Here is a 125,000-nt window from a genome sequence, read left to right on the forward strand (position 1 = left end):
CAGCGTTCTCTCGCTCTGGAATTTCCTGCACTAAAGACTGAAACTCTTCACCTTTAACTCACTTTTCCTCCGTTTCTCTCCTCTATAAAAACACAGTGATCTAATGAGGCGAGATCCTGACGGTTCGCTCCTGATTCTGAGCAGTGAAGAATATTTTAAACAGCTTTAGGTGAATCTGCTGAGTGATGAGCTCCTCATGCCGGACTGGATCTACACTGCTGTGATTCTACAGCACTCTCAACGACCCTGCTCTCTTAATACTGACGATAACAAACGCAACGTTTTTAATTTTTAATTCATTGATATTTCTGTTGAAAGTGGGAATTTTAAGGACGTTTTCACACCAGCACTATTTGTAACGCTAACTACCACAACTATGAACAAGCACTGTGTTCATGCACGCACGGTCTGTGCTGCTCCATGCTGTTTACACACTGAGCTCGGTCTGTGCTGCGTTCACTGCTCACAGCCGCGTGACCCTGTTTACTCTGTGTACATCTGCGCTGCACGTCCAAATAAAAACACTGTGTTTAAAAGCATCTAGTGTTAAAGAACAGTTATACGCAGTGGAACACAGGATCTTTTCCCTATATTTACTTTTTTCGTATATTTATTTTTTTACTCCCAGGTCAGACAGCTCTGACCAATCAGAGGAGACAATGTGCTTGTGTGGTTTATTGATGCGCATTTTGGTGCGTTTGGGTTTATGCCTGTGTGAAACCAAACAGAGGGAGAAACTGAAGCTCCAAATAAATAAACTCATCAACTGATCTGGATCATAGAAACTTTCACAACTACAGGTTGAGTATTAAGAATCTTTTAAGGAAAGGCCTAAAGAAACGTTATGGTATACTTGATCATTTCTGTATTTGTATTTTTTGAAGAGTGTTCTCTCTTCCGTTACTCTGCCTTTAGAAACCATGTCCACATCTAAAGCACCTGTTCCCCAAACACTCCCCCCACTCCCCCCTCAAACACAGAGCTTTAGATAAAGCCCGGGGTTTTTGTTTCCTCTCCAGCCAGAAACTCCTCATCTCATCTGGGTTTTAATAAATCCACTGCGCATCTGTGTTGAGCTGACGGCCTGTGGAGCTCCCTGTCCTTCTGTTACAGCGCTGTTTAGACGATGCTCACAGCGTTCACCAGGGCCGTGCGAGCTCTGCACTGAGGGAGGGAGCTGTTCACTAGGGCTGTAACTAACAATGAATCTGTAAATACAATACTGTATAAACGTGTATAGCTATTTATGAATGATTCACATTCTCAACAAGTCCATAATCTGCTTAAAAAAGCTACTAAAATCCATTTCTATGTTTCTTCAGCTGAATTTATACAGCAGAGCAAACTGCACTCAAAACTCACTGGTTAGTATGTTGTGTCCATTGTGATTAGAATATTGTGGTTATTGTACAATAATATTCATTATAGGCAAACCTCAGCATATTCACGTGTCCTGCTCTGCAGTGTTTATATTGTACATTCAGTCACAAAACAAAAAGTGCAAAGTGAATTTTATATTGACATTCTGCTTCACCTCATATCACTTCTAAAAATGACGAACACACACACACAAACACACACACACACAGCTTGTGTTAAAGTGCCGGACGTTCCCTCGGCTTGCCCTGTCCACACACTGAGGAAATATTATTATTAAGGAATTAATAGCAGCTAGTCGACGTTACGGAGCTTCAGCCGAACCACAGAACAGCCAACCCAGAGAGACACGGAGCTCACGGCCAGAGTTACACCACCAGCTCTCAGACACCATTACACAACATCACACTTACTGTCTCTCTCTCTCTCTTTCTCTCTCTCTCTCTCTTTCTCTCTCTCTCTCTCTCTCTTTCTCTCTCTCTTTTGCTCTCTAACTGTACCTGTTTCTACTATAACCCAAACACTGCTCATCTAACTTCATCAACTACTAGTGTGAATGAAAAAGAGACAGAAACTGTTTCTTGAGGTAAAATAAACTAAAATAAAAAAGATTTTATATTTTCCCCCTATGAATCCTTATACGATGCTATATACTACACTATACTCCCCATTAAACCTTATAATACTCCCCTATACTAAGCCCTATACTCCCTACCCTATAGCCTTTTCTACGCTATAATATCATATAGTTCTTTTACTGCCCTATACAACCCTATAACACTCTATACTCCCCCTGCCTGCACTATAACTCTCATACCCAATAATTATCTAAACCACTTTATACTGTATTATATTACTCTATACACCCTTTACTCTCCTATACTAGCCTTGTACTCCCCTATAATACTTTATACTCACCTATTAGAGTCTGTACCAACCTATACTCCCCTATCATACTACTCTGTAACGCTTTATACTGTTATATATTTCCCTATACACCCTGTATTTTCACAGCTTTGCACAATGTTTGGATGGAAACCCATTAGACGGAGAGAGAGAGAGAGAGACAGAGAGAGAAAGAAGAAAGAAGAAAGAAAGAATCAAAGTCAGATATATAGAGAGGAAGAAACAAAGATTAAGGGGTGAGTGAAAGAGAAAGTGTTGTTTTGTGGACAGTTACAGTTTTGGAAAGATGTTTACTATTACACTAGTGTGTGTAATGTATAAGCTTTGTGTGTGTGAGCACATGCACGCCCGGGCCAAAATTAAAAGCACATTAAAATCTGATGCCAACTGTTTAAGGGCCGACATGTGCGAGCGTGTGGAGCCTGTTTTTCAAAACCTTATTTTGATTGAATCAACTTGTTTTTTTTTTACCCTCTTCACACCCTGCCAACCAATCACAGCCCTCGCCCGGGTGCAGAGCCCTATGGGAGCGAATGAGTGACACCCAGCTGCAGCTCTCTGGGCAGCACAAACAAGTCCTGAGGAATTAATCCAGATTTAAATCCAGTTTAGCGCTATGAGATTAAGATTATCGCGGTTCTCATCCTGGGGGGCAGAAAACAATCTTGTTGTGATAAATATCCCATCTAGTGATATTAAACTCAGACAGTGACCTAACTGCTGCAAACAATAACAAGTAAGCCTAGTAATATAAGTAGGATAATAATAATAATAATAATAATAATAATAATAATAATAATAATAATAATAATAATGGTGAAGAGAGATAAAAGGATGCTAACATGAATAAATAGGCTATTTATAGATCAACATCAAAATCAGTTACATGTTAAACAAAAATACATATATTACTAAAATATAGTCTTAACTGGACTTTTAATGCATTGGATTTATCTGATTTAAATCTGTGCATCATTTACACATTATTAAAATAGATTACATTAACATAATTAATACATACAGATTGTATAATCTCATTAGAAAACCTAAAACCTCTGCCAATAGAATGGGACACATGAGTCACTATTGCTAAAGCCAAGTGTGAGCTGGAGGGGAATACGGCCTCCCAGCACTCAGCACAGTAAAACAACCATCCATCCATCCAGTACCTGTGGATGATCTGGAGATGCAGTACAAATCATCCAACATCAATCAAATCCTTACACCAATGTTCCAACATCTAGTGTAAAACCTTCACAGAAGACTAAAGGCTCTTCAGCAGGAAATGAGGGACGGTCTCACTATTACTACTCCAGATTTAAGAATAACATTAGAGGAGCAGGTGTCAGGTAAACACTGCGCTCTTTACGTGCCCTCAGACAATATCACCTCCAATAAAATATCTATTACTTACCCTCTTCAGGTCCTAAAGACATTCCATATTTAACTACAGCCTCATAAACGGCCAGACTCCAGCGAATCACCCTATAAAACCACACACAGCCCAGCGGCCCCGACGCTGAGATCATTCAGAGAAGAGCTGAAGATCTGAAGAAGAGTCTCATACTGGTGCTTTCCAACCGAGCCACGGGTCTGGAGACTAAATGTGGCTCATCATCACTACAATCACATGTGCTACTCATACATGTGGAGCTCATGATCAAACAAGTAACTGAGGTTGAGTTAGGGGGTAAACTGAGGTTGAGTTAGGGGGTAAACTGAGGTTGTGTTAGGGGGTAAACTGAGATTGAGTTATGGGGTAAACTGAAGTTGAGTTAGGGGGTAAACTGAAGTTGAGTTAGGGGGTAAACTGAGGTTGTGTTAGGGGGTAAACTGAGGTTGTGTTAGGGGGTAAACTGAGATTGACTTATGGGGTAAACTGAAGTTAAGTTAGGGGGTAAACTGAAGTTGAGTTAGGGGGTAAACTGAAGTTGAGTTGGGGGTAAACTGAGGTTGGGTTAGGGGGTAAACTGAGGTTGGGTTAGGGGGTAAACTGAGGTTGAGTTAGGGGGTAAACTGACTTTTAGTTATAGGTTAAACTGAGGTTGAGTTAGAGGGCAAATTGAGGGTGATTTAGTGGCTAGTCTGAGGTTGGGTTAGGGGTAAACTGAGGTTGAGTTATGGGGTAAACTGAGCACGCGCACTCATCCCACCACACTGTACCGCTGTAAACTCGGTAAACTCTCCGGAGCGCGTGCCACAGGCTGCCGGGAGAGACACACGCCCTCCATCGGCTCGCGGTGACTTCATTTGCATTTATCTCACGCCAAGTATTGCAGTTTCACTTTCTGCGGTCGCCCTTGGCTCGATATCACTGTTCGATTTATGTAACATTTCAAATACAATTTATTCTCCCTCTCTCGCGCGCTCTTTCTCTCTTTCTTTCAGGAGGAGGGCTTATGCTCGTGTGTGTGCGTGTGTGTGTGGTGTTTTCCAGTCCAGACAGGCGGCCCTGGAGTCCGTCTCGAGGCCGTGCTGACCGGACACCCCCGTGTCCCCCGGGTGAACCCCCTCCCGCCCCACACCACGCACGAGCCTCTACGAGAAACGGCGCTGCGTCATCATCTGCCTGAGCGGCTTTTCCCCCTCGCGCGCTCCGGCGCGAGACACAATACCGGGGCGGACCGGCCGGCTTCTCCAGCTCGTGCTGCATGTGTGCAGCGCGCAAACTGCCGGTACAACGAACTCGGTGACCCACACCCCCCTCCCCCAAACACACACTCACACACACAAATACATACACACACATTATACACACACACAAATACACACACGATCCCCCTCACCATTCATCGCTCTGTTACCCACAACCACACGCTACAGTCTGCTGCGGTCAGAGTCACCAGAGGACACAATGGGCGCCTTACTACAAATCCAACCTTACACCATTACACTGTTACACCATTACACTATCACACTATTACACCACCATTATACAATTACACTGTTACACTATTACACCACCATTACACCACTACACTGTTACACCATTACACTGTTACACTATTACACCACCGTTACACCACTACACTGTTACACCATTACACTGTTACACTATTACACTATTACACCACCATTATACAATTACACTGTTACACTATTACACCACCATTACACCACTACACTGTTACACCATTACACTGTTACACTATTACACCACCGTTACACCACTACACTGTTACACCATTACACTGTTACACTATTACACCACCATTACACCACTACACTGTTACACCATTACACTGTTACACTATTACACCACCGTTACACCACTACACTGTTACACCATTACACTGTTACACTATTACACTATTACACCACCATTATACAATTACATTGTTACACTATTACACCACCATTACATCGCTACACTATTACACCATTACACTCTTATACCATTACACCTTACACTATTACACCACCATTACACTGTTATATCACACCATTGCACCTGTTTACTATTACACCGTTACACTCTTATAGCATTACACCGTTACACTATTACACCACCATCACTCTATTACACCACCATTCCACTGTTACACTATTAAACTGTAACAACATTACACTATTACACAGTTATATCATTACACCATTACACTATTACACTGTTACACTTTTACAACACTTGTGTTTAAAGGAAACCTGTAGTATGCAGGAATCACGTGGTCTTCACTGTTAAAAACAGATGCAAAGGTACTGTAGCTAAGGTATGTTCTGGCAGCAAGGGCGCCAGATAATCTCTATAAAAATCCTGTAATTTTCTGGAACCCCTGCTGTCAGAAAGTTACTATTTTTTTCAGACATACAGCTAGAAATCCTCCAGCACCCCTGTTGCCAGAAATGACAGGGTTTTATTTTTATATACATTTGTTTATAAATGTGCATTTAAATTACAAAATATAATAACAGTAACATAGCAAATTCTCTCTAGTAGTTTTTTTTAGCAGATATCTGTAAATGTAATTCTCTGACAGCAGGGTGCTGGAAAATGTCTGTAAAGAAACAGTAATTTATTGGCAGGAGGGGGTGCCAGAACATGTAAAAAATAGCAACTTTCTGGCAGTTGCTGGAGTGCCACAAAATTACAGCTTTTTCTTTTACTTTTTTGCAGGTTTTGTTGCCCGCAAAACTGTGGTCTCACTGAAAATGTTTTTTTAATTAAACAAAGAATACTTGCCAGCTAAAAGTTGTTGCATGTGATAATATTTCATGATAATAATTCCACTGATACAGATGTTTATCAATAGTCAATGTGAAAATGCACATTTTAATAAACCATATATACTTGTAATTTTAAGGTGATATAGTTTAGATTTTTTGTTTGTTCATATTACCTTCCAGCCCGCGGAGCTGTTGCTGTCTCCTTTATCTTTGAAGTACGGCACGAAGCGCACCATCCAGTCGTAGATCTGCGAGAGCGTGAGCCGCTTGTCGGGCGTGCTCTCGATGGCGCGCGTGATCAGGTCCGCGTACGACTGGTTGCCCCACGCGTTCCGCCGCGAGGACTTGGCTTTGCGCAGCTGTCCGGCCACGTCGAGCGCGGCGGCGGCGGCCGCAGAGAGGCACGCGGGCGCCGGTGCGCCGGCTGGATGCTTCAGCTCGAGCGGCGCGCCCCCACCGGCCCTCTCGGCGCGGCACGCGGGCGCGTCGTGCGGCTCCGCTTTGAGGCGCTTCGCATGAACCCCGACGACTCCTACTCCTCTCGCTCCGACCGGTCCTCCTCCTCCTCCGCCGCCGCTGTCGCCTGCGAAAACGTCCGGGCACGGCGGCGGCGGGGGCCAGGTGCAGGTGCGCGGGCGGGCGCGCGCCTCGCTGAGGTCCACGGCGTCGCGTCCAACCTGATGCGCCTCCATGCCGCTGTGCTCCATCATCATCAGCATCTGGGCAGCGGAGCGGCGGCGGCGGCGGCGGGGGGCAATCAAGGTCAACGAGCGCGATATATATACCGTTTTATATTTATAAAACGTTAGAGATATATAAACAAAAAAATACAAAAATCAAATAAAACAACAGCACGCGCCTTTTAAAAAATATATATATATATATATATAAAATCCACCAACGTGACCAACGTGTCGCGAGACGTCGAGACGGAGAGCGCGTGTGTTATATATGTAGGTAGTCTGGTCTGAAGTCCCTCTCTCTCACACACACAAATATATGATAGCATAAAACCTCCACGTGCAGCCCAGCGACAGCAGTCGTGCGGCGCGCGACAGCACTGTCAGAAAGGAGCGCGCGAGCGCGGCCCGCGCTTCGCCGTTAATGCCAGTCTCTCTGCCATGACGCCAAATAAAACCTTCCTTTACCGAGCGTCCACGGTGTGTGTGTGTGCGTGAGGGGGGAGTCACACGCCCATCAGCGTGCCACGTTCAGCACCACACACTCTCTGTTCTTCCCGCGCGCGCGGCAGCAGCAACAGTTGACCGTCAGATAGACAGACGGCGACGGCGGGGGACCGAGGAACCGGAGCCCGGAAGAAGAGCCTCAGTCACGCCGGGAGACGGAGACGAAGGAGCGGATGAGATCCATTAAACCCTCTGCCGCGTGAAGATCCCCGTGCCGCCGGTCTCCTCTCTCCGACTCTGTCGCCGGTTCTTGCGGCTCATAGAAGGGAGATACAAGGCGGCAGCGGCGCCTGAAATAAAGAAAAAAAGAGGAGAGGAAAAAGAGAGAGAGAGAGAGGCTCGCGCGAATCAGAATTCTACACGAGCGCGTGCAGCTCCGTCTCCTTTTGTTCGCGGCGACACGAGCGGCGCTTTGTCATGAATGAAAATGCATTTATTTATTTATATACAAATCGATTATTTTATCGGTGAAATAAAATCACATTTATAATATGCTGATTTTTCGCCGCCGCGCGCTGAAGCTCATTACTCGTATGTCCAAGTTGGCGATGACGAGGCGGAGAAACGCTGCCATCAGATATAACTGGAGAATGGCTGAGTGGAGTCACTCCCTCTGTTCTCTTCATGCTCCGGATTCAGGCTCGGGTTATTATTATATATATCAAATACTGTCAAAAATAAATGAAATTAATACTATAAAAAAACTAAAACTATAAAATAAGTTTAGGTTGTAAGGTCCTTTATGTAACGTTTGAAAATGAAAAAAAAAAACCTCAACAACAACAAAGGAGCTGTAGGATACAACAAACCACAATATTTTATTCAGTTTTTCTCTTCATATCTTTCAGCTTGGCATTAAAAATAATGATAATACATTTTTGGCTCATTCTTGTTTGTCACTTCTCTATTTATTCCCTATTACTGACATTTCCAACCTGTTGCACCAACAGCAGGTCAGACAGCATGTGTCATGCCAACATGCTAACATGCTAACACTTCAGTTATTCCAATCAAGACTGAATTAATGACTTCTATCACGCCAACAATCTGGATTTCAGGTGAAGCTTAAGATGATCAACCTGATTAAACCAAACTGATTTAAATGGATATGGTGGAATAGTTCACTTCTGTTCTCCCCAAGCATTATTAAATACAGCGATTTAAAGGCTTTAAGATGCTCCAAACATTCTTACAATACTAGTTATAGGGGCATAGCCTTATACCCATGCAAATAAATCACTATTTTTACACCATTAACAACAATCTCAAAGTAGCTCCACAAATTTCATTGGTAGAATTCTGAGAGCCCTTCAGCATGAAAGTGATGTCTGCTTAACCATATTAATGTTAGTGTGGTGTGTGCTCACTAGTACGTAGTATATGTGTGTGTTCCCTGCGCATACACAGGTAAAAGGTGTTGCTAGGTGACAGACTGAACCCCACACAACACAACTCACAAAGTAATATTTTTTTTAAGATTATTAAGTGAAAAAGACTTGGGGGCTTTTAAAAGTTTGCGAGTGTGCAAAAGAGAGAGAGAGAGAGAGAGAGAGAGAGAGAGAAAGAGGGTTCTGCACTCTAAAAAACAGAGGTACGATCTGAGTACTTTTTTGTACTCAAAGGTACACTCTTCATTATTGTACCCTCAAAGGTACAATATTGGTCTTTACGGGGTCAGATTTGTTCCCTCTGAAGTACAAAGTAAATTCTAACAGCAATAAGTACAAATTTGTACCATTAATCAGCCAAAAGGTACATTCAGTATTCTGCATCACTGTACTAATAAACAATATATATTTAAATTGCACATTTTTCATTTAAAAGCCAGACAATTTTGGATCATCAAGTTCTTGACACATATTTAGTTGATGATAATGTTTATAATCTTTATAATCTTTACTGGCACAAAAACCATGGGTACAAAAAAGGACTTTCACTGTAAGGTACTTTTTTGTACCTCAATATAAGGTACAGCCCCAGCGACAAGCTTTGTACTCTTTTAAGTACAAATCTGTACTTATATTTCTTAGAGTGTGGACAGGAGGTGAGAGTTAGTTATTAGATTTAATCCATATTTTAAAATATATAAATAAAAGAAGCATAATCAGAATCTACCTTCTGAATACAGTACTAGTGACACAGCGTTTACTGCCCTAAATAAATACATTAATATAATAATTGTAATGTTTATGATTATTATAATTTTGTGGGAGCATTGCAAGTGTAGAAGAGCCGTAACCAATCAAAGCTTTTAAATTAACATTGATTTCATGTCAGAATTTGAGATCGTTTTTCAAACAACATAAAAAACAATAATTACAACAAGAATGCGAGTTTATTCAGTGTTCTCTGCTGTGATTGAGGCCTGTGATGTGATTGGTTGATATTAGAGGTCAGTAGGAGAGCAGGGCGGGGTTTGGATGTCTGGATAAGGGCTGAGGAGCAGATCTTCTATAGAGAGGAACCGCTGGGAGCAGATTTAAGGTCCTCGCGCCTATTCACGAGCGCGGTGGGCGGGGCGGCAGGGAATGTCACGTTCAATAGCAGCCCGCGTCCTCTCCGTGCGTGACTGGCTGATAAAGTGACCGGGGGCGGGATTCGCCCACGCCGCGAGCCACTGCCGCGGGGATCCGATTGGTTTGGAGAGGGACGGGTGGGTGGAGCCTAGTATCCATTCAGTTCAATTAGTAAAGAGCGTCTGACGCTGCGTTTCGCAGACTGGCTGCGCGTTTGGATGAGTGGGCGGGGACTATTCGCCATACATAAAAAAGGCCATAAGAGTCCCCATCCTTTTCTTTAGTGTGGAAAATCCCCCAGCGGTGACGTCACAGACCACCCCTGACAACCTGTCGCCCATAGCAACAGAGTCCTCAAACGCACCGCCGCCGAAAAGCCTTTTCATCCTGATTAAATAGAGAGAGAGAAAAAGAGAGAGAAGGGAAAGTTAGAGAGATAGATGAAAAAAGGAGTATGAAGAAAAGGATGAGTGAATAGAGGAGTTACAGAGAGAGAGAAAGAGAGGGGTGAAAAAGAGAGAGATGGAACGGGAAGGGGGGTTGAAAGAGTGGTGGGGTAAATGATTGGAAGGGTAACAGAAAGAGAAAGAGAGAGAGAGAGGAAAAGACAGAGAGAGAGAGAGAGAGAGAGATGTTGTAAATGAGGAGAAACAGGGCTGGTAATTTAGAACATATGGGGTTTGTGGTTTGGAAGAGGAGGTTTTAGTTGTAACTGACTCTGTGACTCTCAGCCTGTGGAATGAAAACACTGTGGATTTAATGCTCTAGTAACCCCACCCCCCTCTCCTCAGATCCCCCTCCCTCAGTCCACAACCCCCCCCCCCACACACACACACACACACACACTCTCTCTGATGGCATCAGGTCAGGATTATTACACACTCAGAGCTCGTGGCCAAATTGAGAACTTAATGAAAATAAGAAAAACATGGTGATTCTAAACACGCCTGAATTCCTCCCTGAACCACGAGAGTAAACTCACACTCACTCTCTCAGATTCACCACAGCATTGACATCACGCCCTGATCATCCCCACGGTGCACCTGCCCCGATTCACTGATTCACTGTGCTGACAGAGGTGTTCCACAGCTGGGATCCGTACCCCAGCTGTGCCGGCCAGAGTGAGCGAAGGCACAGTCTCACTTTATTGTATTGTACCGTGTTGTGCTGTGTTAGATCTGTTGAATTGTGTTGTGCTTCGTTGTAAGACTGTGTTGTCCTGTGTTGTTCTCTGATGCACTGTGTTAGACTGTGATGTACTGTGATCTACTGTAGTGTACTGTGGTGTGCTGCATTAGACTGTGATGTGTTGTGTTAGACTGTGTTGTGCTGTGTTGTACTGTGATGTACTGTGATGTACTTTGTTAGACTGTGTTGTACTGTGTCATGCTTTTTAATAAGGCCCATTGCTATTGAAAATGTTGAAAGACTGTCTGACAAATCACAGTTTTCTAATTGTATACGGCAACAGGTTTACATGGAAAAGGGGAGTGAAATTTATGAATGATTTCCACAGGCTAGGTAATCTCAGCAAAAAGCACGATGGGAGATGGGAGTGGCTACTCGATTTATGTCCTGCCATTACCTCCAAAACATAACCCACCTTCTAACATAAACTTGCAGTAGAAAGGATAATGGATGGGATAAGTATAATTTAAGGTGATTTAAAAGAAGATATTTCAACTTTAGTCTATAAAAATGACTGAAATGTAACATTTTATCTATCATTATTAAATACCACAGTTTATTTCAGTACTATTGCTGACCATGTGCCTCCATTAATGATCATAATGTTCTCATGGTTTCTATCGGCTGCTTCCATCATGATGATGAACCTCACCACAAAGCAAACATCTCACACTGGTTTTATGATCACGACAGTAGTGAGTAAACAGTGTTCTTCAGTGGTCGTCTCAGTCACCAGATCAGAATTAAATCCTCTCAGATGTGGTAAAATGGGAGATTTGCAGCATGAAAGAGCTTCAGGAATCGTGTGAGAGAATCATGTTATTATGAACCAGAATCTCAAAGGAATGTTTCCAACATCTCGTGGCGTCCGGCCGCAAATAACTGAAGCTGTTTTGAGAGCAGGGGAAGCCCTGCCCGGTATTAGTGTGGGGTTTATAATTCAGCACGCAGACAGGCCTGAAGCTCATCTTTACTGATATACTATTACTCCAAACGCTACAGTAATATTACTTCATATTTATATAATTAATTGTATGGAAAGAATTCTACATTCTCAATGGTGTTATTTGATTAGAGTTTGATTTGCTGTTTTTTAGGATTCCAAATTCTGTGTTTTGCAAAAACAAATAAACATTTTTCCTAGATTTGACTTCCCAATACTTCAAAATGCTACAGTAATATCTCCTGAAACATAAACCACATGAAAGTAAGATATTTACTAATTTATTGACTGATTTTCATGTTTTATAGGACTTTAAACTTTGGTCTACAACCAAATGTTCTTACATTTGCCATCCCATACAAAACATACATGAATACATAAATGAATAATATAACAAGTGTTATTCAAATTTTCAGTTGTTTAATTTAATAACACCTTGATTTTCTTCTTTAATAAGGCTTTAAATTGTGGTCTACACATAACGCAATGTTTAAAATATAGTGATTTAACCTGAAAAGATATTTTATATCAAAGTTACATGTTATACTGTTCTACAGATAAGGTAGTTGTTGTGTTTCTGGTGTATATTAGTTGATTAGAGCTGGTTAAATTATATTTATTGAGGGTAAAACTCTTGCGTTTCTTTTTTATGTTCAGTTTTTCTGCAGGAGAAGTGAGCGCAGCTTTTCCCCCCAGCTCCACTGAGCACACAGCTACCGTAATACACAGTTTATACGCTCACTATAAACTTTCACACAGAAACATCTTTTTCTCCAGCAAATATCTTACTTTTCTGCACAGGTGCACCTTAAGTACCTTTATTTTACTCATTAACAGGATACTTTTGGTGCAGATCTGACTCTTTAAGACTTTATTAATTTTCTTTACAGCGTTCCGATATTATCCCTCCTCCTCATTCATTCTCTCAGCTTCTCTCATCTGAATTTCCTCTTGATTACTTTCTTTCCCTCTATCTCTCCTCCTCATCTTCTTAATTAGGCTGTTCTTCCTTTTCTCTTCCCTCCTTTTGTTCGACTCTCTGTCTCTCTGTTCTGTTTATTTCAGTCTGTTCTACATTTCTCTGAATACGTCTAGCCAAGACTCTGTCCTTTACTTTCCCTCTATAATATCTCTCTGATGTGTCCTAACTTCCCCCAGTCTCTCTCTCTCTCTCTCTCTCTCTCTCTTTCCTCTCTCTCTCTCTCCTCTCTCTCTCTCTCTCTGGCATTACATAAGTCATGTGTCTGGGTTGTTTGTCTGAGTGGAGGGATGGAGGGATGAGTGGAGAGAGAAAGGGATGAGTGGAGAGAGGGATGGGAGGGGCTGATGGCCATCCCAGGAATTTGGCTCCTCAACCAGCCTGGGCTTCAGCCAACCATGTGGCCTCCCAATGTCACACAGAGAGAGAGAGAGATGGGAGAGTGAGCAAGAAAAGATATGAGATGAAACAGAACAGAAAGAACAAGATGAAAGAGAGAGCAAGAAAACTGATTGAACAAGAAAAATAGTGAGAAGAGAGAGAGAGCAATAAAAAGAGTGAGATTAGACTGAGCAAAAAAGTGAGACAAGAAGAAGAAAGAGAAAGAGTGAGATGAGATGTAAGAGAGGAGTAGAAAAGGTAGAGAGAGAAACAGATAAAGAGAGAGAGAGAGACATGAGAGAGTGTCAGAGAGCACACAGAGGGAGAAACAGAGATGAGAAAAAGAGTGAGAGAGAAGAGACAAAGGAAGAATAGAACTGGCAGAGAGGGTGGAAGAAAAAGAGTGAGTGATGGAAAGAAGCGATAGTGAGCGAGAGAAAACAGAGGGAGAAGAGAAGTAGAGAAGAGAGAGAGAGACAGAGAGAGCGTGATAGTGAGAGATGGAGAGAATGAGGAGGGGTGCAGAAGGAGGATGAAGGGATGGTTGTGGGGTTGGTACCCTGACTGCTGGCAGAGTGCAGCTCTGAGATTAATACTCCCAGTCTGGCTCTCTGCTCTCTGATCCATCTCACTTCCTCTCCTCCACTTAGTGTTCCATCCATCCATTCTCTTAGTCTCCTGTAGGAGTATATAAAAATACACATTTTGCACCAGGAGTAAAGCAGCATAAAGTTATCCAAAAGCAGTGTGTAAGACTGGTGGAGGAGAACATGATGCCAAGATGCATAAAAACTAAAACTGTGAAACCAGGGTTATTCCACCAAATATTGATTATTTCTGAACTCTTAAAACTTTATGAATATGAACTTGTTTTCTTTGCATTATTTGAGGTCTGAAAGCTCTACATCTTTTTTGTTATTTCAGCCATTTCTCATTTTCTGTAAATAAATGCTCTAAATGAGAATATTTTTATTTGTAATTTGGGAGAAATGTTGTCTGTAGTTTATAGAATAAAACAACAATGTTCATTTTACTCAAACATAAACCTATAAATAGCAAAATCAGAGAAACTGATTCAGAAACTGAAGTGATCAGAGTTTATAATAGAAACACCTGCGGCTGATCTCACCTTAAACATCCTCCTCCAGAGGAAGCAGCAGCAGCAGAACGATGGGAGCAGGATGCAGGTACACGTGTCCGGTCTCTGATACCTGGCGTTGTCACGGCGATGATAATCTTCTCCTCATTGGTTGCTTCACAGAAGCTCAGCAGCTAAAACACATCAGGTTTCAGACGATGAAGCTGAACTGGAATCAGCGGCCTGAGGATCGAGTTCAGATCTCTCTCAGCCTGAACCTCCCATTACACTGATCTGAGACCTGAGAAGAGCTCAGTGTGGCTCTGAATTATCTCACAGAGCCCTGAGAACATTCTGAAGGATCATATTAACCACCTGAAACAGGAAAAGAACGAGAGGAAGAAAGAAGAACAGATAAAGGTCGAGAAGAAGACTGTGAACAATATTGAAATCATGATAATTGTGTGTGAACGTGTGTGTGTGTGTGTGTGTGTTGGGGAGCTGAACGAGGTGTTTTATGTGCACTGGGGGATTAATATATTTGCAACAAGTTAACACAATGCTTAGTTTGTGAATTAAGTGACAGCTAGTGTGTAGTATGTGTGTGTATAATGTGTGTGGTGTGTGTATAGTGTGTATAGCTCTGTGAGGTTAGTGACTGTACAGGGTGTATATTGTGTGTGTGTGTAGAGTGTGTGTGAGTGTTTGATAGTTGTGTGTAAGGTAAGTGTACGGGGTGAATAGTGTGTGTGTGTGTGTTTCATAGTTAGTGAGTGTACAGTATGTGTGTGTAGAGTGTGTGTGAGTGTTTGATAGCTCTGTGAGGTAAGTGTACTGGATGTATATGTGTATCTGTGTGTGTGTGTAGTGTGTGTGTGTGTGTGAATGTTTGATAGCTGTGTGAGGTAAGTGTACAGGGTGTGATGTATAGTGTGTATATGTGTGTATATTGTGTTTAGTGTGTGTAGTGTGTGTGTGTGTGTGTGTGTGTGAGGTGCAGGTAAACAGGGCTCACCAGGTGTCAGGAGGTGTTCAGGTGAGTTCTGCTTGGCTGATTTAAGAAGCTCCGGAGCTTCAGCGACTGACAGAACCTCTCCAGAACCTTCACTCAGCTTTCAAACAAGGTCACCTCCTCGACCAGAATCCATCACACACACACACACACAACGATTTGCTCACCGCTATCTCACACTTTACTACAGGCCTGCTGCTGTATGTTAATAACTAACATTATTTCATGTTTATCTAAAGTTTTATTCTAAATAAAAAGTCTAAATAAGCCTGACAGATCCTGCAGAAACTTTACAAATAACTAACTAAACAGCGGTTTTAATATAATTCTAAATGTATTGGATGAGTGGATGGGTCTTCCAGCATGACAATGACCCAAAATATACAGCCAAGGCAACAAAGGAGTGACTTAAAAAGAAGCATATTAAGATCCAGGAGTGGCATAACCCCTAACCAGACCTTAATTCCTTAGAAAATCTGTGGAGGAGCTCAAACTTCATGTTGCCACGTGTTATCATCAAAAAATCTCCCCTGAGAAAAACAAGAACCTGGTGGCCAACTCCAATTAACATCTGACCCCTGTGCTTAATAACAAGCTTTTCTCCACCAAGTCTGACTTCACATGTGTCGGAGGAGGCGTGTGCTGGTCTTCACCCTCCTGGTGTTGGGGCACTACTAGTGATAGGGGGAGTCCTAATGAGTGGGTACAATAATTGACCCTTCAAAATGAGGAAAAATGGGATAAAATTACTGATTATATGACTGATGATCCAGATCATACAGTGGAATTCACCCAAGCAAACGGCAAAGAACTGGAGTATTTTAATGGCTTTTTAATTTGGTCACACTTTTTCTTTATCGTGGACAAAAGTGGTGAGAGACCAAGTATATAAAGTAGAATACCATCAAATAAGGAGGATAATATTATAATACTCGGCCCAGTCATCTCCACCTACAGTGCATTAAAGAGTAGAACTCTGGTTTAGCATTAGAATAAATATAACCTGTAATAATAACCTCCTCATAGCTCTTACAGTTAACTGTTAGCTGTAGTTAATTAGAGGGTCATCCTGCAGGTCTTGTAGTGAATATATAATTTCTGTGGTTATATATATATATGATATATAGAAGCTGTATGATGAGAAAAGTGTTCTGGTTGCTGGTTGTCAGTCTCTCTTTATCGATGTCTCTGGATGTCCCTCTTCCTCTCAGCAGAATCATCTTCATCCATTTTCCCGCCTTTATTTCACGCGCTGAAGTTTAGTGAAGGTTAGAATCGAGAGCTGAGATGCAAATCTAACTTTAACATCCTGAAACTGGCAATCTGTTCTTATTCAGGCTGTAATAAAGCGGCGGGTCGGGGGTTAACACACAGCCTGAACAACAGAGAGGAGGCTGAATTAGAGGAGAGGAGAAATGAGGGGGTTCACAGGGTCGTATATCATTAAGCAATTGAGAAAGTTAATTAGGCAGCTCTGATAATTATTGCCATGGCAACCTGCGCGCGCTCATGCAGATTTGATTAATGAGGTGCCATTTTTCCCCTCGGCAGTTACTGAGGAGCGCGGGAGACCCCCAGCGGCCAGGCGACGCACTGCACCCTCCCGCCTACAGTCCCTCTATATACTACACTATATATATGCATATATACAGTATTGTGCAAATGTTTTAATCACCTGTGGGAATTTCAGTAAAAAAAGCTTCTTATCTGTGCAGTAAGTGTTTATTATCTCAGTAAAACACATTACAGCATTACAATAAATACAAACAGCAATTGTACAAAAAGCAGAGCTTTTACAGCCCTGTTCTCCTTAAAACATCTCCTAATCTCTCCTCCTCATCTGAGTTTAATATTCTGAGTTATTTATTTCTAGTTCTCATCATATTAATCAATCACCTGGTTTGGTGGTTAATTACTGGTAAATGTGGTAAATCAGGTGAGCTGCTGACGGAACTGAACATAATAATATACACATGCTGACTGAGGAGCATCCAGGAGAAATCTGGAATCTCTACACTTTACACTGTTCTTCAGCTCGGCTCACAGGATATGAAACATACTTATAGTTAAAAATGTCAGGTAAAATCAGGGGGTTTAGATATTTTTTAACTTTAAAACACTGTCCAGAAGATTCTTTGAATAAACATGCAAAGCTATTTTTGGACTGCTGGGACTTATTTTTCCTTATTTTATATCAGTCCAGATACAACAAAACTCCAGGATTTAATTTAACCAAATCTTTCAGTGTATGTGCACATCTGTACTTGTGAAAAAAATTAAAGCATGTTTTAGTTCTTTATGCAATACATTTCTTCTAAAATAAAAAAAAAAGTTTTCTTCCAAGGGGATCATTTTAACGTATGGTTATCTGTTGGAAGGTTCACTTTTTATCTGAACTGTCAAACTGTGAAAATATAAAACCTAAGAACAAACAGTCTGGTTTCTGATCTGTTCTCTACACAAAATCAAAAATCACCAGAAAGACCCAAAGCGCCCCCTAGTGAACACCATGCACACACCTCACACACCTCACACACACACACACACCTCACACACACCTCACACACCTCACACACACACACACACACACACCTCACACACACACACACCTCACACACACCTCACACACACCTCACACACACACACACCTCACACACACCTCACACACACCTCACACACCTCACACACCACACACACACACACACACACACCTCACACACACCTCACACACACCTCACACACACCTCACACACACCTCACACACCTCACATTCACACACACACACACACACACACACACACACACACTTACACACCTCACACACCTCACACACCTCACATTCACACACACACTTACACACACTTACACACCTCACACACACTCACCTCACACACCTCACACACCTCACATTCACACACACACACACACACACACACACCTCACACACACACACACACTTACACACACTTACACACCTCACACACACTCACCTCACACACCTCACACACACACACACACCTCACACACACACACACACTTACACACACTTACACACCTCACACACACTCACCTCACACACCTCACACACCTCACATTCACATACACACTTACACACACTTACACACCTCACACACACTCACCTCACACACCTCACACACCTCACATTCACATACACACACACACCTCACACACACACACACACTTACACACACTTACACACCTCACACACACTCACCTCACACACCTCACATTCACACACACACACACACACACACACACACCTCACACTCACACACACCTAACACACACCTCACACACACACCTCACACACACACCTCACACACACACCTCACACACACACACTTACACACACTTACACACACTTACACACCTCACACACACACACTTACACACACTTACACACACTTACACACACTTACACACACCTCACACACCTCACACACCTCACACACACACACCTAACACACTCCTCACACACACCTCACACACACCTCACACACACCTCACACACATACACCTCACATACACCTCACACACACACACCGACACACTCACACACTCAGTGAGCCAGACTCAAATAAGACATATCACATTTTAACACTGATAACCCTGTAATACCTGAACATATCTCATGAAAAATGATCTAAAGCATTTCAGACTCTGATAGACAGATAGAGATGCTGCAGGAAAAACCTCATATCTCCACTCAGCACAGAAATCAGTCAGAATCCTGTTTATTAAACAAACATCAAACAAACATGTAGAAATTATTCCACTTACTTTCTCCATCCTGTTCTACACACACACACTCACTCTTACACACACTCTCTCTCTCTCTCTCTCACACACACACTCTCAAACACACACACTCTCGCACACACACTCACTCTTACACACACTCTCTCTCTCTCTCTCTCTCTCTCACACACACTCTCAAACACACACACTCTCGCACACACACTCTCGCACACACACTCTCGCACTCTCTCTCTCTCACACACACTCTCGCACACACACTCTCGCACACACACTCTCGCACACACACTCACTCTTACACACACTCTCTCTCTCTCTCTCTCTCTCTCACACACACTCTCAAACACACACACTCTCGCACACACACTCTCGCACACACACTCTCGCGCACACACTCTCGCACACACACTCTCGCACACACACTCTCGCACACACACTCTCTCTCTCTCTCTCTCTCTCTCTCTCTCTCTCTCACACACACACTCTCAAACACACACACTCTCGCACACACACTCTCGCACACACACTCTCGCACTCTCTCTCTCTCACACACTCTCGCACACACACTCTCGCACACACACTCTCGCACACACACTCTCGCACACACACTCTCGCACACACACTCTCGCACACACACTCTCTCTCTCTCTCTCTCTCACACTCTCTCGCACACACACTCACTCTTACACACACTCTCTCTCTCTCTCTCTCTCTCTCTCACACACACTCTCAAACACACACACTCTCGCACACACACTCTCGCACACACACTCTCGCACTCTCTCTCTCTCACACACTCTCGCACACACACTCTCGCACACACACTCTCGCACACACACTCTCGCACACACACTCTCGCACACACACTCTCGCACACACACACTCGCACACACACTCGCACACACACTCTCGCACACACACTCTCGCACACACACTCTCGCACACACACTCTCGCACACACACTCTCGCACACACACTCTCGCACACACACTCTCGCACACACACTCTCGCACACACACTCACTCTTACACACACTCTCTCTCTCTCTCTCTCTCTCTCTCTCACACACACACTCTCAAACACACACACTCTCGCACACACACTCTCGCACACACACTCTCGCACTCTCTCTCTCTCACACACTCTCGCACACACACTCTCGCACACACACTCTCGCACACACACTCTCGCACACACACTCTCGCACACACACTCTCTCTCTCTCTCTCTCTCACACACTCTCGCACACACACTCTCGCACACACACTCTCGCACACACACTCTCGCACACACACTCTCGCACACACACTCTCGCACACACACTCTCGCACACACACTCTCGCACACACACTCTCGCACACACACTCTCGCACACACACTCTCGCACTCTCTCTCTCTCTCTCTCTCACACACACTCTCGCACACACACTCTCGCACACACACTCTCGCACTCTCTCTCTCTCTCACACACTCTCGCACACACACTCTCGCACACACACTCTCGCACACACACTCTCTCTCTCTCTCTCTCTCACACACTCTCGCACACACACTCTCGCACACACACTCTCGCACACACACTCTCGCACACACACTCTCGCACACACACTCTCGCACTCTCTCTCACACCAGGCAGTAAACTCCACTCCAAAACATATTATATTTATATTCCAATATAAAAATATAAAACACACAAACTTACATCACATTTTCACTTCTCCTCTTCATCACGTTCCAGTAACACATCCCTCCTGCAGAGATATATGTATATATTTCTGTCTCTCTCTGAATACTTTAGATTTGATTAGAACTCAATTAGAATTAAGTTTTTTTCATACCTGCTTTGTGTTTCTACAAACATGAGAACACACCCGGGATGCACAATCATATCAAAATCAAATCTATAGGAAAAGATGAGCGTTTGATTAAGATAGTTGGATTTGAACAGTATTAATCCTGTATTTAAAACAGAACATTTAATTATGTCACGGTTCTGCGTTTATGAACGGAGATCTGGAGAATCGCAGGGACAGATCAAAAAACAAACATATAATAACCAAATAAATAAATAAATAAATAAATAAATACAATGTCCTTGGGCAAGACTCTTAACACTTCATTAACCCAAACCTGTAACAGAAATAACCCTGTAAAATGATCTGGATAAAAGCGTCAGATAAACATCATCAGTGTCTGAAATAACAGACGTATAAATGAAAATAAGGCGTAGAATTCCTCTCAGTGCATCCCCACAACATGTTCTCTCAATACAACCGTTAGAGATCTCCTCATAGTAAGTCCTACTGCTATTGGTTAATCTGCTATTCTGAAGCTGCAGTTATTAAATATGACAATTTAAGCACCCGCCTCATTCGACCCGCCAACATCCAAACAGAGGAAATCATTAACAGTAAACATGTGGACATACAGCTCTGAAATAAGAGAGCACTTCAGTTTCTGAATCAGTTTCTCTGATTTTGCTATTTATAGGTTTATGTTTGAGTAAAATGAACATTGTTGTTTTATTCTATAAACTACAGACAACATTTCTCCCAAATTCCAAATAAAATATTCTCATTTAGAGCATTTATTTACAGAAAATGAGAAATGACTGAAATCAATATTTGGTGGAATAATCCTGTTTTTTTTCTTGGCATCATGTTCTCCTCCACCAGTCTTACACACTGCTTTTGGATAACTTTATGCTGCTTTACTCCTGGTGCAAAAATTCAAGCAGTTCAGTTTGGTGGTTTGATGGTTTGTGATCATCCATCTTCCTCTTGATTATATTCCAGAGGTTTTTAATTTGATAAAATTAAAGAAACTTATCATTTTAAGTGCTCTCTCTTTTTTTTTTTTTAGAGCTGTATGCACTAATATAATTCCACAGTAACAGATCTCCCTGATCAGTTTCTGATGATCACAGTTCCTCTGGAGTTAAAGCTTCGTCTGCTGAGTTAAGCTCACGTTAAGCTCAAGTCTTCAGTATTTTTTTAAAAGTTGCTGCAACTTTTTAAAAGCTTAATATTTCTATACATATAGAGACTGAAATTATACACATCATCTCCACCTCGTCCTCAGATTGGCTCCGCACCGTAACGTCCAGCCAATCCTGAAGCTAGATTAGCAGAGAGGGCGTGGGCTTCTTGCCAGGCCACGCCTCCTTGGCATATTTTTTCTTGCGTGGTTCGTTGAGCGGTTCTGCGGTGTAGGGTCCGGGCGCGGGGGTGGGGTTCAGCATGGTGGGGGGCGGCACCGTGGTCGGGGATAGGTCAACCTCTGGAGCCGGGTTGGGGAAGGGGAGGGGCAGGCCGCCCAGGAGGGCGGAGCCCCCCTGACCCCCCGCCCCCGGGGTTCCTGTGTCGTGGCTGGTGGGGGGCAGGTCCCCGTAAAGCCCCGAGCTCAGGGGGAAGTTCTGCATCCGCCTCATCGCCCCGTCATCCAATCCCAGCGCAGCGTGACCCTCCAGCTTCTTCTTCTGTGGTGTGACGAGAGGAATTATGATTATTAGAGAGAGTTTAATGTGCTGAGATGTGTTTATCTGTCGAGGTAGAGATGAAAATTAAAGTATTATAATTATTGATATCAACAAATTCAATAAAATCACAAAAGGGTAATCACCTGTACCTGTGATGATTTAGGTTCAATTTTATAGCAGGTTCAGACTACAGATTTTAACTCAGTTAATCGCCAACAAAAACTCTGCTCGGAGGCGTATCGGGATCTTTCGGCTCTGTCACAGTCGAGCAGTGTTGTACTATAAAATAAGATATTGTTTTATATCTTATTATATATTACGTATCTATAAGCACTAATTCTGATCCGATACAGAAAGTATTGAGAAATTGTTTAAGTGCTATATTCACTCCACAGCACTACAGAGTGCACCTCAAAGCAACAATATAAAAGTTTAAAGAACCTCTATATAATGTAAATATTTAGATTAACTACAGTTTTTTCTACAGCTGCACACAAATAAAAACATACGGGTTCAAAATAAGCAAATCACAGAGCAGCGTCTGATTATCCGCAGCAGATCAGATCAGTCTGTACCTTTAGAGGAACGACGGCCGTCTGAACCATGTTTCTGAAGCGTCCCACAGACGGGTCGATATCCTCTAAAAACACAGAGATTAAACCAATCAGCTACAAAACAGAACTGTAACAGGAGGAATGAGGAAAATAAAGCAGCATTAGGTATAAATATACCAGAGATTACAATATAACATTACATACAACTGTAATTAAGAATATAACAAGTTTAAATCCAGTGTATTTCTATTGATCTTAGGACTGAAAGACTGTCAACCAATGAAAACTGAGCTGAAGGACAGGGTGCCTATAGGGTGGATATAAACTGTGCTATTTTAAACATGAGCAGTGTATATATTTAAGTATATATGTGTATTCAGCTGCAGCTTTTGTTGCAGAATATATAATTAATGCAGAAATCTAGAATATTCTAAAGGGGTTTATAAACGTGTATAGATGCACGGTGTGCGTTTGTGTTTTTACCTGGGTTAATAATCTCCTCGTCTTCACTGAACGACACTCTGGAGCTTCTTCTTTTCCTCTTTGGTCTCTGGATGTCCAGGTTTCCCTCCTCGATGGTGAGGGTGGAGATGCGCTTGTTATGGGCCGTGTTGAACTCAGTCAGGTTCTGGATCAGAAGAACATCAGTTAACATGATTTATCCCAGGAGATAAAACAAAAACAAACTGATGCTTTAATTTCTTTTTAAAATACAGTTATTCCATTTTTAAAAAGATCGATATCCTGATTTTTTACTTGCAGTGTAATTTCTATCTGCAGTGTTGTGATGCTTTATGTTCAGAATGCAGTTAAACCACCTTTTCCATCCTTTATTTCTTCTTATTAAAATGCTGTTTCTGTTACAAAGTTTTTAAGCAACTAAAAGCTATTTTCTTATTGGTCGCCTTAATTATCCACGTTTATTTTTACCCTCAGTTGGATTAGTTGTTTCAGCAGCAACAACAATGTTCATTTTACTCAAATATAAACCTATAAATAGCAAAATCAGAGAAACTGATTCAGAAACTGAAGTGCTCTCTTAATTTTCTCAGAGCTTTATAACATGCTTATGAAACGTGCATCAAAATTCACAGTCATTAATTCCGTCACTCCTGACACAGTGAAATAAACGCACGTCTAACTCCGTTTCCTCCTCCGGAAGCCCCAGCAATCCCTTCAGCTCCTCATCCTCCACTCCTCCGTCTCCCGCAGCGGCGCTGGGCTGAGTCTGGGGCTTCTCTCTCAGGGTGTAGACCCGCGTCGACGCCCCGAACGACATGGTGGAGTCGATGGGGACCTGCTGAGGTTTATGGGGCTCCAGGCGGATTCTACCCAAAAACGTCCCGTGAGCTGAGCGGAGGAAACATTTCATCACCGCTCAGATTCAGTACAGCTCCAGAGACACAACAGGACTCAGATTTAACACAGAACACATTTCTGTGGGTGTCTGATGAACTGAAGAACACTAAAGCTTAGTTAATTAATATTAAAACTCAGGGCTTCTGAACACTCTCTGATACTCACTGCTGTTGAGGTCGATCAGAAACACTCTCTTAAGGTGGCGATGGTAGACGAGAGCTGCGTGAACACGAGAGCAGGACTGGTGATCTATGGTGAAATCACAGTGGTCTGGGTTCCTCCCAAACAGGTAGAACTTCTTCTCATCTATAATCAGCTTCTACAAAAGATAAAAACAAAAGCAAGAGATGATTCTCTCAAATACACATGAACATAACATATACTGCTCTTCATTCACACTTATTCATGATGCTTTAGCAAAATGCTTAATGGTGACAACATCACGAGTGCATAGTGATCCTAGGTACACTATACTATAAGATATTTTACACTGACGGAGCACTGAGTCATTCCCAGTCTCTTCCACTGTGTTATAATATCACTGACAGTTGGCTGTGGAATATTTAGTATGCAGCATAAAGATGCTGAATGGACTAATTTAAAGGGCTGTGTAAATATTAATGTAAATATAATGTTCTGTGTTCTTTTCACGCTGCATTACTCTCTTACCTCTATTAGCTTATCTCCTTTAACCACGTCCAAATGAAGCCCAGGGGGAGGCTTTCCTGCCCTGGAATCAAAAACGCAATACTTATTAAAGACAGTGAAGGACTTTTTACTAAAGGAGAGGAGCACTGATCACCCCGACAAACACACACCCTATATAACCCCGTATAACCCCATGTAACCTCATATAACCCTACATAACCCCATATAACCCTATATAACCCAACATAACCCCATATAACCCCGTATAACCCCGTATAACCCTATATGACCCTTTTTAACCCATAAAACCCTACATAACCCCATATAACCCTCTATAACCCAACATAACCCCATATAACCCCGTATAACCCTATATGACCCTTTTTAACCCATAAAACCCTATATAACCCCATATATAACACTACTGATTTATCAGCTGCACACCAAAATACAGTCATCCACACACACTATATACAGACTATATACACATTATATAGATCCACACACTATACACACACTCTCCCACGCTGCACACATGCACGCGCGCGCACGCACACACACCGCTGTGTGTATATTTACCAGGTCGGACAGTCAAACTGGGCTGTGTTTGGGTTCGCCGCCATCTTGGCTCAGGCTGAGGGGAGGGGAGGGGAGAGGTGGGCGGAGTCTGTTGGCAGGTTGCATTCTGGGAGATGTAGTTCTGATGGCAATTGTAGTTTATGCCGATGAAAATTATATTAACATGTTTTCTGTAATTTGATTTCCTGCACACTATCTGAGCATTATATTAAAATCTTTATTAGATATGCTCTGTCAAACATATTTAAAAAATGTTCGCTGGATTATTTAAAAAAAACAAAGTTTTTTGGACTATTTTAGTTGTGATAATTAAGCAGCATGGTATATTAAGATCTTTATTAATCAACACAGTGCAGATTTTCAACAGAACAGAATTAAATTAAGCCTGAAAGCAGAAACATTTCCACACAAAAATAATAAACACTCAGTGGTGCAAATCTGGTACAATTTTACTTTTTTCTATGTACAATTATTTTCTTCCCACTTTTAATTATCAACCATAATATTTCAATAGTAAATAAACACATTTCACTGTCTCCATATTCCAGGATCATGTACACTACATTAGTATTATTAATCTACTGACTGCATCATTTATAAGACAGGCCTGTTTACACACACTGTAGAAAATAAGGGCAGAAATTATTTTACAAAGTTTTTTTAACAAAAATACAAAACTATAAATCAAAAAACACAAATTTATATTAATGTAAACAATGTATAATAACAAACTAAACTATAATACAGGTTCAACATTCAGAAAGACCCAGATATTATTCAGTAAGTAGCCTTAAAGTGATTTTCGTCAACTGTAGAGAAAATGTGGCCTTCGTTTATAAGAAACTGCAGGGAATTCCTGCAAAACAAGGATTTATTATTCATTAAAAGACTAATAATATTTCAGACACTCTAATAGAAGCTTTACATTTCTTTTATTCACCTTTTACAAAGTCAGTGAGAGAGACTAACAGCAGTACATTATTTTCAGTCAGATATCTCATTAATATAAATGATAACTAAAATGATCACAGCTTTTAATGAGGTTTATTTTAATCTGGAGCGCTGATTAAACTGATTAAACTGATTAAAACTCTATACCTGATGTCGTAGAGGGACATGTACTTCAGCGCGGTTCTCAGGTTCTGGACGCTGATGCCCTCGGCCAAAGAGCAGCTCTTAATCAGATTAAAGACCTGCAGGAAAATAAACATTAACAAAATATCGGATATAAACAGAAACGATTTAGACGTTTTCAGTTCACACTCAGTAGTTTGCAGACAGACTGTGATAAACTGTATTTAGACATACAAAAATTATATGGTTTTGAATTTCAACCAAGTTCTCTTAGTTTACTGACCTGGTTCTGATTGGCGGTAAACCCGTATGCAGTTAAGTCGTTTGCATTAGACAGGTTTTCTTTAGTCATGTACTTATTCTTTACCTGGAACAACAAGTAGCACAGATAGCATAGCATAGATACCCAACCCAAAGAACACCATACCAACTGTTAAACCTGGTGGTGGTAGCGTCATGTTTTGGGGTGTTTTGCTGCCAGAGAAACTAGTACTTTTACACAAAGTTGACAGCGTAATAAGAGAAAACAACTTCAGAATTCTTTAGGCTTTATAATCCACTGTGTGTACAGACAGAAGTGGAGAGCGCATACAGTGTTTATATATATTTTAATAATAATAATAATAATAATAATAATAATAATAATAATAGTTTTTTATCGTGTGGTTAAAGAACAAGGTGAAAATAAGGAGCAGAATAATAAAATATACCCAGAAACACAACTACAGTCTGTAACTATAGAACTACAGTTATAGCTTAAACAATAGCACAATAACGTGGCTGTAATATTCAGATTGGACGGATTTTTTTTTTTGATCGTGGGACTCAGACTCACCGCACTGCAGGAGCTGCTGATGTTCAGTAGATGGGCCTGAACCACCTCCAGCATGTGTGAGGTGATCTCATTCAGGTCCTCCAGCCGGCGGATACTGAAAGCCACCAGTGATCTCTGATGCTAAAACATGAGAAAAATGAAAAGTGAAAAAAGTTCTAAAGCTGAATTAGAGCTTAAATTCTGTGCCCGAACCCGACCTGAGGCCTGAACTATGACATATACATCTGTTCTTAATAAATATTTGTATTAAATAATTTGTCTATATATATATTCTGTGTTATAATGTAAATTAACACAATTCTGAACAGATTTCGCTCAAAAATGAATTTAAAAAGCTCGGTTTTAGCGCTCTACTTACTGAAAAAAAATGTAGGGTTTAAATCAGGCTCAGGCTCATAACGGGTCGGCTCGGAACGGGCTCGGGCAGAACATGTACGGGTTCGGGCTGGATCAGGTCGGATTTTTTTAGACTGATCTAAAGTCTAAGCTGATTGGAGAGACTGCATTCTCTGGTCAGTTCTGTTCTGCTGCTCATGATTTTGGACACGTATGAAAGAAATTATCACATGTTTAAGGACTCACTAAAGTACTATTTTGACTGGTGATCATCAAAAAGACACACAGTCTATATGGTATATATATAATAATCACCTGAAAGGAGCGAAGGCTGCCCACTACTTTGATATATGAGCCGGGAGGAATAACGTAACTGTTCATACTGGCGTCCTAGAACAAGAAACAACAGGTCAAATACATGTATAGTATAGTATATACTGTAATATATACTATATACTATTAAATATAAAAATAAAACCTAATTAAATAGTTTATTATTACTGTACCTCAAGATCCACCCACTGCTTCACATCTAGAGGAGCTCCAGTCATGTCATCCAGCGTGTAAACCACATACGCCACATAGGGTTTATATTTTCTGATGATCCCCACCACAGACACCTACATACACACAAATACATTTACCACAGATACCTACATACAAACATATATGTTTGTATGTAGGTATCTGTGGTAAATACATTTATTTAGTACCAGTACTGATATCCAATAAGATAAAATGCATTAAAGGTGATTTTTTTTAATGAATTTTATATTTTAATAATCTGTAAATTATTACTTTTACATTGTAATGATGATAAAGTTTAATCTAATCTAAAAGCTTCACATTCACACAGAACAGAACTGATTATGGTCTTAGTGCTGAAAATTCTACAGCAAAACCCACAACAAAAAGCATCATGAAGTCAGGTGACCCAAAACTTCTGTATAAGATTTAATAGAGTATTAATTTTACCTGGTTGATCTCGAGTCCGTTTATAAAGAAGGAATCTTTCTGCTCTGAGGCGGATCTGAGCTGAGACACCGTACACGGCATCATGCACAATATCCGAGATCTCTACAGATTAAAAACATTTAATAAATAAATACCTGTTTATAACCATCAGTAAACCAACTTCACCACTTTTCTCCATCATTCACCATAACAACTGATTATTTACCTTTGATTTTCCTTCATAGGGTGAAAATGAAGATTCACCAGGAGAGGATCTGCATCTGTATCCTGTTAGAAGAGATTAGAAAGATTAGAATTATCACAGTTTTTCACAACAGTGCTGCACAAAAACCTGCTCAATCAATCAAACTGTTTAACCTGTATGACCAACAGGGGAAAACAAATCAATAATAAGACATCCTATTGGTTTTAATCATATTGTATCATTGTATTGATATATTTATACTGAAACACAGGACCATGGTCCTGTGGTAATGCCAGGCCCCCATTTAGATTTACTAAAGTCACTGCGTCATTACTCCACATGGTGGCGCTATAATCTAATAAATAGGGTTAATAAACCTGCGGTGAACTCCTTTATGTGCTTAGTTTTATTTTTTCATCAGTAGTTGCGTTCTTATTTTCTATTACTTTGATTTTCTGTTTCTTATTTGTTGTATATCTTACATTATTATTGATGTATTATATTATGTATATTATATTATGTAAAAATTATAGTCTTATTAAACAGCCGGGTCTTTTCATTACTTTATTCTTTTAAATAAAGGTTAAATAATTGGTTAATTGACTGATTGATCTGGTTAATCAACTTGTTTTTACCTGGTTTACCAACTTTTCCCCCACCTTAACCTTCAAAAACCAGCTAAAACCAGCACAGACCAAAACAGTCAGATACCTGCAAAAAATAACTACTGATCTGATTTTTTAACACTGAACTGAGAGGAAATAAAGAGTTTCAGCTGCAGTGTGAGATCAGTAAACACAGGATGAGAAGGACAGACGGATCTACAGGGAGGTCAGACTGTTTAAAAAACACAATAAGAAGATAAACTGAATTAACGTCAACAAAAAACAAGAAATCATAAAAAAATATATAGGGCAGCGCATGCGCAGTGCAGCACAACTCGATAAAACACCTACAACAGCGTGGCTTACTAATATATTTATATTTATTTACTAAATATACCTAAATATTCAGTATAAAACACTACAATTCCGTTTTATTGATTTAATGAGTGAAAAAGGAAAACACTGAGAAAACGTGAAGCTCTGAATCTCCATTAATGATGTAATTGATCTAATTAACCCGCTGTTTACCAAATACCAGAACATCACATTTATAAAGCTAATTCCTTCATTTAGACTTTAAATTAAACCTAAATAATCCTGCAGTTATGATGAAAATCTCTGGATAAATAACTGATAGATACTCAGAGTTTAACAGAATTTACCGTGACTCCCCATGATCCGAACCAGCGACCAGCCTGAACACAGCTCAACACAGTCTGGAGAGATAATGAGAACACCTGCACAGGTAATCAGACCCTGATCTCCACCTGAAACATCTTCACCGACAGGGGTCGCGCTTTACTGTACTTTACTCACAGACCTGTACAATTACTTTACCTGCATTTACAGCCTACAGTTTATACTTACACTTACTGTATCTATAAATAAACTCATTACTATTTAAACAAGGTCTTATATATATATATATATATATATATATATATATATATATATATATATATATATATATATATATATATATATATATATATATATATGAACATTAAACATTGCTGTTTTATTCTATTAACTATATACATTCAAATTCAAATAAAAATATTGTCATTTAATGCAAAGAAAACATATTCATAAAGTTTTAAGAGTTCAGAAATCAATATTTGGTGGAATAATCCTGTTTTTAATCACAGTTTTTAATTTCATGCATCTTGGCATCATGTTCTCCTCCACCAGTCTTACACACTGCTTTTGGATAACTTTATGCTGCTTTACTCCTGGTGTAAAAATTCAAGCAGTTCAGTTTGGTGGTTTGATGGTTTGTGATCATCCATCTTCCTCTTGATTATATTCCAGAGGTTTTTAATTTGCTAAAATTAAAGAAAAAAATATATTCTGTCAGAGGAGAACGCTGGCCTCTTTGACAGACAACTGATGCTGCATCTTAGTGCCAAATATGTCCAGATAACTCCAACTGCTCAGAGCTCTTACAGCAAGTATAGTTTTAATGTTTTGGCCAATATGATAGAATATTTAAGTTTTTTAATTTAAAGTACAGTTAAAACACTTTATTATGAAGTGACCAACATCAGAAAGCAAACTGTTTATAGACGACAACTCAAGAAAAACCAGGACTCAGTGTGAGGTGTGACTCAAATCCATGTTTTATATATAAAGCCAAATCCCACCAATAAATTACACATTCATTTACAGCGTCTCTCCTCGTAAATCTCCATTAATCTCAGCAAAATACTGTACAACAAAAGAAAAGTGTTAGTAAAAAAAACAACAGAGAAAGAAACATCACTTAGTTTACACCAGTTTATTGATACGCATGTTCAGAATCAGGAGAGGAGTGTTAGGAGCGATTCTGTGATCAGGGCACAGTGAAGAGAGAGGTCTTACACCGACCTTTAACCTTCAACCTTTAACCTTTATCTCACCTTCTACCTATTGCTCAGCTTTTACCTGGGGAGTGATGAGAGGGACCAGGCTTTCCTTTAAGATCAGGGAGCTGCGCTTAAAGTTCTGGAGGACCAAAGTTCTGCACAGATCTGCACAGTTCCTCTGCTTTAACACATTTAATTTAAAGAAGGAGTTAATTATCATGTCTTTAACGAGTGGAGTTGGGTTTGGTGGAGCAGGTAAACCAGCAGAATCCGCTTCAGGCCCTTTATTGTTCTGAAGAACACTGATGCACACAGATGAACAAACACATGATTGGAGGAGAACTTCCTGTCAGCAGCCTCTTACACAGCGGCGTTTATCAGATTTCCTGACCGGTATTACAGTGCTTCAGTCATAATGCAGAGGAACTCAAGCCGAACACAAGATTAAAAAACAAAAGACAGCTTTAAATCGACCCTTTCCCTCTTTAACAGAAGCTCTTCTTCAGCCCAACCCCGGCAGAGACCCGAGCCTGTAGGTACTGTGGAGGTAGCTGGTCTTTGAGATAGATTTTATTATTTTCACTTTCAAAAAGAGCTGTGCTCCTGACTTTTTATTTATTTTTTTAAGTATAAAATCACACCATGAGGCCCACAGAAACTTTCCATTTTTAACCACTTGAATATCTAAAGCATATGCAGAGAGGTTGTAATCATGTGTAAAATCAGCTCATCAGAAATATGTATATACATACAGCTCTGTAAAAAAAATAAGAGATCTCTTAAAAATGATGAGTTTCTTTGATTTTATCAAATTAAAAACCTCTGGAATATAATCAAGAGGAAGATGGATGATCACAAACCATCAAACCACCAAACTGAACTGCTTGAATTTTTACACCAGGAGTAAAGCAGCATAAAGTTATCCAAAAGCAGTGTGTAAGACTGGTGGAGGAGAACATGATGCCAAGATGCATGAAAAAAACTGTGATTAAAAACCAACCAGGGTTATTCCACCAAATATTGATTATTTCTGAACTCTTAAAACTTTATGAATATGAACTTGTTTTCTTTGCATTATTTGAGGTCTGAAAGTTCTGCATCTTTTTTTTGTTATTTCAGACATTTCTCATTTTCTGTAAATAAATGCTCTAAATGAGAATATTTTTATTTGTAATTTGGGAGAAATGTTGTCTGTAGTTTATAGAATAAAACAACAATGTTCATTTTACTCAAACATAAACCTATAAATAGCAAAATCAGAGAAACTGATTCAGAAACTGAAGTGATCTCTTCATTTTTTCCAGAGCTGTATATGTGTATGTATATATTTCACAACGACCAAAATTGAAGAACTCAAGACGACAGCTGCTGCACCCCACATTCACCAAACATGTTTTTCTTTTTTTTTTTCTTTTTTTACATTATACACACACACACACACACACACACACACACACTCACTACTGCCCTTTACCATTCATCCAAACACATTTTCAAGACAGGACAGAGATCATTCCATCTTACTCCACGTGTGCTGTTCATATACAATATGTACACAAGTGCAAAGAAAAAAAAAACACACTGGGAGGAAAGAAAAAAGAAAAAGGCAATGAAAAATCTCCTTTGTTTAAGGCCTACAGCTTAGCAAGCATCCAGAAGTGTTTCTTTAATACAAATTAAAATAATCAGCACGGCTGCTTATCTGGGAAACAGAAATCCATTATTAAATATGAAACTATAAACTACAAGTCCAGCCTCTGTAAAATAAGATCACACACATTTCTGAAGTATTTCACCCCCCTGCAGTTACTCAGAGAGCGTGCGGTGATGAACTCGTACAACATGACGCATTTCACACCAACCAGGGACAAAAAAATGACCATTTATCATCAGGAGCTGATCAAAACCGAAACCATGTTTAACCAGCAGGGGCCGACTGCAGTCAGAACACACGTCTTCAGGGCAGCACCTTTAAAAGCAGGTTCTGAAATGACATCACATTTTCATGTGCCTTACTTCATGTGACTCGTGAAGTCTGAGCGTGGCCTGATTAACAGCTGGTCAGATATATGCTAAAGGCCCAGAACTTACATTTTCATCTTTATTCACTTTCTTTCATTTTTTATTTAATGGAAATACCATTTAACCTTTTTTCATTTTACCCTTTGAAATAAATAGGCTTTTTTCTGTAAATGTGTCTTTAAGACATACTGATATTTGCACATGGTCTCTGCTCTGTTCTGATTGGCTATACTGCTTTGTTGTGAATCATAAAAAATAAAAAATAAAAATAAAAAAACAGTCCAAGTCAAAACTCTTCTTTTTCTTTTGCAGATATTATTATATTACTGCATGTAAGAATCAAAATTAGCTGTAAGTCCCCATGTGTTATCATGTCTCAATGGATCAAAGGACCTAAGAATAATCGCTGCATACTGAACATCTAATGTTTACAAACCGTACTTTATAAACATTTTTCAAAAATGAGAATAAAAATTCAGTTTCACACAATACGGGTCCTTTAGGGTTTTTTTAAGGTTTAGTTTTTTGTGGTGTGCTGGTGGGTTTAGAAGCCAGATTCTGTGCACTTTTTAATACTGATAAACTACAACACTCAAACAGAGGAAATCACACGCGCTACAAAAGCTGGATCAAGCTAAAGCGAAATCCCGTTCAGCACTTCAGGTCAAATATAATTCTCTCTTAAGAAGGAAGTCGAGGCCATTGTTCCGAACACATTCAGTCACATCGAGTGCTTACATGGGCAGCGGGATTTTAAAAATAAGGCATAAATTATGGTAATCTCAAAGAAAAGGCAGATTAAACAATATTCTGGTGTTGAGGAATCGGCGGCGGCGCTGCAGAAATAATCCACTTATCCCTTGTTCTTGTGATAATGTGGATTAATGGAGGATTCTGCGGCGGGGCTTGATGAGAGAAATCCTCTAAGAAATGAAAATGAAACTTTGTGGGTTGTCTTAATCCAGGTTCTCAGTTTTACTGAATGTTTGCTGGTTTCAGAAGTGTGTGCTCCAGTAGAGAGGAACCCTGAACAACTGCTGCAAACAGCAGGATATATTACGCCTATTAAACTTCACACTAGGGCTGCACGATATATATTGTTTAAGCATCGTCATTGTCGCGATGTGTGCATGCGCAATAATCACATCTCAGGACGTGCAATGATGTCACTTAGGGCAATTAAAAAGCTAAAATTTAAATGCTGATTAAAAGGGATGATTACTGTTTTGCTGTTTTGAGAGCTCGGCGCTGACTCAGCTCTTGATTGGTCCGGACGTGAGACAGCGCCCGGGTGGGGGCGGGGCTGGTGACATCATGGGCCCTGCATTGTTTAATAACACGATATATATCGTCTAATAAAGAACATTTGCAATGTAAAACTTTTCCTATATCGTGCAGCTCTAGTATTAACGTCTTCTCACACCAGGTTCCACAAAACACCAGGTGTTCTGTGTGTTAAAGGGAGGAGGGAGCAGAGGTATTGCTGCTGGAACTCTGTAGACTGCTGTTTGGTTCTTCCTTGTTTTTAAACAGTAAAAAATCTGACCTGAATAGCGTTCCTCAGTCCCGAGCATTCTCTGCTCAACGAGCGCCACGATAACCTAACAGGCTTAGTGTTAGTCTGTCAGGAGCGTGGCGGGAGAGGGGGGGGGGTTACTGCTAAATTTTAGCACTTTAGAAAATCCAGGAGAACTGACACAGTGAGAGAAGATCAAATCCACCTCAGCGAGGAGCATCAAAAACATACGTTTCCCTCGCAGACGATTTCAGAGCTGTATAAATTCAGAGTGGAGGGAGTAAACGGGGTGCTGGTGTTGGCTGCTCTCTCTACCCGGTGCACGGATCGTCCCTGAAGGCTAATCAAACTGCAATAATCAATCAGTTTGTAGGCGGGGCTGTTGCAGAACAGGTGAAGCATCATTAGGGCTGAACAGTTCCTACTTTAAAATGTTAATTTTTAGTTAATTTTTAGTTGCATTTCCTGCCAGCTTCCAATTCAACAAGAGTCGCCCAATTAACATAACTCAACAGTTTTACTTCAGCAACCAGATATTATATATATAAATTATATTTATATATTTTACACACAGTGTGAACCTCATGCTCACAATTACATACTTTCTATACACTAACTATAGAATGTTCACCAGCAGGAAACGGTGCCAAAGAAATCAGGATCCTGGATATATGGAGATATTTGGAGTGCATTATTAGTATCGTGAAGTAGTTTATTCTTGAAATTATATATTTTATATATATATATATATAAGTCAGTGGCTTTTTTTTTTGCATATCAACAAGAGTATTGTTTTTGCAAAAATACTATCGAACACCTCTAACTGGCACCTCTAATTGAGAGATCATAGGTCCTTTTTTTTTTATAAGATCAGAACTCAATTTTAATTTAAGGTTCTGCTCTGCAACCGCCAGCCAGACAAACACTCCTCCTCTTCCTTTTCTTCTTCTTCTTTTAAAAAAGTACACCCACAGTATTGTTTCAGTTGTGTATTGGAGGCATTTGATAGAAAAAAGAGCGAAACATTAAGATCCTGGAAAATCTGGATGTAGAAATATACCAGCCTGAGGTTTGGTTGAAAGTAGTGCAGAAGGAAAGTGAAACTGATCGGTGAGTTTGAGCTGTAAAAGTTACGCAGAGAGTCGTGTAGAGTAGCTGCATCCGGCAGGACTCTGCCCCTGCATTTGGGTTTGCATTGCATCAGAAGTTAAATTAGCACCGAGAGTGAGGCAGGCAGACACTGATGAGCTACCTCAGGCTGTCAGAGAGGACAGAATCGGTGTTCCCGAGAGAGGAACGCCGGAAGTGTCGGGGGAAAACCTGTCACTAGTTTGTTTTGCCAAGCGGCATTTGATGTGCCCAATTAAAACGCAGCGCTCCGCGCCTTCTCACTGCTGAGAAGCTGGCGAGATCGGCTCAACCTCTGGGGGTCGGATATGTCTGTAGGCTTAGTCCACAGACAAAGAAATCCACGGGTGTGCACGAGCTTTAATCCATATACACACAGTGCAGTCTAAAGCTAGCCTCGCTGGGTAACGGCCTACATGCCCATCAATTGCTATGTGCTTGTGGACAACCATTAGAAATATACAGGGTGAGTCAGAAGCCGGGAACCTCTTAATATCTGTGAGATGCTTGAGAAAATAAACATCTGATTGGTTATGCTTTGTGCAATATGCATGTGTAACAATCTTTAAAACATTAAAGTGACACTTCAACTGGGTATAAAATGCGCTGAAATGAACAGTAACCAGCCAAACGCATCATCACAAGTTCAGATATAAAAATCAGTCTAATGCTCATCAATTTCCAGCAATTATACACTCAAATAACTGTAGCTATAACTGTGCATCTCTAAAGCAAACGTTCAGCAGCATGTCTTCACTAAATCAACTAGATTTGGGGTGAATTATTACTGTAAGCATCTAACAGATATCTAGGTGGTTCCTGATAACTTCTATCTTCACCCTGGATGCAGACAACCAGATATACATATTACTTGCTACTAAAAAAACACAGTACACTCATAACTTCACCCAGTTTGGGTGTTTGTCTTGCTCGGTGGTGTGAAAATAAAGGAGAAAATAAAAGAAGAAGGAAAAATAAAAAAATAAGAAAAGGTAAATGTCTTTCCACAGTTGGGCACCAGCAGCTTTTCTCACGTGTCCCAGTCGAGTTCCCTGCAGGCAATGCGCACCAACCTGAGTTCCAGCTCAAAAGCGTCGGGCCGTTCCTGCGGATTAGCCGACAGCATCTCCCTGATCAACTGCTTCATGCCGGCGTTCATGCTTTTCTTCCGGGCGGGAATCAGCAGCTCCATTTTGGGGTTCTCCAGCAGGGCCTCCCCGAGGGGGACGATCTCCTCGCCGTGCTGCACGTAGCTTCCCAGCAGCTCCTTCTGAGTCTCCACGTCCACAAAGGTAATCCGCTCCACCATGGCCCAGATAATCACTCCCAGGGCAAAGATGTCCGCTTTGGCCGTGTAGTGGCCCTCCCACACCTCGGGGGCCATGTAGAAGTCCGTGCCGCAGGCCATGGACAGGAAACACTTGTTGACGCTGGCCGGCTCCTCGGGGTTCAGGCCGGAGGCGGAGCAGACCTTGCTCAGGCCGAAGTCGGCCACTTTCAGCGTGGGTTCTGAGGAGCCGGCGGGCGTGCGGCACTGGGAGATGAGGATGTTGTCGGGTTTGAGGTCTCTGTGGATGATCTGGTTGCGGTGCAGGAAGGCCAGAGCACTGCCCAGCTGCAGCATGAAGCTGGTGTTGGTCTTGCGGCTGGGTTTACGGGACAGCAGGTAGGCGTTCATGTCTCCTCCGTCGCAGAAGTCCATCACGAACCACAAGTAGTAGGCGCAGCGAGGGTCGAACGCAATCTCACCTTTTAGTGAGGTCTCTACCAGCTGTGGGAGGAAACAAGAGGAAGAAGTGTTAATTACAAGTGTTAATAAATAAGCTTACAATTTACTACTTCTAATAGGGTTGGGGAAGTTTTCAGCTCGGTTCAGACGTGGATAATTCTGAATCGATTCACAAATGACAAAAACGATTTTATAGACGATGAGATGCAAAAGGCAGAACTCAGACCACACCTGTTTACTTCCACTCAAACATCTATAGAACATCTGCTCTGTTCTCTCACATACTTCTCAATTTACTTATACAGCATAGCTTAAGCATTTTATTTCATACAGCTCTGGGAAAAAAAAATAAGAGAGCTCTTAAAAATGATGAGTTTCTTTGATTTTACCAAATTGAAAACCTCTGGAATATAATCAAGAGGAAGATGGATGATCACAAGCCATCAAACCACCAAACTGAACTGCTTGAATTTTTACACCACTAGACAATCATAATAAAAACGCAAAGTTTGGAGAACATTTGTATTTGTATAATAAAATGAAGTTTTACGTAAGCACCAGTTTTATTATTTTTTTATTATTATGATATTTTGACAATTGCAGATTTACTTCAATATTTAAAAATATATTTTTTAAAATATATATATTACAATTACAGTTAAGATTTTTAGTAATGTTTCTTATTAAACATGAAACATTATGTAATGCTTGAACATAAATCCTCAAAATTAATATGTATAATATCAGGCAGACCATTGAAAAAAATGCCTGCCTGTGGTTAACCTTAAATTAAAATAACTGCTGTCTTTTGAACAAATACTGCATCACTGCATATTTAACATGTTACACTTCTGCTGCCCACTGGATTAAAACTCAATTCTGGAAAATGTTACAGGATGCACAGAAGCTTCATGACGCACTACCTCACAATAAACACGAACAGACTGGGAACAGACTTTATTCATACCTAAAATCAACACTAATCTGCCTGTTCTGAAAGCTTAATTCACATCAGGAGACACACGGCCCTTCCTCACAGTTTAAGCAATCAAATACTTCATATTCTGAAATAGAGTTTACTAGCTGAATAAATGAGTAATTTCTATCTGCTCGAGCTCACAGACTGTTCTTGGACAGCAGTTATATGACGTTATCATTCGCTTAAATGCTTGCAGATGTGTGGAAGGACATGACATAACTGACCATAAACCACACAACAATGTTTTCTGTGTTTTCTGGCTTATTCCTTTTAGTGTGCGCTCTCCACACAGATTAATCTCATGACAACATGGAACGGATGTGGGGAAAAGAGGTGTTAGAAAAAGAGATGAAGCTTTACTTGCTTTTGTTGACTTTAATATGGAGATAAGTGTATTTTTATATACACTGCTTAAAGTCATGAATTCCCAGTATATTTAGATAAAATAAATGAAGTCACATAATATTGTTGTACTTTAGGCCTTGTTTCTGTTCGTAAAGAATCATTAAAAAAAGTGAATAAGTCAATTTTAAAATGTTGTAAATACCACTGCCTACTGCATTCTTCTATTTTAGTTTAGGGACTCGTTTATACTATATTCTTTAGTCTTTTTCCTTACTTTTCGTGCAAAATCAAATTATATCTTTTAATCTGTTTACCAGAGAACAGTGACATTTCAAATATCGTAAAAATTAATGATAAATAAAATATTTTAGCACATTTTAGCCCAGCCTTGAGTAATTTAACATAATGTAGAGCACAACAAACATATCAAATATTGGTTCATGCTAATCTAAACATCAGCTTGTTCCCCAATAATCAAGAGAATAAAGCCAATTAATCACTGAATTATTTTCTAATCAATAAATTAAAATTAATTAAAATTAATTAAAATATCCATTGGTGATTAGAAAGAAGTACTAGACAATACTGATCAATATCTATATAAATCAATAAGCAGGAGGAAACTGATGTGTTGAAAACTAAAACTTTGCCCATATTTTAGCTTTAAAGTCACTCGTTTTGCGTTCCTGCACAGTGAGGTTTATTGTGTTTCCTGCAGTCCGGCTGTCTGCCTGCCTGCTAATCAAAACCCAATGTGAATCCTCTCATCTTAAAAGCATCCGACTGCAGGAACCGCCATCATTTCATCACTCAAGCTCTCTCCTTTCAACAGACGACCAGATAAGTGCGGAGTTTATCCACCTGAACGCCTCCCTGCTGCAGCACGTCTGAGACACGAGCAAAGCCGTCACTGACCTGCTAAACACACTTTCTGACAGCACTTATTCTGAGGTCTGAATCAGGATTTTCTCCTGTCAAAACAAACAGCTCTGCTGGGCGTGACACACATTCAGTACCTGCTCTTCAGCTGCAGAGTTTCAGTACTATCGGGTTTAAATGCAGATTAAACAGCAGCTCAGAGAGACGGTAACGACAGGATGTTACTCTGATTTATCTAATCAAGGCCAAAAAACAGAGTAATGACATTTGTTGTCATGTATTCTGCTTAAAGGAACAAGACAATATCTGAATTGTACAGTTAATCATTATTAGTATTAGCAATTATTACACACATTAACAAAATACAAATAAGGAGACAGCCACTACTTAAAAACACACTAAAACACTTTAAAAGATTAGTTACACAAGACTAGGTCAATATATTGTTTCAGCATTGTCATTTCAATATATGAGTGCATATACTGTTCTCAATGTAGAATGTAATTTTTTTTTTTTTTTTGTAAGGCAATTTTTATCATAACACATATTCTATATATAGACTAGATCTGCCCAAGACATTTCTTTTATTAGGGTTACAAGCACTGCAGGTGGAATTGCACATGTGGAATTGGGTACACTGGGTAAATTGGGTAATTTACTCTTTACGTGAACTATCAGCGGCTCTTGCCCTGCTAAATTTATGGTAATGTTAGTTTAGGTCCTTAAAGTTTTTTGTGGATTATAAAATTACATGTAATAGTGATTTTCGTATATATGGTTTTGACCAGCTAAAACAGCCTGGGGTCAAAATGACCCTAAAGAACACTGATGTACACAGCATGTGTACAGGACATCCAACCAACCCTAATAAATTAGGAAGTCATTTATGTAAGTTTAAGTATGAAGTAAAGAAAGATAATCATTTATTTAAAGACATTAAACATTGAATGGGTTCAAACTGACCCAAATGATAATTGGAGAGTAAATGTTTTTGCAGCTCCTTTAATGTATTTAGCATGAAAACTTGTGTTTAGCACACAGCCCTAGTTTAAGTGTATTATATTGTATGTAGTATATTGTGTCACCATATTGTTAGACAATTTGATGAATAAAACTCTTTGCCTATCAGATTTGAGTTTTTTTCAGTGTAGGAATAATTGACAGTCCCTTTTGTCCCTGAATGTTTTGTGCAGCGCTGCAGTCCTGCATGCGCGAGTGCTGTACTGGTGGTCATCACCCCTGGTTTTCTCTCCTAGGGACGGATCACCTTTAATAAGACTCCAGTAAGCAGCTGCTTCAGCTGCTTGAGCCGCAGGTTCTCTGCACTTTTCCAGATAAGCGAGTTTACATTAAAACAAAGCAGCAGAAACATTAGGCTGAGTTTTCCTTTAAGAGGCAGCTTGTGGATAAATGGGCCACCAAATTATTCAACACAGCAGAATCCATTCACCCAAACCATTACACAGACTGTGTGATTGTGTCTCGTTAGTGTTTGTTGTCAGTGGGCAGCGAGCGAGAGAGAGACAGTGAGGGGTTCTGGGAGATCGGCCAAAATCTGCAGTTTAACGAGCTGTCGGACAATAGCTCACGTGCTGCTGAGAGCCTATAATCAGCCAGCGGCAGCCTCTTAGCCTCCCTCAGCACATCCCACACTGCACTGCTGCTGACAGATACACACAGAGACAGTGCGGTAAAACAGAGGCAAAAACCTGCCAACTTTTACAAACAACCATAAAATACTGTATTACTGTACATAACCCTACATGCTGAATCAGAACACTGTATATTGCGCACTATATGGGAATAAAGGGAGGGTTCTGACTATTTTCTCAGGGAGACGTCTGTGAAAAATCTCACTCTTCTACTCTACTAGTGATAATAAATAATAATAATAATAATTCTTTATTTTTTTTTTTTTATATAGCGCTTTATCAAGGACCCAAAGTGATAAAACTCCTCCATCCAGACTGCAATTGTAAAAACAGGAGGACCAGTGAGTTTTTAGGCTTTTTTCTTGGTCACGTGACACCATCACGTTCAGTAGCTCCTCCATTTCCACTCGCTGTTGTGTTTTTAACGGTGTAACTACGGTGCGCGACAGTGGACAAATAGCTATTTTATTAAACGCAAGGAGACGAAACTCAGTGATGTGCGAAAGTCAATTCAAACCACAAGTGGCCAGCATTGAGCAGAGCAGAGAGCTTCGCTGCACATTGTGTGTAATGCAAAAAGGCCTTGACTGTAATCCACATTTATGCACAAAATGGGCATAAAACCCATAACAACCATGTTAAAGAAGAAAAATCAAACCGTGCAGCAGCACATCCCGGGCACAACCATCCCGTTCACGAATGTGACGACCAACCCCTCGAGGGCTTTTACAGTAAAGGGCGTGCTAATGACCTTCACAGCCGGGGAAGCACCACACTGATTCTACAGGCTGACACTTCTCTCTTTCTGCGATTAATCTGATTAATCTGAGGCTTTCTATTACTGAAATTCTGAATAGGTGGTATAATAAACAGAAGAATTTCACCTCAGATTAAATCTTTTGCAGTTAAAACTGTTTTTATAGTTTAATATTTCAGTATCATTATTGCAGTAATGTAAAACACCACAACAACCTCTGTGACATCGAACTCAGAGCTACTCTACTCTGGGCTTAATGAGACAGACCAACACTGGCCCAACAACCTGCACCACATTAGTCAGGAGCAGGACCTGCTCCAGTCCTTTCAGGGTAATCTGCTCCTCTGCTCATTGGTGTCAATCAGGGCCGACCTACCGAGCAGAACCAGAGCCGCAGCAGATCGAGGAGCAGAGCCGCAGCAGCTGCTGAGTGCTGCTACATTTCACCACATCCTGCCTCATAGGAAGCGTCTCTTATACCTACAGCCAGCTAAAGACGTGCACGCTGAAATACCCAGCTCTCTCTGAAACGTGTTTATGTGGTGCGCATGAGGGCAGATTCTCACCACACAAGTCTTTTATATCATTTACACAGATTAAAGCAAAGCCAGCAGGACATACAGTCAGACAGTTTTGTGTATTAAGGCTAATGATCTTGTTCTACACCTGTCCAGACTGAATGTGTGTTTTGTGTCAGAGGTTTCTCAACACTATTAAAAATAGAGAAGTGTCAGACAGAATCTCTTTTTTATAGTGCAACTGTGGATGTGGATTAGTGTTGCAATGCATACGAGTAAGTTATTTAATTTACTCAATAGGAGTGGTGCAATAAGAGGTGTGCAATATCGTATCGTACACAATAATATCACCAACATTTTTAATATGGTCATTCCATATAACCCACCCTTAATTATCATCACATCAGGATACTACTTCTTGTCTTTTTACAGTTTTAATCAAAAGAAAAATTCACACTGTTCTCATGTCCCATTATATATCTACTAGAGACAGATTATATCGGGCCAGTATCATTTATTTTACTTTTTATTCCTGGATATATGAAGATATTTGGAGTGCATTATTATTATTAGTATCATGACTGATCATTCTGTTACAAAACTGATAAAATTCTTATATTATAAATTTTACTTTGTTGCAGTAGTGTATTCTTAAAATAATTATTTTTTTATTTTATTTTATTCAGTGTTTCGTCATATCGTCATGAGTATCGTTATCGCGAAAATACTTTGAAATATGAACTATTGTGATATTATTTTAGGGCCATATCGCCCTCCCCTAAAGTCCAGTCCTCTGTCCACTCTTATATATACAGTCTATAACTCAATCTGCCTAGCTGAAAGTGCTTTATGTACCTGGATATATATTCTAGCTTGTAGTTTCTTTTTTAAACTGAGTTTTTTTTCAGGTCATTATTAGCTTTAGTCTTGTTATGAGCTAAAAACAAATCAGACACTGATGTAGAAAGCTGTTCTAGGCATGTGAACTGTGCATGTTCTGCGTGTCTCATCACAGGGGCAGAGTTGGCCAAAGCCCGTCTTTAATCGACTTCCAGTTTCCTGTTCCACTGCCAAAACGTGGGCAGTTGTGCGACGTCTGACACAACAAGCGCAAAATCCCGCTCTACTCCTCCCAGAAACAGCAGCTGCTCTCAAGATGTGCTGAAAACCTGCTTATTTTGTTTGTGAACTCATCAAGCACTAATTAAATTAACAAGGAGAGTAACACACAAACAGGCCTGGAGTGTGTAACCGTGTTCTTAAGATTCACTTTTAAGATTCACAAGATTTACTGCTGTGGGAAACATATGGCTGTTCTAATTTAAACAACCTGTAAGCTGTTATCTGTGTTTCTGTATCTCTAAATCACTGCTAGCGTGCCGAGTGGTCCAGCGGTCTAAAGTGCTGCCACTATGAGCGGGAGGTCGCAGGTTCGAATCCCAGTTAACCCACAGGCTTAACTCTTCATCTGTTAGAGCTGCCAGAAAGATTCCCACCGTTACTGTCCTCTGATGCTTTCTTTCAAAGAAACTGAGGCCAACCAGAAACAAAAACCATGAAAAGCCCCTCGCCGTGCCCATTCACTGAGAGATTTAGCACGGTGGGAGGAGCCACTGTACTCTGTTGCAGCTCTACTGGTTCCATAATACAAAGACTAGACAATATATTCAAAGTTGTGGGCTGTTGGACTTTATGCATCTTGTCATTTTTTTTATTTAAATATTTCTATTGTTTTTAAGATCTTTCCAAGTACAACACACTTTTTCCCAATATAATGAAACATATTTATAGAGACTCAAAGTAAATAGTTTGGCTAATGCAACATTGGTAAAAATAAACTAAATATGATCTACTAGGTGGGAAATACAGCTCTGGAAAAAATGAAGAGATCACTTCAGTTAATTTCTTACACACTGCTTTTGGATAACTTTATGCTGCTTTACTCCTGGTGTAAAAATTCAAGCAGTTCAGTTTGGTGGTTTGATGGTTTGTGATCATCCATCTTCCTCTTGATTATATTCCAGAGGTTTTTTAATTTGGTAAAATCAACTCTTATTTTTTTACAGAGCTGTATATGCAAATACAAATGCACCAGTATTCCCCACATGCACTGGCCTCATAAAACCTGTGCACATACCTCCAGGTACAAAGAAGAGTTGGAGCCGTGCCTCATCCTCTGGGCCAGGCCGTCCCTCTGGAGCACACACTCCTCCAGGTGGATGACGTTGGGGTGCTGGCTCTGAATGCTGCTCAGAGCCCAGAACTCGCGCAGGGCCAACTCCACATTCTCGGGCGAGTGGCAACGGATCTTTTTCACAGCAACACGTGCACCAGTCCTCTGCACCACCGCCTCGTACACCACCCCATAACTGCCCCGCCCCACCTCCTGGATCAGCTCGTACTTGGGTTGGCTGCTCACCATCCTCTTCCACAGCTGTGAAACAGAATAAAGAAACATTAGCGCATACAAACAAACAAAACACACCTATGAGTAATCTGGGATGCTCAAAATGTTGCGTGAATTTTAGTGTAACCAGTCAAGGTATCAGGTTTCTACCTCAAGCTTACAGCTGGGAAACAACCTGACTGCATTCACAGTAGGAGGGCTGGAATGAGGAAAACACTTGGCTAACTACAGTTCTCCTCCATCTTTGATGAATTGTTAAATCCCATTGCATTTCAGGAGCATGGTCTGGGAATGCTCCCAAAACAATCTGACCTGAATACCAGCTGATGGCTTCCATCAGAGCATGCCCAACCTGCTAAGCATATTATCTAACTTCAGGAGAGGGGAAAATGCCCATGACAAAACGTTCCATATTATCATTATTATTACTGTTAGTATAAGATAATACTTATTTATTTTCTATAGTTGTCAAATATTAGGTTCTTTAATGCAATAATATAATAATAACACCAACACCTCATTCTAGTGGCATAACAACTAATTAGATAAGGAAAAAAAAGAGAGAAGATATTACAACCATATATTCTTGACATTTATTTCTGACCTACACAAACCCCAATTAAACAAAATGCACTGGTACCTTTAACACTTTAACACTGACACAGTTCATGTAATTAGCCTACATGCTGCGAACGTTTATTTGACAGGTGTCATCTATTACAGCCCATCAGTAACCCCCATGACGCTTACTGGAAGTCGTTCCCTATAAACATACCCAAAAGACTTCAACTAAAATCCATAACTGATATTTGAGGCAACATTTAAAAACAAGTTTTAAAAACAGCAGCTAGATACAACAACATTTCCTTTCGCTCTGATGTCTTCCATCCAAACAACAGCTGCACCCATACAAACTGGCATATTTAACAGTATAACGAATAGAACACCACTATTGACAATACATTAGTTAACAATGTACAACACTGATGATGAACAATATAGAAGTATGTGTAATACGTTATAATACTTAAGAAGTCTGTATATTCTGAACTGTAAACTTCTGAACAATGTAACTTACTAATTTAATTTATATTAATGTGTGAAAGTGCAGCTCACACCTATTAAGGTGGGAAACACACTATGTGTGGTGAAGGGAACTAGAGACTTTTATAAATGTAAAAAGTTTTTAAAGCAGCAGTCCTTAAGATTTTTAAAATTTAAATTCAAAGTAGTAATGTTCCTAAACGGGAAGATTGTAAAATATTGTGGTAAACAGCATTGTGTGCTTTTTACCTACTATTCCTGCAAACCCACATTTATTAATTTAAAGAACAGGGTGTCTGGTAGGTCCTGGGACCCTTTTCAGGCTACAACAGCTTGTTTTTAAATAATGCAAGGTGCAATTAGACATTCCCGCCAAAAACATACAGACATACTTTATGCAAGACTACCTATCCCTTTATTTTTGTTTTATTTCCTCACAACATTATTAAAAACTCATTGGGTCCATTATTAGGTAAGGACTTTCAAAGGTTAAACACATTTTCACATGTATATAGTATTGTAATGACTATATATTCAGATTTTATTTTGTGTGTAGCATTAGCATGCTAACCAGTTAACTACATGATTTTTTTGTAGCATTAGCTAGCTAACTAATTAAATATATGGGTTGTGTAGCATTAGCTAACTTACCAGTAAACTACAGGAATTGTGTAGAATTAGATAACCCAACCAGTTAACTAAATGATGTGTAGCATTAGCGAGCTAACTAACCTAGTCAACTACAGGATGTGTGGTGCATTAGCTAGCCTAGCTATTTAACTACACTGTGTAGCATTAGCTCACTAACTAGTTAACTATAGGATTTTTGATGCATTAGCATTAGCTTACCTAGCTAGTTAGCTGACTACAGGATTTGTGTAGCATTAGCATTAGTTAGCTAACTAGTTACAGTGTATGGTTTTGGTTTAGTGTCTCAGAGCTTTAGCAGCCAGTGGGGGAGCCATGTTAACGCACATCCTCGCTGCTGTCTGTGGGCGTAAATAATGAAAATATGAGAAATTGGCAAATGTGGCGGTTTGTCTCATAAAACTGGTCAAACATGAGAAAAGGGAGCTAAGGTTAACCTAGCCGCAGCTGTGCTATCTGAGCTAACTAGCTAAGCTAACTGCGCTGCACTGTTAGCCTCTTAGCTAACGTAAACACACGCCTGCCTGGACCCAGGCAGTAGCACATGGGCTGCGGAAGCAGCGGCGGCGTGTTTGGTGTTTAGGGAAGCGAGCGAGCTAGCGGGGCTAAAAGCCTGGGCCAAACCAAACGACAGATATATAGAAAAAGAGAGAGAGAGTGAAATAGCTAACTGTATTTTGAGAGCGGTGTCTCTGGTGGTTTAAAAAAAATTATGCAACAATATGAAGGAATACTGAGTAACATTAGCTGTTAAGCCCAGCCTGCGGTGTTGCTCTGACAGGCTGACTAGCGTTAGTTACCTAGCTAACTAGCAATATTCTCATGTCAGATTAATATAGCTAATTAGCTAACCTAACGCTAACCTAGTTAGATAAGCTAACAGCTAACGTAGATTATCTTAGTTACGCTCACTAGCTTAGCTTAACTGTTATCTGACAGGTAGCTAGCTAAACGTTGATCAGCTCTCCAGGGCAGTCCTCGGGCCTGAACATCTCCTGAATTGTGTTCATTATTTAACAGCAGTGAAAAATTAAAAAGGTCCATCAACACATTGTTACCCTAACTATACAACCTAGTTATATAATAAATGGTTAGATTAGCTAGTCATTAATTAGTTAGTTAGTTATGTAACCAGGTTAGTTAGGTGTGTGTGCGCGTGTTGTGTAAAAGACAGGCAGGTAAATATAAACACAAACAGCGGGCATGGCAACAGGACAACACCTCCTCCTCCAGCCCGCTAAGCTAAGCTAACTCAGCTAACAGCTAGTAACGCTGACACCCAGCAGACTGGAGCAGAGAGGGGCCTGTCCTCAGAACGGGAGCCGCCTCCACCTGCAGGCGGACGGACACCGAGACAAAGAGCCCCGCCGCCTTCCTTCTTCCTTCCTTCCATCCTTCCTTCCCCAAACCGAGGAACAAAGAACAGCGCCTCACCTCTCTCAGTGCAGTCTATCCCGAATTCATCTGTCTCTCTCCTCGCTCTCTCTGGCTGCCATTATATTATCCGCGGCGCTGCGGCCCCGCAGGCTCTCGTGTCTCCTCCGCGCCGCCGCCGCCGCTGCCCAACCAGCTCAGTTCAACCTTTGCCCCGGCACTCCGTCTCCGCAACCCGCAGCAACGGAGAAAGAGCGCGAGCGAATCCGCGGCCGCCTCGACAGTGGGAAACACCGCCCCCTCCCTACAGCACCGACTCAGCGCGAGACCGTCGCTGCTTTCTGCAAGAAACGAAACAATAAAAAAAGAAGCGGAAAAATCCCGTATCTTTAACTCCTGCGAGTGCGGGCCGTACCGCGCTCCACCGGCGAGCCGAGCCGAGCCGCACCGACACCGCGCCCGGTCTGCTCCGCCCCGCGCTGACAGGTCCGAGTCTCCGGGTCTGCAGTGCTCCACGGGCGCGTTGGGCCTCCGCGCGGATCCGCGAGCGCTTTCAAATTCGGTGCACGCGCTGGGAAATCCCACTCGCGCGCCTTCGCGAGGGGGGAGCGCTTTAATATCACTGACATCGGTCAGAGTGTGACTGAGGGTAAGTCTCAAACTACTGCTCACACCCTACATAGTGCACTAAAGACTATGAGAGGATAGCTAATACTGTGTTTTAAGTGTCCAGAACAAAATATGAAACATCTAAAAATATGTAAAATAATAATAAAAAAGATTACTAGTAGCAAGTGTACGTGAGTAAAATTTTAGTTGATAAATTGTGAAAATTAAATGCAGTTTTAATAATGTAGGTATGCCTATATTGCCACGTCAAGCAAAAACCCTGTATCTCAATTTTGTTGTATTTCATTTGATTCTGGCAGCGGTTTTTAAATTGTGTCAAAATGTCATAATGAATGAGGCAAAAGACTGGGATAATTGTCCAACATTTTTTAGATCTGTTTTAAATAAAGCCATGCTGAAGTAAAGCACAAACTTTCCTGTTTGAGAACAAATTATAACTACATACTATCCCTATTGGAGTGTTGGCTGGATTGAGTGAAGATTATTATAAGGATGGTGTGATGAGTTATAGTTTCTGCACCCAGATAGTGTAATGTTGTTATACAGAGAGTCATCCAGTCTGTGGCTGAAACTATTATATTACTATATATATTATATTATTTGCAGATATTTTATGTTTGATAATTAATGTATTAATATGATTTAAAAGTTCTCAGTAGGGAGCTGCAGAGTGCACTACATAGGGAGCGTAGGGTGATTTGAGACTTGCCCAGTGTCTCCTGTCGGACACGAGAAAGCGTCACTTGTTCCATTTAAACCCTTTAAAGATACGAGCTGAGTGTTTTTATAGAAATGACTGCAGAGGGCGAAGCTGTTTCTACATGCTGAGACTGATCTCAGACAGAACAGCGGCTCTCTGTTTATAAACACAGCTGTAGATTTTACACAATGTCTCTTAAAAACACTTAAAATCACCAAAAACCGAAGATACAGCATATATTACTATATCTATCAGGAGCCTGTAGTTTATATAAACACACAGCGCACAGACAGGGTCATCACAGCACTGCGAATATCAGAATAAATCAATAAATCAGTAAATTAAATCACAAGAAGAGTTTTATCAGGGTCTCAGGGTATAAACAACGAAGTTACGCAATACTGTGCGCCCCCCCTACAGACCCTGCAGATGGAACATTCCATTAAAGGGCTACCACCACGCTCTCTCTCTCACACACACTTTTTTATAGCAATACAGAACAATAAACAAAGATAGAAACTATAAATTAAAGCTAGGAGCTTTATACACAAATGTACTAAACTGAAGAGCAAAGCTATAAATCAGAACATTAGAATAATACTGGTCTACAGATTAAAGCAGTTTTCCAGGTATTTAATCTACTTAATGAAAAATTATATAATTTAAATTCATTCACAGACACGCACACACAGCTCTCCTCATTAACACACGATTTACTGCAGAATTACCATATTATTCATAGTGATAATTTCTCTGCTGAAGACTTTTCACACACAGTACTCTGAAACTCTTAAAAAAACAACAACCATAATGACACTTTTTTACCAGTTTGTTCCCACTCAAGTTTTTTTTTTTTTTCGTTTTTTTTCTTTGAAATCACTATTTTAAATTAGAATATATTTTATATTTAATGGTATTTCTGGTTAAATTTAAGTTAAATTATTAAACATAATAATAAAAAATAATGTCTTAAATCCCTGTCTTTAAATTATTATATCATCCCCACCCCTTTTTTTAAATGCTTAATTTTGTCACCACCCTCTTTTCAAATGATTACATTTTGTCCCCCCTCCCTTATTTTTGAATGCTTACTATTTCCCCACCCCTATTTTTTTAAATACTCAGCTTTTCCCCACCCCTTTAAAGCCCACTTTTTACCCTGGTACTTCTTTAAAAGCCCTCCATTATTTTAATTTGCCCCTGTGTAATGATACATTTCACATGCAGCCCTTTTGTAATACTTCATTTATGTTGTGTATTTTTTATCTTATTCCTATTTGTATTATTTTTGTCCCCATCTCCTTTTCTTAAATGCTTTTTTCTTTGTTGCCCTTAATTTTTTAATGACATTTTTTAGTGTCCAACCCATTCTTACAATTTTATTTAAAGTTTCTTTTTATTTTTCACTTGAATTTCCAATAGTTGGATCTGATCTTAAGGGAAAAAACACACACAGGAGTTTCAGCGTGATATTTAAAGATATTTATCAGTGAATAATCACACAAACACATTCTTGGTCACAACATTCTTTGCATGCTTTGTCACAATATTTAAAAAATGGAAAATAAAACAGTTTTGTAACAGTTTAAAACCCGCATATTTGGGTATAAATTACAGAGGCTGTTCAGACCAGACTCTGCAATCGAGCCACTGGTTCACCACAGTTTACACGGCTTTACATTCTTTGGTCACTTGAATAGAAAAGTGTTCATTTCCTCAAACACTGAATGTAATAAACAGTACTGACCACACCCCCCCACCACACTAACACACCCCCAAATCATCCAGAATAACAACAACAACACAAACACACACACACACACTTTCTGCTAGTGTTTGAAACAAAAAAAAGCCCTGAGCAGCACCACTGTTCAAAAACCTTGTTTTAAAAGCAGTGATTCTAAATTAATGAAGTTCTAAATTGAGATATGAGGCTTATCTCCTGTATTCGGATGTTTAACAGCTTTTCTAAGGCTGTTTATTATTTTGTCTTTGGTTTAGAAACAGAAACAGTAACGGTGCTCACGGTCCTGAAGACCGTATTTTAGCAGCTTTTGTATCTGTATGGGTCTGATGGGTGTTGTCTGTTCTGGAACAAAAGATAAGAGAGAGTCTGGCTTTTGTTTTGATGTTTGGTTGCTGAAGTTATCTGCAGATAATTTTACCATCAAAGTAAATTTCACACAAACATCTGGATTCTGAATCATAAATGTGGCCTTTTATTATTATACTTGAAATATTTTTAATACTAAATACACAAACTTAAAAAAAACCACTCACACACAGAAACACACACACACACACACACACACACACACACACAGATAAACACACACACACAGAAACACACACACACAGAAACACACACACACAGAAACACACACACACACACACACACACACACACTAAGATGGACAGCGCACTGTTCTAGAGAGGCCCATTGAATAAAGCCGGGCTGGACTCGTCAGTGTCCGTATCCATTTAGTACATCCTGAGGTAGACTTGTATAGAATCTGAACAAGGTAAAGGCCTTGTTATTTTAAAAAGAAAATAAAAAACACCCGATCCCACTTTTCCTAAAACACCAATAAACAGGAGAACAGCCGAGACGCAGGAAACGCTCAGTTTCATTAACGTCTCACCAGCGAGACATTAGTGATTATTGGCACTTAAACTGAGAAGCTGCTGGATGTGAAGCTCCGACTGACCTCAATCCATCACCCCTAATAACCACACACCACACTACTCTACTATACTCTACTCTACTCTATTATACTCTACTCTACTCTACTCGAACACCAACTACCATGCACTCCCAGATTTAAACACTTATATTACTATACTGGTAAAGAAACAATGTCTCTATACAAGAATAACGTACGATAATATTAGAGCTGGTATTGGTTGATTTCACAAGTTGATTGATTGGCATCATAAATTTGCATTAACTTCTTCACAGTTTATCATTATCAGGGCTGTCACAATTACTAAATTAAATTAATCTGTAACTCAACAAATTGTAATAAAGGTTTCATTAGAAACATCCACAACCAAAACGAGTGGAGGCAATTTCTCACAATATTTTGACATCCTGCTATTTAATAATCCCATATATTTTTATTATAAATCTGATTAACTTTATCCAATTAAACAGGACTAATTACACTCTCTGTATTGGGCACTGGCGATTTCCACAATAGGTTCAGAAAAGTATATTGTAAATTGTATCACAAGACCTTTATGATTTTATTGATAAAATATTTTCATATTGTCTAGCAACATATTAGTAGAATCTTTTTTTCCCTTCTCATTTTGGACATAAATGTTTTTTTTACATCATCAAAAACCTTCTTTATTAAAACATCATTAAGCCGATTTTAACATTTTAACGTCTGATAGTTTTGTTGATCATATTTCACACTGTTACACCTCATCACTCAATAACTAAAATAACTGTGACAGCCCTAATTATAATACATGTGCATATTATGGTAAAGTACGGGAGGTAAGATCCAGATGCTAAAATTTAGTTTTTAATGAAGCTCTAAATCTTTAATTTAGGTTTTAATATCCATCCCTCAACTTTTAAATGTCCCTCCCTTTCTAGTTACCAAAAGTTCGTTTGATTGTTTCCCTGAGAAAAAAAAGCCTGAGAATTTCTCCAAACCCTGAACTGCATTCAGAGCAGCATTCTAGTGTCTGAAAACGATTCGATTAGAAAGATTATTATTATTATTATTATTATTTATTAGAACTTGTGTAATACTGCAGTAAATACTGGCCCTGTATTAGGATAGACACAAGCATGGCTCAAACTGTGATTGGACAGATAATAATCAATTATAATTAACTAATTAACTAACTGAGGTATACTTGTGAGCTACAAATAAATAATCATGGTTTACAAAGTTTACAGTTTTATATTTACATCAAAACCAATAATAAAATCAGAGTCAGTCCAGACTTGAGGAACTAGTTCACTCTTTTCCTGGAATAAAAAAACAAACGTAAATCTCCTTCACAAACTACGAGCTCCCGCTACGTCTCTCTGAACAGCTTCCAAATTACAAATACAACCAGCCCTGATTTACTGGAATGAGGGATTGGTTGTACAATACAACAATTTAACTATAGATAAATAGTTACCAACAACAATAAGAACAATAACTGCCATGGCTCTTATATACAACTAAAGGCCCGTCCGGACGCACATCTCTGAGTTTCGTCTCCTCGCCTTTAATAAAATAGATATTTGTCCACTGCTGCGCACCGTAATTACACTTTGGGCGCTCCACGGTTTCCACGGAGATCCACATTAAAAACACAACAGCGAGTGGAAATGGAGGAGCTACTGATCGCTGTGATGTCATGTGACCGAGAAAACTTGCCTAAAAACTCACTGATCCTCTTGTTTTTATAATTGCAGTCCGGATGCAGGAGTTTTATTACTAAAGAGTAGAAGTGTGAAATATTTATCACAGACGCCCCCTGAGATACTAATCCCATCCAAATAGAGCTAAAGTCAGTGTTTAACTTCAGCCTGTTTCTCAAAACTTTTTTATATTATATTTATTGCAAATCTCACGCACCCTAACCCAGATGTAGCATCACTAATAAAGGGATTTAAGAGGTTTAAACTCTCTGGGTAAACACTGATCCTGATTATTGGAATAATATTCTAGTTTTTCTTCCTCCTTTCCTCCAAAAAGTGTCAAACCCTCCAGACTTATTTATTGCAAGGTGTAAACATTATGAACTTTGATTGTTTCAATACAAATCTAAGACACTTTACTAACTAAAGTGCCAGCTCGTCTCTCTGCACAAATCCCTCCTAAAAACACCACTTCCCTCTCAGGGCTTCATATGACTGGAATAACTGATATTAGCTAATGTTTAAATTTTACTGTGTTCAATATTTCTAAATCTGAAAATGTTTATCTAATATTAATGCCAATTTCCTTATTTTTTTGTAAACGTGTCTATCTCAGTATTAGCAGGTCTACACATTAGGAATTACGAATAGTGAATATCTGCATTGTATTCACATTTTAGTGCATTACTCTGCATCTCCTGTTTTGCATTAAGGAAGTGAATATTTGAGGATTATTACGGTTAAGAGAAAAAGATCCATCAGAACAGCAGCAGTAACAATCTTCAGTCTAAATTATTAAAAAACAAAACAAAAATAAAAACAGCTCTTAAATCAGAGAGAGGACAATCATCATGCTGTTGGCAAAAAAGAAAAGGACCTGAGGTAATTCCTATAGCAGCACTGAAACTCTGATTGACGATTTAGTTTAATAGATTAACCCCGAGTTTTCCGTCCTCCCCTCAGTCTGAGCTCTCCGGCGCCTGGCTCGTCTCTCCCGGAGCAGAGCTGAGCTTTCCCTGAGACCCTGGAGACAACTGCTGAGCTCTGATTGGACAGTTGGCGACCATGTGAGACATGCTTTGGCAGAAATGGCACTTCTTGGGCTGAGGAGGAAGCTGGCATTCTTTGGCATGGTGGTCTGGTCCTCCACAGTTATAACACCTAGAAAATAAAAGAGAAGAGCTCATAAATATACATATCAAAATTACATTCAATATAACATTCAGGAGCTAATATAAATCTGCATCAGTAGTATAAATCACTGTATTGCTGTTTCCTTATGATCATATATTATATATATATATATATCATACAGGTTTCTCCTCCACCAGTCTTACACACTGCTTTTGGATAACTTTATGCTGCTTTACTCCTGGTGCAAAAATTCAAGCAGTTCAGTTTGGTGGTTTGATGGTTTGTGATCATCCATCTTCCTCTTGATTATATTCCAGAGGCTTTCAATTAAAAAAAAATCTAAATTTTTTCAGAGCTGTATCTTCACAGTTTTTCTCTCTTTAAAAGAAACAATTTTATGTGATGTATTAAGCAATCAATAAATCACATCATGCAGAGAAGAGAACGTGTATTTCCTGTAGTCTCCACTGGGGAGCACTGCAGCTACAGTATTAAAGCTGAACCATCAATTCCAATACTCTAAAATTACCATTTATTTACCAAAAGCACCTTTTATTTTTAAGTGATGCCATTAAAGAAACCTTCAAAAACTGATAACTCGATCACTAATAAAATCAATATAATCAGAGTGTGTGTGTGTGTGTGTGTGTGTGTGTGTGCGTGCGTGTGTGTGTGTGTAAGGTTGTAACGGAGGATCTCTGTGGCTCTTTGTTTGGATTGGATACAGCAGCGTGGCCTTTGAACTCTGACCCCTGCTCTCAGCCGACCAACCCCCATTCGCTCGCGCTCACCGTGGACCTGGGTTACCACGGCAACAGTCACCTATGACCTTTCCGTTCGCATCTACATCTGTTATTAATTAAACGGATCCGCTCTCGATATACCGAACAGAACAGATACACAAACAACTAGAATCACTACTAAAATCACTACTAGAATCACAACTAAAATCACAACTAGAATCACTACTAGAATCACTACTAAAATCACTACTAGAATCACTACTAGAATCACTACTAGAATCACTACTAGAATCACAGCACTCTATTCAATAGCATGTTCTGATTTAGTGTGTGTGTGTGGGGGGGGGGGTACTCGTCAACAAGACAAAAATATGATTTAATTGATAATCTCAGCTTTTAAACTGACAAGCAGTTCTACATGTATACATAAGTAAAATAAAATGCATAATAAATAAATACATTTTATTTAATGACAACTGAATTATGTAATTAATCACTATTAATCTTCCTTAGTTAAGTATTTAAATGTGAATAAAAAAAATCTCTGGTAAGAAAACACACAATACACAACTAGAATTTTATCTATACAATCCATTTCTGTCCATAAATCCAGCGCACAAATCCCATCACACACACTCACACTCACACTCACACACACACACTGTGAGGCGATGGCTCTGTGAGCCCTGAGATTTTAAACAACCTATTGATCAGGTCAGCGGCTCACTGAGGGGGGAGGAGGAAGATCTGCTTCATTTGACACCTGAGATATTCTCACTGTTTTCCTCTGACAAACATCACAACTCACACCTTACTGATCTCAGATCATCTCTTATCTCAGGTGATGAGGAAACGCAGCTTGTCTAAATGGTTCAGTTTGAGGGTTTGCGTTGTTTATAGATCACATTAAAAAGACAGATCACATCATTTGATTAAATAAACAGACAAAAATTAATAAATTGCAATGTAGATAGTTAACTGCACAGTTAGTCATGTTAACCTGTATAATCTGACCTTTCTCTCTGCCATAATGCAAACAACACACACACTCACACACACGATGTAGACTGATATGATGGCGCTGGTGTGCTGGTCTTCAGGCTTGTGCCTATAACTCACTGAACAGAACTCAGTCTTGTGTATTATTGCATAAGTACCAGTATATCAAGTGAAAATTAAAAAATTAGGACCAATATCATCAGACAAAAGAATCTGAAATTGATAATTTGGCAAATTTTTCCATCCCTGCTCCACCAACCAAGCTGTACAAAAAACACTGGTTAGGATAAGTGTACAGGGCGAGTTTATGCTTCTTTGGAAGCATTTTTTATTTCTCACCAATTTAAATGAACTTAAAGATGAAAAACAGACATGTACTCACCGGTCTCCTTTTGACCGGCGTTTCTGGGCACCTTTGGGTCTTTTCTCGCTGCCTGAACACGGAGCTCCACCTGGACCAGTTACCCGAAGAGACTCCAAGCCTTTCGAGGATTTTTTAAAGCTGAACTCGACCGGCTCTCCTTCCTTCAGACTGCGAAACCCGTCCATGTGGAGTTTACTCTGTTAGAAAGAAACACGGTCAGATTATGTGTTTCTCAGTGAGGAGTAAAGCTTCTCTGATGCTTTACTGGAGATACATTTATATATTTACATGAATTACACTAGAAATGCAAGGTATATATTTTTCAAATCATTATAATTGACAATATTTAACAAATAATACTCATTTTTGGCCTCCTTTACACTTAAAAAATCCAAATCAAAGTTTTCGACTAAGAATTCTCTCTCTGCTGCAAAGTGGCTTGCAAAAGTTTTCATACCCCTTGAACTTTTGCACATTTCGTCACTCTAAAACCACAAACTTTAATATATTTTATTAAGATTCCAAATGATAAACAAACACAAAGTAGCACATAATTGTTAAGTGATGATACAACCACAAACATTTTTTAAAACCATGTATGTTGACAAAATGTGCAAAAGTTCAAGGGGTTTGAATACTTTTGAGTCACTGTATGCATGTATAAAATAGTGCAGAAACGACAAGGCCAAACACAGTTGTGGTTAAGAGGTTTCCACTAGTTGCTATGGTATCCCAGGGGGTTGCTATGGTGCTGCCATGATGTTCCCATGGCGTTTGGTGGTTGTTATGGCTTAAAATAGGTGGATGCTATAGTATCCTAGGTGGTATCTGGTGTTTTTGTATCATTGTGGGATTTGGACAGGTGTGAATACGTTTGCACCCCATTTACTCCAATCTAAAAAATCCCTTTTTGTTAACAGCAACACCTGGCAACACCTTTATAACATCATTTGACGAACAGGCTCTTAGGTAAGAGGATTATCCATAACATTAAAAGAATCATTGATCATGAAAACAGACTCAGGGTTATTGTCCCGGGACTCCTCGGCACACGGAGAATAAATTATGCTGAATCAATAAAGGATCAATTATTCCCATGACTATTTTTTCCAATAGAGCACATTCAGATCTAGGCTTCCATAATGACACTTTCACTTCAGGACAAACCAGCAATCCAGAGTCGTTTCCAAACTTCACCAAGGATATACCTGTACATCACTACAATTTACTATACAAAGAGATTCACCAAATCGAGAAAAAAATCACCACTAAATAAATGATATACTTTATATTCCCTTTTCTCTAAAAATTAAATCAAAAGCAGACATACCAACAAAGTACAATGGATTTCCCTCACTGCTATTATAGCTAATCAGTAGGATTTTATCACTGCTGCTCTTTGTGTGAGCATTCATTTCACTTGTGTTAGTGGGGGAAAATGCTGGTCACTGCAGACAAAAAGAGTATAATTTCTGACCTGGTTCTGATAACAGAGGCGTCTCTTTTACACAGGAAATCATGCGCCCAGGACTTCTGCTTAGCCAACCTCACTACTATTGGCTTTGTTTACGGGTGTGGCACGTACTGCTCTGCTGTGTGGTTTTTCTCTCCACAATTCCTTCATCTACACTCAAAGAACTCTGCAAACTGACTCCATCTGGAAGAATCTCTCAGTGACCATCAGTGGCAGGGGATACTGGAGGTGAAGCAGAGGGGGAAGTGTGCATTCCTGAGATGGTTGCTCTACAGGCACTTGGGGGCTAAAGTAGGGATCTACCTTAAAAACCAAAACTCAGCGTCTCTGTTTAACAAGCATCCACTGCAGAGCCCAGCGTGGACACCATAGTCCTGGGACCGGCCAACTGAGAGTGTGGTGGTGCTGCTCTTCTTCTTCTTCTTCTTCTTCTTCTTCTTCTTTTTGGCTGAAGCTGAAAGTTCTTATGATCTAAGAACTTTTACAGAGAGCCTGTGATCCCCAGTTACTTCAGTAATTAAAACATCTACAGAACTTCCATTGTTACGTGATGCAGAACCAGGATCCAGATCCTACAGACCTCCACTCTTCCCACCTTCAGATCAGATCAGATCAGATCCTCCCCAGGTTCCACACGGCCCGAGCTCTGGCCCTTAGCGTCTCAGTGGAGGATGGGAGGATTGTGGTGGGCCATTTTACAGCCCCCTCCAATACCGACAGGCTTAACCCGGACACCTCTCTCACAAGAAGGGGGTGCTCACAAAGACCCCCCGTCTTTTGAAGTGAGGGCAGTGGGAAAGGAATTCAGGCCTGATTGCCCGAAAACCTCTGCATTCCTCCGTCCCAACCCCCACCCAAAAATTTCCTGGAACCATCCCTCCATCCCTTCATCCTCTGACCCCGTCCACCACTCCACCACTCCCCCTCCCTCCCTTTAACTATGGAGGACTTTTTTATGAACGAGTTCAGCTAACAAGGCCTCCGCCTTCTTTCCCTCCATCAACCTTTTCCTCCTCACCCCCCCTCATCACCTCCCCACACACTGTTCTCTCTCTTCTTCTCTCCGTAGACTCGAAGCACAGTCCACACCAGTAAAGGCTTATATTACGCAATTCTGGATTTAGCAAACATGCTTGATAAAAGTTACTCTACTTGGTAAAGAGTGTAGTAATAGTAATGTTGCTTATATTTGAGGATTAGCTACACTTAGGTCCTAAAACTTAAAGGAAGAATCTTAAACTGGTACGGAAGCTTGTGAGATTGTGTGCAATCTCAAACCAGAGTCAGAGCCAAATAATAACAACATTGCATTTTTGGTTAAAGGCCCAGCTATCAGCCACTGGAACTCCTTGTAGCTCTTGTAATGCTGGTAAAGATTATATGCTGTAAGTTGCATTAAAAAGATTGTGCAAACATTGGGTAAGAATATCTGATTTGGCTCCATTACCTGCAATGTGAGTGTAGCTTCACTGCAGGGTAAAAACACCACAACAACAACCAACACCACCAAACCACAATCACCACATTTCCACTATGCATCAAATCAACATTAATTTGTATAGAGTTTTATAGCTGCTGATGTTGCAAAGAAATCCATTAATAAGCCAACGATCAATAAAAACAACACACAGGCAGGGCAAAGGCAATATTAATAAAATTAGTTTTGGTTGCTTTTGTTTCTCTTAATTTACTTAAATGAAGACCAAGTCCATATTTGAGGCTGCAGATCAAAAGAAAATGAATATGAAATTGATTGGATTACTACACTGGATTTTTAAACTACACTTTCTATAGTTAAATATGCATTTGGTCAGTGTGTTTTATGCACCGGCCAAATAAACAAAACACTCGGATATTGTCATATAATGTCATGTTGCTCAACCTCACACACAAAAAAGTCTTGTTTACAAAGATGAGTCTTTACAGAACCATCCAACCTAAAAACAACGCTAAAGGAACCTTTTCTACTGCATTAAAACAAAGAACCCTTTTTGGAATCCTGTTCCTCCGTTTCTTAATATCTCCTCCTCTTCCTCACTGGAACACACACGGACTCTTCATTCATTCATTTACTGCTCAGTAACAGATCACAGCCGGCAGGATTTCCTCTCTTCAGCGACGACAATGGCGGCTATTGTCTCCCGGAGCACGCAGGGTCTCTACTCTCAGCAAGATCGATAATCATCCGGCGAGCACAGAGAGAAAACCTCATCTCAATAAACTGAAGAAAAGAAAAGCAACCAGCAACTTTCCTAAAATACCCAACGTTTCTCCTTCTCCTCTTCAGTACTCACAAACAAATTAACACAATCTAAACCCTGGATAACGGCTGGGTCAGAGTCTGGCCAATAAACTGCTGATTCATGAGGAAGGACAAGCAATTGGCCCGACAGAGCCACGGGTCCTCAATGCATATGCTGATTTATACTGAATGGAAACAAAGGCTGAATGGACATGCAGCACATGCACCCATACAGCAGCCGTCCAGAGGGACATTAGAAATAAGCAGAGTCCTTTACATATGTATACATCCCACAGAGAGCGATGAGGACGACACTTTGAGAGATTCAAACAATTATATTCTGTTCTTATACAGATTAAACTGAATAGTACTATCTTAAAAAAATAATAGCTTTCATTTTATTTTCAATTGGAACTAATCAAATTTAAAGTTTCTTGTGGGTTCATCTATACAATTCTCCTAATCAGGCCTCAGTACACTAATTTACCTGAAACACAGACAAGTTTTAACCTTCATGCTTTTCTTTAATATTATAATTCAGAGTAAAATAAAGCAGTTCTATTGGCTGTGGGACAGAAACTGCTCTTTATCTGCACCTCAACACCACCATCAGATCAGCCTCACAAACTGCATGTCTAAAGATAACCAAAAACATCTTAGACCTCACTCAGACAAGATCTCACTTAGATCTCACTCAGACCTCACTCAGATTTCAATTAGACTTTACTCAGACTTTACTCAGAGAAAGAAATAGATCACCTGACAGCATGCAAGGCCAGTCACCTGTAAACTGTTCTAATCCAAAGGCAATTTCACACAAAAAAGTAAATAAATGTATAGGTATATGGTAGATTATTTCTTGAGCCACATTTGTAAGGAGTCTATGTATATATATATATATATATATATATATATATATATATATATATGTCTGTTATTTTCAGATCAGTGATGGCGGCATTCTAAGTTAAAGCTTGTAGCATTATGGGATGTAAACAGTGTTTTATTAAGCTTCTTCTGCACTTTTTAAGTTATTAATGCCTCGTTTTAAATGTCAGGGCTCTCCTCTCGGATTCTAGTAAGGAGGTGTGGAGCTACTTTGAGCCGGATAACGGTGGAAAAAGTGATTTATCAGGGTAAATTATGCCCCGTATCTCCCAGTCTGAAGGGTGTTTTTTGGTAAGAACTTTTTCTTATATTTTATCACAACAAAAGTCCATTTTACACCAGAGAAGGTTTGGCAGATATTTTTGGATGTTCCTTACATGCAGGGCTCCATTTAAGACAAATAAATAATCCACCAAATACAGTCATTGTCTCTCAGCATCACCACAGAATGAGGTTCTACCTAAAGCACAAGGTCTGATGTTGGGCTGCAGAGGCCAGGCTGGGTAAATACATTACATCACATTATATTACATGGAGTCTGTGGTGGAAAGCTCTGAAATAGGCTGAGGGTAAATCAGACTGCTGTAATCAGACACTGCTGTAAAATCAGCAGATCTAATCTCAGGTTGTTTGGGCTGTTTGTGTTTCTCCAGGTGAGGGTGACTGTATGTGATCTCGGGGCTCCGCGTGAGGCCGGGGAAGGCCTGGCGGGGAACTCACCTGATGGACGAAGACATCGACGGGGGTCTCGAGCGCGGCGCCGTCTCTGCTGGTCATGGACAGGAAGCCGAAGCCCATGCGCACATTAAACCACTTACAGACGCCGCTGCCGCGGAAAGAAGCGGAGTCTTCCTCCTCCGAGCCCGCCGCCTCCTCTTCCTCAGTCTTACCGCAGCCTCCTGAACCGAGAGAGAGAGAGAGAGAGAGAGAGAGAGAGAGAGAGAAAGAGAGCTATGAGGGATCTGTAGAAAAGAGAGAGAGATCCTCGCGCTTTTCTCCTGCCTCCGTGTCTCGCGCTGGCCTCTCCGGTGCGTCACAAAGCGCACGCGGTTCGGTTAACCGGTGGCTGCCGGGGGGCGGAGGGGTTAAATCCACTAATAATAGGCTTTTTCGTTCTGAATTTAATTCCTTTAAAGACTCTCGATTGTCGGATTAAAAACATTTGTAAATTAAATCCACTAAAAATACTAATTAAAAAAAAAAGAAAAGAAAAATCAAAAACTAAAGCAGAGATAAAAAATAAATCATGTATAAGGATAAATTAAATCTAATATTAGCTAATAATTGTTGTTGTTTATTATGCATTACTTTTTCCTTAAAAAAAATTTAGACGCTAATGTATTTGACGCTCTATGTTTCAAGTTAAATAACCATTTTAACACACTTCACTCAATCAGGTATGTTGTGTTCTTTTGATAAAAATGGGTTTTTTAATTTGTAACAAGTAGTGTTAAAAAGAACCTTTTAAACCTAACCATCTACAACTGATTTTCTTGTTTATGGTGACCCATATGAGCATTACAAATGATATTTGAATTGTCAGTTATCAGTACATATCCAATGTTTTTACTAAATAAAGAAACATATTTAAAAGCTGTTGGATTTATTTAAGTTATTGTAGAACCTCTGTATATATGACAAACGTTTTAAATGCTGTAGTATACAAAACCTTTTTCCTAAGTGTGTAGTAAAGGTAATGATTTCATACAAATGTTGAAGTTTTATAGTAGCAATGAAATGGTTCTTTCCTATATTGAACAAAATAAGAAACTCTATGTCTTTAATTACGGATTATTAAAAATGGTTCCAGTATCGTTAAGAACCAAAGAAGTAGGGTAGAAAATGCAGCAGCAATAACACACCAACGAATTGTTTTGCTAAAAGTCTTAAAGTGTAGATTGAGAAAAATGCTGTTTATAGCCTGAAGAGATTCACTCTTATTGCAGTGCATCAACCTTAATTTAAAAACGTATACAATTAGAATTTCTCTCTCAAGCATTGCAATTTAAAAACACACTAGAATAAAAATGGCATTAATTAAGAATATAAAGGTAAATGTTTGGAGAAATTGCTGGTGTTGAACCCTTTAACACCCGCTGTGTTGCAGCTTTAGCTCACCTGTATAAAACTGATTATAAACAGACCCCATCTCGCCCATTTTTACTAATCCGATTGTTTTTTTTAACTCCACGCGTCCTGCGCTCTTCCCGGCCCTCGAGGCGCCTCCAGAGCTTCAGTCTGAAAGCCCCTCTCTCCAAACCCAACCAGCCTCCATCCCAGCTGAGCTCCAGCGCCAAAAAAAGCTCCAGACCAACAAAAAAGCAGCTGTTTCAAACCATGGCGAAGTGCGAGGCTTTGTGGGAAACTTCTCCAGCTACAAAAGCTCCCCCAACATCAGAAAGACAATGAAGCAACACAGCCCACCCAGTATACCCCCCTCCATCTCCTCCACCATCAACCAAACACCAGAGGAGCCCCTGTGGAGACCAGCACTCTACCTTCAGCCATGGTTCAGGACATCCACCTCCTCCAGCTTCTTCTCACTTCAGAGGAAAAAGAAAAGATATGCATATAGAGCTACAAAAACAAACCAATAAACTAAATTTCTCCTCCACCGCTGCGGGACTTAAAGTCCATCAGCACCTCGGAAACCTCCCCCACCTTTCCCCCGGTGCACGAGCTTCAGTCCACGTGATGCTCAATTGCCGTAGTTTAGGTGGAGAATCGCGCAACTCCGCGGCCGCCGGACAGCCTGACCAATCAGATTGCGAGGAGAGATCCTCAAGTGACGTATAAAGGGCCCTTGGGGTATATGGTTAAAAGGGAAAATTGGGATATACCACTCCTCCAATCCTCTCTTCATCCCATCCCACCACCACCCTCAGCTCTGAGACCCCCCACAATATACAGCACCCCAGAGGGTGGGGGGTCCCAAAAAAACAACAACAACAAAAAACACAACAATTACAGTCAAATAGGTGATAAAAATATATATAATAATTAATTATTTGCAGTATTAAAAGGTTTAATTAAAAACACATGCAGAAAGAGAAATTAAAATATAAAAATTAAATTAAAGGCGGAAAAAAATCTCTTTTGTTGATACGAAAATTACATTACATTACATTACATTACATTACATTTGGCAGACGCTTTTGTCCAAAGCGACTTACAATATTGAAGTGCAAATAATAGAAGAGGTTAAAGACAAAAATAATAGAAGTTTAAAATAAAGCATCTATAGATAGGGCCTTAAGGAGTTCAGAGGGAAATAATGACCTCACCTCCCCTTTTGTAAACCCCTTCAGAGATGCAGCAGCTCCAAACTGAACAACCAACCAATCAATTAATCGATTAATATGTTAAACAAACAAATAAATAAATACAAATAAATACAAATCCAGCCATTTAAAATGATGAAATATTGACGCACCCAATTCCACAATCATGTTCTATAATGTTCATATTTCAATTGTCTAATTGTACAGATAAGGGTGTTTTAATTCGGGAGCAGAAATAAATGGATTTGGATTAAGAAGCGTTAAAAAGATCGAATTTACCGGTACTTCTTTTAAAGGCTGTTACGCTTTAAGAAAAAAAATAGTTCCGCGTGTTAATTATCTGCACATTTTATATTACAATACAATTTTGAAATTATGTAAATACATTTTTTATTACTGAATTTATTTAATAAGAAAAAAAGCTCCGTACTCCTTAAACGTGTTATTACTGTTTTGCACACGCTTCATTTCATCTTATTTTTAAATCACGTTCAATTATTATGCAACTAAACAATATGCATTATGCATTAGGCTGTGCAGATGTGTTCATATGTCTGTATGAGGACATGATTAAACTATTAAATTAAAAAAAACCTTGCAACAGAGTTAATATAATCAGGTTCACACAATGCAAAGTTTGCATATCTGCACATATTTTGGTTAATATTCTATATTTTGTATAGAAGAGGAAAATAAAAAATAAAACCACTATTCAAAATGTAGTAAGTGTTGTCCAAAGACTACGTGTAATCCCTGTCTGTGAGACTGCCCTTCATGTTTAAATGATTTATACCTGAAAATTGCAATCACCCAACCTGTCAGTTCAAACTCATCCTCTGTTTAAAACTAAACCCAACACAAAACTACAGGCACATCATTTACTTACCTGAGGAAATATGCGCAGGATTCACAGTGAACATCCAAACACAGCCAGACGAACCAGAATTCTACATTATTTTGGCAGCATAGACCAGACTGACACTAGAGGAGCTAACACTAAGCCTGAGTCTGCTCCACACCTGAAGCTACTCCACACCTCAGGCTGCTCCACACCTGAGCTACTAAACACCTGAGTCTGCTCCACACCTGAGGCTGCTTTATACCTGAGCTAACTGTGTGAGTAATAGGGTGAGTCAGAGCCCGGCGCTTCTTCACCTCCTGCCCTGGATCAGACAGGTAATGAGGGGTGTTGGGATTGTGCAGGTGAAGGCCATCTCTCGCGCGGGCTGGAGCGTGTGTCTGAAGCTTCTCGCGAGCATCAACTTTCACATGAATCATTCATCAAACCGGATTCCTGGATGTTATTAATCACCGTCTCAAAGTTGCTACTGACAGGATTCAGGTTGCTGACTCATTCAGCCGGAGCACCTGCCGCGGTGGAGAGTTACCAAAACCACCAGAGGAGCCAGGCAAGCCATTACATACACACACACACACACACACACACACACCTTCATCTTCTAATTAGCAGATCAAACACACACCGCTGCTGCTGCACAGTGTGTCAGTACAGTAAACAATACACCCCAGTTACAGCTGAATTCATTAGTATTAAATATATTATAAGAGCTTATAATGTGTGGTTTTGGGCGCACCTGCTCGGATTGATCATATGACACTCATGTCGTCACTTACCGGAAAACACCTGGTGGCTGACGCTAAACTAATCTGCATATTGTCCATTCATGATTTACCAGACTTTAAAGGAGAACCAAATGGACGTTTGTTGTAGTAAAACATGATCAAAAGTTCTTATCTTATCAGAGATCCAGAAATGTTAACAGTTTTTCCTGAGCACCCCGGTGACACGGGGCATAATTACTATGTATGGAGTCTATGTATATATATGTCTATGTTATTTTCAGTTCAGTAATGGTGGTGCTTGGAGCTGAAGCTAGCGTTATTGGATGTAAACAGTGGTGTTTAATAAGCTTCTTGTGCACTTTTTAAGGTATTAATACCTTGTTTTAAATGTCAGGGCTCTCTGGATTCTAGTAAGGAGGTGTGGAGCTACTTTAAGTCTGGATAACGGTGTAAAAATCTATTTATCGGGGCAAATTCTGCCATTCTGCCACACAGAGGGCAATGGAGGGTATTCTCCACTTTATTATATATAACCTGAAGGCAATGTTAAATTGTACTTCAAGGACAAGAGGCTATGATGTACCTGCCCGTATTTCCTTCATACAATTACACAAACAGCCGGGTGCATGTGTATGCCTTGTTCGGAGACACATGAGTCAACTGATGGATTACGGACAATGGAAATCACCATGGAGACCAATAGCCCTCATCCCCATCAGCAAATAAAGGGGCTGGCCATGGTGTCAATCAGAGATGCCTGAGGAGAATGGTCCAGCACATGATCACAACACCCCAGGAACCATCACTGCTTATATGCAGAAATATATGCAGAAATAAAGCGATTGCACTGATGTGTTCTCCACTCTTATGAGCAAAAAATAAGGACTGCCTATTATTTTTACATAATGAATGAAATCATCATCAAAACATTACACAAAACATTACATTTACTCTGATTGTCTTTGTCTGATATTAACATTTGGTTCATAATTGTTGGCCATCCATTAGTCCTTAATTCTCAGCATCGCAGTTGCAATGAGATGTTTAAAACCTCCAGCAGCACTGCTGTATCTGATCCACTCACTGTACCAGCTTAACACACACTAACACCTCATACACCTCCACCATGCTAATCGCTGCTGCTGCTAATAATAATAATAATAATAATAATAATAATAACAATAATAATAGCTGATTTGTGGATGTTTTCTATATATCTTGAGGGTTCGGAGTATTGAAGAACAGGGTAAAAGAATAATAATAATAAAGTATACACAGCAACATATTCACAACCACTATGAATGATGATTTGAAGAACTTTGACTGTAATTATTAATTTTAAGCATTTTAATGAAAGCTTTACATGTTTACTTTTTCTATGTAGAATCTCAGAATTAGCTCATTAAACAAACAACAAACAAAAACAGCTGGTCAGTCCCTGATGCCTGCATCACAGCTGCATCAGTGAATGTGCTTTTAAATGGATTGAGCATCAGGCTCAGGATCCCTTAAGGAAAGCTGTCAGTTCAGTGTTGTCCCTGTGGATTCAGCTAATAATCAATCATTCAAATGCTGGTGTGAAATGCTCAAGCAATCAGTGACGTCTATGATCTGATTTCAGTTTCCTGTCCATCACAGCTCAGGCTTAGAGCACAGAGACTATTGTTCTTCATTTCTCAGAGCTGACCTGGGCACCACGAGGGAATGGATATATGGGCTGTATCATAACTGACAGAGTTGAAGGCAAACTTATTCATTCGTTTTCAGGTGTGCAATTATGCTGATACTTTTATGTAAGAAATTAATTTATTCCTGGGTTGTGCGCTGATCACACTGTATTGGTACAACACTTTATGTAACCAAACAAATAAATACACAGAATGATCAGCAAACTAGATGTTCCTATGTTGTAATTTTGAAGATCAGCCAATATGAGGGAACAAGAGCTTTTTTATTCTATAAAACTGAGAACTGTGAAATTTCTGGGTCAGGGTAGTTGTAGGTGAACATTTTAAAACAATGAATGAAGGAGAACATTCTAGAACAATATCAGTTTATAGCAAGGAGAGGAAGCAGAGAGCAGACGCAAATGCAATGATTTATTACGAATATTTATCAAGAGTACATAGGAACTAGAGAAACAAACGGAACACATAACCTGACTGACGTAAAAACGTACAAGAACCGACAAAGGAAACCAGAAACACTGGGGTATTTGCAGGAAAACAGGAAACACCTGGGAACAGGTAGCGAAGGGGCGGGGCTACAGATAAATCAGAGGGAACAGAGCAAAGAAATAGAAAAATATTTAAGAAAAAGAAGAAGAACAGTGTAGCCAGGAGAGAATAATCAATGGAGGAGGATGTTCAGAACATGTAGTGGTGTAAATAATGGGTATATACCTCAAAGTAATTTATTTTAGTAATTAGATAATCTGGATTTTTTGTGTGTAGTGTAAAGCCCTGTGTAAGTAGTGTGATTTTGATATACAGAACTGTACTGAAGATAAATTACAGGTTCAGCACCCTGGACAGCTCTACCCACAGAACACAAAACTACTGTACAGTAAATATACGTTATATATAAAATAATATATAATAAAACAAACTACAGAACAACATTCCATATTAAATAAAATACATTTAATTATATGAGATAATCAATACTTGTTTGAATTGGTAGTGCACAAATTGTACTTACCTGTATTTCTGTGGGGGCTTTTTACTGAAAGGAACATTTAGTCCCGACTAGACTTAATCCCTCTTCAGGAAACTAGCAACTAAAACCAGAAGATTTAACTGAATTAAAGAATTATTCTGAGGGCATTATCAGTTGGATGAGGTGGTGTTGATTAGGACTGGGGCTGAATCTGCAGGAGCAGAACTGTGAATACTGCATTACTGAGTGTTACTGACCTCTGCTGGTACCACTGCTGGTATTTTATACACACCTAAGAAATTATACAGCAGCAAAGAATATTTATAGGGTATGGCTGTATAAATATAAATAAAAAATAGAAAATATAAGTTATGCATTTACGTGGAAGCAGATTTTCAGCCTAGAAGTGTGAGAAAATATCTCCTATCTCCAGTCTCTGTAGTAAATAGGAAAATGCTTTTGTCACGTTCCCACTAGATGTCCCCAAATTACACACTAAGGAAAATAAGTACTTATTTGTACCTAAAAGTGTATAAAGCTTGTTGCTGGGGCTGTACCTTATATCGAGGTACAATAGATTACCTTTCAGTGGAAGTCTTTTTTGCACCAGTAAAGATTATAAAAATTATAAACATTATCCTCAGGAACAGTGATACAGAATTGTGATAATGTACCTTTTGGCCGGTTAAATGATAAAATGATAATCTGTACTTCCTGCTGTTAGGAAAGATTTAGAGGGAACATCTGACCCTATAAAGACAAATATTATACTTGAGGGTACAATTATTAAAAGTGTTACTTACCTTTGAGCACAAAAAGGTATTTATACCTCTGTTTTTAATGTGTACAGTGGGTGTGATAAAGGCCAAGGATGTAATGTAAATTGCTTTCAATACGAAAATGTTCAAATAGGCCTCTAGGATATATATACTATTAATCATAATTAATAATGTTAAGTAATTTAAAGCATTCTAATCAGTTGGTTAAACTGTATAGTATAGTAAATGAACACCAGCTGTGGTTTAAAATTTGTTTAAGAATATGAAACCATAGTGTATAGTGGAAAAATATTGTCTGTTTTCTAACCTACAGTCTCTTTAAAATTATTTTTAATTATCAAATGGCCGGGGAGTTTCAGTAAACAAGCAGGATAAAACCCTCAAAACTAAAAACATGAGTGGCATGCAAGTATGTGAAACACTATTTTGTACAGACAGAATATTTCAGTAACACTATTCGAACAATTAAACAAAAATGTAACTCAGAGTTCAATTCAATAATCTTGAGTGTGGTGTCTGTGGGGGTTCAGGCGTGGGTTCAAACGCTGCCTTTTCATGCTGCGGCACAACAAACCGATTAACACCCCCACAAGAATAATCCCATCAGTGCTTATCCCATACGATGTAGGAGGACCAGGCTCATGAATTTAGTTGATAATATTTTAAATAACCATGTTTAAAAGCCTGGCTGTGGGTGGCCATAATTATATATAACTCTCTGAAAACACACTTTATTAGGGTTTTTTAGGCATGTGGCAGGAATGCAGTGGAATTACCTGATTTGCATACATCATATAAATAAAATAAACTGTTGGCACAGTTTACTTTATTAGCTCGCCTTATTGGTTCATTATTTTATATGTGGAAATTGTTAAATTAAGCAAATTATATGTGTTAGTGAAACTGAATGCCATTGAGAACAGAACATCTGTGAACAGCAGTTTTCATGTCTCTCCACAGAAGATCAGTGGGATTTAGGTCAGGGCTTTGACTGGATCATTCTAACACATATATTCTCTGATCTAAACCATTCCACTGTAGCTCTGGCTGTATGTTTAGGGTCATCGTCTTGCTGGAAGGTAAATCTCCTTCCCAGTCTCAAGTTGTCTGCAGCCTCCAACAGAATTATTTCAAGGATTGCCCTGTCTGGTGAGTTCCTTGGTCTTCATGATGCTGTTTGTTCACTAGTGCTCTCTAACAAACCACTGAGATCTTCACAGAACAGCTGTATTGATACTGAGACTAAATTACACACAGCTTGATTAACTCTTATGAAAGCGACCGATTGCACTGGATTTTTTTAGGGGGGTTAGAATAAAGAGGTCTGATTTCTTTTCCATGTTGATTAAAATTATGAAAACCGTCTATCATTTTTTCACTTAAAATTTCAACAAAATAAATTTAAGAAGGCAAAATGTAAAAAAGTTCAAGGGTGTTGAATACTAGTCTAAAAGCCCTTTCTGAACCACAGATTTGTAAACACAAACAAATAAAGCGAGTTTATCATGAGAGCGCGCGCGCGCTCCCTGCATCCGCTAAGCTCCTCCCGCGGAGCATCGGGACCATGATTTATATCGCGCTCCGGCGGCGGACACGGAGGAGTAACGGCAAGAACCGGACAAACGCTTTCAGCAGCAGCAGCAGCAGCAGCACGGGGCTTCACGGTCTGGATGCGGTGCGACCGAGGGGCTGATTTCTGCTGGAGCGGAGCGAGAGGATGAGAGACGCAGAGGGAGAGAGAGACAGAGAGACGGGTGGACGGCAGGTTGCTGTGTTGTTGCTCCGCCGAGTCTCATCGTGGAGAAACACCGGAGCCGCGCGCGCTGGAGCAGCATGTGATGGAGCGGAGCTCGCTGTCCGGCTGAGTCTGTGATTATTAGCGTTACTGTGCTGCTTCACACTGATTAATTCTATTAAACACGCAGAGGATTCTCAGGGGAGTCGGATGGAGAGGGGACATTTTTGATGCAGACAGATTTGGCCGGGTTTTGACGTCAACGTCACTGTTTTTCATCCTGTATCTGAAGAGAGAGGAGAGCGATCAATCAGCTGGAAGTGATGGAGTTGATAGAAATACTAATCGGTAAAATTATCGGTATTTTGCGTAAACCCAGTTAACTGTGCGCAGTTTGTTTGTCTGTGCTAGCTTAGCTTAGCTACGCTTATGTTAGCCTTAGCTCACGTTAAAGAGGCCAACTGCGATCGATCCCAGCTGACTGCTAACGCTGGCTAGCATTACTAGCTAATTAACTCACTAGCTCTCAGACTACACCAGCCTGACTAGCTTAGGTTAGTTAGCTAGCTAAGCTATGAATTTGCCACGTTTGTTGTGTCAAAATGTGGTTAGATAGGTTGGGAATTCAGTCTCAATATAGGAGAAGATGAAGTAACGTTAACTACCTCGGGTTAACTAATTCTTCTCATCAGTAACGTTAATATAAATTAGCGTAGCTAACTAACTAGCTAGTTACAGAACTAGCTGTTTTATTTTCGAGGGCTTTTAGAAAACACGAAGAAAAATGCCCAAAAAAAGAAAAATCAGGATTTAAATGACCGATGGCGTGTGGAGAGACTGTTTTCTGTCATATTAATAATTGTCTGTCAAAAGTGTGGCTGAATCTACTGGTGATTTATTGATATTTTGCGCTCTGTTGTGTGTTAGCTAGTTAGTTAGCTAAGCTAACTTAGCTTTAGGTTGGATAAATAAGCTTCTAAAAACGAATTTGTCACGCTTATTTTAGACAAATGTGGTTATAAAAATGTAAAAATGGTTAGCTAGCTATGTTGTGAATTCAGTTAGCTCAGGTTAACATATTTATTTAGATTAGCTAGCCTGGTAGTTAACTAACTAGCTTGCTAAGCTAGTTTTCGCCTCAGTAACCTAGCTAAGCTAACTAACCTGCTACAAAACTGGCTGTTTCATTTTCGCGGGCTTTTAGAAAACAGCTAGAAAAATGCCAAATGATTTAAATGACCTATGGCGTGTGGAGAGACTGTTTTCAGTCATATTAATAACTGTCTCTCAAAAGTGTGGCTGAATTTACTGGTGATTTGTTGTTTTTTGCGCTTTCATGAGTTTTTAACATAACTAGGTTTAACCCAACTATCTCAGTTCATGTAAAGTTAATCTAGTTGTATACAGATATGGAGTTTGGTTTAGTCGGATGGAACCTTGCCAGACTTGGACAGTTCTCATCAAGATGTCTTTTCATCAGGAGAAGCAGAGCCTGATGGCAAAGAACATTTTTTAGTTAATGTTGATGCTGGAAAAACAAACAACCTTTAAGCATTTAACATTCCCTCATAGGCACATAGGTTAGTGTTGATGTTCTGGCATTAAATCAACGTTCAGTAGTTAGCTAGGTTATCTAAAAAACTGAGTGGTTGAGGCTCTGAATCTACACTCACAAATAGTTTTTTAGGTTAAAACTGTATTAATTAAGCATTGTAATTATGAATACGAATAGAATACAAACAGAAAGATTGTTGTAGCTACATACTTAATGTAGGGTTAGTAAATAGTTAATGCAAATACTATACCTACAATACAATAACTTTGAATCAACCTAAAACCAGGGTGCACAAACAGCAATTCAGTTATGTTGTTTCATTGAGGAACTATATTGACTCAGCTGTCTGAGAGGGCTTTGCTCACTCTGAGTTATGAACATGATGCCAACTAGCCTAAAAGTCCGATCACTAGCCAAATTAACTTGCTAACTTCAGCCAAGTTAAACTAAGCCACAGTAGGCGAGTCTACCAGTTCACAAAGATGACCAGGCTGCGTAAGAAAGCCTGCGTGGCGCTTTTCCTCTTTACTCTCTTCATCTTCGGGACCATGATGGGTTTGCGGACTCTGAAGCCCAGTGACGGATTCTCGGACCTCGCTCCGGGTATGGAGATGGCTCCATTTGCAGCAGAGAGATCCGAAAAGCGAGGCGAGCCGGACAGCGACGTGGCCGACACCAAGATCGTCTTCTCCAACTCCGGCCACGAGCACAGCATCTTCTACGACATCCACATCTTCTACTACCTGTGGTACGGAGCCCCACAGATGGACAGGGGCTACATCCACTGGGACCACGTGCTGGTTCCTCACTGGGACCCTAAAATAGCGGCCAGTCACCCCAAAGGCAGGCACAACCCGCCCGAGGACATCGCCTCCAGCTTCTACCCGGAGCTCGGACCCTACAGCTCCAGAGACCCTAAAGTGCTGGACTCGCATATGTCCCAGATAGAAGCCGCTGCTGCAGGTGGGACCATGTTGATTGTTGTGTTATATATTAAAACCCAACTATTACTAGCGCTTCAGTCCATTTACAAAAAAGTTATAGAACGGTTTAATTAGGAACAGTATTAAAACAGAGGTTACTTATATAAAATTTCAATAGATTAACATTTCATAACAAAGTAAATCAGTAAACCAAAAAAACTAAAAAAAACAAGTAAACCAAAAATATATGCTTAATTGTGTAATATGTGAAATTATAATATATATATTCATTGTGCAATGTGCAAATTAAAAAGGGGCTTAGGTTTTGTCTAAAAAGACATTTAGGTGGATGTTTCTCTAATTAAATAAATGTAATTATAATATAGTAACCTCCTCAAGATATTTAAGTCCATGACTACATTTTGAAAATCTGACAATTGTTTTAGCAATTAAAAATAAAGCTCTTAGACCACTTAAGTTTTTAACTGTCACAGAGAGAAACACATTTGGGTTCAATGACCATTTCTGTAAATTAGATATTAGAAATGCAAAACAGACAAGATTTATTCAGTAATTTAGGAAATTATAGTTTCAGGGCTTCTGTATTTCATTTGCAAAAATGTAGATTAGGTCCACATGATGGAAAAAAGTTCCAAGAGAAGATTTATCAGCAAAAATAATGTACTCTTGGGTCTCTTTTCAGCATTGCTGTTTAGTTAATGAATGTCAGATAATTAACAGTCTTATTATGTCTTATTGTACTATTTACGATAACTCCTTCAAATACTGAAACAGATTATTAATCAAGGAATCATTTTCTTATTTTATAAGAGGCTAATGAGTAAAATATATCTTTACTGAACAATCGCAAACTACGCATGTGTGTGTGTGTGTTCATTAGTCTAATAGTAAGTAAATTGTGTGAACTGTCAATCGCTGCAGTCGTGGTGGTCACAGATGGACAATTTCAGCTCTGCTCTGTTTTTCCTTTCTTTTCCTTTTTTTGTATTGGTAGGTGTGGTGGTGCTGTCCTGGTACCCACCTGGTGTGGCAGATGAACACGGAGAGCCTACAGAGGATCTGGTGCCTGCCGTTATGGATGCTGCCCATAGGCACCGTATCAAGGTAACTGGTGAGAAATGATCTAATATTTTCTATTACATTCATTTTACAAAAACATTTTTTGCAACAGAAAACGTGCATCATGATGCTGCAAAATGATCTTAGCCCTTGCATTCCCCCGCCTTACCTGTTTTTTCAGTTTTGCTGTTAAATCTATCAGTAACCATTTCATGCAGTTAGAGGCATGCATTTTTCATAATATCTAATATTCAGCCCACTTACAGTAATGCTAAAAAAGTTTTTTTTAAAGCAGAACAGTAATAAAAGAAAGGCTATTTACATTTAAATGTATTAACATGCATATAAAGAATCTAGGTACAAAAACCGCTGCTTATTAGTGACAAGTAGAAAATGGAAAGTGGGCATATAAAAGTAAATTACATAAACCCACATAAACGCCATCATTGAACCTCAGGGGAAAATGTAAAACACATTAAATGTGAATAATCGTTATGTTTATTTTGACCAAATTACTGCTTATCTGACATCCCCTTGTTAATTGTTTTGTATTTTTCAGAAATGCCAAATGTTCAGGCTCTTGAAGCAATACATTAATTAATCCAGGTCTGAGTTTGGCACAAATCAAAGACAGTGTAGGAAAGTACTGAGTGGTTTCTGCTGTCTGAGCCTCCTAATTGAGCTCCTCTGCAGCCCTGCCCCAGGCAGAGCTGTGGCTGTGCTGGCTGTAAGAGCCTCCAGCACCCTGATTTATTCCCCTCATCAACCTTGTGCATTATTCAGGGCAGGAGCTGTTATCTGGATGTGCTTTCTCCTTCATACTCTCAATAGGGAATTTAAAAGCCCTTAGAAAGTGTGGAGTTGCAAAGAGGTTCTTCTGTTTGTTTAACTTTCTTTGAGGTCAATTATGTACAAAGAGAAAGAAAGGAGGGCAAATCCGTTAAGTGAGGTTGGGCTTGTTTTCCACTAGTAGCAGCAACCTTTTAATATGTATAATACTGAATACAACATTTGCAGCATATTCTAAATTAAGAGGAGTCTATTAAAAGCATCAAGAAAATTACAAGTGTGTAAAAACAACTTTCTGCAGAGTTACATCACTACAGACCCAAAAATCATGTAGCTTCATATTAGATCAAAAATAGTAGAGCTTAAAGAACTTTATCCAAACCTCACAACACCAAATGTTAAATAGTGTACTATGTAATGTATAAACACATTTATATACCCCAAACCCTTTTTGTATTTGGTGAAGCTGATAACACAAAATTATTAAAATACATTATTATTTACTAGAATGGATATTAAGTGTTATTTCACCATGCACAAGCTTAATAAGAGACTTCTGAATTTAGATCAGCTCTCATCACATCATCTGATGTTTCCTGAATGTAGAGGTGACTAGAGGGACATAGCAGAGCTTAGAGGATGAATGAGGGTGCAGAATCTCTAATGCTTACGCAACAGCCTCTACATCTCATGCCAGCCCTGAGGGCCATGCCTCATCCTGTGACAGCCAAGATACTCAAATGAATAGAGCAGTGAAAGCACAACCATTCACAACGATGTCACAGGTTATGAGATCTGTGGATTGGTCCATGTTTATATGTAAAAATGTATGTGACATTCAGCCAACTCAGAAAATGCCAGAGCATCCCACTCGACTGGGCAAGTTATGGTCTTTGGATCTCTTTTTGATGCCTGATATTAGAATTTGTATTTGCAGCTCCCTGAAAACAGGGTGAGATTCTTAAGCTTTCTGTAAAGTGTGTCATAAAAGCTGGTTAGTACATTTACAGCAAGTCATCAAATATAGCATAGTGTAAATTTATATATTGGCCACATTTTACTGCTTATTTAATAAATAAAATGTAACTTGTGCAGTTGTCAGTTCAAATTAAATGAAAGGAAACAGGAGTTGATTTCATGTCTCCTACCAAACCCATGAGTCTAGGCCTGTCCTGATTATTATGTAATTACATTATCGATTTATGGGACAATACGTGAGCATTCAATCTTTTTTTTGCTGACCTCCATATTATCCTGATTATGTTTTTTCTTAGCAAGGGGAGCCCATTAATGTGAATCATCTGTTAACATTATATTATTGACTTTGTTTAAAAAATATTCTTTTATTTTATTTATGTTTCATTTAAGTGCTGTTTAAATGTTGAATTGTATTATATTGCTATTATTTATGTTCATAATATTATATGATATAATGGTAAAATTGGAGTAACATTGTTCTTTGTAGTTCATTATTTCTGGGACTATTTTTGGCTAATTAAAAAAATAGTAATCATGACAGGCCTATGAGAGCCTAATGCGTAATGCAAAATTTCTTGTAATGTGCGCCTACTTTATCCTGAAATCACGTTTTCGCCTAAAACCTCTTATTTTGCTAAACCAAAATCCATCGTGGCAAGATTTCTGAGCTAGAAGACCTGTTTTTTATGATTTGAGGTTTATGCGGTTGTTCAGTGAGCAAGAATGACTAACTATATTTTTGAGATGCTCAGAAAAGCAGTAAGTAAAGGTAGTGGTCCTGTTTAAGACCCCACGCCTCTGGACTGTCAACCAAGTGCCAGCTAGCATATATGGGATAAAGTAATAGTAACAGACCTGATAAAGGCATGACCAGTTTCTCATCCCTCTCAGTTTCACTTCATGTTAAAAGCTCTGACTCCTAAAAGAGAGCATCCCGGCAAAGCAATCGTGTGACTCAAAAGATGTGAAGAATTGATGCCTCTAATTTCGCAAATATGCATCAAATCAAAAGCTGAGAGCAGAGGAGCATGGTCTCCTGTCATGTACCATAAAACAAGCTTTCTGCCTTCCCACCCACAGTGAGGGGGAGATGGATAGAGAGAGCGAGAGAGAGAGAGAAAAAGAGTGGCAGATTTTGTTGATTAAAACTGAGGTACGATCCAATGCACTGCGCAGAAGGCCGTCGATAACAGGAACTTTTTGATCTGGGCTGTGATATTTGTGAAGCAGAAGGGAAGCCAGACTGAACCGTATTTCAGCCCCTTCGGCCTCTACGTTTTCCCAACCAGCAGCGACAGTCGATGGGCACGGTGCCTGCGCTTTAGCATTACCATGGAAACTGTTTGTGAAGGCCTTTTCAGCAATGGCTGCAGAGTGGAAAAGTGGTGGGATGTTCCTGTCTGGACTCTTCTGTAGCTGCATTCTCCAAGGACTCCTATTAATCCGGTCTTGCTTAACGCTACGCTGGAGATCCTCTGTGTCCTTGTTTTTCTTATTTTTAACTTTTTTTCAAATCTCTTGGTCTCTGCTCATATGACTACTCAACTCAAGTGTAACGTTTATGTATTGTTGCACATTGTAAAGATGGGCAGCTCATTGAAAATGAACAGAAACGTCGTTTGGACCTTTTTAAATTTTGTGGAACCTGTTCTTTTTTTTCTCACTGGTTGTGTTCAGATACTTTTCTCTTTAAAAATGCTACCGTGTGTAGTAATGTGACTGCACCCTATCCAATCAGCAAACAAAATAAAAAAATCTAAGAGCCATCCAAACAATTTGAGCAGTTTGCACCAAAGAAAAATGCTGTGGCATTCATAGAGTTGAGTGGTATCCACTTGTTTAATACCATTATGCCACCTTAAAATAATGCCCCGGTTGACAGTGGGCAATTCCAAATGGGTATTCCAGCGAGCTAACTCTATAGTACAAATTGTTCAAATTTAGATCCACAAACAAGGTTAAATTTAAGCCTCGTTAAGTCACTTTAGCAACATATGTGCTTGGATAAACCTGCTTGACAAACAGGCTTGAGTTCAACTCGCTCCGTACAACACCATAGCAACCAACTGGGATGCTAGAGCAACCAGGGGAAACTTTACCAACTTGCTTTAGCCATACACCTATTCTGCATTGCCTTTATTTATTTATGTGCTTGCTGACAATGGTAGTTTGTGACATTAACCAAAAATTTAATTCATTTCATTCGAAGTCTGTACTTTACAAACAGCCCCATTCATTGCCAATCTGGGTACATCAACAGTATAATATGTATTAAATTGACAGGAGTGGATGTTTTTTAACCTGTTATAAAAGAATTACAGAGTACAGCGTTATAAAGCACTCATGTATTGTCGCTTGTGTGTCGCTGACAACTAAGGACGGGGTCACAGGGAGAGGCACTGTCATGAATGCCCTTAGGATTGTTTTCTGTCAGAAAGCCTCAAGGCTTTTTTAGTGGCTCTGTAAGGGTTATATAAGTGACTTTTTTGCTGCTTTGAGAGTCTTTGTGCACTTCCTCAGTACACTTACTTTAAAAAAAGATGTCATATGTCAGCTTCGCTGCGTTTTTTCAAACACAGCATACGTTCTTCTTGAATATCTTAGGTCAGTGTGTGATATTTCATCAAAGTTTTTTCCGAGGTGAAGTTTCGGTTTGAATTCGTCATTATTTCTGCTGATTTGTGCTTCTTTTGACAAAATGTAATCTCTAGTAACGAGTAGAAAGGCAGAAAGCTCATGGCTCACTGCTCAGGAATAAGACCTTTCCAACGGAAGACTATTTTTAGAAAATGTCCCTAGAAACCACTGATGGAATTCTTGTGGTCACATCTCTCTACGACACTCTATATGACAGAATCAATAATCGACTAGGCTCCCTAAATACCAACTGTGCTGCAAAGTCAGGATCATCTGAGTCATTTGAGTGTCTTTAGAAAACCACACATCATGAAAGAAAAATACTTTAAATTCCTGTCAAAAATGTTTTAAACTGATCCAGCATTAAATTGCAGTATTTTTAGCTTAAAAGTAGGATTGATAAAGAGACCTAACTATTTGTGTTTTTTTTTTTTATTTATTAAGAAGATTTTTAATGTTTGTTGTTACACAAACACAATATCCTTTTCTAATTAGGCCAAGTCGTTAGTGGAGTTTCCATTCTGGTACACAAACACTGTACAAAAGTATCCAGACATTGTTTTTAATGACTGAACTATTTTGTGATGCTTCCATTACACAGGCATTTAATTGTGCAGTATGCACAGCTTGTGTAATCGCCATAGAGAAGCATTTGCCATTTTAACAGGATGCTCTGGTGCAGCCATGCATGAGGCTAAAGTCACCCTGCTCAATGCCATCCAGTAGATAGAGGGGTATAAAGCCCTGCAGCACTGGGCTGTGGAGTGGTGGAACTGAATTCTCTGGATAGCTGGAGCTCAATACCTCTGACATAAGTTTGTGTTGCATTTTTGATCTATAACTCATCATCCGTTATCAGTACCTGACCTCACTAATCCTCTCATGAAGGCTGGAAGCCTTCAAATTGTAAAAGCGTAGAGTAAAGGCTATTATTACAGCAAATAAAAAACATTGTTCCTTTTATTATTCTTTATTTCAAAACGACCTCTGGAGGAGAAGGTGTTGCAGTTGCTTTCTGAGCTGAACCTCATTGGCCATAACTGCTGTATCATTTAAATCGTGAATATTGCAGTATCATGTATTTGGCTTCATCTTTAAAGTAAGTGAACTTGCTGTGAGTAGCTTTAGCAAATAGCATTTTGTTGTATATGATTTGTGATTTATGAACCACATCTATTAGAGTAATACAGAAGCATTCTTAATCGTACTTATGTATTTAGTAATGTTAAGGTGATCAAAGACAGCATTTCTGTTGCACATCCGGCGTTTGTGTCATCACATCGTAATTATATTTAATATTTATGAGGAACTGATGGTCTAAATATCTAATGAGAGTACTTTTCCAGGCAGTATAAATGTGTGCAAAGATCGAGGGGCTACGCAGTAGGAGGTTTAATGATGTTTTGGCATTTAACTTTAAGCTTTAATGTGGCCAAATGTCATAAACTCTCCGTTTGAAAGCTGGACTGCTCTCTACAGAGAGAGACATCTTTTCAGATAGCTTCAGGCACACAGACAGATGGTGCCCTCCAGCTTTAGACCCACTTTCTGAAGCAGCATGCACTAGTGTCAGTTCCACACTACAGCAAATATATACGCAAAAGCAAAACCAAATGAGGTTCCAGCAGAGTGTATCAGGTGTTGTTTGATATAGTGTCACTTTAAAAGTCTATGACTTTAAAAAAATATATGGTTTTTAAAAATGTTTGTTTTTGTGTTAAATTAAAATGGATGTGATTCATTGCCACATTTGTATTACTTCATGTTAAATGATGTCACTCAGATCAGCCTGTGTTTTGTTTGTAGGTGGCGTTTCACATCCAGCCCTACAGAGGCCGGACGGAGCTCAGCATGCATGACAACATCAAATACATCATTGACAAGTAGGTTGAATTTCTGAACCGTGGATTCACTCTGCAAAAAAGCGATGCATTAAATTGAACTGATTCAGATGTGTACATCGTTTCCACAAGAATAAAATACATCGGCGTAGCGATTGCTGAAAGTAAGAGAGCTGAAAGATTGAATGTTGTGTTGGTGTAATGTATTTTATTAATGTGGAAATTATGTACTCGTGTGAATCACGTAAACTCTGCACTTTACCTTTTTCATCATATAATTTCTATACCGTTTCAGCAGTGAAGAACAGAGAGCCCTCAAACTGTAACTTTCAGCTCAAGGGTGAGCTGTTCTACTGTCCATATCAATGTTCCTCTGTCTCTGAACTCAGAAAATAGGGGTGGAATTCCATCCAGGCTGAAGGATGCAGAAAGAAACAGGTGTTTTAAAAATAGATCTCTTTTCTTCTCAGTCTTTCACAACGTATAAATAACTCTGGACGTGAGGTTATTGCTGCAGTTCCACTTTCAGAGCAGATTGTAAAGAAAAGAGATGATGAGAAATGAGGTTCTGAGCAGAGTCATCGTTTAACTGTGTGTGTGGGGGGGTAAAAAGCACGGAGCACAGTGTGAATCATCTAATGAGTCATTTACACATTATAACCTTCAACTGTTCTCCTCTTAGGTTAATTATCTGCAGTCATGCCAAGTGAGGAATGATGTTTTACAGGGATTGTGTTGGTATAGTGAGTATTTTTTTAGTGCGGGAATACAGTATAAAGGCAGCTTGTCAGTACCCCTCTGTGCACACCATCTGTCTTAAATGTTTGGAATCTGAGCAAAGACAAAGAGAGACATTGAATTATCAGCATTAAGGCACACAAATCATGATTTAAGCTGCACATCTACAGAAAAGTCGATTCTCTTGTTTTACAGTTCAGGTCTTGAGATTGTGCTCGCCATGATAGGAACTTGAGCTGGTGGTCCTTCTTCCACACTTTGATTGTCGTAGCCGTGTGGCATGGTGCATTGTTCTGGTGTAAAAAAAATATATAATTGTCAGAGTTGGGAAACACATTTGTCAGAGTGGAAGGAGTTCTTCACAAATACATATTTGCCAAATTCAGCCTTGCTGAAGCCCCCCCAGTCATAACCAGTGCTGCAACACATTTCACAGTGAGTGTGAGACACTGTGGCTCGAAGGCCTCTTTAGGTCTCCTTCTAACCATAAGGTGTTGGACGAAGCTGATAATTTGACTCATCATAGAAGAAGACCTTAGGCTTGGTTTACATTACAGCATTATTTTTTTTTACCAGTCGCCAGCTGTTGTTGGAAATCCAGGACAAAAACAGGACAAAAGCCTCAGGTCTGAGTCGAATCTCACTGATTCAGTCATTATGAGTGTTCATTGCTTTTTATTGAAGAAGGACTGCCCTTTCAAAGCTGTTTCAGTCCATCTTTGCTGTTCACTTTACCCCAGCTGTCAAATGCCATTATTTTTGTAGGTCACTTAATGTCACAGTGATTGTTGAGTGACATTTGAATGTTGAGGTGCTGGTCATCCAGGTCAGCATCCAGAGTCACTTTAGCCCTCTCACAGACTGGGGTTTTGTTTCCTCTAGTGTTTCCTGCTTTTCTGTTTGACCTTGTTCTTAAATAATGTTGTTAAGGATGAAAGCAACCTGACGTTCACTTTATTCCTTTGTCAGTGAAGCCAGAATCTTTCTGACGTTTTAGTTTTTGTGCTAAATTTACCAATAATCACGCACTTCAGCTTTGATTTAATCAATATTTTTGTACACAGATACGGGAAACATGGGGCTTTCTACCGGTTTAAGTCCAGCACAGGGAAAGTGCTTCCCTTGTTCTATGTTTATGACTCTTACCTGACCCCACCTGAAGCCTGGGCTGAGCTACTGACCTCGCGAGGCTCCCACAGCGTGAGAGGAACTCCGTATGACGGGATCTTCATCGCCCTCATAGTGGAGGAGCGTCACAAGCACGACATCCTGGCCAGCGGATTCGACGGCATGTACACTTACTTTGCGTCCAACGGATTCTCTTTCGGCTCCTCCCACCAGAACTGGAAAGCCGTAAAGGATTTCTGTGACAGGAACAATCTTCTGTTCGTGCCCAGCGCCGGACCCGGGTACGTGGATACCGCCGTAAGACCGTGGAACAACCACAACACACGGAACCGAGTAAACGGACGGTACTACGAGACCTCTTTACAGGCGGCGCTGTCGGTGAGGCCAGATATAATTACAATAACGTCCTTTAACGAGTGGCACGAGGGCACACAGATCGAAAGGGCAGTGCCCAAGAAGACTGTGACTCGTCTGTACCTGGACTACAAACCCCATCAGCCCGAACTCTACCTGGAGCTCACCAGGAAATGGGCGGAGCAGTTTAGTAAGGAGAAAGAGCAGTGGCTGATGTGACCGGAGATAACTGAGGTATTTTGAACATTTTGAATCTTTTTAATGTTTTATTGAGCGCCTCACTCACATCTACTACAGATCCCAACTGCACCACCCTGGAAACAGAAACGTAGGGATTCTCCTTCTGTTTCTACAATTAAAATGTTCAGTTTCTTATGAGACGATTTTACTGTTCCCTCTTTCCTCTCATTTTGTTAATTTATGGGAATTCCTAAGTGTTGGTACATGGTTAACATTATTGGTTAACGTTTGTTATTTGGAAGGTTGTTTTCCTTTAAAACACCCTTTATGGACTCTGATGGCAGGAGTTTTTTTCCTCTGGTTGGGAGAGGGATATGTTTTAAGTTGTTTCTTCTTGTAACCAACATGTGCTAATTGTGACTCGGATGTTTGATAAATAAAGAATTAAACCTGTTAAAGTTTATCATTTCTACACTCATTGTTGGCCTGCCATATATATTTATTCGTAACATTTACTTTAAGATTCTGCCTTATGTTGACCTGCAGTCTGATCATGCAATTCCTGCTCATTTTGTTTTCAGATTTTCCTGTTTAACCACATCTCAGAGTAACTGGAAGGCATATAAAGTAGATTAAACTCTTTTTTTTTTTGGCATATATTTTGCTTTGTGACACGGGGCATGTCATGCATTTATCCAACAGCCACACTCAGCAGCCGTACCTTGCTCTTATTGCCTTCAACACAGAGGACGGGCAATCCAAATTCAGTATCAGTTACACAAAACCTGATCGTGAGAGAGGGAGGTGGGAGGCACACCCAGCATGGTAATAGATGGTGCCAGAAGCCAATAGGAAAGGTGTGAGATTTACACATCATGGTTGCACTTGCGTAAACATAATGCATATAAATTCATCCCTGTGCCCCAGAAATCGTTGTAGATGTGGCCATGTTGGATTATTGTGTGGTCAAAAAATGATAAAATAAATCTTTTTTTTATTTAGGTTGAAAAAACATATGCATATATGTTTAGATGAAAAAACAAATTTTTTCTCCAGTGTAGGTAACTGGTCCATACAGTGCACAAAAAACAGGGCGTTTTCTTTGGTTTGGTTAAAAATCTGACTAAAATATGAATTGGAGTGCAGTGATCCATTAGGATGGAGTTATTTATCGGGGCCGAGCTCCGAGCGGTTTCGGCTGCGACGGCGCTGCTCTGTGTGGTGTGAGTGATTGCCGCTGCTGTCACAGCAGTTTGAGAGCAGAGAGGCAGGCAGTGTTACACAAAGGGAACACTGAAAGCCTACATCCACTCCAGAGATGTTGCATAACCCAGGCGCAAAGAGCACGATAAACCAAGCTGTCACCTCGGTGTGTGTGTGTGTGTGTGTGTGAGTGTTGGCAGGTTGGTGAGAACGGTGGCATTTTCATTGCAGAAACTAACAGTAATAAATCATACAGCACTTGGAAGTGCTTACCTTATAAAGAGCAATATGGGAAAGTTACAGCAGTCAGAACTACAGTATGTACCGGAAAAAGAAACCAACTCCTTAATCATTAATACAACCTTAGTTCCAATGAATCTGGGACTTTTAACATAAATAAAAACAGAATTCGATGATATGCAAATCCTTTTCAACCTTCATTCAATTGAATTTACTACACAAGACAATATATTTAATGTTCAAACAATAATAAACCATAAACTTTGCTTTTAGCAAATTTCACTCATTTTGATTTTTGATTCTGCAACACGTAAAGAAGTTGTACAGGATGATGTTTAGCTCTGTTTCATCACCTTTCCTTTATAAAACACTCAATACGTGTTTGTGAACTGAGGACACTACTAGTTAAACTTTGTAGGTGAAATTCTTTCCCATTTTTGCTTGATGTAGATCTTCAGCTGATCATCAGTCCGGGTATTTTGAGCCTCATAACGCTCTACAGGTTTTCAGTGGAAGGTGATTTTTTGAGCTTTCCTCAACTTTCCTAGTCTTTTGTTGCCCCTGTCCAAAACTTCAAATTCAGCATCAAATGCAGCATCAAATTCAAAACGAATGTGAATATTTGCAAAAAGCAATGAAATTTAACCTTTCGAACATTACAGGGTTCGTACGGTCATGAAAAACCTGGGAAAGTCTTGGAATTTGAAAATGGCAGTTTCCAGGCCTGGATAAGTTTTAGAAAAAAAAATACCCAGAAAGTTTTGGAAAAGTCATGAAAATGTGGTCTACAAATCTTTGTGTTTTTGTTTATCGATGGAGAAAATCTATTTTGAGCTAAAAATAATCAGCTCAGAGTTAATTCAGTAATTTAGTCCGATACAATGGAGCTCTCAGCATCTGACACACATTTTATTATTATTAAAGATAGTGTCATACATTTTAATTGTAGTCTTAGTTGATTGTTTTATTTTGTCAATGTCTGCACTGATGATTTAAAAATCTCTCTTTTTATTATTTATGTTTTACACTACGTCCCAACTTCACTGGAATTAGGATTGTAGGAGAAAGTGCTTTGTAGTAACTGAAGCTGAGAGCATTAATTCACTGTAATGCTGGAACTCTGAGGCGGCTGTAGAGCCACTGGGCGAGGAGTGATCTGATGAGACAGTGGTATAAAGCCGGAGCTCCTCAGCGGAGCGTGCTTAACAGGCTGCAGGCGCGGCTCAGGCCGACCCGCCCGGCGGGAGCTGTGCTGGTGCTGCTGCTCCTGGTTGTGGGCGATATTTCCTTCCAGGCGCCTGAATGTCAGAAAGGCTTTGAGCTGTGAAACAGTGAACATCAGCTGAAGCATGAAGAGAGAGCTCAGCACCGCCTGCTTCATAAACAAGTGCAAAAGTATTCAGACATCAGATCATTCTTTGTTTTGTCTGGCTTTTATTGGAGTATTTTTCTGTACTGTTCATAGCAATGCTTGGTTTTAAAACATTGCTGTGAGAATTTGATTGTATTCAGAAACTCAAGCTGTAACAGGGTCAGATTTTTGGATGGATAACCACTCCTCCTTGTTCCCAGCTCATCCCCAGAATACTGGATGGAGCATCAACTCAACAAGCAACAAAAGACTTTAAATGGAAAAACATGTCTGCGTTTTTTACTAAATGAGTCACATTTGCACATTATAGGAAATTATTATAGTAAATCTTCATTTTAGTGATTTTCTTCTTTTTAAAAACGATGTAGAAAAAGTTTATAATTTTACAGGCATCTTAAAATGTTGTCTAAACTAGTAGACTACCGGAAGATTGAACTGTGGGAAATTCCAATTTTGAGTTGAGGGTCAGTTAAAAATTATGATGATTTAATTGCAACTTATGGACACTGCAGGTTATCTTTTAAAGCTTTACTCTTATTCACACAAAAAAATAACAGGTACATGCTACTGATAGTAATGTTACTGATGCTATTAATATTAATATTATGTTTCTTTCTTCACTCTTTGTTAATTTGTTTTGTTTGCAGTAATTGTAAATAAATCTACTTTTCCCTGTTGGCAACAGAAAAACAGAGGTATGCTTAGAAATAAAGCATTGTTTGTGTTGTTTTGCATCAAAACCACTTAAACAGAAATCATGTTGAACATATTGAAAGAGCCCCGGAGTTGTAAAAGTCTTATTTAGAGCTATTAAATTAAAACTTTTAGGAATTTAAAGTCTGCAATTTGAACTCTATTTTATATTATATTTTTATATTTATATTATATTTTACAGAGCGTATATCAGTTAAAACAGAGCGTATATCAGTTATTTAAAGTGTATAGCAGTTATATAACAGCGCTCGGTGTCTGTGGCTCTCAGTCGAGCAGCAGGTTGGTTTAATTGAAAGCTGCAGAAGGTCAGCAGGCCGTCGGACTGGAATCCATCCAGGCAACAAATGATATGAAGACCCTTCTGTATGCTAATTAAAAGCTCCAGCACTGTGAGGGTTTCCATCAGAACTGAATGAGAGCAAAAACTTCAGCTCTAAATCTGATCATTTATAATCTCTACAGTACAGAGCTGAAAGAGCGAGTTCTGAACTACGTTTATCATCTTGATAAAAAGTAAGTTCATAAAGTCCTGACTGGCTTTGAAGTGTTTTATTGATGGTTGTCCGTCTGTAAGATTTACCCATTTCCATAAAGGAACTCTGAATCTAATTTAGCTGTTTACCCCCCTCTCACGAGTGATGCTCCAACACATTTTATGATTAGGTAAATGTGTATTCTTTACATTCACTTTGGCTACAATGAATGTTTACATCTTAAAATAAGGCTTACAGCAGAAGTGTACACAATGTGAAAAATGTTCAAATTTATTGAAAACTGAAATCTGTACTGATCTCATTAAACAGAGGGATTATTGATCAAATAATAAAAACATACAAATCTATTTTCAACAGATTCACAAGAACGGCTTAAATCAGAGTAAAAAAAAAAATACAGGAAACAGACTGTGATCCTAGTGAATCACATGATTCACTACTGATACGCTTCACTCCAGAGCCTTAAAGCAAACCCTGCCGCTTCAGATCCTCGTACGTCTTCTTATTCACCACGTTTCCACTGGAGTCCTCATACTCTTCCTGAGAGAGAGAGATTATTTAAAAAGAAAAGTCAGCTGTAACTGAAAGTGATCAGAGTGTGTAGAGGAACAGCACTCCCTCTTGTGGTCAGTTTTATAAAAATGTTTGACTAAATCATTTAAAGATCATTAAACAAGAGTCCAAAATAAAACTAAATTAAAATATTCACATCATAAATAATAGATGTGACTATGTAGCTATAATGTATAGCATTTAAATTTAATGCAGTTTTCGGTGACCCAAAAAGTTTCCCTAGAATGGATTATTTTCCTGTGCAGGGATTGAATTTAGTTGTAGACGATTGTAACAGTTAAAAGACTACAAAAACAACAGAACTACAATTCCCAGAACCGACAATGCAACTGCATCCGTTTTGTATTATTTATTCATGCAGTGCAGGAGGTACAGAACAGAGAAGCTCTGTGAAAAGAGAATATAAGTATTTTTGAGACAAGTTAACAGAAAACAGAGGTTTTGTATCAGTTCTAATCACACCTCTGTGTATTTCTAACAGCTATTAGAGCAAATTTAGTCTCTTATAGAATTCTGTCTAAAACACCCCAGAATTTCACTTCTCTGCATATCTGTCTGTGTTTAGAGAACATTAGCAAAAAACTCTCATTCTCTTCCCCCCCCCCCCCCCCCCCCCAATATCAGAGACAAGTACAAAATCAGATGAGCATTACTTTTTTTTTTTTTTTTTTTTTTTATGTATTTTACCTCTGTATCCGGCTGCCATCGCTCTGACGCCTTCTGTGACTTCAGCTTCGACCAGACTAGTAAAAAAAAAAAACACACAAAAAGGGCAAAATTACAGATTTATTACATTATCAGGTCAGATCAGTGCCTCACAATATAATTATTAGACAACATACAACTTGAAAAAGGTCAACAAAAACTGTTTTAAATGTTTTTACTGATCAAAACTATATATATTTATCTAACCTAAAATATATTTATCTTTCTTTATGCTATTATCATAGCAGCTGCACATTTGGGATTCACATAACGCCCCTACTACCTACTGCTACATATCACAGTGTACAATAGATTCTGCATCTCCAACAACTAAAGCCACATAAAAACGGTACGTCAACATTTAACCAAATCTAACATTTACTGTAGACTGTGAGAGCCGTTTATAAAGAGTCTGATCACTTCCTGTTTCACTGTTTTATCAGTAAATTACTGTTAAACTCTAGAGGGAGTCCTCTATGAATGGGGGTGAATGAAGCTAAAAGCTTAAAATTTTTAATTAAAATTAGTGACTATATACTAAATACTATTTTGAGTATTCCTTTAATTTTAGAAAGTAAAATAATGATTTTTCTTAAAAAAAAAAAAAAAAAAAAAAAAAAGCAAATAAATCATGCCTGTAAACTTTAAATCATTTTTCTACATAAAACAGGGTTTAGTCAGTAGAGACTCTAGCATCGAGCTGCTATGAGCTGATTGGTTGTTGAGCTAGAGCCTTTAGAGCTTCAAAAGCTAAGAAAACATTTGATGTAGTTCTGTGTTGAGGACATAAGTACATATTTCAGTACAAAAATAATCAGTCATTTATAATCTCTGATTTTACTCAGTTGCTTCATCTAAACCCGTTCATTTTGGTAGACTCACTTTAAGTGCGTATTCTCCTCTCTATAGAGATTCTCTTATACACATGCTCTGGAGTCGGTGTGTGTGTGTACGGGACTTACGGGAAACTGCGTCTTCAATCTGGGTGACGTTGGCGAAGTGGGCGGTGTTGGGGATGCCCAAGCAGCGCATGCCGTGTGCGTGTCTCCACTCCTGAAAAACACGGAAAAGAAGAAGGATTTAATTCTAATTTGTCTCTAATAAGAGGGAGTGGGTTTCACAGACTGAAATATCTCAGAACTACAGAGAACAGAAAGATATGCAAAACAAATCTGTGCTTATTTTTCGATACTTTGCATGAATCATACAAACTTACCAACCACGGAGTGTATACAGCAAGGTTAAAAATCTACTAATAAAAATAAAAAACGGCGACGGACAGACGGAGTGCACTGTGAGGTAAACATGCTGAAGTGCTGTAAAGTCGGACTCTACTTCTTAACATTCACCCGCACGTCATTACAATCCAAAGGCGTCTAAACGAACCAAAACTCAGCTCCTGATGTCACTAGAAGGCCAGGTGTACCATGTGATCCAGGTGTTCCAGGTGTTTTTGCAGGTAGAGTTGGACACGTGCCAAAGCATTCAGCTTTGACGTTATAAAATAAGAAGTTTTACTCACTGCAAAGTGTCTCTGGAAGGCTTTAGGTCCTCTGTACGTGTAGTTTCCACAGATCTCACAGTTGTAGTTGATGTTCAGGCCGTGAAGTTTGTACAGCCAGTAAGGAATGGGCTGAAAGAAACAGAACAAAATAATTACAATAAATTAATGAAATATAATCATGTAAAGTACATCATGGATATCGATCCTGCCTGTGCAAGCAGAGTGACTTAATACAGAAATTACTTAAAATTTGCAACAACAAGCAGATTATTTATAGCATTTTTTTTATATGAAGCTGCTGTTTTGTTGTACATTCAGTTGAAACCCTCAAAACTATATCAGATTATTGTGTTACAGCTAAACAACTTATTCTGCATGATGACAAAGGGCGGCCAGTGCATCTCATTTCTCTGCTGATTTATTTTATTGCTTTCAGGGAGCAGCTCTAATAATCACTGATCAAAAAACAACTACTTTATCTCTGAAACTCAGATGATTATTGAGTTTCCATCAGATGAGCTTCATCACATTTCAACCCAGTTTTAATAAAAATCTCTAAACGCTTCTCAGAACTGAGCACAGAGCAGTTGGAGCAGTACCTTGCCGTCCCACCCCAGCGGCAGGTTTTTGGGGTTGTAGATGATCTCGTTGTCCTCGTCTTCGCTCTCGCTCTCACTCGGCTGCTCTTCATCGTCCTCTTCGCGCTCCTCACCCGTACGAGCCTGTTTCCTCTGAACGTTCTCGTGGGTCAGCTGCCTCTGCTCCTGCAGGATCAACAAAACACTCAATCAGCAACGGCTTCTCTCAGCAGAGTTCAGACCAATAAACTTCCAGGATTTTTCCATGAATTCAAGGCGCATTTTTGTGACTATACAATTTGTAAAACTTTAGTGCAGAAATGGCCAATAAAACCAGAAAATCAACTAAAACTATAATCAAAATTGATTATAGTGGGTCTAAAATGAACCTGACCCACATTTTTTAATATCTTTAATAATAAAATGAGAGTCAGATCCTGAGAGCTCCACGGTCCAGCTGATGTGTTTTTTTTTTAGCTCAAAATAGAGTTTCTCTATTGAAAAATGAAATATTAAACAATTAGTGCATCATTACATCCCTATTGATTACACAAAAAGAAATATATATTTTTTTATTTACTTTCAGTTAAAATATTGTGAGAAAATCGAATTGTGAACGCAGTAGATCAAGAATCGCATCAAAACGTGAACATAGTGTATTATTACACCCCTAGTTCAAACTAATTTTTTAAAGGATCAATTCTACATAAATGATACTTTCTAATCATGAAATACTCACACACTGTAAAAGGCTGCTGTTATTTTTTTTTTTTTTTACAAAATTATTTAAAAAAGAAAACAATAAAGGCAAATAAACAGAGAGGTGACGTACCCCCAGGATCTCCACATACTCATAAATCTGCGCCTCCAGGAAAGCAATCTCCTTATTCCGCTCTGTGTCTCTGTGGGAAGAGGATTGTGTTTTTGTTAGACTGTAATTATTAAACTCAATATTATCAGAGTTTCAACAATAATCAACTATAAATCACCCACTTCTTTGGCCCTTTGGCTTTGGGGTTTTTAGCAAACAGAGAGGGATCCAGCGACTCCAGAGATTTTCCTTTAGTGCTGAACAGCCTCTGTGCTCGTTCCTCCAGCGTGCTGAAAACAGAGAAACCATTCATATTAAACTAGCATTACTTATATTACACTAATATATTCACAGTATATAAATATATACTTATTTAATCTAAAATAAATAGTGTTTACTGAGGGACAGTATAGAAACAAGCACTCACCCTCCACACTTCAGACCGAGGGCCATGAGGGCCGACTTTAACCTGTCCAATCCCAGAGACGCCAGCTCCTGAAACAATCACAGGCTCTCTTAAATAAAACTACATTAACCATAACACATCTGATTAGATCAATCTCCAGCTGTACGCTGTATGTAAACTGGTTTTCTGGACATAGGTAAGACTCTAAAATTGACAAAGAATGTTTTAATATGTAATCTCAGAGGGCAGTGCACCATTCATTGTTTTATGAACCAATAAATAAATGAAGCACTTAATCTTCCCTCTGAAGATCTATACCCTGCTCTGCTGAACTCCAGCTGTGATCTGTGGTACGTGTACTGGTGGTACACAAAGCATTTCAGGGTGGTACACCAGATCACCACAGGACATTTAATGCATGCATCACAAAAACATTACAATTTTAAAAGTTTTTACAGCATCAGGTTTGTTTGTGTTTAGTGTTTAACCTGGTTAACCTTGTATTTAAGCTTCACTTTCACACTTCATTTCCTTACAGTTTTATAGATCCTACAACTGAACCCTGTGGAACTTCATCATTCACAATAACCTGTATTAGATCCTGTATAGGTAATAATAGTTGGTACTTTAACGTTTTGGTTTAATCCTGGGCGATAACATTAAAGATCACTTCATGAAAGTCCTCAGGGGGCAATGAACTATTAAAGCTATTAAAGCTGTGTGCGTTCCTGATGGAAAGTCTTACCTCCCAGGAGGAGAAAGCAGAGAGGTCCAGATGAGCTCCAGCGTGGGTCAGAGCGCTGCTCGCTTCTTTCTGTTTCACACAGAGACGCAAATAAACAACTAACTATATAATCTTATTCCTTTACATTTACACAAACTGGTTCACTGGGCTTCCGGCTTCATAGCATAGCATTACTCAGTACTGCATCTATTCACTCCACTAACTCATTCAATCATTTTATCTCATTTTCCTTTGACAAAATCTGACATGTTCTTTTATGATTTGGTATAGGACTGGGCGATATGGATAAAGAAAAAAATATATATACATATATATTTTTTGTTTAAAGAAGCTGATTGGTCAGTTGAGGTTAGAGTGGGCGTGTCTGCTCTAAAAATCTGTGTTTAATTCAGTAGTAATTATTCAATCTGCAGCTGTTTATCAGCGCTCTGATCTCAGAACAGGAGACCTGCTGGTTCTGAACTGTCTGTTTCGCCAAAAATAAGAATCCCAAATAATAGCAGATAATATTTGCTGTAACGCTGTAAACTCATGATGAGATGTTGTTGTGTTTCGGGTTAATTTAATTTTAACCTTAAATTACTGTGGAATTAAACTTTTTTTATTATAACAAACACATTATAAAAATAAACCCACCGGCCAGCCCGGGAAGGTTCCGTTCTCCCACTTCTTCTCAAACTCAACCAGAACTTTTCCATACAGCTCATTCTGATCCAGCAGAGGCTTCACCCGGTCTGTGTAATCCTGCAGGTACTCCAGCAGCATCTCCAGATACCTGACCAACACAAAACAAGCTCAGTACAGGATACCTCCACTGCTTACAGGTAGAAATGGTCTTAAATTTAAAGACATCCACTGTATACAGTATATAAAATAAATACACATACACATATAAACATTTATTAGTATTGTTCAATGTAATAATAGCCATCTATAATCTATTAAATAAAATAAACACTGTAATATACGACACAACATATGGTCACAATGTTCCCATGTGAAATTCGACTTACTTTTTGTACTCTGCATTCTTTCTATCTTTGGAGATGTCAAAAAGCTGATCAAACGAAGACAAGTAGGAGATATACTCCAATTTCTAAAACAGGAACAGAGGAAAACATCACATTAGCAAACAAACAGATAATATATATCTGTTAAAAACAGAAAAAGTGAAAATCATACCTCAGCTCCTTTCAGGTTGATGTATTTCAAATAACAGTCATGAAGATCTAAATAGCGTCCGTAGCCTTCTTCATCAGTGAACTCCACCAGATCTGCACAACACAGAAACACAGTGATGTTAAAACATAAGCCGTGATTCGGGCTGGTTAAAGGATACATGCGCCCATACATACATAAATATATAATAATGTTTCTTAATGGTTTACAGAGGTACAGTGCGACTTCTTATTCATTTTCTTTATTCATTCTTTAAAGTACACACTCTCTGTGTGTTTTAAATGTGTCTTTATGACTCATGTAGTTACTAATGCAGAAATATTGACTATATCCTTTGTACTGTCAGAATAGTTACTGTGATTTAGAGTAATAAATATAAACACAGCAAGTTTTACAGAAGCAATGTTAATATTTACTTACTTTGAGCTTCCTCACTGGGGTTATCTCTGGCCTTCACCAGCTCCTCAAACTCCACCGACATGGGCACACAAATCTGTGAAATTAAAGAAATGTGTAAAAAGGTTTTAAACTGTAATTCACACCCTAAGATAATGTACAGCAATCATGTAATTTTATTTAAATTTAAAAGATAGACTGCAGTACCTCATTAGGATGTTTCCTGTGAAATTCCTTGATCTGTTTCAGTCGGTTATAGAATTCAGCAAACTCATTTGGTCCAGATATCGCGCTCAGCTCTTCCTTCCGCATACTAACAAGACGTAATTACAAGTTATGATGAACAACACTGTTTAGTATCAGTGAAATAAACTGCAGTCAGAGAAAAACAAGCAGTTCTTACCCATCTTTATCATCGTAGGAGTCTCTCAGGTTTCCGCTTACTTCCATATGTCTCTGTGTGTAAAGAAAACAAGAGCAGACATGCATATAGATATAAATAAATGATATAAATAAATGTAGGCATAGGTTTTAATAATACAGAAGTAAAAGAAACTTACGTCCAGCATTGCTCGTATTCGATGGTCGGAATTAATCTGGTCACGCAACTGAAAGAGATGAATAAATAAACAGATAAACAAGTTTAAGTTTACAGTATATTTTACTTTTGTTTTATTATTCTACTCTGTTGTAAATATTGTTCTTTGCCTGTACACATGTTCTCTGTGACTTGACAATAAAAATCTTGAATCCTAAATCTTAATAAATTCTTGAATCAGAACAATAACTGATGTGTTTATAAAGCTACACTAAGCTAACTAACGATAGATGGATATTTTGCTAGCTTCGCTTAGCTAGCACCAAAAAAACTACAAACTAACGACAATTACGTTAAACATATAGAATTCAAATGTCTATAAAAGTTAAATATCCAAACTAGTGCTGTTTATTTTCCTCAGTTGATCAGATTTTACACTGAAATATACTTTATTTTACACAGACATCTCCTGAGTGAGCTCTGTTAGCATGCTAAGGCTAGGTTAGCTGGAGCTAATTAGCAAGTAGCTACTCTTCTCCATTCAAACACACAGAGGATTAGCATTAGCACCGTTAGCACAGATAGCCGGTTAGCTGTAATTACCGTGGTTTTCTTGTGCAGCATCTCCTTAGTTTTAGCGTCCATCAGTCGCTCCAGCTCCTCATGGTAGCGGCGCTGCTGCTCTAAAATCGTCTCCATGATTAAATAAATCGCCCGAATCCCGGGATTTACCGGCGGACTGTGGGCTGTTACCGGACTGAGCGCAGCGCTGCTACTGAAACCGGCTAAACTAGCGGACGCGCGTGTAACGACACGACCCCCGGTCCCGGTCCGCCGCTCACTCACTCCCGCCGGTAAACCGACCGAAACGTTCCGCCTCCGCCGCGCCGCAAAAACACAACACAAAAGTACTAAATACCTATATATGCCCATGTTTATTCAGTAATAAACATTCTCATTGTCTGCTGATATCTGTACCTCTTGCACATTGTTTTATTTTTCATTACACTGCCTTTTTTATCTGATAGATTCTAATCCATATTTCTCACATATTTGTTATAAATATTATGTATAGTATACAGTGATATGTGTTTATCTGTAGATAGGTTTTTACCAACTAATTAATACCCTCAATGCAGGAAAGGACTATAAGAAAGCAGCAAAGTATTTTACAGAACCGTTGAATAAGAAAAATTTAAAACCTTTTTTTAGATTTCAATCCGTTATATTTTTGTGCATACATTAAATTTTGCCCTTTATAGTAGAGTAAATTGGATGCAGTGCTGGATACGGTTCTCTTACAGCTGAAGTAACATGATGAAGTGTGATGTGGTGCCCTCTAGCTGCCCGTGATAGTGAGATAAACTGTGTGTGTACAAGACCTGGTAAACTGTTGTCAATGATGACACAATGTTGGAAAGCTTTCTCATATCCTATCTGTTTTTGTTTTTACATTTAGCCACTCCCACTTTATATTTTTTCATGCTTGGCCTTCAAACAGCCTGAGACTGGAAATAAACACATGTATGAAAGGTTTGAGATGACACTTTAGTTAAATTAGAACACATACCACAAATACATAAAATTGCATGTATAACTTTTGAATCTATTGAACGATTAAAGATATAATATGCGGAAAATAATTAGTTCAATCTTTTTTGAGCAAAATTCATATCCTTTTATGAGCCGTTTGAAAGCCTCCCAAACCTGCATAAAACCACCCTGGTTCCACCCCTCACCCATCAACCCCCACCAGAACCCCGCCCACTGGATCAGTTAAAGAAATGCCATTTCGGTCTGCTGGTTGAGAACCTCAGACAGAACACCGCAGTATTAGCCAGCAGACTTCGTCTGAGGGAGGGATCTGTACCTACTGTCCGGCAAGTCAGCAGATGAGGGGGATGTAATTACTTTCAAATAATGACTTTTGTGCTTCTCTCAGTTAAGTGTTTTGCCATTCAGCACAAGCTAACACTAATGTGTGGGAAAATGCTCAACCTATGGTGGTTTGGCCCAACACACTAAACTAATAAAAGAAAATTTTATTTGGACTTTTAATAACTTTTTTATACAGGTAGGCACAATACAGGACAACCAATCAGAACCAAAGTCAGTTTTAAATGTTATCTCAAAAGCATTTAAATACTGCTAGTTTTCATGTTGAGAGCTTGCTGGTGTGAATCTCATTTTTCTGATAAAAACAGAACCACCTGAAAGCAGAATAATCCCATAATTCCTGAGTGAGAAAGATCACAGAGGGAGGAAGGCACTTCGCTCAGTTAAGCACTTTTCAACATGTTGCAACAAATCCCAGGAGGAAGAGCAGGATATTAGGAAAAGATAGGAAAACAGATCAGATTTAAGGGGAGGCTCAGCTGTTAAAACCTGTCTGCCTTATAATAGTTTACATTTCAAACACTAATAAAATAAACTGAACAGACCAACTGGAAATACTCCAGCTTCAGGATCTGGGTTAACATCGAGCTGTGACCATAAACTATAGATAAACTAGTGAAAATATTCTCTTTATTTATCTTATCTCACTCTCTCTTTATATCTCTTAATTTCTCTTTAATTCAATTCAATTCAAAGAAGCTTCATTGGCATGACTAAATGATTAATTAAAAAAATAACAACTTTATCTTTCTCTTTTTCTCTTTATTTCCTTCTCTCTCTTTATATCACCCTCTTTCTCGTTTTCTCTTTCCTTCCTTCTCTCTCTTTATATCACCCTCTTTCTCTTTTTCTCTTTCTTTCCTTCTCTCTCTTTTTATATCACCCTCTTTCTTTTTTTCTCTCTCTCTTTATCTTTCTTTGTTTATGTTACCCTATTTCTCTCTCTTTATCTCTCTCTCGTTATATATCCCTCTCTCTTTATCTCTCTATTTATATATCTCCATTTTTCTTAATCTCTCTCTCTCTCTTTATAGCTCTTCTCTTTCTCTTATTCTTTCTCTCTCTTTCTTTCTCTTACACACACGCACACTCTCTCTCTCTCTCTCTCTCTCTCTCTCTCTCTCTCTCTCTCTCTCTCCCTCTCTCTCTCTCTCCCTCTCTCTCTCTCTCACACACACACTGTCTCACCGCGCGCTCGGTTGTGTGTCGGTGATCAGCAGTAGCGGTAGTGGGAGGAGAAGGAGAGCGGGACAGAGAGCGCAGCGCCGCCGAGCTTCAGTGTCTCTCCGCGCGGAAAAACCCAGCCCGACCCGGCCCGACCCTCCAGCGCGTCTCTCTCAGCCCCTGCGCGGCGGACAGGTGAGCGGGTTTGGGCTGGCTGTGGAGGGGGAGCCGCGGGGCTCGGTGTTGGAGCCGCGGGACTCGGTGGGGGAGGGCTGCGGGCGGTTGTTGTGGTTTTATGGCCGTTAAATAGCGAAACTACGCCGCTGGTGTTCGGCTGCGGCTCGGTGTCCGCGGAGTTAGGTGTGTTAGTTAGGTTAGCATTAGCTAACAAAAACCACACATTATCTGCGTGTTATCGGTGTTGGCGGCAGAAAGCGGCGGTGACCGGCCCCGGTGGTCGAGGTGGCTCCCGGTTGTATCCGGTGAGGTGAGCCGCGGGTTGTGTTTAATCCGCGGGGCGGGCCGCGTACCGGAGACCCGCGGGGCTGAAGAGCTGTTAGCGGAGTTCAGCTAAACAACCGACACAGATCCATAAACACATAATAACAAATACACACACACACACAAACACACACACATAAAACACATAAACATAAACACACAACAAAAGATATCAGGAAGATTCGATCACACCCACATGTCGGGGAGAAGGTGTGTGTATAGTTTTTATATTGTGTGTGTGTGTGTGTGTGTGTGTGTGTGAGAGTTTTGTCCCCTGCGACACAGGATTTCACACTGGTCATGGATTCCTTTCTGTTTACACACACAGTATAACCACGAGCTGAACCCTGACAGCAAAGAACGTTGAACAAACGTTGTTTTCTTTGGTCACATTACATCATCATTACATCATTTTAAAGTTTAATGAAGAAAAACTACATTGAAACAACCTTTATTCGTCATTGCCTCACAGGCATCGGTTAATGCTGACATTCTGACGTTGAATCAACGTTCACTTAACAATGTTCCAGACTTTATACACTCACAGTATTGCCATGAGCTGAAGCCTGACAGCAAATAACATCAGACAGACATTGTTTTCTTTCATCATGTTTTTATATTTTTTTAATGTTTTCCACGTTTGGTGGAAAAACAACCTTAAAACAACCTTTATCGAACATTACCTCACAGGCATCTTGAAAAAAAAAACTGACATTGAACCAATGTTTATTTAGTTAAAGGCTTTCAATGGTTGGTTCTCTGAATCCATTATGCTTTTAGACAAAAGGTTCTCTCCTCAAATGTCATCTTTTTTTTACAATATAAGAGCACAGTTTAGGCTGTAAGAACTATATAATACAAACATACTTGATTTAAGCAAATGCTGTTTATTATAAACAGTACATATAGTAAAACGATAATGTTAAAACAATGTTGAAACAATGCTGTATCAGCTTAAAACTGATGTGCGCAAAAATAAATCAATACAGACGTGAGATCAGCTTTGTTTAAATGAATTAGAGATGGAAAAATGAACAAATGAACAATGATTCCTTTTTGCTATCTTGTCATTTCCAGGGGATTTTAGCATTTCCCCAGAGAACCCAAACAAAGCTGTTACGGGTGACGCCGCATTACAGTGGTGTGATGTGATAACCAGAATCGATAATGTCCTCTGTGGAAATTTCTGCCTTGAATGAAACGATGCTTCTCCCCCAAACCCCCTTTTCTGAACAGCTCCCCTGAGAGGAAAACATGAAAGGAGGCACCATTGTGTTATAGTATTGTAATACTAGTGCAATAGTGTGAAGACATGTGCTCACTCCCTCTTTTTCTGAAATCAAGGGCATTAAAAAGGAGTTTGGCCCCGTTTGCAGCAGTAACAGACTCTGAGTTCTGGGAAGGCTTTGCACGTAGATGTTGGAACACTGCGTTCAGCTCCAGGATCAGTGAGCAGCCTGGTTCTGAATTACAAAATACACTCCAGCTCACCACCAGCAGCATTCAGAGAGCAGCACTCATTACCTCTAGTGCTGAATTATACTGAATAAACCCTGAACTTTATCACAAAACACTGTAGTAGGTTAAATGGTTTCACTCAGAGACGATGAACAGAATCAGATCAATCCTTTAGAAAAACAACCAGTTATTGATAATTTAATATAGCATCAAAATATAAAAATACAAACTTAAAATCTACTGACGAATGTCAATATACTCCACAGATACAGCAAAACCAGTGCGCTAATAGCAAGTCAATCCTAAGAACAGATCCAGTCATATTTTAAAAGGGAAGGATAAAGGTGGAAACTTACTTTACGCAAGAAAGTAACCCAGACACTTTAAGCTGCACAGACTGTGTTTTACACATTGATTTTGTGTGTTGTGTTGTACTGATTGCATGCGTCAACTTTAATGGTCCTAATATTTTCCCTTGTTGTCCGAGCACTTATTTGTAGAATGTGTACAACTAACATGTCTTCTTGTGAAGCAGAGTAAAGACTTTTAACATTTTAACATTTTAACTGGATACTACTCTTGAGAGTTCATCACTCCAAGCTTAGTACTGAGAGTATTACAGAAGCCCTTACAATGAACGATACATCACTAATTTTGCCTGGAATGATAATAAAGACATCCTGTCCTTTCCCCTTTATCAGAGTTGAAATCTGACTGGACTGATTGTGCTGAAATGATGAAATGATGTGATTGGTATCATCCAATAAAACACAGATCGTGACAGATCCTGATCTCTAACAGCCTAATCATTTCTTAAACTGAATACTATATGAGGTTCTGCTTAAGCCACAGTGAGCTGCAGCACTTTGGTGCTTCCCTGAATAAATTATTCATTAAATCAAGTAAAAAGAAAAATGTTCAGCAGCCAATCAACATCAGATCTGCCTGTGTTAATAAGTCCTGTTAGGCCTGTCACGATAAGAATTTTTAGTGGGTGATATTTTTGCAGTAAAAAATAAAAAATACCACTGACATAATAAGCATAATGGCATAAAAAAGCAATTATACACTTTTTAAAAACAGCAAAAATTTAATTGATTAATTTATTATAATTAGTTACTGAGTTATATATATATAATATAATTATAGTTATAATATACTTTTTTCTTAAACTACTTTAGTGACACACTTTGTGTGTCACAGTTATTGAAGCATGACTGGCTAAAATACTGTTCACTGTTATATATGTGAAGAAACATACAAATAAACACGATATAGACAAAATACACCATATCGCGTTTATCAAATATTATTGAGGTCATGTTAATTTATTGTACTATAAATCGATATTGTTATTATTGTGACAAGCCTAATTTCTATCAGTCATCGATCACAGATTATCACTAGTGTGTGTTGTTGTGTGGGTGGAGGATAAACAGATCTCAGTGTAAACAGTGTTTCTGGGCCGTTGGTTTGAGCTCAGGTAATCCTGTGCAGTAAATTGCCCGTGGCTGTTCCCCTCCAGCTGACGCGTGGTGACCTTAAGCTCATGTGCTTAAAGCTGCTCTCTTTCTCCTAGCATTTGCTTTTTATGAAGATAACACGAGCCGTGTGTGGAGCAGAAGATCTGTGTCAGCGGTGAATACACCTGAACATAGCTGAAAGAATTCATACCTGTAAACTAGAAACCACACGTCTCAGAGCGCTACATCTAAAATAGACCGTGATTACAGAGTTCGGCTTTTATTTGGCTTTTATTGTTAATTATGTTGTGTTAAGCTGCGTGTGCTAAAACAAATACTAAAAGTTCATGAATAAGTGTGAACAGTGCTCACCAGGGGTTTAGTAGTAAAGCGCTATGAGCTGAGCCATGATGCTGTTTTATTCTAAAAAACACTGAATGTGAAATCAACGCTAATCCAGCAAGCTACCTATGGAGCCAATCATCTGGGCTGCTGTGTAGTCTTTGCAATGTCATATGTTACTGCTTTACAACATGTGTAATAATGCCCTGCTAAATGCAGTTTAGCCACTGATCTAGTCTTAGAGTCTCTGTAAAACACCAAATCCACCGGAGATCCTATTTAAACCTATAGATACTTACACACAAAGGTGGGTAGAGTCCAGATCCAGATTTTTACTTTTAACTAGTGTAAACAGAACTGTTCTAAACACCTACCTATCTCAATTGTACTTGGCTGGTGGTGTTTTTCCTCCATAGACTAATTCTAATCATTTGTTTCTCAGCTCTGAATTACTGTGTAAAGTATATAAACACTGATGTGTTATTCGCACAAATAACACAGGAATGAACTGCATGCTGTTCCTAGCGCTGTTAGTTATCTCCTATCTGATGAGACGGCGTCACTGCCCGGCTTCAGCTCTGCTCTGTCTGTGGGCGGTCCCGAGCCGAGGTGGGCGGGGCCATGAATACTTATTCACGGGTTGATCTGCTGTATTTCAAAAACAACAAGAAAAAGGGGATTTTATTGGAAGGACACGTCCTCTCTCTCTGTCTCTCTCTCTGCTGATCTCTCTATCCGTTTGTCTTGATATCTAAACGCTCCTCTCAGTCGACAGTAGCTTCCTCTGGTCACCTTGGAGCTTTATATATGGCTGTGATGTAAAATTGAGTTTCCTCAGCCTCGACCTTGTCGCTGTCGCCAGGCCTTGATTACAGAGACGCTTCATTGTGATCGACTCCATCTGGAGAGATCTCTGAGCTTATTGTTGTGACCTTTAAAGGCGCAGGCGTGCGGGGAATGTATTATTTAGGAACTGGAGTACCTTTTATGAGAATCATATGCGCGTTATTATTGAGGAGGAAGCGGTTCTGTTTAATACTGTATATAAAATGACTCGATGTCCCCTCAGGGCTGCTGATTATAGAGATGCTGTGTGCTCTTTGTGTTTAAATAGTTGAGTTGTTGGAAATTCACCAGCTGTTTTGATGCATGCGTATTTTGTGTACCATTTGTGTTTACAGTAGCGTTCACTGCACCTAGGCCTGTCACAATAACTGCAATATCGATTTAACGTTTCTAACTGTTGTCTGTCTGGTGTCGCAGTGCTGTAGCCAATCAGAGGTGATACATTTGGATGTATGAATATTCATGAGAAAGAGCTGAAATCCTATCGTTTCTCCCCGCCCACTCCTCCACCGGACTAAAGCAGTGTTATACCGGATCACCGGAGCACTTTCTTTCTCACAAAAAACAGCTCATTCATTCATACTAGAGACACACTTTAAAATAAATGTTATAAAAAGTGATAAAATGAGACTTTTAAACTCTAAACTGACTGACTACACAGCAGCCCAGATGATTGGCTCAATAGGCAGCTTGCTGGATTAGCGTTGATTTCACATTCAGTGTTTTTTAGAATAAAACAGCATCATGGCTCAGCTCATAGCGCTTTACTACTAAACCCCTGGTGAGGACTGTTCACACTTATTCATGAACTTTTAGCATTTGTTTTAGCATGCTTCAATAACTGTGACTCCATAACAGACACACAGTGTGGACTAAAGTAGGAGAAGAAATTATATATTATAATAAATAATATATAATTCCTAAACTAATTATAGAAAAATGATTATTTAAATTTTTGCTCTCTTTAAAAAGTGTATAATTACTTCTCTATGCTATTGTGTTATCAATATTTATAAAATTACAAAAATATCGTGTATCGCAATAATTTCTGGGACAATATATCGTCCACAAAAAAAAATTGCTATCGTGACAGGCCTAATTTCACCTGTTTACATTCCACCTTAAAAAGCTGATTGAACTGGATAGTGACAGCTGTATTTGCATGTTGTAGTAGTGATGTGTGATCCGTGCACGGGCGGAGCACGAGGAAGCAGGAAGCTGATGATGAGTCTGGGTTAGAGAGCAGGATGATTGGCACACAGTTATTACAGCAGGGCTGAGGGTTTTTGGGATTGGCCGCAGTTTAGGGAGGGGTTGGCACCATAATAGTAGCAGTACTTGTGCTGCAGGCAGTTCACTATTCACTCACAATCAGATATATATATATATATATATATATATATATATACGCCCTGACACAAATACGCTGTGTGTGTGAACTGGCTCTGTGTGTGTTTTTCTCTTCTGATTTCTACATTATATTACTTAAATCATCAGATTTAGACCTTTAGGTCCGAGTGGGGTGAAGTGAAAGCTCCGGAGGATTTTAAATGTTGAGATGTTGCCTGATAGATTTGAAACATATAAATATAAAATCGTTCATAGTTCATACAGTTCGTACTGGGTGTTGTAAGAGCAGAGATTATATTGTTGGCCTGATTTACTGCTGCCTGTCGGCAAAATATGGCAAGGGAGCAGCGCTGTGCAGAGGTTATAAGCACTTGTGAAAATCTGAATGAAAAAAAGCTCCTTATCTGAGCTGCAAGTGTTTATTTATTTACTCTGTCAAACACAGATATCAAAATAAACACTAATAATATTAACCTTTTGAGGTCAACAAACTCACTGATGCATCAAATGTAATGTTTTTTCATGTGTTTGAACAGTTAAATATCTTTTTCTTAATAGTAACTAATTTAAGAAACAATATAAGAAGCAGTAATTATTCTCACACTGCGTATTTATTTACCAGCTGACATGAGTAATCTCATTCTCATACTGTCTCCATTAGAGATTACAGCTTTTTATTAGATCTTCCAAGAACAGAAATAATGAGCATTTTTGTTTGTGTTGCTTTATTGAGAATAAAACTGCTTAAACTATAAACATTTTTTTTCTTAAGCATACTTCTGGATGCAGTTCAGTTTGTAAGAGTTCTTTTTAAGAAATTAATTCACAGTCGTTTCTATAACTTAACAATTTTGTATTTATTTATTTTTTTTACTTCAGTGCAAATATCAAAAAGTGCATATATTTCTGAAGTGTTTATTAAAGGGTGTTGAAATGTAAATAAAAGAATCAGCATTAAGATTGGCAAAATGGTATCCTGTTAATATTAATGGATTTATTTCTCCTATTAATAAAAATGAATGAAAATCGTGACACATTTTTAAAAGTGCTGGACTCAAATGTTGTGTTTCTAGTGGAGCTCACTGCTTCTGTGCGTAAGGGGGGTGTTTAGTATTGTGTTTTTTCTTGGGGTGAGGAGATAAATGTATATTTATATACACTGGTATGCAGTAATATTGATTTTTGGATTTGGCAGTATTGATTTTACACTAGATCCACAACAACATTAAATAACAGTGTTCCTTTTTTACCACAGCATTAGAAATACACTAGGAAAGGTTCCCTGCATGATCTCATTTTTAGAGAATAAACCTTATTAAAAAAGTAAAGGGAGCATTAGGGAGCATTTATTCATTAGCACTGATTTATTCATTAATGTAAATGTGTGTATAGAATATATAATCTCAGTGCAGTGCTGCTGAAGTTGTGATGATATTGAATGGGTTTTATTATCAGAAGTATCCAGCGCTTATCATCTTTTATTTATCTGTCTCTCTCTGTGTCTCTGTTTCAGATCAGGATGTCCAGTGAGGTCCAGGCGAGGCCGGACGACAGTCCGAACACCAGCGGGGGAAGTTCAGACGCTGAGCAGAGGGAGGTAGTTCCTCCGGATCAGCCTGAGGAGCGAGAGCGCGATCCGGCTCCACCTAAAAAGAAGGAGGCGAAGATCTCCAGCAAGACCGCTGCTAAACTCTCCACCAGCGCCAAGAGGTACAATACTGCAGCTCTCAGACTTTTACAGGAGTACATTTGATTTTGAGTATCTGCTGGTCTGATATTTTGGCAATGCATTTTTAATTATTAATTAAACAACGGTATCAAAACATACCTAGATCCAAATCTAAAAACTGAAAAAAAAAGAGTGGTCCAGCGGTCTATAGCGCTGCCACTATGAGCAGGAAGTCGCAGATTCGAATCCCGCTCATGCAGCTTTACCATCAAGCTGCTGGTGCTCAGAGGGAGCACAATTGGCCCTGCTCCCTCCGGGTGGGTACAGTAGATGGCGCTCTCTCTCTCCCCACATCACTCCTAGGGTGATGTCTGCAGCACAGGGCGTCTGTGAGCTGATGTATCAGAACCGAGTCACTGCGCTTTCCTCCGAGCGTTAGCGCTGTGATGCTACTCGGTAATGCTGCATCAGCAGCAGCTCGAAAAGAAGCAGAGTCTGGCTTCACATGTATCGGAGGAAGCATGTGTTAGTCTTCACCCTCCTGGTGTGTTCAGGCATCACTAGTGATAGTGAGAGTCCTAGTGAGTGGGTTGGGTAATTGGGCGTGTAAATTGGGGAGAAAATGGGGAAAAACAATAAATAAATAAATAAAAATAAATAAATAAATGTGACTGTAAATGTATCTGTCAGTAATCACACAGTAGTGATCAGTGGTCTGTGTGCTGTGCTGTTTGTTTGAGCCGCTGGATCAGAGAGAGGTTTTACTGCAGCAGAGGGATGGAGGTGTTTGAGTGGAGCTGCTGTGGGTGTTGGAAATGGCAGAGGGCAGTGTAATGGTCCTGCTCCCCTCTGAGCTCTTAATCGTCGCTCCTGCCTCTCGAACCCGGGCGTGGAAATGTGTCACCTCAGGAAAAAACGCTATCAAATTACACAGCGTGCAGCCGAGCTCGCAAACAGCGCTTTATTACCGTTCAGCCCTTTCTCTCCCTCCCCCTGTTCCCTCACCACTCACCCAGCTGCTGCTGTTTCCCCCATAGACCATTATCAGCACCTACACCTGCGCCCGGACGCTGTGTGTGTGTGAGAGTGAGTGTGTGAGTGTGTGTGTGTTAGTGTGTGTGTGTTAGTGTGTGTAAATCTGAGTCATTTGATTTTAAGTATCTGCTGATACACATCCATCACACTGTCCCAACAAAAATGCTAAACAATGCGAGCAGTAGTTTGGGAGGAGCACTGCTGGGTGATGTATGGGTTTAGAGGAGGGGCAGGAGGGAGAGCTGATTGGCTCATAGTAGTGAACCACAGGTGATTGGACATCAGTGTCTGTGAACCAAAGTACACGGAAACATCATCCTCGCCTATATCAGCACAGTTGAACCTGTAAGGGAACTCCAGAGGCAGAAATTACCATAATAAAAGCATTTCTTAAAACATGTAGGGGGACTGTTATATTTTATTACTTCAGAGGAACACATTGCAGCTATTAATTAAAAAATAAATATGGTTAAGGTGTATTTAAACAGTGTTTTATCATAGCCTTGAATTAAGTTCAAACTGTGTTTTTAAACAGTGTATTAAACTAGCTCTACTCTGCTGTACGGACAATGTAATATTACATTATTGATACAGATCCTTTGACGTGATTGGCCCTGATTTCTAATCACATGATCAGATGAGGGATGTCTCTAGTTGAGACAGTGTGTGTCCCTGTAGGGCAGCTGTCTGTAATGGTGTTTCTGGTCTTCACGCTCGCACTGCTAATGACTCACTAATGAGACATTTCACAGAGTTTACAGAGTTTACAGATACACCTGTACAAATCCAGCGTTCAGTGTGTGGAGTTTACCAGTCGAGCGGGTAATAGAGTTAATGGTTATAGCTAAATATATATAAATATAACTGGTAGTGCTGCAGATTTAATAGCTTGTGTTTTATATATATGAAGCTGTTGTGGTTTTAATAAGCCCGTATCATAATATCAGCCTGACGCGTATCTGCTTTCAAGGACCATTTGGGTAATAATGACCGTCATTGTTTCACATTCAGCAGAGAGGAAGTGTGTGTGTGTGAGTGTGTGTGTGTGTGTGTGTGTGTGTGTGTGTGTGTGTGTGTAAGTGTGCGACACAGTGGTTTACTACTGGATTATGTAAGTGGCAGATTGCGCTTGTGAAATGTGACCCGTGTTTCTGCTGCACTGGAGCTTCTGAAGGCTGTGGTTTATGAGTCTCTCTGCAGCAGGAAGAGTAAAATCACCTGTGGAAACTCTTCCCTACTGAACTCTATCTAAGATTAGCATCTGGAAGCTCTACAGTGTTAGTAAGATCATAAAGCCTCAGTTAATTGGAGAATTTATTGACTGTAGTGTGAATTATTTGGTGTGTGGGTTCAGATGAGTTTGAAAGAACTGCTTTAAATATATTTTTTAATCCCCCTGTTCTGTTCATTTGTCAGGAACAGTAATGGTGTTCCAGGGTTAATTTGACCCAGTTCATGTTTAATTATCCAAAATATCCCCAAAGAATCCTTACAATCAGTCTAAATACTTAATTACTAACTCCATTACTAATTATTCTATCAATATTTAGTGTATAGGTGTTTCTTACCTCTAACAGGTCATGATTCAATTAGGATAATTCACTCATTTTTCATTAAACAAAATACATGTTCAAAACTCAATGTATTTTTAAGAGTGTTTAATGTTTTTTAAGAGTGTTTAATGTATTTTTAAGAGTGTTTCAGGTATTTTTAAGTGTGCTATGTATTTTTAAGAGTGTTTGAGGTATTTTAAGAGTGTTTGAGGTGTTTTTAAGAGTGTTTGAGGTATTTTAAGAGTGTTTGAGGTGTTTTTAAGAGTGTTTGAGGTATTTTAAGAGTGTTTAATGTGTAAACTGTTCAGTCAAAACAAGCAGCATCATGTTTATAAGACATTCTTTATGATGCAGAAACTAAGAGTTATTAAATAGATGATTCACCCGTTCTGATTTCAGCTCTGTAAAAATGAGTCATGGTTAAAATTGCCGCTCTACAGTCTGAGAATCCTCACATTCAGTTTCTGCTGAGCTTTTCCTCATGAGCTTTTTCTAAAACACAAAAGCAGGGTGTCAGTCAGCTCGATGGACACTCCCTGTTAATGCAGCACAGCGGCATAATTACACCGACACTGGAGCAGAGCCAGCGTGTTTATAAATACATATAAAATAGCTAATGGGTTTGAGATGCCAGAGGCCTGAAGAAAGCGAGGGATTTACTTGTCTTTATTTTTCTGAAGGCATGAAGCATTAAAGTGTTCATTAGTTAAACGCTTAAAGCGGCGTTCTGTAGAATTCTGCTTTAAAACAGAAGATTCAGTCATTCTCATTCTCATACTGTAACGCCTGTAATGAGGAGACTGGTGCTTCTATCATTTTCACTTTTCACTTTTAACAGGATGTAAACTGCACAGTGCAACTCTGGTGAAGTGGAGAGGACAGTGCTCTACCACCATCAGCCCACACCCATCCTAATTTCTTTCATGAATTTTAAGATTAATACATTTTATTTTAAGAATAGGGCAGAATAGTAATACAAATATAACAATACAACATCTTTCTGTATGCAGGAGTATGTATAAATATAATGCTAGAACACTTTAACTGCCCCTCGCCTCCGTCCCACCCCTCTCCTCCCACTCAGCTCCACCCCATGTATATATATATATTTACTAGGGCTGCAGCTATCGATTATTTTAGTAATCGAGTACTTTACTGAAAAATCGATTCAAATAATCGAGTAATCGGACACAACATGCAGTGTTAGTTTAACCTCTCGTTCTCCGGTTTTCAGCAGAAGAGCTTGGAGCTCAATGGGAAATCAGTGAGGTGTTGGTGGAGTTCAGGGTGGTGGACACACTGACGGCTTTTTGCTTTGTTTTGCTGTGTTTTGCTTTATAAGAGGAGATACAGACACTGAGTGGTGAAATATGATGAATTCAGTGAAGAATGAAACTTTCTTCTTTTGCTCCACAGGATTCAGAAGGAGTTAGCGGAGATCACGCTGGATCCACCTCCCAACTGCAGGTAGGAGAAGGTTGAAGGTGTTTTTGCTGTGGGTTTATCTGCTGTTTTCTGTTTTTATGCTGCTTTTTGCTGTTTGGAGCGAGGAGTCAGTAAAACGTGGCCGGGTTTATCTTTATTATGTATTTAATGCAGATATCAGGCAGGAACTGGGCCGCTGGTGATGCTGTGAGTCTTGCAGTGAGTTTTCTACAGTCAGGTCCTGATTTTAGTCTAAACTCTGTTAACCTGGATGATAATCTGATCTGAGTTACGCTGCAGAGAGGAGGATTTACCAGCAGCGAGTCAGTGTGCTCTGATTTACTTAATGGCATGAGGCTGTGTGTATAGTGTGTGTGTGTGTGTGTGTGTGTGTGTGTGTGTGTGTGTGTGTAAAAGATGGCTCTTATTGGTGTCATCGACTTAGATCACATGACCTGCTGTTGACTGACTGGAGATCACAGACTAATGGAGTTGATGCATTTGTTTATAGTTAGTTATATAAATTTAGTCAGGGTTTTCCACAGTATAGAGCGTACAGTACACTGCACAATGTTTATTACAGTACATTCTGTAATCATTCATACAGGACATTCTATTATTATATTATTATAAAGAATTAGGGGTGTAACGATACGCTCTGTCCATACGATACACATATTTGGCCTATATTACAAACTTTCCTGCTTCCAGAATCTACTTTTGTTAGTAAAAACGTGGCAGACCGCTTCAAAATTCGGTTTGCTAACCAGAACGGTGCCGGTTTCACATCGATGGAAAAGCGCTATATATATGTGTGGTGCTTCTTAGTCAAGGAATGCTGCAGTTCTTTCTAAATGAAACTGAATTCAGGCACCCAGTAAAGCCAGTGTTGAAATCACTCAGCACTACAGTACAGTGCTCATCAGAACACAGCAGAGCTAACAAACACCACTAACCACTAACACAACTGCAACTGGTGCTGAACACATTTAACCACCACCAAAAGTACAGGACTATACAGGGGTTTTTAGTGCTGGATAAACAGCACTTTAGTGGTGGAATTATTGGCACTTAAAACTGTGATCTATCCATTGCACCTCAAATTTCGTCATTTTTACTTTTTAAAACAAAGTTCTTTATATATACTGTCAGAATTTCCATTTTTATTCAAAATGGTTTAAAATGAGTTTACATTAAATCTTTACATTGACTTCCATTAAAAGTTATTAAGGTTTTCTTATTGTTGGTTGATTATGTCACTTTCATTGCATAATTTTGATTTGAAAAGCTTGCAAATCCTTTTCCAACATGGAAAAATTAAGACATTTACTTTTTTTTTAGTTCTTGATTTCTGTATTCTTGGTTTTCAGGGCTGCACTTTTTATTTTTAATGTGTTTTTTGACTGGAACTAACAGAGCTTTATTTAAACATAAGAGGCTCGTTGAGCTGTGAACTCCTGGGGGGTTTGATGAAGTGACTCCTCAGCGTGGTGCCAAACAGAGCAGGGTTTGATTTGTCACACTGATATGATGAGCTGGCACTCACAGGCCAGGGTGTGTTTGTGCTTTTCCTCTCACTGACTTGTCATTTAGGACTATTATGTGGGTTTTTGTGATTTTTTTTATTGTATTCTCAGATACAGGCAGTGATATAACTCCTCTCCACATCCTGATTAAACCCGTTTGAGCGCGAGAGTTTTTATAGATGTGAAATATGTCAAAATCCCTCCACTGAAATACAACATATAAAATAAAACAAGAGAGAATCCAGACCCACACTGACTGCCTGCCACGTTTCAGATCATTCACGCGAGTGTCACTGTGTGTGTGTGTGTGCTCTCGCGCCTGAGCTGTGTGTGTAATCTTTGTGACGCTTGCCTTTTTATATTCATGTCCCGCTGCCTGCTCTCCAGCGTGGAGAAGGAGATTTCACACTGAGACGTTTGCAATGAGAGACGACACCAGAAGAGCAGCCTGAAAGATCGGGGGTGAAAGTCTGTCGCTTTCATGACAAATGGATTTACCTGAACAGCTAAAGTGGTTTCAGATTGCTGTTTATAAAAATCTCTTCAAAAAAAAGAGGAAAATTACGAGAGCACTGATGCGGCTCGGCCGAACGGCAGAATCACTTATTCTTTACATCCACTTACAGAAGCAGCGTTTCTCAAACTAGTCCCGAGATTCTCTCAGATACGTCACTTTTCTTTAGCTCTATCCGGACGGGATTAGTTTCTCAGGGGGCATCTGTAAAAAATATAAATATATTTCAATCTTTTACTCAGTAAAACGTGATAAAACTCCTGCATCCGGACTGCAATTGAAAAAAACAGGAGGACCAGTGAGTTTTTAGGCTTTTTTCTCGGTCACATGACATCATCGCGGAGTTCAGTAGCTCCTCCATTTCCACTCGCTGTTGTGTTTTTTTAACGTGGATCTCCGTGGGAACCATGGAGCGTCCAAAGTGTACAGTAATTACAGTGCGCATAAGTGGACAAATATCTATTTTATTAAAGGCGAGGAGACGAAACTCAGAGATGTGCGTCCGGACGGGACTAAAATTACCGGAGGAGCACGGAGTTCAGAGAAAAACAGTAGATGATTTCATGTTTCTATTTTTCTCTCTTTCTTTATCTCTCTCTTTGTATCTCTCTTTCTCTATTTCTCTCTCTATCTATCTCTCTCTATCTCTTTTCATCTCTCTCTCTTTTTTTCTCTCTCCCTCATACAAACACTGGCTCACAGCACTACATCTATTAATCTCTCTCTCCCTCGCTCACGTTTTTCTCACTCACGCTCCGTCTATCTCAATACAATCACCGTTTGATAACAGCTGTTTATAGTTGTGATTTACATTAAGATCATGAGATCACAGGTTATTAGTATTTAACTCAGAAATCCAGGTACTTTCACAGAATTCACTTCCTGTTTCTGCAGCTGCAGGTTGTTTTCTGTGGTTTGTTGGTTTCATTGTGTTTCTTTAAATTATATGAGAATTTCTGCAGAAATGTAAAAGTTGAGAGCAGGGTTAATGCTTTTTATGGCTAATATATTGTGAATATAAAGTCTCTCTATCAGTCTGTAGACAGTAGACAGTATTTCTTACTGATCTGCTGACGGATTACAGCAGTGAGGTGGACTCCAGTGTTGTTAGATTCATACACTGTTCTGACTGGATCTTCTTTAAATTAGATTTTATAATTGTTTATATATATATTACACAGTCTCCTGTAAAAATACTCCAGCGTTAAGGAGAAAGTGTTGTGTTGAGAAGTGCAGCTGAACATCGTCACTGTGCTGCAGATTCAGCGTGGGGGGGGGGGGGGGGGGGATCAGATACCGCTGAGTTTCATGAATCTGACCCAGTGTTTCTGTTTGCAGCAGAAACGATGAAACAGATCTGCAGACGTCTTAAAATCTCCAGTGCATCATTTTAGGGATGGAGTTTACGTGTCCAGTGATTAAAAATATGCAAATGTGCATTACACCTTTCAGCCTGTGTCCTTCCAGTGTCCCCTGTGTCATTAAAACCCCTGCAGTTAATGCAGTGAATGCAGATCCTGCAGATTACTGCCACAATAGTGTATATACAGGGGTCGGACATTGAAACTGAAACACCTGTCATCATTTTAGTGTGGGATTTTAGGTTTCATGTCTAAATTGGAGCAGCCTGGTGTTCAATCTTCATTAATTGCACATTGCACCAGTAAGAGCAGAGTGTGAAGGTTCAATTAGCAGGGTAAGAGCACAGTTCTGCTCTAAATATTGCAATGCACACAACATTATGGGAGACATACCAGAGTTCAAAAGAGGACAAATTGTTGGTGCACGTCTTGCTGGAGCATCTGTGACCAAGACAGCAAGTCTTTGTGATGCATCAAGAGCCACGGTATCCAGGGTAATGTCAGCATACCACCAAGAAGGACCAATCACATCCAACAGGATTAACTGTGGACACTGTAAGAGGAAGCTGTCTGAAAGGGAGTAGCTTATTTATCTGTAATTAATTGTAGTGCAAAAACTGTAGTGAACTGATGGTGAACTGTTGGTTGATAGAGAGCAGATCTTGTGGTGTTCCACAGGGTTTTACTCTAGGACCAGTAAAACTTTATACTTCTGAGAGTGAAGGACTGAAGTGTAGATTAAATACTGTAATGTAATGATAGATTATAGAAAATTACAGATACAGGAAATTTTATAGATTACATTCCTTAATATTTTATTGCAAGTATTCCAGTTTAGGATTAAAAAAATCACTGGATTAGATAATTTAAAGTGTCTGATCTGACCCGTCATCACCCTGATAAAACAGCTCAGTTGCAGAACTGCACACAGTTCCCCTTTGTCCGCCTGAGTGAACCGACCTGTTCTGTGTGTGTGTATAGTGTGTGTGTATAGTGTGTGTGTGTGTGTGTGTGTGTGTGTGTGTGCGGGAGATAAGCGGAGGCGAGTTATGTTAGAAATGCCAGCGCTGTGCATACCTGAGAATAATATCAGTATTGAGCTGCTGAAGGTTTTATAGAGGGCCGCTGGGGTGAAGCCGTGAATTACAGTGTTGAGTAACAACATTTTATACAGGATTAAAACTGACTGGGAATTTTTTTGTCTCTGATCCAATTTTAAAAATTGATCGATTCAGTATTAGTTAGTTTTAGACTCGATCTACACAGTTTAGGTTAATTAAACTGGGCTGCCAACTAATACACTCAATTGTTTTGTATTTTAACTATATATATATATATATATAGTTAGTATCTACAGGGTTTGGAGAATGAAAGTGAAGCACCTGGTTTTAGAGCACAATAATTGATCGTGGTGACGGACAGTTCTGGTGGAAACAGGAGAGTTGAGGTGAACATTGAATTCTGCGTGATTTGATCAGCCGTGGTTTTATGGTTTTTATAGGAAACAATCCGGGTTAGCACCCGAACATCCCTTTCAGACAGCTTCCTCTTACAGTGTCCACAGTTAATCCTGTTGGATGTGGTTGGTTCTTCTTGGTGGTATGCTGACATTACCCTGGATACCGTGGCTCTTGATGCATCACAAAGACTTGCTGTCTTGGTCACAGATGCTCCAGCAAGACGTGCACCAACAATTTGTCCTCTTTTGAACTCTGGTGTGTCACCCATAATGTTGTGTGCATTGTAATATTTAGAGCAGAACTGTGCTCTTTCTTTTCCATTTAAACATTAAAAAATTCAAACTAATTTTTGCCATCAGCACAATATCCGAGTATATATACAGCCCTGTTGTGTATAATGTGTTTTTATGGCTGGAGGATGTGTTCTGTAGAGTAATATCAGTGTAATATCAGTGTTATTACAGTAGTGTGTTATACTGTTTATCTATAATAAAAGAGATGAGTACGGTGTTGCCTGTTGTCTGCAGGGTGAGTTTGATGTGTTTATAGGTGCCGTTAAAAAGCTTATTATCAGGTTTTTTACAGTATAGTGCCGTAAGTGAAGACTCATCTCCTGCTCTTCCTTTTTTCTTTCTGTTTTTCTTTCCTCTCCCTTGTTCACTCTATCGCTCCTGCTGACAGAATGAGTTTTAAATGTGTTTCTCAAACAGCAAGTCTGCTGAATCAATAGCTCTCAGCGGGATGTCTCTCTCTCTCTCTCTTTATCCCTTTATCTTTTTCTTTCTCTCTCTTCCTTTATCTGTCTCTTTATCTCTCTCTTCCTCATCTGCAACTGAAAAAACAGGAGGACCAGTGAGTTTTTTTAGGCTTTTTTCTCGGTCACATGATGTCATCACAGCGTTCAGTAGCTCCTCCATTTCCACTCGCTGTTGTATTTTTAACGTGGATCTCCGTTGAAACCGTGGCGCGCCCAAACTGTAATTACGGTGCGCGGCAGTGGACAACTATCTATTTTATTAAAGATTCAGTGTGTTTTCTCTTAAATAAAGGGTCAATGCTAATATAGTTGTGCTGTTTCACACATTTTAATAATATAAACAATAGTATTACATCTAGATTATGGACACTGTAGTCTCTCAGGTCTAGTCAGTTATTGTCTCAGGTGACTAGACACATGCACACACACACACACACACTCACACACACACACACACACACACACACACAGTTCTGCAGTAAGAGACACTGGGATACTGTGTCTACAGCAGGTCATTACACTGATGGAATGAATTAGGAATGAGAGCTGTAGGAAAACTGTTGCAGCAGAAGAGCTGGAGAAAATATTCAGAGTCTGAATAAAAAAGAGTTCATTCATTCTTTGGTCTGGAAGAGAACACTCCAGTTTCTGAATCATAAAATGGACATTGTTGTTTTATTCTATAAACTACAGACAACATTTCTCCCAAATTACAAATAAAAATATTCTCATTTAGAGCATTTATTTACAGAAAATGAGAAATGTCTGAAATAACAAAAAAAAGATTCAGAGCTTTCAGACCTCAAATAATACAAAGAAAACAAGTTCATATTCATAAAGTTTTAAGAGTTCAGAAATGAGTGAATTTGATCCGGAACAGAACAGGAGGGTTAAGTATGTGGATGCTAACGTCTTCAGTCAGATAAACCCTGAATAACTGTAATACGTTTCATTTCTGTGGTGTGTTTTCAGCAGCGGGAGATCTCTCTCTGTGTGAATATCCCGTTATAGAGACAGATGATTTAATATTAGTCGTTTTGTGTTGAGAAGTGGAGCTTTAGAGCTTTAGAGTTTCAGCGCAGGAGAAACGACTGATTCCAGCTGCTGATCTCATCTGGAGTGATTTCCCATTCATGACCATCCGTCTCAATTTCTGAGCAACATTACAATCAATTCCCCGCGACGCCCAATCAATATCCCCGTTATCACCCCCGCCACCCCCCCACCCCCCCCCACCCCCGCCAGGATAGATTCTATTAGCTTCACTTACCACACTGAAAAAACAGAGAGAGAGAGAGAGAGAGAGCATCCACCAATCATTACTAATATCTGTACTGCTATTATTACTGTTATATTGATATTAATATATTGATTATTGATGTTACATCTTATAGAGAGAGAGAAAAAATCCATTAACAAAAACTAGACAATATAAAGCTCTGGAAGAACACGTAAAAATGATGAGATTCTTTGATTTTATCAAATTAAAAACCTCTGGAATATAATCAAGAGGAAGATGGATGATCACAAACCATCAAACCACCAAACTGAACTGCTTGAATTTTTACACCAGGAGTAAAGCAGCATAAAGTTATCCAAAAGCAGTGTGTAAGACTGGTGGAGGAGGAGAACATGATGCCAAGATGCATGAAAAAAACTGTGATTAAAAACCAGGATTATTCCACCAAATATTGATTATTTCTGAACTCTTAAAACTTTATGAATATGAACTTGTTTTCTTTGTATTATTTGAGGTCTGAAAGTTCTGCATCTTTTTTGTTATTTCAGTCATTTCTCATTTTCTGTAAATAAATGCTCTAAATGAGAATATTTTTATTTGTAATTTGGGAGAAATGTTGTCTGTAGTTTATAGAATAAAACAACAATGTTCATTTTACTCAAACATAAACCTATAAATAGCAAAATCAGAGAAACTGATTCAGAAACTGAAGTGCTCTCTTTATTTTTCACAGATCTGTAATTCATGTGACCGAGAAAGCCAAAAAAATCACTGGTCCTCCTGTTTTTTTAAATCGTCTAGGATTTTTTTAATTTATGTTGTTTTACATGAATAAAAGGATATTGGGATATCAATTTTACATCACAAAATAGTTTTTTTCCCTATATGGAACAGCCTTAATTTTGAACCACAGGGAGAGAAAGTGTTAAGTTTGACAGGAAGTTTGAAGCGAGTGGGAGCAGTGAGTAACAGTCACTAAACAGGAAGTTGAGAGTGAAGTTTCCCCTTGAGTCATCACCCGTCTTGGGGATTAAAACAGATGCTGCGTTTTCTGAGAGCATCACAGGCAATACAACACAAACCTGTTTTTACACTAAAAAAGTCACACTTATTCCCACATATTGATATAAAAGCTGATATCACATGATTAGTGTGTAGGGAATACTGTAGAGCAGGGGTCACTAACAGGTGGACCACGGTCCGGATCTGGACCCAGACGTTGTCCAATCAGGACCCAAACCAATAAACTACTGAGAGAGTTTAATTCTGACCGTGTTCATTTAAAGCGGCGGAGCGTTTACTGTCTTTATGGTTTACGTGGTTTACAGCGCAGTAAACTTACTGACCAATCACGTGTGCTGTAAGATCAAACGCTCTCCTCTGCCAATCAGATCTGTGCAGAAACTAAAGTGATCCCTTTATTTTTTCCAGACCTGTATATATATATATTGATGTGTTGCCATTACTGATTACATTCGTAACTGAGGAATATTCTTTTATAATGTCTGTGTGATGTGTATATCTACTACTGAATGTCTAAACATTTTCTCTGGGATCATTAAATGATCTATATATCTCTTATTTTAAAGACAGGAATCACCTGAGTGTGTGTGAACATGTGTTAGACACTATTGTAAGGTGATAAAGTGGGTCTCAGGCCCAGAAAGCGGAAGAGTAAATAAGAAGCAGTAGTGTTAGTGTGAGTGTTAGTGTGAATGCAGCGTGCGAGAGCGTCGGCGGTTTACTGACTGCCGCACTAAAGAGACGTGCAAGAAATGAAGGGTGAATAACAAGACCACAAAAACCACCATTGTATCACTAGTGCAAGTGGAGCAGACAGTATTTTATTCCTCAGTCCTCTGCACTGCTAGATTAATGAAGTTATCACACATGTTTATTTCTCCACGTGTTAAACAAACGCGAATGCCATGGAGGTCTGGAAATGAGGTGTCAGAGCTCACCTGACTCTTAAAGGGAATGATGAGCAAGAGAAACTCTAATTGGTTTATTTCATGTTACGCCCAAAATTAACCACACCCATCATTAATTAAGATAATTAGTACATGACTTTTGCACAGGATGTACTTTTCTTGTTGTTATGATAGCAAAGACACACTGACGCCTTAAATAAATCTGCATGGCGCACGGTTACTTATAGATCACTAAAACAGGGCTTGTAGACTGTGAACAGAGAACAGATAGACTCTTTTATAACTTTTTTTTTACTTAGAGTGACACATAGGTTACGTTCAAACAGCAAATTAAATAAGATTTTTCTAAATAATCGTTTTAATGTGATTCATATCTGACATCAGTCTGAACAGTGTGTGCTGTGTAACTGATGGAGCTCATGTTGAAAACAGCTTTGCTTCACGTGAAGTTTCGGTTTCATCCTTTGGCAGAAATGCAGAAATGTTGAGGAGTTCAGGCTGAAAGCTGGGTTCATCACAGAGGATTAGTTTGAACTCGCTGTAAAAAGGTCACATTATTATTTTATTGAACAGATGGTTGTACTGCAGGAAAAGAAGAAGTAAGTCTGTGAAGAGAGAACAGATCGACTCATTTGAGTTGTGGTTTGGTAATTGCTAGTCTAGGTCGTATAAAGCTTCTCGCTAATATATCAAATGAAAGAGTTCTGGCATGAAGATCACGCAGGGAATTTGAAATCCGACGCTGTAGAAACCTGGCTGAGTGGAATGCAGATTTTATCACTGAGAGTCGTACAGCATTTCCTTACAGCTTCCTATAACATATACATATTACATACAGACAGAACACTGAGAGACAGCAGACTTTCCAACTCAAGTTCAGGATGACTTTTTATATTATTTTACTTTATTTTTAACTCAGTGTTCACCAGACATCCTATTGGAGAATAGCTTTGCAGCAGGTTTTACCTCAACTCCCATCTAACACCCCATTTGTTACAGTCTCACATTACACAAAGTGCTGTGTCTCCAAAAGTGCCCAAACACAACAGATTACATATTTATTACATATTTGTTCTCTATGTTTAAACAACATGTGGACTTTTAAATGCCATTTAAATCTCATGTTCAGCTGTTTATCAGTTGTTTTTAGAGATGGAGGACGTGGCAGAAATAATCATGGACTAATCGACTAATCAAAAAAATAATCATCAGATTAGTCGACTACCAAAATGATCATTAGTTGCAGCTCTACTCTAAATACGTGGAATTCTCCTTTACATCCAGATAACTGTAGAGGTTTGTAGGCTTTTATGGTCCAATCAGGATGCAGAACCTGCAGTAATTGCTCTCGTTGTTTCTGTGTTAATGAAAGTGAGCTGGTGGTGAGTGCTTGTGAGCGATGGTGGGGTTGCTGTGGTGTTATTGTGCGGTGACCCCGGCACTGAGGCGGCCCCTCGGCACACCGTCGTCTTCGCGGGCGACGCGCTCCCCGCGCCGCCGGACCGGTCCTGTTGTGTTGCGATTCAGTGTGTGGTTACCATGGAAATCCTCGCCTGCGGCAACACGGGGATCACACATCCCCCCCACGCCACCCCCAGGAGAGGTTGCTAGGCAACTGCACCCGAGCCAATGGGGACTTGTTACAATTGGTTTACTGCTTATCCAAAGGTCAGAGGTCGTGGGCTCGACAGCGGGGTCGCAGCGTCGGTTTTTCGCAGGGGTTGGAGGGGAGACCCTTCCTTCTTCTCATCGACTCGACACACACTGCTGTCCTGATCAACTTCTTTACAGAGTGTTCTCCCTCTCTCTCTCTCTCTCTCTCTCTCTCCATTCCTCTCTCTCTCTCTCTCTCTGCGCTTTGTCGTCTAAATGAGGAAGGACAAAAGCTCGGCACAAGCTGACACATGGGGCCTTTTAGCCGAGCCACAAAGGACTGAAGCGAGGCTTTTCTCGGCGGGGCTGTGGGATTTTCCTCTCTCCTGCGGTTTTCTGCAGGAAACACAGTCCTGTAGTCCTCTCTCCAGATCCACATCTCTACAAGAACGCTGCCTTACGACTACTGTGTGATAGAATTTCCTAAAAAGTTACAGTTGAAGTTGCCCACTCATTACTTTAGTAATATAAAAAGTTAGAGTGTTCGGTACCACTTTAAAATAAGACTGCCTTTATAAAGGGTTTATGAATGATTCGTAAAGAGGATTATTAATGTAATTAATTAGGCTGCAAATACTTTAACACTCATTAATAAGCAGTTAATACATAAATAACAACATGGAGAGAAATGGCAAAGTATTGATTCCACATTCATTTCTACTATTAAACTTCAGATCTTTCTAGATACTGATTTTACTTTGTGTTTTCCATCAATCAGCATTAAACTCATCATATTAATATATTTGTAAGTATATTTAACTCTTTCCTATAAATTAAATGACTAAGCAAACAACGGATCCCATTTGCTTTTTTTAATTGATGTGTTGTAGCTGCTTATCAATGGTTTTGAGCTGAACCATTTCTTTATGGTTCCATTTCTAATTATTTTCAATTGATTTTATTCCATTATCTCCTCAATTTGAAAGGGCAAACACCCAATCCCCACACAGCTAGCACAGTCCTCCTCCGCTACATGTGAAGTCAGCTACCACCTTTTTGAACTGCTGCTGATGGAGCATCACTTGCCTCAACATGAATGACTCTTCAAACAGCTACTACTGGAGCAGAATCTGAATCAGAAGCTAAATCAGAATCATAATCTGAATCAGAAGCGGAATCAGAAACTGAATCAGGAGCAGAATCTGAATCAGAAGCTGAATCAGAAACTGAATCAGGAGCAGAATCTGAATCAGAAGCTGAATCAGAAACTGAATCAGGAGCAGAATCTGAATCAGAAGCTGAATCAGAAACTGAATCAGGAGCAGAATCTGAATCAGAAGCTGAATCAGAAACTGAATCAGAAGCAGAATCTGAATCAAAAGCTGAATCAGAAACTGAATCAGAAGCAGAATCTGAATCAAAAGCTGAATCAGAAGCTGAATCAGAAACTGAATCAGGAGCAGAAGCTGAATCAGAAGCTGAATCAGAAACTGAATCAGGAGCAGAATCTGAATCAGAAGCTGAATCAGAAACTGAATCAGGAGCAGAAGCTGAATCAGAAGCTGAATCAGAAACTGAATCAGAAGCAGAATCTGAATCAAAAGCTGAATCAGAAACTGAATCAGAAGCAGAATCTGAATCAAAAGCTGAATCAGAAGCTGAATCAGGAGCAGAAGCTGAATCAGGATCTGAATCAGAATCTGAATCAGAAACTGAATCAGGAGCAGAATCTGTAATGTAGAGCGTGTGGAGCGTGGATGGTTCTGTGTTTGGGAGTATTGTGAGAGCTCTTGTCTGCAGGTGTTTGACTCTGATCTTTTGTTTGGAAGCTGTGAGTGTGAGGGTTACAGTCCCTGGAGTTTCCCCACAGGACGCTCTGCCCAGTTTATTCTGAAGTGCAGATCTATTTCTGTCTCCTTTGGTTTGAGTTTTATTTAAGAAGCATTGTGTTATTTTTTCCACACCTGGAAGAATGCAGTGTCATGAAAAAGCACACGTTTATGATCTGAAGAAAGGAAAATGCAACAATATAGGTATATTTTTTAGTAAACTGAACATCGATGTCTTACTCTATAAACTACAGACAATATTTTTCCCAAATTCCAAATAAAAATATTCTCATTTAGAACATTTATTTACAGAAAATGAGAAATGGCTGAAATAACAAAAAAGATGCAGAAAAAAGATGCAGAGCTTTCAGACCTCAAATAAAGTTTAAAGTTTTAAGAGTTCAGAAATAATCAATATTTGGTGGAATAACCCTGGTTGGTTTTTAATCACAGTTTTTTTTTTCATGCATCTTTGCATCATGTTCTCCTCCACCAGTCTTACACACTGCTTTTGGATAACTTTATGCTTATTTACTCCTGGTGCAAAAATTCAAGCAGTTCAGTTTGGTGGTTTGATGGTTTGTGATCATCCATCTTCCTCTTGATTATATTCCAGAGGTTTTTAATTTGGTAAAATCAAAGAAACTCATCATTTTTAAGTGCTCTCTTATTTTTTTCCAGAGTCGTAGTACGATAACACACAGTGCTTAACTGCAATATTCTATTATTTATGTTTAATACCTCTTTTAAGACTAGACATTACACTAAAGGACATTATTATTAAATCTTTGTACTGTAAAAAAGGAAGAAGCACCAGCAGAGCGTTGTTTTATCTCATGCTGTGCAGATCTTTCTCCAGATTCCTGTATTGTAAAATCTGACCTGCAGAATAATTGATGCTGCACACTCAGCCGTGGAGCTCGGCCAAGATTTTCCAACCGGAGTTTTGTGCAGTGTGTGATTGATTTAATGTATAAGGCTGGTGTAAAAGCAGAGTCTACAGCAGGATTAAAGCGGGAGGGAGGTGGGCAGGGATTATGCTAACTGAACGCCTACTCAAATAACTGGGCTTTTTATTCTACTGGAATCACTTAAGAGCTCCAGGGATTGTGGTGTTTAGAGCTTATTTTACTATTGAAATTCTAAAATTTTCTGTTTATTTATATGATTGGGTGAGGCATTGTCTTTCTCCAGATCCTTTATATATATACTAGAGGTGTCAATCAAATAATCACAACAATATTCTATGATAAACTGCGATTAATTGCACTTGTTCTTCTTAAGATGCAACTTTTTATAGTGGATATATAAATATATATATATATATATATAAATATATATATATATTGTATATCTTTGCAGTGTAAAGTGAAAATTTACCGCTGCGATTTTAAAGAGAGTTTTTTTAACGGGACGTGCAGCAGCGCAGATGTGAGCAGTGAACGCAGCACATACTGCGCTCTTAGTGTGTAAACAGCATGGAGCAGCAGAGACAGTAGTTTAGCTCAATTAGAAAGGAGTATATTTGATAGCTGGGTTAGATCAAGAACAGGTTACATTCTCCCCACGTTATATATATATATATATATATATATATAAACACATTATCATGTGTGAGATGTGTGCACAGGGCTGTCTTGTCAGGACCCAGTCTTTTTGATTGTGTTTATGTAGGTTGATGGTATTCATTATCACATTTTAATGGATAAATGGCAGAAGCCTGAAGGCTCTCAGTGTCACTCAGTGAACAGATTGATGCTGCTGATGATGGAGCTGATAAATACAGTCTGTACAGCTTTACAGGCTGCTGTTACGGATGAGTAGGACGGATGAAAAGCAGATATAAGATTTATTTACACAAACAAG

The 125,000-nt window shown here is 39.4% G+C and overlaps 8 protein-coding genes across 13 annotated transcripts in view; 2 read left to right on the plus strand and 6 right to left on the minus strand.

The window, feature by feature from the left end:
• The window catches only part of foxo6b (forkhead box O6 b), a 33,304-nt gene extending 24,916 nt beyond the window's left edge, over positions 1 to 8,388 (minus strand). The window contains exon 1 of the mRNA XM_022665700.2: positions 6,621 to 8,388. Coding sequence (XP_022521421.2) covers positions 6,621 to 7,166 — 546 coding nt within the window. The 5' untranslated portion in view covers positions 7,167 to 8,388. The remainder of the gene's footprint in view (positions 1 to 6,620) is intronic.
• Positions 8,389 to 19,470: 11,082 nt separating this feature from the next.
• ppp1r8a (protein phosphatase 1, regulatory subunit 8a) lies at positions 19,471 to 26,320 on the minus strand. Of its 2 annotated transcripts, XM_007238675.4 has the most exons (7): positions 26,127 to 26,320; positions 25,569 to 25,629; positions 25,065 to 25,218; positions 24,676 to 24,890; positions 24,024 to 24,168; positions 23,562 to 23,626; positions 19,471 to 22,986 (listed from the first exon to the last, which is right to left on the minus strand). In XM_007238675.4, exons 1-7 carry the CDS (start codon positions 26,168 to 26,170, stop codon positions 22,627 to 22,629), a joined length of 1,044 nt encoding a protein of 347 aa, XP_007238737.2. In that variant the 5' UTR covers positions 26,171 to 26,320; the 3' UTR covers positions 19,471 to 22,626. The 2 variants fall into 2 exon arrangements, with proteins under 2 accessions (XP_007238737.2, XP_022521429.1); XM_022665708.2 differs by lacking the exons at positions 24,676 to 24,890; positions 25,569 to 25,629; positions 26,127 to 26,320 and having other exon boundaries at positions 25,065 to 25,153.
• Positions 26,321 to 26,447: 127 nt separating this feature from the next.
• Positions 26,448 to 30,897, minus strand: LOC103021798 (replication protein A 32 kDa subunit). 2 transcript variants are annotated; one of them, XM_007238674.4, is made up of 9 exons: positions 30,798 to 30,894; positions 29,552 to 29,613; positions 29,347 to 29,448; positions 28,878 to 28,991; positions 28,687 to 28,761; positions 28,036 to 28,155; positions 27,484 to 27,567; positions 27,225 to 27,319; positions 26,448 to 26,982 (listed from the first exon to the last, which is right to left on the minus strand). In XM_007238674.4, the coding sequence occupies exons 1-9, from the start codon at positions 30,808 to 30,810 to the stop codon at positions 26,904 to 26,906; spliced, it is 744 nt and encodes a 247-aa protein (XP_007238736.3). In that variant the 5' UTR covers positions 30,811 to 30,894; the 3' UTR covers positions 26,448 to 26,903. The 2 variants fall into 2 exon arrangements, with proteins under 2 accessions (XP_007238736.3, XP_049331980.1); XM_049476023.1 differs by lacking the exon at positions 27,484 to 27,567 and having other exon boundaries at positions 30,798 to 30,897.
• A 2,521-nt stretch (positions 30,898 to 33,418) lies between these two features.
• Positions 33,419 to 49,432, minus strand: pdik1l (PDLIM1 interacting kinase 1 like). The gene is made up of 3 exons (XM_007238676.4): positions 49,038 to 49,432; positions 45,642 to 45,938; positions 33,419 to 38,416 (listed from the first exon to the last, which is right to left on the minus strand). Exons 2-3 carry the CDS (start codon positions 45,924 to 45,926, stop codon positions 37,676 to 37,678), a joined length of 1,026 nt encoding a protein of 341 aa, XP_007238738.1. The 5' UTR covers positions 45,927 to 45,938; positions 49,038 to 49,432; the 3' UTR covers positions 33,419 to 37,675.
• Positions 49,433 to 51,774: 2,342 nt separating this feature from the next.
• Positions 51,775 to 67,185, minus strand: lin28ab (lin-28 homolog Ab). Of its 3 annotated transcripts, none has more exons than XM_022665697.2 (4): positions 66,691 to 67,185; positions 63,244 to 63,422; positions 57,938 to 58,116; positions 51,775 to 55,840 (listed from the first exon to the last, which is right to left on the minus strand). In XM_022665697.2, exons 1-4 carry the CDS (start codon positions 66,722 to 66,724, stop codon positions 55,639 to 55,641), a joined length of 594 nt encoding a protein of 197 aa, XP_022521418.2. In that variant the 5' UTR covers positions 66,725 to 67,185; the 3' UTR covers positions 51,775 to 55,638. The 3 variants fall into 3 exon arrangements, with proteins under 3 accessions (XP_022521418.2, XP_049331982.1, XP_015458316.1); XM_049476025.1 differs by lacking the exon at positions 66,691 to 67,185 and adding an exon at positions 65,022 to 65,269; XM_015602830.3 differs by lacking the exon at positions 66,691 to 67,185 and adding an exon at positions 64,642 to 64,994.
• Positions 67,186 to 72,357: 5,172 nt separating this feature from the next.
• On the plus strand, positions 72,358 to 85,226 carry maneal (mannosidase endo-alpha like). 2 transcript variants are annotated; one of them, XM_049476022.1, is made up of 4 exons: positions 72,358 to 75,078; positions 76,054 to 76,163; positions 82,329 to 82,405; positions 82,659 to 84,158. In XM_049476022.1, the coding sequence occupies exons 1-4, from the start codon at positions 74,598 to 74,600 to the stop codon at positions 82,687 to 82,689; spliced, it is 699 nt and encodes a 232-aa protein (XP_049331979.1). In that variant the 5' UTR covers positions 72,358 to 74,597; the 3' UTR covers positions 82,690 to 84,158. The 2 variants fall into 2 exon arrangements, with proteins under 2 accessions (XP_049331979.1, XP_007238740.3); XM_007238678.4 differs by lacking the exon at positions 82,659 to 84,158 and adding an exon at positions 84,166 to 85,226 and having other exon boundaries at positions 72,360 to 75,078.
• A 3,814-nt stretch (positions 85,227 to 89,040) lies between these two features.
• Positions 89,041 to 97,048, minus strand: sf3a3 (splicing factor 3a, subunit 3). The gene is made up of 17 exons (XM_007238679.4): positions 96,825 to 97,048; positions 96,244 to 96,291; positions 96,087 to 96,139; positions 95,891 to 95,996; positions 95,708 to 95,780; positions 95,291 to 95,382; positions 95,122 to 95,204; positions 94,745 to 94,883; positions 94,109 to 94,177; positions 93,385 to 93,452; positions 93,140 to 93,247; positions 92,979 to 93,048; positions 92,168 to 92,332; positions 91,587 to 91,697; positions 91,027 to 91,117; positions 90,047 to 90,102; positions 89,041 to 89,326 (listed from the first exon to the last, which is right to left on the minus strand). The coding sequence occupies exons 1-17, from the start codon at positions 96,918 to 96,920 to the stop codon at positions 89,249 to 89,251; spliced, it is 1,506 nt and encodes a 501-aa protein (XP_007238741.3). The 5' UTR covers positions 96,921 to 97,048; the 3' UTR covers positions 89,041 to 89,248.
• Positions 97,049 to 99,306: 2,258 nt separating this feature from the next.
• The window catches only part of LOC103025132 (ubiquitin-conjugating enzyme E2 E2), a 42,466-nt gene continuing 16,772 nt past the window's right edge, over positions 99,307 to 125,000 (plus strand). The window contains exons 1-3 of the mRNA XM_022665701.2: positions 99,307 to 99,476; positions 106,755 to 106,951; positions 110,915 to 110,965. Of these exons, the coding sequence (XP_022521422.1) occupies positions 106,761 to 106,951; positions 110,915 to 110,965 (242 nt within the window). The 5' untranslated portion in view covers positions 99,307 to 99,476; positions 106,755 to 106,760. The remainder of the gene's footprint in view (positions 99,477 to 106,754; positions 106,952 to 110,914; positions 110,966 to 125,000) is intronic.

The sequence above is a fragment of the Astyanax mexicanus genome, chromosome 3 (genome assembly GCF_023375975.1).
Source record: "Astyanax mexicanus isolate ESR-SI-001 chromosome 3, AstMex3_surface, whole genome shotgun sequence".
Classification (NCBI taxonomy): Eukaryota; Metazoa; Chordata; class Actinopteri; order Characiformes; family Acestrorhamphidae; genus Astyanax; species Astyanax mexicanus.

Excerpts from the sequence above, each read along its gene's own strand:
- ppp1r8a (XM_007238675.4), bottom strand. The coding sequence starts at position 26,170 with ATGGCGGCGAACCCAAACACAGCCCAGTTTGACTGTCCGACCTG. Across the intron at positions 24,891-25,064 it reads TCTGATCGACCTCAACAGCA|CTCACGGGACGTTTTTGGGT; the intron begins GTGAGTATCAGA and ends TCCTCCGCTCAG. Across the intron at positions 24,169-24,675 it reads AGGAGGAAACGGAGTTAGAC|AACCTGACTGAGTTCAACAC; the intron begins GTGCGTTTATTT and ends CTTCTGATCCAG.
- LOC103021798 (XM_007238674.4), bottom strand. Across the intron at positions 29,449-29,551 it reads CCTATGAAGGAAAATCAAAG|AGATCTCGGATATTGTGCAT; the intron begins GTAAATAATCAG and ends TTTAATCTGTAG. Across the intron at positions 28,992-29,346 it reads ACGGACTCGAGATCAACCAG|GTGTCTGTGGTGGGGATCAT; the intron begins GTAAAATTAATA and ends GTGTGTATGTAG.
- pdik1l (XM_007238676.4), bottom strand. The coding sequence starts at position 45,926 with ATGGTGAGCAGCCAACCCAAGTACGAGCTGATCCAGGAGGTGGGGCGG. Across the intron at positions 38,417-45,641 it reads ACTCTTCTTTGTACCTGGAG|CTGGTAGAGACCTCACTAAA; the intron begins GTATGTGCACAG and ends TTCCTCCCACAG.
- lin28ab (XM_015602830.3), bottom strand. The coding sequence starts at position 64,681 with ATGGGCGAGATGGGGTCTGTTTATAATCAGTTTTATACAG. Across the intron at positions 63,423-64,641 it reads TTATAATCAGTTTTATACAG|GAGGCTGCGGTAAGACTGAG; the intron begins GTGAGCTAAAGC and ends CTCTCGGTTCAG. Across the intron at positions 55,841-57,937 it reads CGCCGGTCAAAAGGAGACCG|GTGTTATAACTGTGGAGGAC; the intron begins GTGAGTACATGT and ends TTTATTTTCTAG.
- maneal (XM_007238678.4), top strand. The coding sequence starts at position 74,598 with ATGACCAGGCTGCGTAAGAAAGCCTGCGTGGCGCTTTTCCTCTTTACT. Across the intron at positions 75,079-76,053 it reads GATAGAAGCCGCTGCTGCAG|GTGTGGTGGTGCTGTCCTGG; the intron begins GTGGGACCATGT and ends TTGTATTGGTAG. Across the intron at positions 82,406-84,165 it reads ATCAAATACATCATTGACAA|ATACGGGAAACATGGGGCTT; the intron begins GTAGGTTGAATT and ends TTTTGTACACAG.
- sf3a3 (XM_007238679.4), bottom strand. The coding sequence starts at position 96,920 with ATGGAGACGATTTTAGAGCAGCAGCGCCGCTACCATGAGGAGCTGGAG. Across the intron at positions 95,205-95,290 it reads TCAACCTGAAAGGAGCTGAG|AAATTGGAGTATATCTCCTA; the intron begins GTATGATTTTCA and ends TTCCTGTTTTAG. Across the intron at positions 93,248-93,384 it reads CTCGGTCTGAAGTGTGGAGG|CACGCTGGAGGAACGAGCAC; the intron begins GTGAGTGCTTGT and ends CTCTGTTTTCAG.